The sequence below is a fragment of the Lathyrus oleraceus genome, chromosome 4 (genome assembly GCF_024323335.1).
Source record: "Lathyrus oleraceus cultivar Zhongwan6 chromosome 4, CAAS_Psat_ZW6_1.0, whole genome shotgun sequence".
Classification (NCBI taxonomy): Eukaryota; Viridiplantae; Streptophyta; class Magnoliopsida; order Fabales; family Fabaceae; genus Lathyrus; species Lathyrus oleraceus.
Genome location: NC_066582.1, coordinates 87,621,793 through 87,765,971, shown reverse-complemented (window position 1 = coordinate 87,765,971; position 144,179 = coordinate 87,621,793). Strand labels below are relative to the sequence as shown.

Below are 144,179 nucleotides of genomic sequence, written 5' to 3'. Positions count from 1 at the left end.
GGGTCTTTTAGAAGGGTGTTACAAAAGCTGGCGCCTCCAAGTTTGGCATTTCTTACAAGCCACCTTCATCAAGTCACTTCCAAAGTTGTAATATGCAGAGAACAAAAGCAGCTTATTTTAAAAGCACTTTCCAAAAGCTCTTAAGAAACTGCAAAACAACAAAATAAATCACTCAGATTAAAGCTTTACCCAGCAAATTAACATAAACATCCAAAAGGCATGTCAAAGTTGATCTAAAACAGGAACAAACTAAATCCCACATAATCTGGGGATGAGAAAATCGAAAAAGGGGGAAGTTGTTTCTAAGATGGAGATTTCTTCATAAACAGAGAGAGGATAACAGATGCACGGTAGGAAATTCTTCAAAAAAACCACAGCAAGAACAGCAACAATACAGTAACAATATTTTTTCTCAAAAAAAAAAAACCTAAACAACAACAACGACATATGCACAACAAGATTTTCCTTCTAAAAACCTAGAGCACACATCAAAGCAATACTTCATAAAAGATCGACTTTCTGCACCATTACTCTGGAAAAATCACTCCAAAACCCTCATTAAAAAGCTCCGTTTTGAACTTGTTGAGATTTTCACACCGAAGCTCAACAAGCTCGAGCTAGACCCCTGTCAAAACCGAAGCAAAACCAAATCGTTAAAGAAGAAGGCGAGAGATCAGAAGGGAGAAGGGATAATCTCGAGAGACGCTAAAAACTGCTTACCTCGCCTTGACCGGAGTTCGAACGTCGGACTAGCTCCGATTTGGTATTTAAATTTCTCCTTTGCATGATTTGAGGTTACCATCTTGCTCGCATTGCTTCATAGAACGCAAACCCCATGATTATTGCATAAAATTATTGTTGCCATGGTTTTGATTTTAAGCTGAAAACTTAGGCTTCTATTTGTTGTTGTTCTCCGATTTGGCTCTTTGAATTCTTTTTTTGTTTTTATAAATCTACTTGCTTAGATTTGGGTTTAGGGTTGTTTTCTGTTAGGAGTTTGATGGTGGTTTCCGAGTCTCGTGACGGCACCGCCATGGTTGCACGTTTCGCTTCAACGATTGAAGTGAGTTTTAGAGCAGAGAAAGAGACAGGGAAGGAGAAAAAGGAAAAGAGAACAGAGTTTAGAAGGAGAGATAGGGAGAGTTTAGCACGTGAAGAGAAAAGATTAATTATTAATAACTTTTCACTAATAATATATTTAATGTGGGATAATGATCTGTTCAAGTCCCATTTAAATGATAACGTTACATTGGGATACTGGGCATTCATGTTTTTACTGCATCTTTTTTTAATTAATATTTGTTTTGGTTTTCAATGCTTAGATTAAAAGGGATTTATTTATGAATCTGTGGGTTCCTATGTTAAGAAATGGAACGGCTATTTTGAAAGATGAGGCTCCTGCCTCTTTGACTTTATTCTTTTTTTACTTTATTATTTTTTTTAGTAGTTAATAAAGATTGGGCCAGATTTAAATCCAGTTTTTCTTTCTACATCATCTTGGATTTGTTCTTACCCCCCTGCGATCTGCAACAAAGAATAGGCTACTCGTCTTTTGGGCCAAACACAATTTGCTAATAAGCACCGTTTGTTTATCTTTCTAAATATTTTTGTAAGTTAAGTAAATAAATTACATTTAAGTAGGTAATCTTGTTATCATACTATACAGATTGCCTATATATTGGATGCATAGAAACTATATTAATTTCAAAAGTAATTGCTTTTTGGATTAGCTTGTACAATCCGGTACTATGCGTCAGTGGCATCACCATGGCTTTTTTAAAAGTTTTATTTTCCAGCAAGTGACCAACTTATCAATGTTAACAATTGATTCATTCTCCTATTATCCTAAAAAATAATTTGTTATTTTGGTTCAACATCAATTATTTTAGAAAAAATCCAATTACTTTATAAACTTGAATGCAATTTTTTTTTCTTTCTCTAAACCAATACAATTTTTAAGAATTCTCGATAAATAAGCTTCGGACGAAAAAAGAATACAGGAAGCGTCCGCTTCACTATTTCTCAATTACTCGAACGATTGGCGTACGCCAAGTTGCTCGAATTTTTGACGTCTATTTAAAATCTTAACCGTACAAATTCAAAATACTTTTTATTTAATCAATTATAATTTTTAAAGACTTTATTTTTAATATATTTACTTTTGAATGAAAAGGAGAATAGTAAGCCTCCGCTTCACTATCTCTCGACTATTCGAATAATTGGCGTACGCCATATTGCTCGGATCTTCGTCATTCAATTAAAATCCTAAAAAATCTATAAAATTAAAATCACTTCCTCAAGTTAATTATAAATCCTAAAAGTTTCATTATCTAAATTAATTTGGAATGAAAAGGAGAATAGTAAGCCTCCGCTTCACTATCTCTCGACTATTCAAATAATTGGCGTACGCCATATTGCTCGGATTTTCGTCATTCAATTAAAATCCTAAAAATCCATAAAATTAATATATTCCTCAAATTAATTAATTAAATTGTAAAAGCTTTATTTTAATAATTAATCTTTGAATGAAAAGGAGAATAGTGAGCATCCGCTTCATTATCTCTCGATTATTCGAATAATTGGCGTACGCCATATTGCTCGGATCTTCGTCATTCAATTTAAACCTTAAAAATTCTATAAGATTAAAATCACTCCTCCAAATTATTTATTAATTCTAAAAGCCTTATTTTTAATAATTAACCTTTCAGATGAAAAGAGGATAGGAGGTGTACGCCTCACTATCTTTCGATTATTCGAATAATTGGCGTACGCCACATTGCTCGAATCTTTCGTCATCAAACTTAAAACACAATCGAGTAAACTCAAATCAAATACAATATCTAAAAATATGTCTTTCTTAAATTAAACCTCGGATGATAAAAGATGGGAGGCGTTCGCCTCGCCATCTCTCGATTATTTGAATAATTGGCGTACGCCATATTGCACAAATTATCGACTTCCGGTTAAAACACTTTAAATAAACTTGGATAAGGGAATAGGTGGCGTACGCCTCATTATTCCTTGAATAAGCAAGTAGGAGGCGTGCGCCTCACTACCGTGCATATTCAACATCCACAAACAAACCTTCAAATAATCGAACGAAAAAGGAGTAGAAGGCGTACGCCTTATTACTCCTCGAAAGAATTGGTCGATTGGTGTACACCACATTGCTCAATCTTTTGTCGTTCTTCAAAACACCTTCATAAATCAAACTTAATTCCTCGCCCCCGTGCGACCAACAACTTAAAAATTTCTTTTCAAAAGAACACTGTTAATCCTTTCTAATGCGCATAACAAACCAATGCTTAAGCCTCCGCCGAGAGTAGACAAGCCAGCGTTTAGCCTTTCGAACGCGATCTACACAGTCGTTCATTAAAAGACACCAACAAAAACCGTAGTTCCCCGAACTACGAATGCTCTGATTTCCTTATTATACCATAAGGATACGTAGGCAGGAGATTGTTGTATCTTCGCGAGCACACTAATAAAAAACCTCCCCTCTTCTCCTTTTGAGGTCTTCATCCGTTTCTATCCAATATTTAATTACTCGAAGAAAGCGAATAACATTAAATTAACATTCAAATAGCAAATTAGACTAAAAGGTTCCCGTTGAGTACAACGGACGTGAGGGGTGCTAATACCTTCCCCTTGCGTAATCGACTCCCGAACCCGAATATGGTTGCGATGACCATTATTCTATTTTCTAAAAGGTTTTATCGATATTTTCCTATTCCTTCATTGGGATGAATAAAGTTCGGTGGCGACTCTGTTCGAACTAAATATTTCCGCGACCATCGCGAGGAATCGTATTTTCCGTTACCCTTTTGGTGTCAGAAAACCAGTCCCACATTTGTCTTTACAACAATAATGACCTGGACAAGATTTGAATGTCGACTCGAGGGCTGACATTGATTTGGCATCCTAACCCTATTACCTTGGTGCTGATAGAATCCATTGTATTTTCTTTCCACATTCTTCCATTGCATTTCAAAGGACAAAATTCGGATCCTTTCGTATTTAATTACCTTCCACCACGAATGTATGATGACCGTTGTCATTCTTACCTTCTAATTCAAGATAATTAAATAGGGGCAGCTGTCGTACCCCAATTTTGTCCGGGCATATTCAAATTTTCGTAGAATTAATTTCATTTTTAATTTAGCATCATATGCATAACGTGACATACATTTGCATCATGAATAACGCCTGAAATGTCAGTCAGATTGAATTTATTCGAAAATACAGACAAATCGGTTGAATTGTCAAAATTTGAGGAAAGACTGTATTTTTTAATAAGTATGTTTTGTGCTGACAATTTTAGTGTGACCGGTTTAATTTTCCAAATAAAATTTACATTCGATTTCTTTTTTTAATTGGTCAATAATTTTTGGTTTAGTTATGCAATTAAAACAATTAGAATTTGATATTCATTAGAATCTGTTTTATAATTCTTTTTTTTAGATAAATAATAATCATAAAAAATGGTGCTTTGGATTCCTTCTTCAAATATAAAAAACAACAAGAAAAAAATAAAAAATAATGAGAATCCAACGGATTCACTCCACGTGGCCCTCCCTCTCACGTTTTCCCTAACGTCTCTCTCCTCTTTACTCACCACGCGTCCACTACCCTCTTCTCTCTCCAATCTACTCAATCTCTGGCTCTCAGTAAAAACAATAAAAAAGGATCCCCACTCAGTAACCACTTTCACCAATCCCTCACCCTCTCTACGCAACAAAACCACCTAATCTCAAATCTCCTTAAATCCGTTTCTCTCTCACTCTCTGCAGACACGTTATCACTCACTCACCCTCCTTTCTCTCTCAACACACGGGCCTCACCCCTCAAACCTCTCTCAACCCTAAATCACCACGCCTCTCTTCCCATCGCTTTCACTCACCACAACAAGAAAAAACCCCGTCAAATCTTCCATCTTCATCTCCAATCACCTCCACCGCTCAAAATCGCCGCCACACAACTACACGCGACCTTCATTCTCGCCATCATCATCGTCGCTCACCTTCAATCGTCTCTCAAACCACCATCAAAATCGCCGTGTAAAACCCCAAATCGCCACTCTCCACGCTCACCGCCACCGCCACCGCCACTAAACCACCTTCACTCAACCCACGAATCAACAAAACCATCACCGAAAATCACCTCATGACCCTTCCGCCGTTAACCCCCTTTCTCCAACAACAACCACTCACCGTCGATATCCCTAAATCGTTGCCAACAGCCGCAATTTCCGAGTGATACCCCAAAATTCCGCAATCGCTAAACCTCACAACCATCGCTCAAGCTCGCACTCCCATTTCTATTAAATTCTTACCAGTTGAAAAGTGGCGAATTTTGTGTTTTTGTATTTCGTTTGGGGTGTTGTCTGTTTGATGCAGGTTAAATTAGATTTCCATATACGATTCAGACTCGTAAGATGATTCAGGAAATATTGTGGTTACCGGCGACCACATCGACGTGATTTTCGATTCAGATTAGCGTTGGAACGGATTTGAGCACAAAGCCAGATTCCAAGCACGATTCGGGGTCATTAGTTCCTGAGAAAGCACGAGTCGACGCCGCAGATACGGTTGGATTTTCTTTTTAATTTCATCTCTTGATTCGGTCTAATGTTTGGGTTTACTCTGCTGTATTCTTGATAAGATCATGTTGAATATATTTTGATGCACTATTATGTTCATTTGGTCGCGTACTATTCACTGTTTTGTTGGGATTTTTATGCTGTTTCCATGTGATTGTAGTGTATGCTTTCTATATTATGAATATAAGCTGGACTTTAAACTCAGAATCAATTTTATTCATGTTAAATTTGTGTATGATTGAATGAAGATGAGAAATATGAGTGAGCACATGATTGGGTAACATTCTGATTCCGATTTTCCGCATGAACTTGTGACTATCTTTATTGTTTCTTTGTGAATTTCATTTGATTGGGATTGTGAAATTTATGGTATACGTTTTATTCCTTCTGCTATTATCATGACCAGGGTAGTCTATGTTTGCTGGACTGTGAAAATAGGATTCAATTTTGTAGTCTTGCTTAAAGAATCGATATGTTAGGATAAATGCCTGGCTGTTTGATGATTCATAGATTTTACCATTCCTCTTTTTGAATTATTAGTTGGCACAAGTTATTTCTTCCGATTCTTGGATTAATTGGAATTGGGTTAAGGATAATTTTTTTTGTTGGAGTTTTCTTTTTTCTCATTCTGTAAATAATCTGTACATCATATAGATAGTCTCAAGTTACTACTACTTTAATTTTGTGTAAATAATGTTGAATTACCGTTTAAGGTCCATTACATTTCATCAAATTAAAATCGCGCATTCGACAATGTCATGTCGGTATGCTGCCATATTTTCAATATACCCATAGACAATTTTCACCGAGTTTCGAATTTGCGAATAATATCCATCATTGTTATTACGCTCAAATCGGTTCCGAATACATGTTCATATACGCATACCGATTAAATCAATGTCAATACCCATTCTCTTTCTCTTTTGATTTAATTAATTGATTAAAATATTTAATTAGTTTAATTTCTATTAATTAATTGTAATTAACTTAATTATTTGATTTAATTAAATAATTTTGATAATTATTTTTAATAAATTTAATTAATCAATTTAATCAAATTTTAATAAATTAATTTTGTTAAAAAAGAACTTTGATTAACTTCTTCCAAATCACAAACTTCACATTATGTCATTCCACCATCTTTTCATTTCAATTTTATTTCAATTCATCATCCAACACAAACCAATTTCAAAAAGCACAAATCATACAATTCTCGATTCAAAATCGAGTCCATTTTTAAAACACCCTTGTAAGTCGATTGCTCTTCGCATCGCCATCAACCTCACATAGCTTACTCTTGGGCTTTCTTACAATGAAACCTACTTGGTTATTGATTAATCGAGTAGATGAAATAGTACACTAAATAAATTTCATTTCATTCATGAACACAAATTCAAACCGTTTTTCCAAACCATTCAATTTCAAAAGAATTTTCTCTTTCAAACATAAACCTTGGGATGAAAAGGAGAATAGTAAGCTTCCGCTTCACTATCTCTCGACTATTCGAATAATTGGCGTACGCCATATTGCTCGGATTGTCGTCATTCATTTAAAACTCTAAAACTCCATAAAATTAAAATCACTCCCCCAATTAATTATAAATTCTAAAAACTCTATTAATCTTTGAATGAAAATGAGAATAGTGAGCATCCGCTTCATTATCTCTCGATTATTCGAATAATTGGCGTACGCCATATTGCTCGGATTTTCGTCATTCAAATAAAACCCTAATAATCATACAATTTCAAATCACATTTTCTAAATCAATATAAATTCTAAATCCTTTTAATTCTAAATTCCAGATGAAAAAAGGATAGGAGGCGTACGCCTCACTATCTTTCGATCATTCGAATAATTGGCGTACGCCACATTGCTCGAATCTTCGTCATCAAATCAAATCCACAATCAAATAAATCCAAACCTACCAATTCAAATACGAACTATTTTCGCAAATCAAATGCACCATCCAAACATATCTTTTACAATTTAAACTTCGGATGATAAAAGATAGGAGGCGTACGCCTCACCATCTCTCGATTATTTGAATAATTGGCGTACGCCATATTGCACAAATTATCGACTTCCGACTAAAATACGCTAATTAAACTTGGATAAAGGAATAAGTGGCGTACGCCTCATTATCCTTTGAATAAGCAAGTAGGAGGCGTACGCCTCACTATCGTGCATATTCAACATCCACAAACAATCTTTCAAAATAATTCGAACGAAAAGGGACTAGAAGGCGGACGCCTTATTATTCCTCGAAAGAATTGGACGATTGGTGAACACCACATTGCTCAATCTTTCGTCGTTCTTCCAAAAACATCTCAAACACATTAAACCTAACTTCTCGCCCCTGAGCGATCAAAACCAAACCAAAACACCCAAACACATCAATTCAACTTGTCACCCTCGCGTGACCAAAACCCTTTCAAAAAGAACACTGTAAATCCTTTCTAATGCGCACAACAAACCAGTGCTAGAGCCTCCCCCGAGAGTAGACGTGCCAGCGTTTAGCCGTTAGAACGCCGACCTACACAGTCGTTCATCAAAACAAAACACACCAAATATTCGTAGTAGCCCGAACTACGAATGCTCTGATTTCCTTATTGCACCATAAGGATACGTAGGCACGAGATTGCGAGATCTTGGCGAGCACACTAATAAAAAACCTCCCATTTTCCCCCTCCTGAGGTCTTCACCCATATTTATCATCAACCTTAATTACTCGAAGAAAGCAAATAATAGTTAACTAACATTCAAATAGCAAATTGGACTAAAAGGTTCCCGTTGAGTACAACGGACGTGAGGGGTGCTAATACCTTCCCCTTGCGTAATCGACTCCCGAACCTGAATATGGTTGCGACGACCATTATTCTTATTTCTAAAGGTTTTATCGATATTTTCCTCTTCCTTCATTGGGATAAATAAAGTTCGGTGGCGACTCTGTTCGAACTAAATATTTCCGCGACCATCGCGAGGAATCGTATTTTTCGAGATGCGACAGCTAGCACTGAGATTGAAGGAATCCGTTCGTGTGGACTGAGTAGAGGCGTTGTCATCGTTCAACGTTCATGATCGCTCCGTAGATCTGCATCAAAGGTTTCAATCGTCACAAGAGGTAACTATTCTATCACTGATCATGCCCATTCGTAAGGATCACTAAAGGAGAAAATTTTAATTTTCGTTGCGTTTTAGATCGCTGTTCTCCTTCACAACATTCTTCTGGTAAGATTCCTTCTAGCTTCTTCGTCAGACATCTATTCAGAATCTTGATCTTTCGACCTCTTTGTCTTTCGACCATAGATTTAAACTTGGCAAATAGCTCAATCCCTTCACTTTTCTTCTTGATCAGGTAATACCATAATTTTTGACTGAAATCATCTATGAATGTAACAAAGTGTTTGTTACCTCCAATCAAATTCACTTGGATATGACCATATACATCAAAGTATATGACTTCCAGAATTGCCTTCTACCTGCTTCCTGCATCCTTACTGAAATTGTTCTTTTGTTGCTTCTCCTGCACACATTCTTCATACACTTTGTTTGGAATATCGATTTTTGGTAATCCTGAAACCATATTTTCTTCTCTTCATATATCTGATGTCTTTGAAATTGAGATGTCCAAGTCTATAATGTAATATCCATTCATCTCCGTTGGCTGTTATTGTAATGAACTTATGCTCCATCACATTAAGCTCAATCTTGAAGGTCCTATTCTGAGACATTGGAGCATTCAAGATCAATCTTCCATTTGAGTCGAGAACTCTCATCATCTTGTCTTTGATCGAAACCTTATAGTTCTTTTCGATTAACTGCCCTATGCTGAGCAAATTTCTCTTCATGCCTGGTATGTACAACATATTTGAAATTACTGACCTCTTGCCATCTTTCCTCATAATCAGAACATCACCAACACCTTTAGCTTCTAGAGTATTGTCATTTGCAAATTTCACCATGTTCTGCATTGATGTCTTTATGTTGACAAACCAATCTTTCCTTCCAGACATTTGTGATGAGCATCCTGAGTCAAAGTACCACTGATCCTTGAATCTCTCTTCATTTCTCGTTGTAACCATCAACAACATCTCTTCGTCTTCATGTTTCGCTAGCTTTGCATAAGTGTCGTGATTCTTCTGCTTTTTTGGACAATCAATAGAATAGTGACCATGCTTTTGACGATTGTAACACTGACTGTGACTCTTGTCTGGATTTTGACCACCACCTTTTCCTCTACCTGCAACACCACCTCTCTGGTTGCCTTGGTTCCAGGGTTTTCTCTAATTCGACCAGTTTCCTTCTTGCTGATTTCAACCAGTCGAATTGTTGTAGCCTCATATGCTTTTATTTCCATTCCATCTTCCTTTGCCTTTCCTTTCTTTTGTTGATTGCGCTTGCAAACCTATATCACTCTTCGACTTTCCTGCAGCACTTTCAGCCATTCTTTATTCCTGAGATTCAAGCATCCCTTGAAGATTTTCCTTTGTTATTTTTGACAAATCTTTTAACTCTTATATGGCTACTACCACGTGGTTGAACTTTGGAGCCAACGACCTCAAGATCTTTCCAACAATAGATCTTGATGTCAACACTTCTCCATATACCTTGATTTGATTCACTAGTTTCGTAACCTTAGTGAAGAAATCATTTATGCTTTCATTGTCTTCCATCTTAAGCAATTCATACGTCCTTTTGTGAACTTGTAACCTCACCTCTTTCACCTTCTTCGCGCCTCCAAACGACTTCTCCTGAATTTCTCATGCTTCTTTCGTTGACTCTACATCACTAACCTTTTCAAAGTAATCTGAATCAACACATTGATGGATTATAAATAGAGCTTTATAATCTTTATTTTTCAATTCTTTATGTGAAGCCTTTTCTTGATTCGTAGCGTTTTCTGCAAGCGTTGTTACTCCTTCCTTCACAAGATCCCAAAGATCTTGATAAAGAACACAACCTTCATCTCCTTGCACCAATTCTCATGATTATTGTTCTTAAGAATCAGAAGATTTGCTGGAAAATGCCCGTTTGGATGATTCATTGCCATCGTGATTTTCTTCCCACGAATCGATTCAACCAGAGCTCTTGATACCATATGTTGGAAGTCCACCACATTCTATGGAGAAATTCTATCAATCTTGATGAACAAGATTGTTATCACCTACACAATGACAATGAAAAGAAAAGAACAATTGAGAAAGAAAGAAAAGAACTTTGGAGAAGAAGAAGAATATTTTCTGCAGTGTTTTCTCTCCGTCCACAACCTGTGGAAAACTTCTTTATTCACTTTGCAACTGCAAAATTCTGTGAATACAATGTTATGAGTTATGCTTACAAGAATAGGGGTTACTCCCTCTATTTATATATTTAAGTTAACTTGCTCACTAAGCCAAATCCTAAAACTATAAAAGCCCAAAATAGATAACACTACTAAATTTGGCCTAATTCGAAATCTTGTGTAAAGCAACATGCTTCGACACTTCGACACACTAATGCAACTCGATATACCAGATTATTCGACATTTCCTTGCTTCTGTTGAGCAACCTGTTTCAACACAAGGAATTACAATTCAATGGGTTGAAGCACATCGGTGTTATCCAATTTTGTCTTGAGCTAGCTAGCCGGTAACTGGAACTGTCATGGACCGATCAAAATTTCCATCAAATGTTGTTCTCATTGAAACACGTCTTCATAAACTCGCTAGTTTACCCGGATTACCTTGAACGAGTCATCATAACCAACATTATTATATCGTAATGTACACATAGTCCTAAGTTAATGCAACTTCACAACTAAAAATTCATGATATTCTCATTACCAATTTTGGAATTGTTTCTAAAATGTAGCATGATTATATCATATAAGTGGAAAGGAGAACTTATCTGAATAAAATTTATCATTGCCGACAATTATGTCATGTAGAACTTCACCTGACATAACATTGTCGAAAACTCTGGAAGGGTGGATGTGAAACCTAGTTGAACATGAGTCTTCCTAATTTATTATAGCTATTGATTACGATAAGCATCCTTAGGATATTTGGGTGACATAGGAGATCCAACATCAGTTCTGATATGCCCAGCTACATTTCCAAAAATATTCTTCAACCAAGATGTGATTCGTCTTAACCAGCCACCCTCTACTTGTTCTTGAATTTCTTGATTGCACTTTATTTCTTCCTCTTGCAAAATATCAATCCACCTCTTGTTCATAAAAGTAAATAGGGTTTTGACTCCTTGATTCAGAATTTATGTTAGTGGTAGTTCAAGAGGATTCCAATCTTTGTCGACCAGTATGATAGATTGTTAAAGGTTGCATCCCGTTCCACCAACGACCCAATTGAATCAGACAAGGATTCCAAAATATTTGTAGAGAGATTGCTGGAAATCCCCCAAAACCTATGGAGAATTTCAATCAATCTTGATGAACAAGATTGTTATTATTCATACAATAGCAATGAAAAGAGAAGAACAATCGAGAAAGAGAGAGTGTATAGAACAATGAAGGAGAATAGTAATATAACTCTGCAGAGTTTCTCTCTGCCCACAAACTGTGGAAAACTTCTTATTCATTTTGCAACTGCAAATTACTGTGAATACAATGTTATGAATGCTCTATTCACTTCTATTTGAAAATAAGGGTTACTCCCTCTATATATAGATTGAGGTTAACTTGGACCTCAAGCCAAAGCCCAAAACTATAAAAACCCAAAATTATAAAAGCCCAGAATAGCTAACACTACTTAACACACTAGGTGGTTCGACACTTCCTTTCTTATGTCGAGCAACCTGCTTCGACACCAGGAATTACAATTCAATACACCACCTAATTCATTATGTCTAAGCTATCTACATTCATCACAACTCTTAGCCTTCTGAACACTTCGACATGCACTCCCTTCGTCATGATGTTTGCAATCTGATTCTCAGTTCTGTAGTGTTCCACATTGATCTTCTCATCTGCTAACTGCTCTCAAATATAATGGAACCTCATCTCGATGTGCTTGCTTCGACCATGTTTCACAAACCCAGCTGGTTGTGCAGTATAAACTTCTTGTTCTAAGGGGCCATTCAGGAATGCACATTTCACATCCATCTGACACATCTGCCAATTGTTCATGTTTGCTAGACCAACCACCAACCTGATTGTTTCGATCCTTGCAGGCATGTGTCTCGTTCTTTGAGGTCTGCCTATACTTGCTTCACCTCTGACTTCTTCCTGTCGAAGTTCTCTTTCGACTTCACTAGCTGGTTCCTCATAAAAGATTCTCACTGAATATTTCTTGACATTCTTAGTCCAATCCCACTCCTTAAGCTCATATATGATCATGTCCCTGCTGATCACTACTTACTTATTCATTGGGTTGAACAACTTGTATCCTCCATTCGAATGATATCCTATCAGGATCATTTGACTGGACTTGTCATCAAGTTTTCTTCTCAATTGATCTGGCACATGTCTATGTGTTATAGATCCAAACACCCTCAGATGACTCAAGCTTGGCTTGACACCAGACCAACATTCTTCTGACGTGATTCTTTCTAGCTTCTTCGTCGGACATCTGTTCAAAATATATGTCGCAGTCGACACAGCTTCTCCCCATAATTCTTTGGGTAGATGCTTGCCTTTCAACATACTTCTAACCATATTCATAATGGTTCTATTCTTCCTTTTGGCGATTCCATTCTGCTGTGGAGTGTAGGGTGGCACCACCTCATGCACACTCCCTTCTTTCACACATAATGCATTGAAGTCTTTCGACACATATTCTCTACCACCATTAGTTCTCAAAATCTTGATCTTTAGACCGCTCTGTCTTTTTACCATAGATTTAAACTTGGCAAATACCTCGATCACTTCATTTTTCCTCTAGATTAGGTAAGACCATAATTTTCGACTGAAATCATCTATGAATGTAACAAAGTATTTGTTACCTCCAATCAAATCCACCTGGAGAGGGCTACATACATCAGAGTGTATGACTTCAAGAATTGCCTTCGATATGCTTCCTGCATCCTTACTGAAGTTGTTCTTATGCCGCTTTGCCTGCATACATTCTTCACACACTTCATTTGGAACGTCGATTTCTGGTAATCATGAAACCATATTTCTTCTCTTCAAATCTCTGATGTCTTTGAAATTGAGATGACCAAGTCTGTAATGCCATATCCATTCATCTCTGTTGGTTGTTATTGCAAGGCACTCATGCTCCATCAAATTTAGTTCAATCTTGAAGGTTCTATTTTGAGACATTTGAGCCTTCAAGATCAACCTTCTGTTTGAGTCGAGAACTCTCATCATCTTGTCTTTGATCGACACCTTTTAGTTCTTTTCGACCAACTTCCCTATGTTGAGCAAATTGCTCTTCATTCCTGGTATGTACAATACATTTGAAATTACTGATCTCTTGCCATCTTTCCTTATAATCAGAACATCACTAACACCTTCAGTTGCTAGAGTGTTGTCATTCACAAATTTCACCATGTTCTTCATTGAGGGCTTTATGTTGACAAACCAATCCTTTCTTTTAGACATGTGTGATGAGCATCCTGAGTCCAAATACCACTGGTCCTTGAATCTCTCTTCTTCTCTTGTTGCAACCATCAACAACATCTCTTCTTCTTCATGTTTTGCCAGCTTTACATAAGTTTCTTGATTCTTCTACTTTTCTGGACAATCACTAGAATAGTGGCCATACCTTTGACAATTGTAACACTGAATGTGACTTTTGTCTGGCTTTTGACCACCACCTCTTCCTCTACCTGCATCACCACCTCTTTGGTTGCCTTGGTTCCAGGGTTTTCTTTGATTCGACCAATTTCCTTCTTGCTGATTTCGACTAGTCGAATTGTTGTAGCCTCCTCTACCTTTGTTGCCATTCCAGCTACCTTTGCCTTTTCTTTCTTTTGCTGATTGAGCTTGCAAAGCCATATCACTCTTCGACTTTCCTTCAACTCTTTCAGCCATTCTTTGTTCATGAGATTCAAGTGTCCCTTGAAGCTCTTCCTTTGTCAATTTTGACAAATCTTTCGACTCTTCTATGGCTACTACCACGTGGTCGATCTTTGGAGCCAATGACCTTAAGATCTTTCCAATAATAGATCTTGATGTCAACACTTCTCCACATACCTTGATTTGATTCACCAGTTTTGTAACCTCACCTCTTTCACCTTCTCCGCGCCTCCAAACGATTTCTCCAGAATTTCCCACGCCTCTTTCGCTGACTCTGCATCACTAACCTTTTCAAAGTTATTTGAATCAACACATTGATGGATTATAAAGAGAGCTTTATAATCTTTCTTCTTCAATTATTTATGTGCAGCCTTTTCTTGATCCGTCGCGGCTTCTGCAAGCGTTGCTACTCCTTCCTTCACAAGATCCTAAAGATCTTGATAACAGAACATAACCTTTATTTTCTTGCACCAATTCTCATAATTGTTGTTCTTGAGAATCAAAAGATTTGCTGGAAAATGCCTGTTTGGATGATTCGTTGCCATGGTGATTTTCTTCCCACGAATTGATTAACCGGAGCTCTTGATACCAGATGTTGGAAATCCCCCAAAACCTATGGAGAATTTCAATCAATATTGATGAACAAGATTGTTATTACCCACACAATAGCAATGAAAAGAGAAGAACAATGGAGAAAGAGAGAGTGTATAGAACGATGAAGGAGAATGGTAATATAATTCTGCACATAAACTGTGGAAAACTTCTTATTCACTTTGCAACTACAAATTACTGTGAATACAATGTTATGAATGCTCTATTCACTTCTATTTGAAAATAAGGGTTACTCCCTCTATTTATAGATTGAGGTTAAGTTGGACCTCAAGCCAAAGCCCAAAACTATAAAAACCCAAAATTATAAAAGCCTAGAATAGCTAACACTACTTAACACACTAGGTGGTTCGACACTTCCTTTCTTCTGTCGAGTAACCTGCTTCGACACAAGGAATTACAATTCAACAGAGATTAAGCTCCTCCAGATTTTGCAACTCAACTATTGAATCAGGAATTGATTTACCGAAAGCTAATTAGCATAAACGTCAACCATAAGCAAACCAGAAATACAACCAAAACCTTCCGGAAGAATCTTCATTGTCCAGCCAGAAAGGTCGATTCCTTCAATTCCTTTTTCATCTGCTTCCTGCACTGCTTCCCCTTTTCCGCTGGGTGATCCTGTCATCTATGGATCTCGACCTCCGGAGGATTTGGCTGATGTACGATTCCTTTCAGCTGTCGGGATAGATGGGCTTCAGTTTCCGCAAGCATGGATCTCGTGTGATTTATTTCTTTGTAAGTCGGTCGTTCGCTGATTAGGTTAAGGACGAACATGGCTTGCTGAACATTGGTGATGGCCCGTCCCATGAATGCGACGAGTTCGAGATCGGCTAGGTTTTGCATTTCTCCATTGATTACTAAGCATGGTTGTTCGATGTTGAATAACTTGGTGTCAGTGAGTGTGGCGGTGGCGGTGGTTTTGGAGGTTAAGGAAAGGAGACAGAATATGACGTAAATATGATGTAAGAGAGAATCAGGAAGGTTCTTGGATTGGATCCATGGCCATGGGATTTGAGATGAGGAATATAGTTTAGGGATTGTATGATTAGTGTAGTGGTATGCTCAAGCTGCCAATCTTGTGCAATTGGAAATTACTCTGCTATGAAAAAGTGATCGTCTAGATAAGATTTATGGTCCTATAGAGTTTTACCAGAGCTCACTATAGGCGTTAAATGTTCTTGCTATATATTATTTGAAAAACCTCCATGAATTATTTAGGTCACAATCGTCCTGTGTGTTTCTCTTTTTTTTTGTATTATTCATTCGTCAGTTTCCCCCACCTTCCCTTCATTGGTCTCTAGGACCTCTTTATAATGTCCACCCTTGTCTCATCTGAATAGTCATTATTAATAGGATTTATGGCCATAATAAATGTAACCGTCCATTTAACCATTTGCAATGGATTTAATGAGTATTTGTAGCAGTTTCGAGACTATTTGGTTAACCCTTTGTAACAGACACACATTTATTCGACTTTTCATAATCCGACGAATAATCTGAAATAGGCTATGATCATTTATAGATTGTAGATGTCCAAGGTCGGCCTTATCCGATTTCTAATAAAATTCGGGATGTACAAAAGCTATAAAGGTAGTTTTCTTAGTTGAGTTGTAATTCAACAATCTTTAAACCTATTTTATGTATTGATCCATAAGGTTAATGATTAAGAGAAAGTGTGAGGGACTCTCATATTTATGGGGAGTCTTAAATAGACAGGAACATGTAGTATTAGGTAGAAATACATTGAACAAGGTTTGTTCATCTAAGATTTATTGTACTAATACTATTGAGAGTGGATTTTATTTCTTGGGTTAGAAGCCCCTCAGACGTAGGTGATGTTGCACTGAACTAGGTTAACAATCCTTTTTGTTCTTTATTGCTTTATGAGTTATTTCCCATTAATTGTTAACCTGTTATAAGCAAGTTATACATATTGTCTCTGACACTGCGTCTAACATCTGTCAAGCAAAAGAACTAGAATTTCAATTGAAATCAGAGTAGGCACCCTATTCTGTTTGGGTGAACTCCAGGGAAAGTATATTTTGGTCAAATGGACAATACTAAGGAAAAAGGACCGGCCAATAAACCATTTTCCTTGGATGGAACTAACGATGATTATTGAAAATCAAAATGATTAATTTCCTTATATTTATGGACAACAAAACATGGAAGGATATAATAAAAGGTTGGAAACATCGTGTGACTACCTCTCAAGATGTAACATCAATCTTAAAGTCAGAAGTTGGGTGGTTGAATGTTGAAGATGGAAAAGCTCTTGGAAACTCCAAAACCTTGAATCATATATTCAATGGTATGGACAAGAATATGTTTAGATTTAGAAACACATGTTTTGAAGCGAAAGAAGCTTGAGAGATCCTTAAGACTGTACAAGAAGGTGTAAGACCTCAATTTTGACCCTAAGATCCCTCATGCTATCCCATCATATGCCTTAGCTTTGGGATCACACCTTGGCATCCTCCTTACCACTCATTCATTGGGTTTGCATTGGGAAAGATCAGCAAGCACATTTGATTGTATCATACTTTGTTTTTCATTGCCTACTAACCAGAATACCAAAAATATGTCAATGTATGGTTTGTTGCTTTAATAGGTAGTGTGTGTGTTCACCCATGCTCTATCAAGCTCATATCTAGGGTTTTAGACCCTCAATGCAAGGAGACTAATCAAGAGATGGTTCAAATTGGTTCTAGACATCATATATGGATCCCCATGGCCTTCACATGTCATTTTCATCAAGAATTCATCAAGAGTTTGAAGCTTGTTTTCTTTGGAAGCCCTAATTCATCCGGGTATCTTGTATGACTTCCTCAACAAGTTTCTTCATCATTTGATCAAATACTTCAATATATACTTCATATAACATCATATTATACATATATGATACTCCATGAGTCCCAAATATCAAGAGAATGTCAAGTTTGCAAGTTGGTTCATGGTGGTTGACCAGAGAAAGTCAACTGGTCAAAACTGGGGTTCCCTAGACCCTATCTCCTAAACTTTTTTATCATATGAAAATGATTCCAAGAGAAATGTTACTCTTTATGACATCCCAAACAACTTTTATGTTGAAGTAAATACCTAGTTTTGCTTGGAAAGTCATTCTTTATGGTGAAAGATTATAGGTCATTTTGTCTGAACCCTAGTTAGAAGGTCAACTTCCAAGGACCATAACTTGCTCAATTTTTATGAGATGAAATCCATTAAAGTTCCATGATCAAACTCAAGATGTACTTTCCAACTTTTATGTTTGGAATAAATTCAAATTCAAATTGAAAACTCATTTTCTAAGAGGAAACATTATAGGTCACTTTGGGCCATTACCATTGAACAAGTGATTTTCCTCAACTTTTAAAATGCATAACTCCTTCATGCCAAATCCAAATGAGGTCAAACTTGTGACAAAATTGAATAGGTTTGAAATATATACAACTTTGATGAATGAACTTTTTCCATTTGAAGCCCATCGAAAACGTTATTCAAGATGGAAGAAGTGAACATTTGACTTGGTACTTAGAAAATTTTCAAATATGTTTGATTTTCCAAACTTCCACATCAAAGTTCATCATGATAAAAGCTTCAAACGGAAAAGTGTTCAACATGAAATTTGTTCCTCTTGATCCCACCTTTCTAAAAAGTCCAATATCACCTTCTTTGGACGAAAATTGAGGGACTTGAGCATGGCTCCTTTATGGGATTTATTTTGGCAAGTTTTGGATTCAAATGATCATTCCCCTTTGCATGCTTCCATGTGATGACCTCAGTACTCTTTGTGCATGAATTGAAGTTGGATTGTATCACTCTTTAGGCCCAAATCATTGCCCATGCATCCATGCACATTGGTTTCCAATTTTAGCAAATTTTCAAGTAGTGCAAAGATCAATTCCCTTGCCTATTTAAACAAGCTCATGGCATCAGAAATCACACACACACCTTGCCCAAGTTTTGCCAAGAGAACTCAGAACCTCACACCATAGAATTCCTTGAAGATTTCTTTGAAATCGAGTTTGAATTTCACCTTCTGTTTTGAAGTTCAAACTCCAAAGATTCATTGCCTTTTTCATCTCAATTAGTTAGTGCAAGTAAGATGAGGAAGAATCAAGCAAATCTAGATCAAGATCAAGCTGAATTGAAGCTACTCGAAGGTGAAATTTCAGAAACTTCTCTTCTTCGATTCTCCCTCATTTCTCAATTATTTTGATTGATTTTTGTTTGGCTAAAGTCCTACCAATATAGGCAACAAGATTGAGTTGCTTTGAGGTCAAATCGAAGCAACTCAGTTCATGATCCTCAAAATTCAAATCCCTGTATCTCTTGATATACTTGGAATTGGAGAAAATTGAGGCCAGATTCGAGCTCCTGAGCATTTTCTTTATGAAATAATCTCCTTTTTTTCATTTTTCATTAAGTTTAGGTTGGACCAGTCCGATGGAGGTCACCGAAGAAGATGACCGAAGCTAGGACTCCGATGGTGAGTTGGCTTCATCTCATCCATCTGATCTTGGTCCAAGGATCTAATCTCAGCCTCCGCTTCTGATTACCACGCGTGTACACCCGTTGATTGTGGTACATGATGGAGCGCGTGTTTTGGTCATCAGATTTGCCATCTCAATTAATGAGGGAGATCTGATGGCCCTTGCTTTTTTGTATTTTCTGATTTTATGTTTAATCCTTTTTTTTATTTAATTCATATTAATTTTATTTTTAATCCAAAAAATATGGGACTTTCACCAAAAATCTTTAAATATTTTCCTCTTTCATTTTCCGAATTAAAATCATTTTTTGGATTAATTTTGATATTTTTTATATGGTACTTTCACCAAAAATCTTTAAATTATTTTTTGTGCATATTTTTAATTGTTTGAAAATACTTCTGAATTTTCAAAAATCATGATTTTTTTTGTCTAAGGTCCTTTGACCTTGTTTGACCTAGGATAAATCTCTTGGCCATTTATTTAGTGTTTTGAAGAGGTTTTAGATTTTGACCAAACTAAATTGTATTTTAATACATTTTTAAATTGATTAATTGTGTAAAAATTATGTTGAGCTATTTTTATGGTCTTGTGATGTTTGACCATTTGTTTGGGCCTTGGTCAAAGTTGATTTGATTTTTGTTGGATTAAAATCATTGGATTTAGGGGATTGATGGAATGTACATTTCATCTCCCAAAATGAATGAATGATTTTAATTTGATGAAATTTCTCCCATGAGCAATTTGTGTTTCTTTCATCCCCCCCCCCTTCATCTTCATCCCTATTCTTTCTCATTCCTTTTCATTGACCAATGAAATCTCAAATGTCCTAAGGCTAATTGGTTCATCAATGACCTTGTGTTAGATGAACCAATACAAGTCTGGATGAGATAGGTTCATCCCTTTGATCTTTTCTTTTAGTGTGTGGTATGCATTAACACCTAAATTTTTATTGCCCGACCTCAGATAGTTGTGACTTCTACATAAGTCCAATTACGATTGCTTAAAATAGAGCTAAATTTGACCCTAAAGGCATATAATTCTAGTAAGTGAGATTGCAAGTCTCGCATCCTTCATGGTATTATGTGGAAACTTGACCTTTTTTCCTTCCTATGGAAGATGTCTTGGTTTAAAGATTCATGCTTGTGAATGGAAGGCCGAGTATTCTCCAAAGAATGACTTAATCAATTAAAAAGCAAAACAACACTAGCACCTAACTAACATTTGACTAACTCTTATTAATATTGCTTTACTTTCAAGTCATTTACTTTATGCAATTTAATTTTCAATCATTTATCATTCATTGCCATTTACATTTCATTTAACTTGCTTATGTTTATGTCATTTTTACTTTGCTCATTTGAGCCATATCTTGTGTTTGTATATATTTGTTTGTGCATTTTGATTTTGTTTATGGTCTTACAACCTTAAAACACTTAATAAACAACCAAAACCCTAAAAAATATTTGGTGGATTGTTGACCTTGATTTGAACTTTTGGACTTAGGATTAGGCAACATTCCCTGTGCAAAAAGGACTTGGCCAATGCCAACATTTTGAGACCAAGTTATTGTGAACTGAGCCTTTATCTGATGCAAGCCTTGGACTCTGTTTGAATTCATATGCTACTTTTTCTTGGTGCTAATTGTTATTTTGATCTTGTGCCTGATGCTTTCTTCTGAGTTGATCAAGGAATTATTCATCTAATGCATGAGAAGACAAAAAAGATTGCTACTTATGGGATTTGCTTGCTTGGATGTGGCTATCTTGATGCATTGATCTTCATAATGTCTGATATTGCTAATTGCTTATTGATTATTGCTTGATTCAAAGTCCAAGGGAAATTGGTTTCTATATGACATTCTTGTCTGTTGGATTGCATCCCATTGGTCAGATCTTTTCAACTCTTAACTTTTAATTTTTATGCTTAGGATAGCCTCTTCATCTCCTCCCACTTCTTAAATTTCAAATCTCTCCCCCTTTTCAAAAACTTTCTTTGCTTGTGATTTCAAACTTAGACCTTATTTCAAGTGGAAACTTTGACCTTATGTCATTGAATTTTTGAACTTCTCTTTTCTTAAATCAAACTTGTAAATAAATCTAATCATATTGACTTAAAATTCAAAAGACAAAAAGAACTAACTACTTCATTCAAACTTTTGGCCTTTGTGCCTTTCTTATTAAACTTGTGTTAAAAGCAATCCACCAACTCATTTGAAATTTTTACCATGAACTACGTGGTTTTGATCCCTCATTTTTATGTTGGTACTGTAAGACCCCAATTTTGTCCCTAAGATCCCTCATGGCATCATAAGCATTGCATTGCGTAGCCTCAAGGATCAGTGAGCATCTTGGCTTCATTTCCCTTTGGGTGGGACCTCCTTGTGAGTGGTTTGAGATCACCAGGCATGCTTGTATTGTATATCATTGCTTTTATCATTTGTGTTCACTAACCAAAAGCACAAAAATATGTCATTAACCTTTTTGTTTTGTAGCATGAAGCAAGCACAGGTCAAGCACTTCAAAAGCATCCTTTGTGCAAGAGCTGAGATATTTTCCTTGGTATAAGGACCACATGATCATCATATTGAGCTTACATAAGCTAAGGTTCCATTTTGGATCCAGTTCATCAAGGGTTTGAGGCTCAAGTCCATCAAGGCATTCCAAGTTATCTGAAGACCAAATGGTCAACTGTACAGTCAACTAAGGACTTGGAGGTTGGGGAGATGAAGTTAAACACCTCATTCATGTTCAAAAGAAGTCCATTTGTCATTTCAAACATCTATCTTGAAGATTTTGAAGCCATGGCAAAAGTTTCCAAAAATGGAAAGTGACCTGTAATTTCAAGTTTCCAAAAATGGCAAGTTTCTGGTCCACATTCAACTTGACTTATCAACATCGAAGAAACTTCAAATGGATTTTTGGTGAACATGAAAGTTGTAGATCTTTCACTCCCATTTTCAAAAAGTCCTATTTCATGATCATCTGATGTTTGGTTAAGAAGTTATGGCTAAATGATCACAAGGTGTGCATGGAAGTTCAAAGTGACATAACTTTTGATTCAAAACTCCAATTTGGTCCATTCTTTTTGCAAAATGCTCTTCATGACCAATACATTTCAAATGAAGCCTTGCCTTGCATGAGAGAAGCTCACATGATCACTTGCTCATACATGTGCAAAATGGAGGGAAATTTTATAATTCAAATTTGGTTTAAGCTACAATCAAAATATCACTTCCATCATGACTATTGGCTGGTTTTAAGTGGATTTGAAGCTCAGCATGGTACTGTTCACGTGCTACATGGCCATGCTACCTCACTTTTTCATTTTTTGCAAATTGATCCATATTTCCCTAATCTTGATTAATACATGGAAAGTGTGGTTAGCAAAGTCATTAACAGGGAATATATAAGCCAAACCCTAACGCATTTGAAGGAGATAACAGAATTCAGATCAAAAATTTCCAAATTCCCTCCATTTTCTCTCTCTTCGAAACTTGAAATTCTCCACACAATTCCTCAAAATTCTTGCATAATCTTGTTCATCATGCATCATTGAGTAAGAATCAACGTTTGGTTTGAAGAATTCTGTCCAGATTCAAGCAGATCGAGCACATGAACATATCAATGGATTTCTGAAATTGAAGTGAATTTAGGTGGTTTCAGTTGCTGTTTCTTGCACAAAGCTTCTAGTCAAGCATAGAGGAGTAGATCTGGAGATTGTGAGAGCCTGAGGACACGAGTTCATAGCACTGCAGTTCAAGTAAGTTGAAATTTCATCACCTCCTTTTGCCAATATCTTGATATGATTGTGTAGATCTTGCTTTGCTGAACATCCTGATAGGGTTAGATTCAAAAATGGATGAATATTGAATATGCTAGATGAACTTTCAGTTTTGATGATGAAAATGTTTTTGCTCGATCCATAAAACCTAGCACGAATTAGATGATTTAAACATGATATCTGGATTGTGCGTTGGAAGATCTTTTGAACGATGTATCATTTGCTCGATTCTGGAAAATTTCGTTTGAAGAGACGGCCGGAGAAGACGGTTGTCGCCGCCGTCTGCAACTGCCTAGGGTTTCTGCCATGCTGGATCCACGTGCCTGCTTGCTTGGCTGTTTCATTGTCTTGTGTGTGTTTGACTCGCTTGCGTGTTGCTTGACTCGCTGAGGTGTGTGATGAGTCACTTAAGTGAAACGCATCGTTTCACTTATGGTGATGTAGCGCTTATGTGTGCGTTTGGTTGGTTGCCTATGCTTTGACTCTGCTTGCATGTACCTTGACCATTGACATGGTTGATGACTGTGTTTAGTTAAACTGTGCGTTTTGCTTTTTGAATGAGGACCGTGTGATTAGATTTCGCGCTAGATCCAATGGTCATGAATATTTCTGAGTTTAATTCAAACATTTTATTTCCCTCCATTTCATTTTAATATTTCAAATATTTTGCTCATCTTTAAAAAATCATAAAAAATAGGAAAATGCTCCAAATTAAGTCCAATTTTTTTTCATATTCTTGTTTTAATGTCTAGTTTTTTATAGGATTTATTTCATGATTTGTTTGTTTCTGGATTTTTATTTGGTAATTTTTGATTGAACCTTATGCTAAATTGACATGTTGTGTTCATTGCTTTATAAAATGCTATGTGTTGATCCAATTGATCTGAAATGTTGCATGCTTGATCTTCACACATGATATGATTTTTGAGCATTGGTTTGGAATTCTTATAATATGCCATCACTGTTTTTGACACATGAAGATTTAATGTGACAATTTGTGTCACATTTTTGGCATTGCATTTGTGCATTTTTGATCACCTATCATCTGAACTCTTCTGGATCTAATTTTTTGCATGATGTATGTTCATAACATGAGTAGCTTGTATAAAAAATCTCAAGGCCATTTGATGCATTTCTGTTTTGATTTGGATTTTCTAATTTGGATGTCCATTTTGTGCACCTTTGCTTGCTTTTGCTTTACATTGATCATATGATGCCTTTACCTTGTGAATTGATGTTGGTCCTTTTGAGGACATTTTTCTTAATTGTTTGAATGTGCAATATGTGAAAGATTGGCTTCTGTTTTGATCATTTGATTTGGTTTTGGACCTAGTAGTCTTTGTACTAGTGTTTTGTACATGAACTAACCTTGACTTGTGTTTCAGGTTTGGACACTTAGCATTAATGGTTGAGTTGCTCACCTTTTGAGATGCAAATTGGATTGTGTTCTGACTTTTTTGTGTTTTGTAGGATCTTAAGTTGATGTGTTGAGCTCATTGCTTCATTTGCTTGCTTGACCATTGCTCATTGAATTGTGTAACAGTTGGACTGTTTGTCTGTTTGTTTTCTGATTGAGATATTAACTGTTTAGCTTTTGTACAGGTACATTAGTTGCTAGCTTTTAGATCTTGCTTGAGCTTTGGATTGTGGTTGATACACCACTTAGGTAGCTATTCTCTTACTCCATGTAGTTTGGAAGTCCTGTCACCTTTTTGGCAGGCATTTGGCTGAAGTCCTCCTTAAGAGGCTCTGTTTGTGATTGTTTACATTTGTGCCAAAGACCTCCAAGTGAGGCATGTTACTTGATAAGTCCTCCTAAGTGAAGAGGCAATTGACGGATAGAAGGGATTAGCAATCAATCTCCCGTTATTCAGTGAGTCGTTCATTATGCTCGCACTACGTGCTAATGCTCTTGAACAAGTACCCAAGATCTTTGTCCAGTGTCTGCCAAGTGGAATAGGATCCCACTTTCTGGATCCCCACGCTTTCTTTATCATTGAGCTCACCCAGGCCAGGGTTAAGAGCATGAGGTCTCATCCTTATTTCCATCTTTGATCAGCTTCACCCTAACTCTCAATGTTAGTGGTTAAGAGCTACAAATCACCCTTGTACAGTTTAGCTTGTTTGTCGAGGTTGATATGACCCCTCTTGACTAAAGCCTACCCCTTGGTTTGAAGCCTCTTGTTTGTATATAGTGTGTGATGATTTGTTTGCATTGTTTGCTTTTGCATGCTTGCTTTTGACATTTGTTTGTTGTTTGGAGTCGGATCTAAGTCCATATATTGGCATTCTGTTTCCGTTTTGCTGTTTGGAGTCGGATCTAAGTCCATATATTGGCATTCTGTTTCCGTTTTGCTTTCAGGAGTTGGGTGCAAGTCCATTTATTGGCAGCTTGTTTCCTTTCATTTGAGGTTCTCTTTTGAGACTTGTTTATTTTGCTTTTGCTTTGTGCTTGCTCATTCCAAAGGAACTTACTTGGATCATCTCTATGATCTCGAGAAAGGAACTCCTAGTGTGGTTCATCCCTTTCCTCTCACCCTTAACCCTTAACCTTCATTTCTCCACCTTAACCCAAAACCAAAAACTATTTGTGCAAACGTTTGACTTGTTTTCAACATTAGAAACCTAAGCCTTAGGCTTTTGATTTTCAAACTTTCTTTTCATAACACTCATTTTGAATTGAATCTCTAAGTCAACTTTGACCATTTTGTACATACTTCTAATTGGTTAATGCAACCCATTCAAATGTGCTTCTTTTGTGATTTCAATGATCACTTCTTAATAAAAAAATTCATAACCTTTTGCTATTAGGTTTGAGTTATCTTTGTGGTAGATGTAATACTCACCTTTGTCCTTAGTGATTGGACAATAAGTCTTCCATGCTTATTATAGGGCTAACCCCTCACTAGCATGTCGAAGCTATCCTCACATGGTGGACTTGTGGTTTTTCAGGTCGAGTTTTTTCCCTTTGATAACAAAAGACCTTAAGGCTTTTGGACCAATAAATCCACTCATTTGTTTTGAAATCTTTTACCCGAACTACGAGGTTTTGATCCTAATCTTTTCATAAGAGGGTACGTAGGCAATGGGTTCATCCATCCAAACACAAAATGTAAATAAACTTGTATATTCTTTTCTCATCTCTTCAATCATGTTTGCACAAATAAATTTTCATAAACAATAACCTTTGCAACAAGCGTGAAAAGGGCTCCCTAGAAGTACCTAGGATGCATTGGGTGCCTAACACCTTCCCATTGCATAACCAACCCCCTTACCCAGATCTCTGACCCTCTTTTACTAGTTTTGTTTGTAAAACTTTATAGGTTTTTGTTCACTTTCTAACCATTCCTTTGGATAAATAGAAGTGCGGTGGCGACTCGACTTTGTATGATTTACCTTGGATTTAGTCAATATCTCCAATGGTAACGAATACACCGCTACAGGTACGTAGGCACAAGTCCGAAGGTCTTGTAAAACACAAAAATATAATCAATGAATTCTTTTCTCATCCCCACATTCTATTTATCTCAAACATATTTTATACCAAACACATATGCACACATAAAAAAGGGCTCCCTAGGAGTACCTAAGACACTTTGGGTGCTAACACCTTCCCTCTGTGTAACCAACCCTCTTACTTGTAATCTCTGGCATTTTATTAGTTTTGGTTTGAAAACCTCTTATATTTGGGTTTTGTTCGTACTTTTCCCTTTTCCTTTGGAAAGAATAAAAGCACGGTGGCGACTCTGGTTTTATTGACGTTAAGCTTACCCATAGCTTGATGGTCATGAATTTACCGCTACATAAGGCACGTCCAAAGTTTGTATGTCAAGGTTGCATCTCCTCACAACCAAATTTGAGAATCTAAGAATGAAGGAAGATGAATCCATCTCAGACTTTAAAATTTTCCTTCGTGACATAACCAACACTTATTTTACCCTATGAGAGAAGATGTATGAAGAAAAGCTGGTAAGAAAAATCCTAATATCACTACCTAAGAAATTTGATATGAAGGTTACAGATATTGAAGAAGGCCAAGACGTAACCAACATCAAAATTGATGAACTCATTGATTCTTTACAAACCTTTGAGATGGATGTAAATGACAGGTCTTAAAATTAAGAACAAGAGTATAGCCTTTGTATCCAACACTTGAGAAAATGAAGATCAGTGTGAGAAGGGTATTGAAGAAAGTATCTCAGATGCTATAAATCTCCTTGGCATAAAGTTTAACAAATCCTTGATGAGACTAGACAAAATATCGAGGACAAATGTCAAAGGCAAAGGTTCATACAACTTCAAGAACATTGGTTTCCAGTACAAGAGAAAAGATGAAGACACACCAAATAAAGGAAAAGGAATACAATTCCATGAATGTGAAGGACTTGATCACATTAAAGTTGAGTGTCCCACATTTTTAAAGAAACAAAAAAAAGGGAATGTCAGCTAATTGGTCGATTGAAGATTCTGAAGACGAGAGTGAAGAAGAAAAAATTAATAGTATGATGGCATTCACTGGAAAATGTGAGTCTAATAGTGAGTCTGATAGTTGAGTTTATCCCGAAAGACATGACATTATACTGGTAGTTAGCTTATTTTATCATGAGTGTTGTTTTCACCCGATCAGGGCCGTGCATCAAAATCTAATTGTATCTTGAATATGCGTCCATGAAAGATAGCAGTTGGTAGTCGACTGAATTATCTATGAAGTGGTCGATGTCCGGTAGGGGGTATGATTATTTTGGATATAAGTGATTAAAATCGGTGTAATCGACACACATCATCTATTTGGACGACACTTTGTTGACCAGGATCATGTTAGATATCCATTCATTATACTTCGTCACTGAAATAAACTTGGTGTTTAATAGACCTCGTACTGTCTTCTCGGCAGCCTCCGTTTTTTCAGAAGATTGTTTCCTTCATCATTGAGACACATACTTAGACCTAACATCTTGGTTCAGCCAATTACACAACACTTGTGGATTGATTCTAGGAATTTCATAAGGGGAGATAGCAAAGAGGTCGACATTCTCCTAGAGGCATGCAACTAGCCAAACCTATACCTCTAGGGAAAGTCCGGTCTCGATCTTGAATGATTGGAAGAATTATCTCCTAATTTCACGAATCTGAATTCTCCATCTGGGGTAGGTCTGATTTTATTCTCGCGCACTTCGAGGTTGAAACTGTCGCAGTTCTTTGAGGTTGAGGATAAAATTTCCTCGTGGATTCCTCTCTAGATTCTCTTGGCTTCATGTAAATTTGCGTTTATCATGACCAACGTTCCTTGTTCATTATGATAGGTTATCTTTAGATGTACCGTAAAGGCTACGTCATCTAACTTAGCTAAGAAGAACCTTCCCAAGATGCCTTTGAAGCTGCTTTTGTATGGTATCACCAAGAATGGAAGGGTCATAATTCTTCCTCATTTATTCCCCTACTGATAGTGTCAAACCTATCTCACCAGAAGAGCGGGTGATCGAATTGTTAAAAGAAAATACTTCTTCTCCCTCCAATAGAGATAGGTCATCCCGATAGAGATTTATCGATCACAATGTCTCCTTGTAAATGATGTTGCAAGAGTTTCCATTGTCTACTATGAATCCCATTACGGTCAAATGATTGACGATTAACGTGATGATCAAAGGTACGTCAAAGCTCGGGATCCCGTCAATCATTTTTGAATCCAAGGACCCTAAGTATGATCGGTTATGTTGTCCAAACTCTGAAACGATGCTCAGTGAAAGGAAATAGATATTTGATGGAGCATTAGGTACAACAATACTCTGTACAATATCGATCAACAACGACACGTGAGGAATAAGATCTGAATCCTTCTTCCTGAACATTCTCATCAGGTTGACACATATGCTTGCTTGCCTTTGATGAATACGTGGGAATCAAAATCCAATTTCCATAGATGGCGCCACTATTCCGTACCGAAACCAGAAATAGTTGTGGTCATGGAAGCTACGATGGTGGAGAGCTTTCTATACGATGCAGCAGTGGGTGTATCTACAATGCTAACACTCTAACACTCAAGTTAGTATGTGAGTAAGTGAGAGAGAGAGAGAGAGTATTCAAATTATGTTCGAACAATATTACTTAAAATGACGCCATTCACACACACACACACACACACACACACACACACACATATATATATATATATATATATATATATATATATATATATATATATATATATATATATATATATATATATATATATATATATATATATATATATATATATATATATATATATATATATATATATATATATATATATATATATATATATATATATGTAGGAGTTGAATAACTAACTCGCTAACGAATCAACGTGAGATGCGGATATCCGTTGGATGTGTTGGAGAGATGGATCTTTTTCTTCTAGATCATAGAAGGTTTAATATTCAAAGGGATGTTCCAAATGCTTCAGTGCCCCCTTGAGATGGATTTGGGATGTTATGCTTGAAGATGGTCAGACAGGTGATGAGACATGCTCATATCAGATCAATTTGGAGAGCTTGTTTCTTGTGGTAGTCGGGTTTCTGAAGGTGGGACCGGATCCCTGAGCATGTGACCGGCTATATATATATATATATATATATATATATATATATATATATATATATATATATATATATATATATGGGGATTTTTATTACATTAAAATTTTAATAATGAATATTTAGGTTATTGAGTTTTAAAATTAGTCTTTCAATTTCATAAAAACTAATGTAAAAAAATGCAAAGGAAATAACCATTTATTTAAATATATAACAAATGTATTCCTAAATATTTAAATCTTATTATTTATAATTAATGGGTTTTATTTTTACCATTTAAATAAGTTTTCAATTATTTTTCTATTATTATTTCATACATATTAACTATATTGTTTTATAGCTAAAAAATAATAATTGTTCTTATAAATTAATTATTTTTTAATAAATTTTTTATTGAATCTACTAATGAACCTTCTTCTTCGGTATAATTAATTTATGTAACTAACTATACTTACACAAGAATGAGATCAATAATTTATTAATTTATGGAGAGCTAGTATATGTTAAGATATGTAGATAAATGTTACTTAGAAAAATATAGAGTTATAGTCTTTTTGATGCAGTTCTTGATTGTGCTAAGAGAGAGAGAGGGGAATGATAATATTGGATACTTTCATGCATGTGTTAAGTAGAGAAGTAGGATGAACAGTTTAGTTTCTCTCAGTATGGGAGATCTCTTGTTGGAAAAGGTCTGCGAGGTTCGAGAGGAGATCTCTAGGTATTTTAGGGAGCATTTTTCTGACTCTGAGGCTCCTAGGCCCACCCTTGATAGGGTTTCGTTGCCTTGTTCGTCTATAGATGAGGAAGAGTTCCTCTCAACGATGTTTTTGTCTTCAGTATTAAATGCGGTGATATCTGAGATTGATGGGTGTAAGAGTTTGAGTCCTAATTGATTAATTTTTTCTTTATATAAGAAGGTTTGGGAATTAGTTAAGGAGGATGTCTATGTCATTTTGACCCGTTTTTCCAAAATGCTATGTTGCCTAAGAGTTTGATGTCCATCTTTGTCACTCTCATTCTAAAGGTTGAGTCTCCCTTGGAGTTGGAAGACTTTAGACATATCTCCCTTCATGGTTATATGTATAAGTTCGTAGCAAAAGTGTTGGATGCTAGGTTAGCTAGACTCACGTGGAAGCTTATTTCCCCTAAGCAATAAACTTTTATAATGGGAGACAATTAGTGGATTGAGTGGTTTCTCTTAATGAGACTTTAGATATGGAAAATGTGTCTAAGCAAAAATGTTTGGTGTTTAAAGTGGATTTTAAGAAGGCTTACGAGCCGATCAATTTGTCAATTTTGAAGGAGGGATGGTGATTTTTCTTAACCCATTGTTGAACTTGATCCCAAATGTTCTTTTTATCTATCATGAAGATGCCAAGCTCTATTTGGAAGAAATTAGTTGGTATGCAAACATGTTTTCTTCGAGGGGTTCTAAGGTTGCATGGATTAGTGGGAGGTGTCATACCCCAAAATTTACCCTCCATTTCCCTACCTTTTTTCTTTGTTTCATTTGCATACATGGAATCATATCATGTATCATCATAACATTAGCATGACCATTGCATTTGGTCATTGAATTCACAATCATGGCCACATTCTTTGGTTTAATCTTAACATTAGGGTTTTTACTTTGATTCACTTATCAATTAACAAAATCATCATAAAAGATGGTACTTGTTTGTTCCCTTGTTCATTTAGGTGATCATGCTTCACTTCAAGACAAAACAAGAGGTCATTTTGGTCAAGAAATATGCAAGTATGGTTCATTGATTCAATAGTGGCTCATGTGTTTGTTTTGATGTCATTTCATCCAATATTCAAGCCATCCTTAAGATCGTTCAAGCCTTAGTAAAGTTCTCTTCAAGGGATTCTCATTTCATCATCATTTTTGGCTTGGGATTCAAGATAACTTCAAGTTTGCACAAGTTTGGTTGACCTAATTTGCAAGTATGACTTACTTTTGGTCAAAACCCCATAACTTCTTTAATTTTCAACTAGTTGACAAGATTATTTGATCCAAATGTTCCTAAGGAGTTCCTCTACAACTTTGCTTCAAGGATCAAGTATCAATTCAACCCCTAAGGACCTAAATTTTTGAAGGGGCTAAGTTGCAAAAATGGGCTAAAACCTTGTCATGACCCCCACTTGGCAGCCATGCCATTTTTAGCTCAAGTACCCTTTTGGTCTCATTCCTTTTGCATTTTGTCAAGCTTATAACAAAGTTGATGTGGACCAAGTTTGGCTCAAAATGCACGAGGGAATAAAAAGTTATGGTGTCATAAACTTGGGGCCTCAAGATGCCCAAATGTTCCAAGACTGTTTGACCAAATGCCTAACCTACAAAGCATGTCACGACCTCAACTTTCAACACATGCCATTTTCACCTAAGACCTCCTTTTGGGTTGGTTCTTTTTGCATTCAATTTATTGCATTGAGACGAACAAAAGGCACAAAGAAAATCACAAAATGCACAAGTGGATTCCATTTGGCTTAGCTTCAAACATGGCATGTTGAACTCTGTTTTGCACGATGCTCAGAGTTTGCAATTACAGGTTATTTCTCCTCTTGGGACCACTTGCACATGTGCAACTTGTTTGTGATTCTAAAACGCGTGTAAGCCAACATAAAATGACCATATTTTATCATCAAATCACACATTCCATGCCTCACTTCAACCGAGCACCATTTTCCAAAATGTCAACCCTAATTCACACGAATTTAGATCAGTTTAGCATGTGTGAGCTTCCCATTCCATTTCCTATAAAGAGAGGATCATTTTTCCTTGATTGGCAAGCTTGAATATCCAGAAAAACCCTGCCTCACTTGAACCTGATATCACTCCCAAACCAGATTGTGGTTTCTTCAATTCAAGCTCTTTCAACCTCAAATATTTGCCCAGAAAGCTTCGTCGGCATCCTCTGAAGCTAAATGCATCATCACTTTACCTTGAAACCTCTTGCGTCGTGCTCCTCATTTATGTCGTTGTTGATCTTCGAAGCTTCAACTAGAAATGTAGCTACGAGTTAAATCCTTGAGCAAACAAGTTATCACTCTCTTTGCATTGTTCCATTGATCAAAATCTCTCTTTTATCATTAATTTATCTTTCGTATTAGTCATTTAATTTTACTTCGAACACTTATGGTTCTTTGTGTTCTTGAGCAAAATTCTCCCTGCTCATAGCCAATATATGGCTCTGATGCAGAAACACATGAACGATGATGTGTTGCGAAACTAACTCCATACTTAAGTGTTGATAAAAAGTACAAGTTCATGAAACTAACTCCATTCTTACATCTAACACCTAACATCTAAACCTCTAACAATTTACATTCTTGCAACTTACTTTATTTTATTTACTTAATAGAATTTACTTTTATGTCTCATTCATCATCTTACTTCATACATTATTTATCTTGTCTTATTCATCTTATGCTTCTTATCTTGTGTGTGGTTTGCTTGACAATCTCAATGAATCAAAACATGATAAAATTGATAGATTTGATCCTTAAGACCTATGCTTGACTTGGAGTAATATGGATACTTTGGACTTTGAACTTTATACTTAGGACCTTCGACCTTTTCTTAATCTTGGAATCATTGACCTCTTGATCATATATACCTTGTTCACCTATAGAACTTTTGAACTTGTGATCTTGTGATCTTGTTTTTTGTTTATTTCCTTTGTTTATCCTATTCATCTATTTAGGTTAGCACATATTTGCACCCACATGGCTTTCTCTTTGGCTATCTAACAATGAGACCTATGTTTAGTACACTATTGCACACACATGGATTTCTCTTGGGCTACCTAACAATGAGACCCAAAGATAGTCTTTCTATCATCATGCATTATATGTTCTACGTTGATCGAATTCCCTTTGATTTAGCTTGATCAAATTCCATTTGATCAACTAGATCCTTTAACTTTACATACACCATTTTGTCTTTGTAAAATGACTATAAGTCCCTTGGTCACTTGATGGGACTTGTCTTTGTTACCTTGGAGCTTAACAAGTACAAGACCTCAAGCAAGGCAGCATCCATCTGCCTCATTCCTACAGAGCATCTTTGAGAACCTGTTTCAACAACTTGTCAGATATTGAAAAGGATTGCATGCCATGAGCCTTAAGCAATATGAAATTATGAGAGGGAATATTTCCCACCCTTGTCTAGTGTACCTCTGTGTACAGGGTGTAGACCCTAGTTACCCAGAGTATTCACCTATATTCATAGGCTTTAGTGAAATTCAAGTCAATTCACTATCAAGTCAGCAACTAGCCCTCTGACTCTCCATATCAGCTCTTTGGTTTTGACGCTCCTTTTTGTTCTTGGTTTAAACACCACAACTTTGGGTTGACACCTTCATGGTTATACACCCTTCCTTGGTTTTGACACCACTTTCTGTTCTTGGTTTAAACACCATAATTTTAGTTGACACCTTTATGGTTATACACCTCTTCTCTTGGTTTTTTGACACCTTTCCCTTACCATGCCAGTCCTAGTTCTTTGGTAAAATCCTTGTCATGTCAGTCCTAGTGCTTTGACAAGTTCCTGCTTTTTCCCTTACCATGTCAGACCCAGTGCTTTGGTAAGATCCTTGTCATGTCATTCCCAATGCTTTAACAAGTTCCTGTTTTTTCCCTTACCATATCAGTCCTAGTGCTTTGGTAAGATCCTTGTCATGTCAGTCCCAGTGCTTTGATAAGTTCCTGCTTTTTCCCTTACTGTGTCAGTCCTAGTGCTTTGGTAAGATCTTTGTCATGTCATTCTCAATGCTTTGACAAGTTCCTTCTTTCTTTTTCTCTTTTTTTAAACACCACAATTTGGGTTAATCACCTTTATGGTTAGTACACCATTTTTCTTGGTTACGACACCACAACTTAGGTTGACACCTTCGTGGTTATATACCTTTTGTCTTTCTTTTTGGGGCTACACATTCATGGTTATACACCCATTTCTTGGTTTTGACACCACCTTTATCCTCTTTATTGGTTTAAACACCACAATCTTTTTTCTTTGGTTTAAATATCGTTTTAGTCATTTTCTAGCCTTTCCGGTTTAAACACCACCCCCGGTCTATCTTTCCTTCAGTCTTAGTCCTCCAAACTACAGAGCTCTGACCTCCTTATTGAACTATGAAGATACGTAGGCATGAGGATGCAAATCCTTGGCGAGAACTTTTCTTTCTTTTCCTCCCGTTCTCACTCTAGTTCCACGAACTATGAGGCTCTGACTTTCTCATTGCATTATGATAATACGTAGGCATGAGGGCTCCAATCCTCCTCGAGCACTCTCTTTTCTAACCCATTTTTTTTTATTTTGCAGGCATATGAAGATAGCAACACCCATCCAAGCAAGAGCAATCAAAATGGTTCCCATAGAGTACCATGGATGTGAGGGGTACTAATACCTTCCCCTTGCATAACTGACTTCCTTACCTGTTTCTCTTTTCCCCTTGGGTTTTATCGGTATTTCCCTTCCCTGTTTTGGGATAAATAAAGTTTGATGGTGACTCTACTGTATGTTCGATTGTGCGACGCATTCGAGTATATTCTGTCCAACTCCAGGAGGATGTTTGTAAATCCAAAAGAGAAGGTGGGTTAGGAGTGAAGGATCTTAGATATGTTAATCTTGTCTTGCTTAGTAAGTGGTGGTGGACGATTTTCTTGGATTTCCCATCGATCTGGAGGGATATTAGCTTGGATTGATATGGTTCTCAGGGTTTTGGTTCCCCTTTAAAGGGTAGGGTATGAGGTCTTAAGAGAGTGTCTCATTGTTGGAGAAGTGTTTCTCTCCTTGGATCCCCACTTGATCATAGGAAGGATTAGTTTGCCTCATCTTGTGTTAAGTTGGTTGGGGATGGTCGGAAGACTAGGTTTTAGCATGATGTCTGGGTGGGGACTACCCATATGTATGTCTCTTTTGAGAGGTTATTTCTTATCTCGGATCAAAAGTCTCATTTGCGGATGCTATGGGTTCTTGAGAAGGGGGATGTTTGGGTTTGGAGTTTTAGATGGTGACAACCTTTTTTAGTTTATGAGGAGGAGCTTTGTAATTATTTTCTCGATATTATTTTAGAAGTGGTTAAGCGAGGCCATGATGATTCTTGGGTTTGGAAAGTAGATTCAAATACGGGTTTCTCAATTAGATTAACTTATGATTACTTTTTACGGTCGGTGAGGGTAGATATGGTAGGTCAAAGAGGGTGTTGTGGGGGATTTCTAGGGTTTATAAGAGTTGAGTACCTCTAAAATTGTAGTGTTCTCATGGCAGTTGCTTTAGAATAGATTGCCAACCAGGCATAACCTTCTTAAGCGACAAATCGTGTATGGGTCTGATAGTTTAGGGTGTGTGTTGTGTGAGGGACATGTGGAGTCAGTTGATCATATCTTTGTTTTGTAAGGTTGCTTCAGCTATTTCGTGTAGAGTTTTTAGGTGGGTGAAGTGGCCTGAGCCTCTACCTCATTCAATTTTGGGGCATTTTAGTTGTTGAAGGACCCAAGGCATGGGAAATTGGCGTCCTTAGGCTTTGATCTCGATCTGAGATTTCGTGGTCTTAACAGTTTGGAAAATGTAAAATAAGGTAATTTTTTAATGAGAGAGCTTGACTGCTAATCACTGGATGACTATGATTATTAGCTTGACGTGGAAGTGGGTTAAAGCTCATACTCTAGGTTTTATCATTTATTTGGCTGAATGGGAGCATGATCCACTTAATTGGCTTGGCGTTTAGGGGTTTGTTAGAGACCATCTCACTTCCTTTTGTTTTGTGTAGGGAGTCATGTCCACCTCCCTCCAACTTGCTCTCTTTGAAGGTTCGTTGTTTTCGAGTTTTCAGGATAGATTAAGTTCTTAGATTCATTGTTGTTTGTTTCCTTTTCTTGTTGCTTGTTGTTTTTGCTCTTCTATTCTATTTTTCGACCAGCGTTTAGTTTGATTTATTGCGTGCTATATATTCCTTTTGGTGTTGTTATATAATTTATGTTTTCTTTTTTTTCTTTTTTCTCATCTGTTATTAAAAAAAAGTTATAGTCTACTTGTTATTAAAAAAATTTAAAATATGTATCAATTTTTTTTTTACTTTATTTAAAATATTTTAATTTATTTATTATCTTTTAAAATCTTTTTTTGTTAATTGACCAAGAATCCAAAAATCATTTTAAAATCTTATAATTTATTTATTATATTTTCTTATTAACACTTTTTAATTTTGGACCAAGAACCCATAGAATCATTTAAAAACTTAAAAATCAATAAAGATTTTAAAAATTAAAAAATATATAATATAAATTCCTTAAAATCCTAAATTAAAAATCTAGATTGTAATCTTTTAGTCATTTATAATTACTCACTTCTGATGTTAATTTTTTTAATTTTTAATTTAGTCAAAAATTTAAAATCTTGAAGAAAGAGAGAGAGAGAGCGCATAGAAAGCAAAAAGCTAGAAATAGTAGATGGACGTTAACCAATGGTTTTCAGCCATTTTTTTCTTCTATACACGTTGCCACATTGCTAAAGGAGCTTTTCTTTATCTTACTAAAGTGCATCAAAGAAATAAACAATGGAATACAGGATCATACTAAAAATAACATGTGCATAAAACCAAAGTGAAAACAATTGTCTGAGACGGTGGATTTCTTCTGAAACCATCAAACTCCACCTTTCCTAGTGCCACTCTTTTCTCTTTCTTGGCTTCAACATACTTTTGTTAATCAAACTACTCTTTCACCAGCCCATTATATATATGAATCCAACTTCATACACTCTTCATTCGAAACTACACCAGTTTTGTATATTCACTTGCTTACATTGTCACCTTTTGTTCAACTAATTCAATTCAATCTTCGAAGATGGCACAGAGAAATGTTGCTGCTAACTCTTCTCTTGAGAAAACCAGTTTGGCTTATCTAGATCAGAGGATGGCCATGGCCAAACGCTGTTCTCATCGTAATGCATACTTTACCAACTAGTTACTATCAATCTATAATATAATCTTCTGTTTCCTTTGTTTTTTATGTTTTTGTTTCTCCATTTGTTGTATGAACAGAAGGTGTGATGGCTGGAGCTAAGGCAGCTGTTGTCGCTACTATCGCCACTGCCATTCCAACTGTAACTCCTCCCTCCTTCCACCTTTTCTATTTTCTTTCATTCTTTTTCACACAGATCTCATTATTACTTTACATTTTGAAATATTCTAAGAGATTTTGGATATGCAGCTGGCTAGTGTTAGGATGCTACCTTGGGCAAGAGCCAACCTCAATCACACTGCACAAGCTCTTATAATTTCAACAGGTTACTTTACTCTTCTTTATTGTCAAAATATTTGAGCTACTATTCTCCTCACAATCATTGTTGGTTGGATACTTACTCTCAGATTCTGTTTGTTTCTAGTGGCTGGAGCAGCATATTTCATAGTAGCTGACAAGACTGTCTTGGCAACTGCAAGAAAGAACTCCTTCAACCGACCCTCCAATGCATGAATTCCAAACGCATCATAACTTAGGATCGTGGTTTCGGATGCATTGGTTGGTCTTTGATTCTTAGTAAACATTAAGCTAGTTTCATCATGTACTTTTCACATATGTACTTATAAATAAATAATAATTTGCACCTCAATAGTGAGAGAGCTATTATGTACTACCAGTCAATCGTAATCATAGTTAATTATAAGAATGCAAATAAGTAACTTCTCTTTCTGCATAAGTGCAAATGATATATTCCATTCAACATAAATATTAACTTTCACCAGCAATTATTACATGAACAAAACCAATCTTTACATTGGTGAAAGCGATTTCTATCTCTTGCAATTATTTCCGTATTTAGAATCTTAGACATTAGCTTTGGTAGTCAAATGACCGTTTCCACAAACACAGAGGTTCTTCACGATCCTAACCGTAGTTCCAGGCTTTGTGCTATAATCAAACTAAAAGCAGTAGCCATGTTGACTCAAAGCTCCTTCCTTCCACTCTTCATCCATATCATAGAGTTCCTCAGAAGTATTAGGCACAGACCAATTTTCCGCTTATCTAACTCATCCAACATTGCATGTATAGATATTTCTGCATTCAGGGTAGAAATTATCACCAGCAAGGAACTCATGAACAACACCATGAATCTCTTTAGAGGTGCAACCGGGAACTTTCTTCATTCTTTCGTCATTTAACTCTGTTCTTATCATGCTATACATCATCCCATCTACCAGCTCCTGCATAAATATTCGACAAAAGCACAAATATGGCCCTGCATTTTCTGGCTCTAATTGAAAGAGACATTCTGCTCTGTATTCACCTAATTCAACATGTCCATGAGCCTTACAACCACTAACAAGAGAACCCCAAATAGCTGTATCCGGCTCCATTTTCATATATTTCAAAAGAAATCTCGCTTCTTGGAACTTTTCAGCTCTAGCCAAGAGATCAATATGCAAGCATAGTGTTCCAATTTCGGGCTGAAATCCCTTATTGACCATCTCAGCATGTCCATGCATGGAAAATCGTGATAACATGGCATTCCAAGAAGCCAAATTTCTATAAAGCGTATTTGTAAAACCCAGTTCCGCCGCCTCAACGCAACCACATTTTGCATACAGGTCAATGAGACTCGTCCAAAGAGAAGCATTGCTACTGCTCTTCAAGTTCTTATCTATGTATGCATGAACCCAATTACCAAGGTCAAGAGCACCAAGGCAAGCACAAGCATGAAGAATTCCCCAGAAGGCCACATCATTAGACTTTTCATTCAATCTATGCACGACCTTAAACAATGCTAGTGCTTCTTCGTACAAACACAAGTAACAATAACCACCAATGATAGTATTCCAAGAAATCACATCTTTTTTTCTGTACCTACTGACATTCGCTTCTCTATGGGTAGGTTAAGTCAATTTTGGGTAGGTTAAGTCAATTTTGTTACAACTTGAAACCACAATATTAATAAATAATGAAGAAATTGAGTGTGGAGTAGGAGAGAGTGAGAGTGAGAATTATAATTGGAGAAAGTAATTGAGGATGAGAATTTAAATTTTCATTATCAAGGATGTCCCTTAGCATTTATACACAAAATAGTTGGATTGGTGTTAGTTTGAGATTTTGGACGTCAAGGTTGGATTAAATATTGTAGGCAAAAGAAGTGTTGTTTGTTTCAATTTCGACAAGAAGAAGGAATTGCTGTCGAAAAAGGAGATCTTGCCAAAGAGGTTTTTTATGTACGAAAAATGTTGGTTTTAAGACTTAGAAGTATTTCTCGGTTTAGATCGCAATTTCGACAGAAGCAATCCTAACGTTGCTTTCGACGAAAGATTTTGAATTTTGATTAAGGATTATAACTGTCTTCTGTCCTTATCCATTTATTTGAGAAGAACACGTGTACAGTTACGGCGAAGTGAAGACATGCAAGCAAAACGTATCGTTTTCGGGAGGAAAGACCGTTTATAGCGGTTATCTTCGACTTAGTATACATATGGGTCTTAGTGTATAGGGTTTCCGTGTGTTCAAACATTGTACAAATATTTATAAATTCCTCCAAGTATCTAAGTGTATCTGAGAAACGAGATTGTTGAGAATGTGCGTGTGAATCACCGTCTTTGCATTTTAATTGAAACTGTTCGTAGTTTATCAATTATTTCTACTTACTGCAATTTACTTTAAAGTTCTTTTATTGCTTACACCTTCTGCATTCTACTTTTTAAACTTTAAAACAACATTCTCAAATTATGAGCATTGTCGAAGTGTTCATGATGTTTCAAAAGAAATATTTAACAAAAGCACATGTCCTAGGATTCACTGGTTGATCCTGTCAAGTAAACCATTTTTTTGGAGACCAGAGATTGTTTACCAATTTTCACGGTAAATAAATTGGCACGCTCAGTGGGACGGTGCTATTGTTAAAAACATTTTTTCTTTCTGATTTTTTTTTTGTATTTGTTCTTCATTTTACTATCTCTCTAACTTCGTTGCATGAGACTTAGAAGTGGCAAAATAGCCACAAACAACGAGGAAAAACTAGAAAGAGGATACGTAAGAAGGATGGTGAATCAATATCCATCAAATAGTCAAACTCCACCAAATAATGGAGAACCACCCCCGTCATCTTCGACAAGGGGAACTACTGTTACGGGACCCATTTTGTCTTATGTAGGAACACATGGTCCACTAGTGACTCCCTCTTTAGTGGGGAATAACGTATTCAGGCCTTATATGCCTGGATTCTCGATGTCGTTAAATGGTCGCGAACAACCTTATGGTATGTCAACTTCGATGATGAAAAATTTTCACAATACAACAGCAACGTTTACAGAACAGTGGTGAACGCGACTTCGCCACTACAAGGATTTGGTTCAACCGTTAATAACATGGTTAGAATGAGTCAACCATTAGGGATGGAATTTCCTGTCCAAACTTCCAATCTCACCAATCATTTTGCGGCAGTAATAAGGCAGCGGGTGGACGAAAGTAACCATGGGATGGTCCAAATGTTGGCCAACCAAATGAATACAATATTTAACCCTTTGATCCAAAACATTATCCAAACAAACCAATAGATGGAAGCGCAGATGACGCGCATTTGTTGAATGTAATTTTAAGTGTCGGGTTTTTGTTATCGTATCCACAGGGATTATGAGATATCACCGCCTTTCGACAGTTGTATTAATTCTTAGCTTAAGGTAACAATGGGGTTTTGGTATTTGTCACGGTATCTTGCATAAAAGTATAATAAAATGCGGTAAAAGTTTTGGTTTGAATATTTGAGAAATATTGCCAAAGTTAGGGTTCGACGATCACTTTGCATGTATATGTTCGATCAACAAAACTTATAAACTCCTTTAGATGATAAACTATTTCACAAAGTCCTCCCAATGTGTTTATCTCTAACACACATTGTGAGTTTTCCCATTTTGATCCATTGTTTATCTCTAACACAATCTATCAAAATGACAACTTTTTGGTTCAACCTTATGGTGAACAAAATCATTCATTACTATCTCTAGCTAACAAACAAGATTGGATGAAAACCTAGGTTAAGAGTTGGTAAACATCTCTCGATCATAAACCAACACAAAGAGTTTTCAATAAGAACAAAGTTTTCACCATATATTCACCATTAAAGAGTTTACAAATGAAGATCCTTACATTTACACACAAAGCTAATGATCATCTACATCTAACCTTGACAAAATGAAGGACTTAGCTACTCATTTTCATGGTAGCTTGGTCAACAAGTTTCGGAAGAAGGTTGATCAACATCCGAGTCGAATAATCGAGATTGGATGGGAATCCACCTTCTTTTTGTGAAAGATGGTTAAGAGATGAAGAAAAATGGTTTCTAGGTCACAAAAGATCCTTAGAACAATGCTGTAAAATATCTAGAAAAAGTACAAAAGTATGGAAAAATAAGGTATGGCTCCAAAAAGTGGCACTTGCTACTTATAGAGCTGCTACTGGGCTGTCATGCTCGCTAGGCGAGCAGAATGGCTCGCCTAGCGAGCCCCTAATTGAGGCACCTGAGGCACCTGCGCCCAGAGAAACAGCCTTTCCCAGACTGTCATGTTCGCTGAGCGAACAAAACCTTCGCCTAGCGAAGGTCACGCTTCAACCTTCGCTCCAGCGAGGTTGAGAGGTTTTGCTACTGGAATGCTCGCTGGGAGCTCGCTAATGGCTCGCCTAGCGAGTGAGTACTGGTTGCGCTTTTCACTAAGTCTGGACGTGTTCGCCACACTCCTCGCTGGAAGCTCGCCTAGCGAGTGTGGTGATGTTTGCCTCTGTTAAATACTGGAGCTTTTCGCTGGACGCTCGCCTAACGAGTCCTTCGCCACAGCCCTCGCCTAGCGAGGAAGCTGATGAATGCTTGTTTTATTTGATTCCTTTGCCACATTTCTTGTGTCTTCATTTTCTATTATTTCATGCCTACTTCCTGCATAATAACACACAAATCAAAGGTACCAAGATAGATTATCATTGTATTGCATTTCATCTGAAACAAAGGTGGTTTCGACATTTTAGCAAGGAAATGGAGTGAAAGATACCCATATTTGATAGCTCAAATAAGCACTTTTGGGTATCTAACAACTCTCCCCAACTAGATTCTTGCTTGTCCTCAAGCAAAGTATGCCTCTTGAAGGACAAGAGGATTTGCTTTAAGAAAAAGGTTTCTCCGAAGTTGGATAAAACGGCTCAAACACAAGCAAATCAGCAAATACAAATTTCCAACGGTTAGAATAAAATAATACACAAGAACTAAGACTTAATAGCAATGCGAAATATGTATCTATCTACAACAATATTATTCTGAATGAATCACCCTATCTCTCCTCTTCGAATAAGGAATGAAGAAATTACGTGTTTGCAACCGCGGGAATAATCTCACTCTCTAACAAACAATGAAGAAATCAATTCGATTCATACAATGTCTAACAATTATAAATGGTAATGTGGAAGCACGAAGATCACTAAGGGCTTTTCGGTTGAAGCTTGGTTAGGTTAACAAACAAGGGTCATTTCTTAGGCCATTGAAAACGAGATTGTCGATGCAAAAGAGACATTCACTGTACATTATTTACACATCTCAACTTCGTTCCATTTATTTCTCATTTGAAACCTTCACAACTCTTATTTCACAACTCAATTTTTGTTTTTCACTATTTTCCTTCCAAGCAAGCATTCATTTTTATTTTCTCTATATTAGATTTTTTTTTTCTTTTCTTTCACATCATATTTACAAAACAGATGTTTTTCTTTTCTAATTTTTTTTTCAATGCTTGCTCGGTTTTTCAAGAGTTGTGGCACTTACTGATTCTCATTTTCGTTATCCCCAACTTATTTCTTACTCACCCTAAGTGAATGCTCTTAATCAAGATTTTCCGGGTTGTAAAAAAAAGATTTTTGAAATCTCGCTTTATTTCAAGCTGAGATTCAACTGTTTAAGCTCAAAGGGGTTAACGAATACTCTCTACTCACAGGTAAGTTGTATTTGGAACTGGTTGTGCTCAATAGAAAACAAGTGCCTTGATCATTTCTAATTGCTTCCACATATTCACAATAATAAAAGACAAAGCATGAATCAAATGAATCAACAAAACTTATTAGAATCCAGCATTTAAGTGTACAATGGAGGTTTCCTCACAATTTGTGGTTTTTAAGTCCTAGATGAAACATTCATTCAATTATGTTGCAAAAAGACAATACTCAATTACAAAAAAGAGTAAAGTTCTTAGTGCATTCTAAAATTCTAGCCGGAGGTAACCATGTACCTTAGTCTTATTCACTTGTTTATTCTTATCATTGCCATCCAAGCTCGGATGCACCTTCATTGGATACTTCTTTGAGGAGCAACCAATCTAGAAGGTTTGCCACTCAATCAACCAAAAATTTATTAAAACAAACAAAATTTAAAACATAAATAATAATATTAACTTCAAAATTTTAATTTGTTCATGGGGGACAAAACACCTCAAAAGTACAAAGCCAAAATCAAAATACAGAATTCTGGAAATACAGTAGAAATAAAACATAAAATAAAAAGTAAAATAACTTAGCCCTCCACGGACTCATAACCCTCCTCACTAACGGCTTCAGAACCGGTAGCCTCATCATCATCATCACCATAATTACCATCGGCAGCACCAGAAGAAGCACCAGCACCCGCCCCCTCACCAAACACAGGTCTGTCCACAGGCCAGTTAGCGTTAAGCAGAAACTGCTCACGCGTTATCAATGAGTGATCACCGGTGGGGTCACGTCCCTGCAGCTGTAACAGCTGCATAGAATCATGCATGTCGAGCATGGCACTTGAGTAGCCGCCATCCAGTCCCAGTTGTAATTCCAAACAGCTTGCTGGTAAGGATCAGGTCCGAGAGTAGAAGTATCAGGACCATCAGAAGCCCGGGTACCCTCAGCAGCTGCACTACCTCTAACATTCTTCGCCCGACAATACTTGGCCACGTAACGGTCATCGATGGTCGACGGGATCCTTACCTGACCCCTAGAAGGTAGCCTCACCCTTGCTTGTATGCACAAACTCATGATTAGGCAGGGGAAAGCCAGGGGACAATTCACACGAGCCCCCGACTTTAGCCCGCTTTCAATCACGGACTTAAGCTCATAAGCAATAATCCTCGCCACATCGATCTGGACGTTAGTGAGGATACAGTGTACCAAGTGTTCCACTGGGATCGGCACGGTAGAAGTGTGGGACTTGGGTTGGATGTTTGTCAGCACCATCAGCAGGATCAGTTGAGCCAAGGGAGTCATGTCCTCCCTGTGGTATCTCATAGGAACCCCAGATGGGTTCAGCTCAACTGATTTCCCTCTTAAAAGCAGGGCAGCAGAGATTGCATCAATATCCCGGTGAAGCCGTAAGTCTGTGTGGTAGGTGTCTCGCTCCTCGGCTCCCAGTTGGAGCGATTCACCAAGGACGCGGTTAATAGCATCCCGATCAAAAGCAACAGGACGACCGGCCACTCTAGATGTCCAAGTAAATGGCTCGTCATCATCAGGAAGTGCGTTCGCATAGAACTCACGCACCGTTGCAATATCATAATGCTCCAGGGGGTTAATTAACCGATCCCACTTTTTCGTGTCAATCAACCTGGCGAATGTTCTGTTCGTGCCTTCAGGGTTGATGACGAATCTCTTCTCCGATAGAATTTTCCGCTTCTCCAAAGCAATGTACCTTGCGGCCTGCTTCGGCCCGACAAATTTGTCGGTATCAAACTGTATTGTTACGGGACGGGAAGTGTTCCCTCCCTTTCTCTTCTTTGAAGCGCCGGATCTAGATTCCATCTGCAAAACATAAAGAGGAAGCAACACACACAAAACAGATTAGACAGCAAAACCAGAATTCAAAGAACTGTCATGCTCGCTGCTGCTTCGCCTAGCGAAGTGGCAGCGAATGCTCGCCTCTGGTTCGCCTAACGAGTTGCTAGCGAACCTTACGGGTTTTTGGGTTCTGCAGTATTTTCAGTAAAATTTTCCCAAAACCCACATTCTAATGGTTTCAATTTCAGAAGCTAATGATATATCAAGAAAAGAAACGTTCTATGCTATTGGTAATTACAAACTCACATGCAAAACCTAAAATTCTCAATTGCAAAACCTAAAATCCCCACATGCAAACCTAAAGTTTCCCATACCAACAACTTCATCCTAAATGACATTCAAATCAGGAATAAACAAAGCTTAAGCATAAAGAAATGGTATTAGGGCAAACCTTAGCAAAATAGAGTGATTGGATATGAAATGCAGTGAGGTTCACAATCCTCCAATTTAGGGTTTGAGTGTTTGTGAGAGAGATGAAAATGAGAGAGTGAGGTGAGTGTTCGTGCAAATGCCTCAGCAGAGTTGTCAAACAAAAAATTATGTTTAGGCCCCAAATGAGTGGCCTGCTGAGAATTTAAATAACTGCTGTCACGCAGCGCTCGCTGCTGCTTCGCCTAGCGAGCAACTAGCGAATCTGTTCGCTACTGCTTCGCCTAGCGAGCATCAAGCGAGCATGACAGCATTTGCCTTTTCAAAGGCAGCATTCCAGGTACATTCAACAAGGTTTTAACAATTGGAAACCCAATACAACAAAACAGGAAAATAGTAAATACTTACAATGTTGGGGTGCCTCCCAACAAGCGCTTGTTTAACGTCGGCTAAGCTCGACGGTGTGATGCTCACAGAGGAGCATCCAACGGAATAGCACAGCTCTCGCGATCCACATGACCGCCAAGATAAACCTTCAAACGTTGGCCATTAACGGTCCAATTGTCCTTCTTTTCCAGGTCCTCAATGACAATAGCTCCGTACTCCTTAACTTCTTTGACCCGAAATGGCCCGGACCATTTTGATTTCAACTTTCCGGGGAATAACTTCAACCTGGAATTGAACAAGAGGACCAATTGTCTGGGCACAAATTCTTTCTTTCGGAGCTTTTTGTCATGGTATTTTTTTTACCTTCTCTTTGTACAACCAGCTTGAGTGGTATGCGGCATTGCGCATCTCCTCCAACTCAAGCAGTTGCACCTTCCTTTTCTCACCGGTCAAATCATTTTCAAAATTTAAAAATTTCAGAGCCCACAAGGCTTTGTGCTCCAATTCAACCGGCAAATGGCAAGTTTTACCAAACACCAATTGAAAAGGAGTTAGGCCAATTGGAGCTTTAAAGGCGGTACGGTATGCCCATAACGCTTCATCCAATTTTTGTGACCACTCTTTTTTCGAATTTGACACAGTTTTTTCGAGAATTCTCTTAATCTCACGATTAGAGACCTCAGCTTGCCCATTAGCCTGCGGGTGATACGGAGTTGCCACTCTATGTGATACACCGTAATGTTTTAAAATGCTTTCCAATGGTGCATTACAAAAGTGTGACCCTCCGTCACTTATCAACACTCGGGGGGTTCCGAAACGGGAAAATATGTTTTTCTTCAAAAAAATTATCACCGTTTTCGCATCCGCCCGAGGTGAGGCAATCGCCTCAACCCACTTAGAAACGTAATCAACTGCGACAAGCATATACTCGTTCCCATAATAGGGTGGGAATGGTCCTACAAAATCGATGCCCCAACAATCAAATACTTCGACCTCTTGGATGTTTTGGAGAGGCATCTCGTCTCTCTTACCAATCCCACCGCTTCTCTGGCAACTATCACAACTTTGCGCATGGGTATGTGCGTCTTTGAAAATAGTGGGCCAATAAAATCCCGATTGAAGGATTTTAGTGGCCGTTCTCACCCCATTATAGTGTCCGCCGTAAGGCGAGTTATGACAATGCCAAAGGATGCTCTGCGCTTCATCGCCAGTAACGCATCTCCTTAAAAGGTTATCACTACCCAACTTAAACAAGTACGGGTCATCCCATACATAATACTTGGCATCCGAAAGAAACTTCCTTTTTTGGTTCGAAGTTAGGTCGGGAGGCACAAAACCACTAGCCTTGTGGTTCGCAAAGTCTGCAAACCACGGCCTAACTTGAACTTTAAACAGTTTTTCATCAGGAAATTCTTCCCGGATTTCCTTCTCAGACGCGGTAACCTCCACATTCACTAAGCGGGATAAATGATCTGCCACCAAATTTTCCGATCCTTTCTTGTCTTTGATTTCAACATCAAATTCTTGTAACAAGAGGATCCAACGGATGAGCCTTTGCTTCGAATCCGGTTTGGTGAGCAGATATTTAATCGCCGCGTGGTCGATATACACTACGACTTTAGACCCTATAAGATAAGACCTAAACTTTTCAAGCGCGTACACTATTGCAAGTAGTTCTTTCTCCGTGGTGGCATAGTTTATTTGAGCCTCGTTAAGAACTTTACTTGCATAATGTATCGCATGAAAATTTTTATCTTTTCTTTGGCCAAGTACCGCTCCAATTGCATAGTCGCTTGCATCACACATTAGCTCAAAATTTGAATTCCAATTTGGAGCGACTATAATTGGAGCGGTCACCAATTTTTCTTTCAAAGTTTCAAAAGCTTGCAAACATTCATCGGTTAAGAGAAATACCTGGTCCTTAGCTAGCAAATTGCTCAAAGGCTTAGCCACCTTTGAGAAGTCCTTGATAAAGCGCCGATAGAACCCGACGTGCCCCAAAAAGCTTCGGATGCCCTTCACATTCAACGGAGGAGGTAACTTTTCTATCACTTCAACCTTAGCTCGATCCACTTCAAGCCCCCTTGAAGAGACTTTATGGCCAAGCACAATTCCCTCGGTCACCATGAAGTGACACTTCTCCCAATTAAGCACCAGATTGGTCTTCACACATCTTTCCAGCATCGTTTTCAAGTTTGCCAAGCATAGACTAAAAGATCCACCAAATACCGAGAAGTCATCCATGAAGACTTCCATTGTTTTCTCAATAAGGTCGGCAAAAATGGCTTGCACACATCGTTGGAAAGTCGCCGGTGCATTGCACAACCCAGAGGGCATTTTTCGGTAAGCGAACACTCCAAACGGACATGTGAAAGCCGTCTTTTCATGATCGGCCGGGTCAACCGCAATTTGGTTATACCCGGAATAGCCATCCAAGAAACAATAGTATTGTTGCCCCGAGAGTCTTTCGAGCATTTGATCCATGAACGGGAGTGGAAAATGGTCCTTTCGAGTTGCGGTATTCAACCGCCTATAATCAATACACATTCGCCACCCCGTTGCAACTTTAGTAGGGATCAATTCATCCTTGTCATTCCGGATCACGGTAATTCCACCTTTCTTCGGAACCACATGTACAGGACTAACCCATGGACTATCCGAGATCGGGTAAATCATTCCCGCATCCAACAGCTTTACAACTTCCTTTTGAACAACCTCCTTCATGGTAGGATTTAAGCGGCGTTGAGGTTGAGCTACCGGCTTAAAATCCTCTTCCATCAAGATCTTGTGCATGCAATAGGAAGGGCTAATTCCTTTTAGATCAGAAAGAGTCCAACCCATGGCTTCTTGATTTTTTTTAGCACATGGATCAAGCGAGCTTCTTCATCATTTGTCAAAAGGTTGCTTATGATGACCGGCTTTGCTTCGGTCTCATCTAGGAATACATACTTCAAAGTAGAAGGTAGTATTTTCAATTCAATAGGCGCTTTTTCGTCAGTAACCCCCTTCTTCAAGTCTTCTTCCGCAACTTCCCACGGTTGTAGTTCGTCTAAACTATCAAGTTCCTTTAAGCATTCCTCAAGAGTTTGCTCTTCTTCAACGGTGAAAACCTCCAATGAGTCGTCAAGAGCTAACTCCATAGGAGATATCTCATGAATATGCTTAGAAACCTCCAAAACTGCTTCTTCGATCACATCGATGCGAAAGCTATCATTTCTATCTTTTGAATGCTTCATTGCTTCGAATAGATCGAATGTTACTTCCTCATTTTGGACTCTCACCTTCATTAAACCGTCATCAACGTCTATCATCATTCGCGCGGTTTTCATGAACGGTCGGCCCAAGATGAGCGGAGCATCATCATCTTCTTCCATATCAATAACAATAAAATCGATCGGGAAAAAGAATTTATCGACTTTAACCAAAACATCTTGGGCTACGCCATGAGGATGGGTTGTCGACTTATCCGCCAATTGCAACGTCATTCGGATGGACTTAATTTCAATGTTGCCAAGCCTCTTTATAATTGACAAAGGTATAAGATTAATGCTTGACCCCAAGTCAATTAGTCCCTTCCCGACATAGATATCACCAATTTTAACTGGCAAAGTAACTCTTCCCGGATCAACCTCTGTTTTTGGAAGCGTCCTTTGAATAATGGCACTACAGCTCGCATCTAGGACGATGGTCTCCGGTTCTGTATACCTCCGTTTTTTTGTAAGTATGTCCTTCATGAATTTGGCATACTTGGGCATTTGCTCCAAGGCTTCGGCAAACGGAATGTTTATTTGTAGTTGTTTAAAAATATCCATGAACCGGGCGTAATGCCGTTCATTCTCCCTTTTGGACGGGGCATGAGGATAAGGAAGGTTTTGGATTGGAGTAGTGCTCACTACCTCCTTTCCCTTTGCAACTCTAGAACTCCTCCATCTAGGCTTTTTCACTTCCTCCCCCATTACTTCATCACTCGTATTTTTCTCAATCTCCACACTTTTTTTCTTTTCAACTTCACCATTCTTTTCGTTCTTTTCAACTTCTTCCTCCTCACTCCACTCCCCCACTTCACCATCAATATTTTCCTCCATTATTTCCTCCTCATTTTCTTTCTTTTTCTCTCTTTGTTCACTCTCAACTCTTTTGTTATTCTCACTCATCAACTCCTTCCCACTTCTCGTCATGATCGCTTTACAATGTTCCTTAGGATTTATTTGCGTGTTTGCCGAAAAGGAAGGACCGGTTTGTTGTTCCGCGAGTTGCTTAGCAAGTTGCCCAACTTGAGTCTCGAGATTTTTTATAGCCGCGTCGTTGCTTTTTTGATTTGCCATTGACATTTGCATGAATTGCGTCAATGTCTCTTCCAACTTAGAAGTTACGACCGGCGGTTGTTGAGATTGATAAGGATTTTGGGGAGGGTTTTGACGGCTAGAAGAACCACCTCCATAACCTTGGTTATGGTAATAGTTACTCCTAGGTTGGAACCCTTGGTTCCCTTGGAAATGTGGTTGTTGATTTTGAGGGTTTGGTTGATAAGGTTGTTGTTGTTGTTGTCTCGGTTGGTAGTCCCTTTGGTTTGCCATGTAGTTTACATCTTCGAACCCCGGAGGTGGACAGAATCCGATGTCATGCTCACCTTTGCAAAGCTCACAACAAGTTATTTGTTTAGCTTTAGAAGGTTCCCTCAACTCTTTTATTTGCTGCGTTAAGAGTTCCACTTGTTGTGAGATGAGTTTGTTTTGGGCAAGGATGGCATCGTTCGTCCCTAGTTCAAGCACTCCCGGCTTTTTCAAAGAGTTGCCTCGACTTTGACTCTGAAGATCATTTAGAGCCATTCGATTTATGATATTTGTAGCTTCTTCGGCACTTTTAGACAATAAAGAGCCACCCGAGGTAGCATCCAACAACGTCTTGCAATTTGGTTGAAGTCCATTTTTGAAAATATGGATTTGAGTCATCTCATCAAATCCATGCCCTTTACACTTCCGAAGCATGGATTTGAATCTTTCCCACGCTTCATTTAAGGATTCATTGATTCCTTGTGCAAACACAGAGATGGCCGTCTTGGATTCCATGAACCGGTTATGGGAGAAGAATCTTTCGATGAACTTCTCTTCTAACACGTTCCAATCTGTCATGACGGCTGGTGTTTGATCTAAGTACCAATCTTTTGCTTTGCCGAGCAAAGCGTGGGGAAGTAATCTTCTGAATAACGGTAGCTCCTGAGCCTGATCCACTCCGGCCGCCAATGCTATCTCATAAAACTTTGTGAGGAAAGCAAAGGGATCTTCATGGTCCATTCCGGTGAATGGACTTCCATATAATAAATTGAGAGTTCCCGTTTTCATCTCAGCTTGCCTTCCCGTGTTGTTGGCAAACTGAGCAGTGTTTCTTGGACTGTTTATGCATGGAATAGAAATAGGCGGTGGTGGTGGCTCCATGTTAGGTATGAATGGTGGTGGATTTGTGGTAGAAGAACTTTCTCCTTGCTCTTGACGTTGTCTAGCCTGTTGCCTCCTACGTCTCGTTTTGCTATTGAGCCTCCTTGCGGTTCTCTCGATCTCGGGATTAAAAAGAAGTTCGTCCACAGGGATTTGCCCTCGCATAAAACGTAAGCTGCACACTAAACCAAACAAATTACAAGCACAAGTCAAAAATTCGAAAGCTAGAACTTAAACAACCATTGCGATGCTCGCAATATCAATTCACAATCCCCGGCAACGGCGCCATTTTGTTGAATGTAATTTTAAGTGTCGGGTTTTTGTTATCGTATCCACAGGGATTGTGAGATATCACCGCCTTTCGACAGTTGTATTAATTCTTAGCTTAAGGTAACAATGGGGTTTTGGTATTTGTCACGGTATCTTGCATAAAAGTATAATAAAATGCGGTAAAAGTTTTGGTTTGAATATTTGAGAAATATTGCCAAAGTTAGGGTTCGACGATCACTTTGCATGTATATGTTCGATCAACAAAACTTATAAACTCCTTTAGATGATAAACTATTTCACAAAGTCCTCCCAATGTGTTTATCTCTAACACACATTGTGAGTTTTCCCATTTTGATCCATTGTTTATCTCTAACACAATCTATCAAAATGACAACTTTTTGGTTCAACCTTATGGTGAACAAAATCATTCATTACTATCTCTAGCTAACAAACAAGATTGGATGAAAACCTAGGTTAAGAGTTGGTAAACATCTCTCGATCATAAACCAACACAAAGAGTTTTCAATAAGAACAAAGTTTTCACCATATATTCACCATTAAAGAGTTTACAAATGAAGATCCTTACATTTACACACAAAGCTAATGATCATCTACATCTAACCTTGACAAAATGAAGGACTTAGCTACTCATTTTCATGGTAGCTTGGTCAACAAGTTTCGGAAGAAGGTTGATCAACATCCGAGTCGAATAATCGAGATTGGATGGGAATCCACCTTCTTTTTGTGAAAGATGGTTAAGAGATGAAGAAAAATGGTTTCTAGGTCACAAAAGATCCTTAGAACAATGCTGTAAAATATCTAGAAAAAGTACAAAAGTATGGAAAAATAAGGTATGGCTCCAAAAAGTGGCACTTGCTACTTATAGAGCTGCTACTGGGCTGTCATGCTCGCTAGGCGAGCAGAATGGCTCGCCTAGCGAGCCCCTAATTGAGGCACCTGAGGCACCTGCGCCCAGAGAAACAGCCTTTCCCAAACTGTCATGTTCGCTGAGCGAACAAAACCTTCGCCTAGCGAAGGTCACGCTTCAACCTTCGCTCCAGCGAGGTTGAGAGGTTTTGCTACTGGAATGCTCGCTGGGAGCTCGCTAATGGCTCGCCTAGCGAGTGAGTGTTGGCTGCGCTTTTCACCAAGTCTGGACGTGTTCGCCACACTCCTCGCTGGAAGCTCGCCTAGCGAGTGTGGTGATGTTTGCCTCTGTTAAATACTGGAGCTTTTCGCTGGACGCTCGCCTAGCGAGTCCTTCGCCACAGCCCTCGCCTAGCGAGGAAGCTGATGAATGCTTGTTTTATTTGATTCCTTTGCCACATTTCTTGTGTCTTCATTTTCTATTATTTCATGCCTACTTCCTGCATAATAACACACAAATCAAAGGTACTAAGATAGATTATCATTGTATTGCATTTCATCTGAAACAAAGGTGGTTTCGACATTTTAGCAAGGAAATGGAGTGAAAGATACCCATATTTGATAGCTCAAATAAGCACTTTTGGGTATCTAACAGCATTGCTGACTTCTTTGGTGTTCCACAACCTCCTCAACATCCCCAGAGGGAGTGGATGATAGAAAATCAGGGGATAACCTTCGAGGAAGATCCCACCATTAACCAAGTCCAACAAAACCAAAGAAACATACCCCAGGTGAATATGGTAAATCAGGGATTAGGAGTCAAACCCTCTAGAGTCGAACCCCCAGGGCCTGAGCGACCAATCCCAAGGGAAAGACAACCAAGGGTAGTGATGGTGAATAAGAAGCAGGATGCTGAAGAAGTCATACATCAGATTCTACGTGATGATATGGCGGCGGACAAAAATCTAGTTGCCATGGTCGAAAGAATCATGGCGCAAAATGGGGTGAATGTTAGCCCTCATAGGCCAAATTACACATCACTGTTGTCTGAATATATTCTGCAGTCAGAATTACTCCCTAGGTAGAAAGTCCCCAAGTTTACTAAGTTTTATGAGGACACTAACGAGTCCATTATCGAACACGTGGCTAGGTACCTAATAGAAGCGGGGGAAATTGCTATAAACGAGAATCTAAGGATGAAATATTTCCCAAGTTCCCTTAGAAAGAATGCCTTTACGTGGTTCACCACGTTGCCAGCAAATTCAATCCATGATTGGACTCGACTGGAAAGGTTGCTTTATGAACAACTCTACATGGGACATTCGAAGATCAATTTGAAGGAATTGGCCATTGTTAAACGAATATTCTCTGGCCAATAGATGATTATTTCAATAGATTCTGTTTGCTTAAGGCCAGATGTTTTACACAAGTTCCTGAGCATGAATTGATCGAAATGGTCGTTGGTGGCCTTGATTATTCTATTAGGAAGAAACTAGATACCCAATATCTAAGGACATGGCCCAGTTGGCTAACAAGGTTCAACAAGTAGAGTGCCTGAAGGCTGAAAAAGCTAGGGAAAAATAATAACAGGAAGGAAAGGGTATCCTACGTCGAATTGGCTAAAGATAATCCAAAAACGTATAATAATCCCCTAAATTTCGACGAAAGCGAAATGGACCTCGCTGAATTGAAGCAAGGACCACCTTACTCTTGCAGAGTCCTAGCGCCTTCGAATGGAAAAAACCCAGTCGAACCAGAAAAGAGTGATGCTTCCCTTAAGAAGACATACACCTTCGACGTCACCTAGTGTGATGACATTTTTGATTTATTAGTTAAAGATGGCCAGATGATAGTGCCGTCTAGTGCTAAAATACCTCCTCTAGAACAAAGAAAAAAGAGGGGTTTTTTGTAAGTATCATAATTTTTTGGGCCATAAAACTTCGCAATGTTTTCTCTTCAGGGATCTTGTGCAGAAGGTTATTTGAGATGGAAGGCTAAAGTTCGGAGATAGGTCAAAGTCTCAAATGAGGATCGATTCAGATCCTCTCCAGGTGGCAGACGCCCACTTTGCCTAACCATCTTTTAGGAATATGGTGGAAATGTCTACGAACTGCGCCAAGAAAGCTGAAATGGTTGAAGTTACTGAAGCCTTCAACCAAGGAGTCACTGAAGGCTTCAAAAAGGGAACCACTGAGGATTCCATTCAAGGAGTCACTGAATGCTTCAACAAGGGAGTCACTGAGGATTCTAGTCATATTATAACAACAAATGAAACTATTGAAGGTTTCATACATGCCAATAACACAATTGAGGCCACTGAAGGCCTTAGAATCAAGTTACAGGATTTGGACATCATTTAGGAGTGTAACAACATCTATCTCATTGTTGCTCCTCTCATGTGCAATTGTGTTCTTAGCAAGATTAATCACGAAAACGTTATCAACCAGGAGCGTAACAACATCTATCTCATTGTTGCCCATCTCCTTCAATAGATCGATTAACCACACGACTTGGCACGCACACAACGAAACAGAAATGTACTCGGCCTCAGAAGATGAGAGGGAAACTACCGGTTCCTTCTTCAAACACTATGAGATTGATTTTCTTCCAAACATAAAGATGTATCCATCTGTAGACTTTTGATCATCTTTATCTCTGCACCAATTGGAATCGGTAAACCCGAGTAAATTGCATTTTATGTCCGTGTCTGCTGGGGGAAAGAGAATTTTGCAACCAATCGATCCTTTGATGTATCTTTGGATCCTCTTGACTGCTGCCAAGTGAGACACCTTTGGTCTCTCCATGAATCTACTCACAATACCGACACTAAACGCTAAGTCTGGTTGCGTATTGCACAAGTGACGCAAGGATCCAATCAACATTCGATACTGAGTTGGATTAATATCTTCTTCATCTTGATTCTTCGACAACCGTGGCATCAGTTAATATAAAGGAACGGAAGTCACAAAAGTCACATACTAAGGAACAAAAGCCTCAATTCATCTTGATTCATCGATAGTGTTCATACACATATCACATACTAAGGAACAATTAAAAGTCACAAAACCTAGATCGGACGGATCAACCAGGCTCTAATACCAAATATGTAACACCATAGAACCCCACGACTCTTATTTAATTAAAATAATTAAAATAAAACATATTTAAGCACTAAGAGTGTCACACATCTTTTTAAGACAAACATGTTTCTCAAACAAAATTCCAAAAATATACAACGGATAATCTCAAATAGGTTTAATTGAATAAATCCAAACAAATAGTTGAATACTCGAGCATGAGGGAAATATTCCCATAAATCCCAGAAAAACAAAACACAATTCAAAAACAAATCTTGTCCCAGTGTTACATATTGAGCGGCGCTAAACAAAACTCAAAAATGTAAATAAAGAAGATGGCAATATGCATCATTCTCCAACTCACAACTACTATTTGCTACCTGTATTTGCAACATAGGCATAATGAGCCACACAACAACAAAAAAGGGTGAGAATAACTTTACAAAAGTTATTGGTGTATTAGTCAGCATGGATAGCATTCACAGACATAACACACATACACATTAACTCTAATCCATAAATAATTACAATGCAAATTTGAGATGCTATGCAATCCTCCTCCGATATGCATGTGGTATCAAAAGTTTATATGTCCGAGTTATGTTACGAAATTATCCACGTATACAATTCCTCTTTAGAAAATGTTCTCTCTGAACAATGATATCGTCATTGGTTCTCTCTGAACGGTGATCTCGTTACCTATCTCCAATATACGAATGCATGAACATATAATGTCAATCACAACTCATAATCAATCAACAAATGACATATCGTATCTCGTATCCACATGATCCTCTTTGAACCATAATTAGTCAATATATGGCTAACACTATAATTCTCTCTGAATTACACAACTCAATAATATAATTAACAAAGTAAAAATGTATTATTACTCAGTAACTCAAAACTCACAACAACTCAATATTCCACATCGACTCATAAAATTGCTCAAAAACATATCGACATAGTAATAGTTATTATTTTATATCCGAAACTCATAAAAATGGTAACAATTCTTATCTTTTACTCAACAGAGTTTCCAAGGAACTCTAAACAGTTACAAAAATCTCTACATCTCCAAAATAACTCTAAAGTTCTCAATTAACAACTCTTGCATATAAAAGTAACTCTTATGAATTCTATTGGTTAACGGTCTGACTCAAATGATAATAAAACATCCATAAAGTCACAATTTGACTCTCAAACGTATCAAAAGGGGTATCGAAAGGACACTGGACTCAAATTTACTCGAAATTCGCCCAATTAGACCGTGAAAGGTCTAGCCTCCGCCAAACGATCGCCGCCCTCTGCCCGAACCGCCACTTCCACAGGCCGACCCACGATTGTCGCCTCCGTCGGACCTGCGAGCGCTGCCACGTGGCCCATCTCAGGCGACACCGTTGTCGACACTAAACCCAATTTCGGCGGCTTCCGACCACCGGTCGCACGGTTTTTCCAATCCCATTTTTTGCCATCACCGCGTGCGACCCTCCGCCGTGCAACACTATTATCGCCTCCACTGTCGTCGAAACGACCCATTCTCTTGATTTATGATTTTCAATATTTGACCTTTTTCTAGATTTTGATGTTTTACGACATTTTTTATGATTTTTCGCAAAAGAAGTGATATTTGGGATTTTTTTATGGAAAATACGACATTTGAGATTATGATGCCTTAATCCAACTCGATTATCGATCACTCAGAAAAAATAATAATTACACAGCATAACATACCATAACCAAATTATCAACAAGAATCCCCAAAGGGACACAACCCAAGATCGATAACAACAATATCAACAATATTAACATAGTTTTAAAACAATTCGATTCAATGTAATATAATTAAATCATTAATTCAAAATTTTGGCAACAAACATACGATCACACAAAACAAATAATAGAATGGGGAAGAAGAAGACGGGCATGGTTATGACCCCTCGCCATCGGACTTTCTAAACAAACATGTAAAGAATTCCCTCTACCTCAAAAGTGATAATCGTTGAATTTTCTTGTCGTTGGCATTCTACCTCACTCTTCTTCCGACAATCACTCTCCTTACGTTTTTCTGCCGCTTCCTCTTTTCAACAATTTCACGTTTTTCCATCAGTCTCATCTAACTTATCTATACCCTAATTCACTTATTTTATTTAAAAATCTAATATTCTATTATTTCAATCAAATAATAATTCTATTAAATATTTATTTTATTTCAACTCCATAATTCTCTAATTTCAAATAAAAATATCATTATTATTTAATTATTCTAATAAACTTAATTATTCACCTCAACTCTAATATACCTCTGTAGCGGTAAATTCATGACCATTAGACTATGGATAAGTTTAATGTCAATAAAACCAGAGTCCCCACCGTACTTTTATTGTTTCCAAAGGGAAAGGGAAAAGTACGAGCAAAACCCAAAGATAAGAAGTTTTCAAATGGAAACTAATAAAATGTCAGAGATTACATGTAAGGGGGTTGGTTACACAGAGGGAAGGTGTTAGCACCCAAAGTGTCATAGGTACTCCTAAGGAGCCCTTTTTTATGTGTGCATGTGTTTTTGGTATAAAAGACGTTTTTGAGAAAAATAGAGTGTGGGGATGAGAAAAGAATTCATTGATTATATTTTTGTGTTTGATAAGACCTTCAGACTTGTGCATACGTACCAACATAAAAATGAGGGATCAAAACCTCGTAGTTTGTGGTAACAATTTCAAAGTGAGTGAATTGCTTTTAATCAAAAGTTAAGTAGAAAGGGGCACAAAGGATCCAAAAGTTTGATTGAGTATTAGTTCTTTTTGTCTTTTGAAATTTTAAGTCAATATGATTAGGTTTATTCACAAATTTGATTTAAGAATTTTTTTGAAAATTCATTGGCATAAGGCCAAAGTTTCTAATTTGAAACATGTCTAAGTTTGAAATCACAAGCAAAGAAAATTTTTGAAAAGGGGGAGATATTTTGACATACTCCTTGAGCATAAGGCCAAAAGTTTGAATGAGTATTAGTTCTTCTTTTGTCTTCTCATGTATCAGATGACATACTCCTTGATCAACTCAGAGAAAAGCATCAGACACAAGTTCAAAACAATAGTTGCATCAAGATCATGTAGCAGATAAGTTCAACTGAATTCCAATACTTGCATCAGATGAAGGCTCAATTCATAATAACTTGGTCTCTAAATGTTGGTATTGGCCAAGTCCTTTTGCATATGGAATGTTGCCTAATCCTAAGTCCAAAAGTTCAGATCAAACTCAACAGTCGACACAAACATTTTTTTAAGGTTTTTCTTGTTTATTAAGTATTTTAAGGTCCTAAGACCACAAAACCAAACAAAATACACAAACAAATATATACAATCACAATATATGGCTCAAATGAGCAAAGTGAAAATGGTATAAACATAAACAAGTTAATAAAATGAAAATGGAAATGAATGGTAAATGACTTGAATTTAAATTGCATAAAGTAAATGACTTGAAAGTAAAGCAATGTTAATAATAGTTAGTGTTAGTCAAGGTTAATTAGATGTTTGTTGGTTTTGCTTTTTAATTGATTAAGTCATTCTTTGGAGAACACTCAACCCTCTATTCACAAGCATGGATCCTTGGACCAAGACATCTTCCATAGGAAGGAAAAAAATGCCAAGTTTCTACACAATACCATAAAAGGGGGGAGACTTACAATCCCTCTTACTAGAATGATATGCCTTTAGGGTCAAAATTTAGCTCTATGTTAAGCAATCGTAATTGGACTTATGTAGAAGTCACAACTATCTGAGGCCGGATAATAAAAATTTAGGTGTTAATGCATGTTAGAGTTTTGGTACAATGAACCAAACTCCTAAAACATACAACACACGAAAAGAAAAAATCAAAAGGGGTGGACCTATCTCATCCATACTTGTATTGGTTCATCTGACACAAAGTCGTTGATGAACCAGTTAGCCTTAGGCTATTGAGACTTCATTGGTCAATATACGGAATGGGAAAGAAAGGGGATGAAGATGGGGGGGGGGGGGGGGGGGGGGGATAAGAGGAACACAAATTGGTCATAGGGGGAATTTTATCAAATTAAACTCATCCATTCATTTTGGGAGATGAAATATAAATTTCATGAATCCCCTAAATCCAATGATTTTAATTCAACAAAAGTCAAATCAACCTTGACCAAGGCCTAAACAAATAGTCAAACATCACAAGACCAAGGCAAAAGCTCAACATAATTTTTACACAATTAATCAATTAAAAATGAATTAAATTTAAATTTAAATTGGCCAAAACCTAAAACCTCTTCAAAACACCAAATAAATTGCCAAGAGATTTATCCTAGGTCAATGAAGGTCAAAGGACCTTAGACAAAAAATTTCATAATTTTTGAAAAGTCAGAAGTATTTTTAAACAATTAAATGCACAAAAACAATTCATTCATGAAAAATACCAAAATTAATTTTAAAAATAATTTTAATTCAGGAAATGAAAGAGAAAAATATTTAAATATTTTGGGTGAAAGTCCCATATTTTTTGAAATAAAAGTGAAATTAATATGAATTAATCAAAATAAATAGATTAAATGAAAAATCAAAAAATACAAAAAAAAACAAGGGCCATCTGTTGGCCACGCGCATCATGTCCATGGTGTTCCAAAGTCAACGCATGTGTACATGTGGTAATCAAAACCAATGGCCAAGATTAGAACGTTGGACCAAGATTAGATGGTTGGAACCTTGCCAACACATCACCAGAGCCCTAGCTCCGGTCATCTTCTCCGGTGAGGGCCACCGGACTGGTCCAACCAAAACTTCATGAAAAATGAAAAATGAATACACTAATTTGAAGAAAAAATACTCAGGAGCACGAATCTGACCTTCATTTCTTCCAATCCCACGTATATTGAAAGATACATGGATTTGAAATTTGAGGTTCATGATCTGAGTTGCTTTGATTCGACCTCAAAGCAACTCAATCTTGTTGCCTATCTTGGCAGGACTTCAGACAACCAAAAATCACAAAGAATGGTGAAGAATTGAGAGAGAATCTAAGAGATGAAGTTTCTGAAAAATTACCTTCGAGTTGCTTCAAATTTACTTGATCTTGATCTGGATTTCTTGATTCCTCTTCCTCTTGCTTGCAGAAACCAATTGAGATGAAAATGACAATGAATTTTTGGAGTTTGAACTTCCAAACAGAACACGAAGTTCAAGCTCGATTTCAAAAGAAATCTTCAAAAATTCTATGGAGTTGAGGGTTTGGATTGGTCTGGCAAAGCTTGGGCAAGGTATTGATGAAGTTCTGATCACAATGCACTTCTATTTATAGCCTTGGCAATTGATCTTCACACACTTCCATTTGAATGTTCAAAAATAGCAAGTTCCTTCATGAGCTAGCATGGGCGTGTGCAAAGCCCAAATAATCATTTACAAAGGTCCAAAATCGTGCATAGGTCATGCTAAAAGTGATGCATTAAGCCATGCAATGTTGAATTGAGTTGGATCATGAAATTCTTCCAAATGGTACCACACATTGTACCCATGTGCAAGTCCTTCAATCTTGATCCAAATAAATTAATCTTAGACCTTTTGGAAAGGTGAGATTAAGGGGAAAAACTTTCATGTTTAACACTTTTCCATTTGAAGCTTGGATCATGATGAATTTTGAGGTGGAAGTTTGGAAAATCAAACATATTTGAAAATTTTCTAAGTACCAAGTCATATGTTCACTTCTTCCACCTTGAATAACTTTTGTTATGGACTTCAAATGGAAATACTTCCTTCATAAGAGTTGTATCTATTTCAAATATATTCAATTTGGTCACCAAATTTACCCCATTTGGATTTTTCATGAAGGAGTTATGCATTTTAGAAGTTGAGGAAAATCACTTGTTCAATGGTAATGACCCAAAATGACCTATAATGTTTCCTCTTGGCACATGAATTTTCAAGTTGAATTTGAACTTCCTCTAAACATAAAAGTTGAGGTTGACATCTTTAATTTGATCATGGAATCTGAATGGATTTCATATCATAAAAAATGAGCAAGTTATGGTCTTGGGAAGTTGACCTCCTAACTAGGGTTCAGACAAAATGACCTATAATATTTCATCATAAAAAATGACTTGACAAGCAAAACTAGATCTTGACTTAAACATGAAAGTTGTTTGGAACTTCATTTTGAGTAACGTTTCTCTTGGAATTATTTTCATATGACTTGTAGGAGATAGGGTCTAGGGAACCCTAGTTTTGACTAGTTGACTTTCTCTGGTCAACCACCATGAACCATCTTGCTAGCTTGACATTCTATTGATTTTTGGGACTCATGGAGGATCATATATGTGTAGGATGCTGTAATATGAAGTATACCTTGAAATATTTGATCACGTGTTGAAGAAACTTGTTGAGGAAGTTACACAAGATACCTAGAGGAATTAGGGTTTCCAAGGCAAACAAACTTCAAACTCTTGATGAATTCTTGATCAAAAGGATATGTGAAGACCATGAGGATCCATATATGATGTCTAGAGCCATTGTAAACCATTTCTTGATTGGTCTCCTTGCACTGAGGGTCTCAAACCCTAGATATGAGCTTGACGAAACATAGGTGAGCACACACACTACCTATAAAAGAGTTAAACTATACATAGACATATTTTTGGCATTTTTGTTAGTAAATAATGAAAAACAAAGCATGATACAATCAAATATGCTTGGTGAGCTCTCCCAATGCAAACCCAATGAATGAGGGGTATGGAGGATGTCAAGGTGTAATCTCAAGGCCAATGCATATGATGAGATAGCATGAGGGATCTTAGGGTCAAAATTGGGGTCTTACAACCTCTAAATTCTATCATTTTAAATTCTATAATTTAGACTTCAGATGGAAAAAAGAATGGGAGACGCTCTCCATATTGCTCAAATTTTCGTCTTCCGATTAAAATACTTTAAATAAACTTGGATAAAGGAATGAGCGACACTTGCCTCGTTATTCCTTGGATAAGCAAGTGGGAGGCGTTCCCCTCACTACCGCGCATATTCGATTTCCGCAAATAACTTTCAATAATAATTTAAACAAAAAGGGAATAGGAGGCGTTCGTCTTATTATTCCTCGAATAATTGAACGATTGATGTGTGCCATATTGCTCAATTTTTTTGTCGTTTCTTCAAAATACCAAATACATTAATCTAAATTTTTCGCCCTCGTGCGACCAATAACCTAACTCTTGTCAGAAAGAGCAATGTTCAATCCTTTCTAACGCGCATAATAAACTAGTGCTTAAGCCTCCGTCGAGAGTGGACGAACCAATATTTAGCCTTTAGAACGCGATCTAAACAGTTGTTCATTAAAAGACACCAATAAACCGTAGTTTCCCGAGCTACGAATGCTATGATTTTCTTATTGCACCATAAGGATACGTGGGCACGAGATCGCAAGATCTTGGCGAGCACACTAATAAAAAACCTCTCCTTTTCTCTTCTTGAGATTTCCTTCCATTTTTCTTTTCACCTCTTTCAGTAACTCAAAGAAAATAATTAACATAAGCTAACATTCAATTGTAAAGTTAAACTAAAAGGTTCTTGTTGAGTACAACGGACGTGAGAGGTGCTAATACCTTCCCCCTGCGTAATCGACTCTCGAACCCGAATATGATTGCGATGACCATTTCCATTTTTTAAAGGTTTTATCAATATTTTCCTATTCTTTCATTGAAATAAATAAAATTCGGTGGCGACTCTGTTCGAATCATTTTTTCCACAACCATCGCGAGGGATCGCATGTTTCGAGATGCGACAACTCCAACCAAAACTTCACTTATCTCACATCCAATCCAAAACCCAAAGCTATTATGTCTTAACCATACAAATAATCTCTTACTCGCGCTTAGGTTTTTAGTTTCAACCTTCTCAAATCTCTCATACTAGTATCACGCGTTCTTCCCATCTTCTAATCTAATCTCTCCTCTCTTATGTTTTTTTTCATCTTCTCATTTTTATGTTGTTGTTTTCTCTTCCAATTACGTTTTTGTCACACCTTTCCTCTCTAATCTCGCATTTCATATGTTCTTTCTTTTTTATCTTCTCTAATCTCTCATCCCCTCTATTTTTTTCTTTTTTATTATAATATTATTGATATTGTTCTATGCTACTATTTTATGTTTTTTATTCCACTTTTGTCTAATTTAATTTTTGTATATTGAATGAGAAGTTTTTGTTTAAATATGGTAAGTTTTGTTGTTATTTGGTAATGTATGAATGATTAAACACAAAGTTATGTTGTTCTTTATAAGTGTATGTATGATTCAATAAAAATCTTTTAAAAAACTGAACCAACCCAAACCATATTGATTTGTTTTAGCTTGGTTCGGTTTTATTTATAAAAGTCAAATGAGTCAAACTGAATCGCATGTTTTTTCTCTTGCGATTCGGATGATTTTTAACGTCAAAACCGCACCGCAAACACCCCTAATTCTCTTCTGTCATGTCAGCATAATGAAAATTTGACTGAAATTTAAATCATATACTATTTATTAAATTTAAAAACTAAGATATATTGACACCAAAATCACACATTTAAAAAAAACCTAAATTGCATTTTAAAATTAAAAAAATACATAAGAGGGAGTCCAGATGAGGCGAATAATACACAGTGCCCTCACACCAAATATTAACTTGTGTGAACCACTCATCGACAGAATGGATATTGTAATCAAACCAATGGATCAGATGCTCTCTGACACATCCAAATATCCAATGCACCTTCCTTTAATCCCATGGTTTTATTTTATGGTACTTACTCACATGCTTTATGCACCCATATTTAAAGTGCACCAAATAAATAAACAATGAGCTACGAGATCACCGGAAAAAGAACATGTGCATTGATTTTATTTTATGGATTTTTGTATCAGTTTTTGAGACACTAGTTTTGGATAAGGTTAGTACTTCAAAATTTAAAACTAAAACTATTTTCTTTTACAAACCATTTAAGAATAAAAAGGTAGAGTATTTTACAATATTAAGAAAACAACAAAAGAACCAACCATCATAACAAACAACAAAGTGAAAACAACTGTGTGAGACTGTGGATTTCATATGAAACCATCAAACTCCACCTGCTGTAGTGCCACTCTTTCTTAGGTTCAACATACTTTTGCTAATCAACCTAATCTTTCACCAACTCACTATAAATATGCACCCAACTTCATACACTCTTCAATCATATATTCACCTCTTTACAAACATTTCTTTCATTGTTAGCTTTTGTTCAACTCAAATTAACTCTATCTTGAAAAATGGCAAAGGGAAATGTTGCTGCTAACTCTCCACTTGAGAGAACTAGTTTGGCTTATCTAGATCAGAGGATGGCCGTGGCCAAGCGCTGTTCTCATGGTAATGCATACTTAACTTTAATGATGACTATGAATCAATCTTTTGTTTTTCCTTTGCTTTTATTTAGTTTTTTGTTTCTCCATTTGTTGTGTAAACAGAAGGTGTGATGGCTGGAGCTAAGGCTGCTGTTGTTGCTACTATTGCCACTGCCATTCCAACTGTAACTCCTCCTCCTATCCTACCTTTTCTATTTTCTTTCATCTTTTTCACACAGATCTCATTATTAGTTTACATTTTGAAATATTCTAAGAGGTTTTTGATATGCAGCTGGCTAGTGTTAGGATGCTACCTTGGGCAAGAGCCAACCTCAATCACACTGCTCAAGCTCTCATTATTTCAACAGGTTAGTTTTGTCTTCTTTATTGTCAAAACATTGAGCTACTATTCTCCTCACAATCATTGTTTGTTGGATACTTACTCTCATATTCTGTTTGTTTCTAGTGGCTGGAGCAGCATATTTCATTGTAGCTGACAAGACTGTCTTGGCAACTGCGAGGAAGAACTCCATCAACCGTACCTCCAATGCATGAACTCCAAATGCATAACTTCAATCATGGATTCGGATGCATCGGTAGATCTTAAATTCTGAATTAACATTAAGCTAGTTTCGTCGTGGATCTCATCATATATGTACTTGTAAATAAAGAATGGTTTGCATCTCAATAGTGACAGAACTCTCATGTACTACCTATCGATCATGCTTAATTATATGAATGCAAATCAATAACTTTTCTTTTCATAATAAGTGGTCAATCCTATATTTAATAGTATAATCCGAACAATTTTTTATTTTATTTTTAAATGTGCACCTTAGGTTGTCAATTTGAGCTAATCAAATATATAAAAAGATGGTTTAATGCAATACTTATTATGATGAAGCTATTTCATCAATGGAGAAAAGATAACAGAAAGAAAAGAGAAAGAAATATCAAGAAAGAAGAATCATAGCTTTATTGGATTATGTAAATGTGGTAATACAGCTCTTATATAGTACACCCTTATCACATTACAGTGAATCAAAATGGTGCTAACTAACCAAATAACCATACAACTAACAATGGTCTAACCATCTGTATTAATCAACTAATTTAATCTACAATGATTAAAGTAGTTAATCTTAACAGCCCCTCTCAAGCTAAGCATGGTGAATGTTGATCATGCCAAGCTTGGAAATAAACTTGTTGAAAGTTGAAGTTGGTAATGCTTTAGTTAGAAAATCAGCAAGCTGCTCATGAGTGAAAATAGGTAGGAGCCGAAGTAAGTCTTGCTGAAGTTTTTCATGGACCAAGTGGCAATCGATTTCGAGATGTTTAGTTCGTTCATGAAACACCGGATTGGACGCAATATGCATTGCGCTTTGGCTGTCACAATAGAGGACAGGAAGTTTGGTACATGTGATGTGCAGCTCCTTCATAAGGACTATCAACCAAAGCAATTCACATGTGGCAAATGACAGCGCCCGATACTCAACCTCCGATGATGATCTGGAAATAGTATCTTGTTTCTTTGCACGCCACAATATGAGAGAAGTACCAAGGAAGAAGCAATATCCTGAAATGGACCTCCTTGAATCAATGCAGCCTGCCCAATCAGAATCTGAGAAGCCAAGAAGTTGTAGTTCAGCATTCCTACGAAACAGAATTCCTCTACCAGGGTTATTCTTCAAGTAGCGTATGATTCTACAAGCAGCATGGTAGTGTGCCATTGTTGGATTGTGAAGAAACTGGCTGAGTTGTTGCATGACATAAGTAATGTCTGGGCATGTGGTGTTAAGGTACAGCAGACGACCTATTAATCGTCTATAAACTCCAATATCTTCAAAAGCTTTGCCATTATCAGCATGTAGTTTAACTAATGGATCAATAGGTGTGGGAGCTGGTTGTTAGATGCCCAAAAGTGCTTATTTGAGCTATCATATGTGGGCATCTTTCACTCTTTTGCCTTGCTCAAATTGCCAAAATCACATTTATTTTACATGGAATGCGTACATTGATAAACAAGCTTGGTGCCTTTGATGTGTTTGTTATTGTGCAGGAAAGGCATGAATTAATTGATAATAAAGACACAAGAGAATTGGCAAAGGAACCAAAGCAAAGGAGCATTTCATCTGCCAGCTCGCTAGGCGAGGATGTGGCGAAGCAAAACCTTCGCTAGGCGAGCTCCTGGCGAAAGGCTCCAGTAAATTGGTTAATTAATTCGCTAGGCGAACTGAAGGCGAAGTGGCAGCGAATTCAGTCTGTTTTGGTGAAATGAGCAGCCAGCACTAGCTCGCTAGGCGAGGCTCTAGCGAGTCCCCAGCGAGCATTCCAGTAGCAAAACCTCTCAACCTCGCTGGGGCGAAGGTTGAAGCGAGTTCTTCGCTAGGCGAAGGTCTGTTCGCTAGGCGAACATGACAGTTCCACAGGCCCAGTTTTCTCTGGGCGCAGGGGCATTTTGTGCCCATTTTTGGCCTTCGCTAGGCGAGCCATTCTGCTCGCCTAGCGAACGTGACAGTTCTGCACTTGTCTATAAGTAGCAGGTGCCACTTTTTGTGCCCATACCACTTTTTACCAACTTTTCCATTTTTTGTACTTTCTCTTAGATATTTTACAGCATTGTTTGGAGGGATTTTTGATGCCCTAATTTCATTTCTCTTCATCTAGCAACCATCTTCCACAAAAAGAAGGTGGATTCCCATCCAACTTCGATCATTCGACTGGGATGTTGATCAACCCTCTTTTCTTACTTGCCGACCAAGCTACCATGAAAATGAGTAGCTAAGTCTCCATTTGTCAAGGTTAGATGTAGGTGATTTCCAAGCTTTGTGTGTAAATGTAAGGATCCTCATTTGTAAACTCTTTAACGGTAAATATATGATGAAAACTTTGTTTCTATTTAAAACTCTTTGTGTTGGTATTTGATCGAGAGATGTTTATCGATTCTTGACCTAGGTTTTCATCCAAACTTGTTTGTTAGCTAGAGATAGTAACGAATGATTTTGTTCACCATAAGGTTGAACCAAAACGTTGTCTTTTTGATAGATTGTGTTCGAGAGAAACAATGGATCAAAATCACAAAACTCACAATGGGTGTTCGAGAGAAACGCATTGAGAGGACTTTGTGAAATTATTTATCATCTAAAGGAGTTTATAATATTGTTGACCGTGCAAAAACATGCAAAGCAAATGTAATCATTGAAACCTAACTCTGACAATATTTCTCATATTAATCAAAACGTAACTTTTACCGCAATTAATTACTTTGTATGCAAGATAACTTGATTAAAACCCAAAACCCTAGTGTTACTTTAAGTTAAGATTAATTCAACCATTGAACGGCAGCGATATCTTACAATCTCTGTGGATACGATAACAAAACCCGACACTTAAAAACTGTCTCAACAAAATGGCGCCGTTGCCGGGGATTGTAAATTGATATTGCGAGCATCGCATTGGTTGTTTAAGTTTTAGCTTGTGAATTTTTGACTTGTGCTTGTAATTCGTTTGGTTTAGTGTGCAGCTTACGTTTTATGCGAGGGAAAATCCCTGTGGACGAACTTCTTTTTGATCCTGAGATCGAGAGAACCGCAAGGAGGCTCAATAGCAAAACAAGACGTAGGAGGCAACAGGCTAGGCAACGCCAAGAGCAAGGAGAAAGTTCTTCAACCACCAATCCACACACATTCGTTCCAAACATGGAGCCACAACCACCACCACCGATTTCTACTCCATGTATCAACAGTCCAAGGAACACCGCTCAGTTTGCTAACCACACAGGAAGGCAAGCTGAGATGAAGACGGGAACTCTGAATTTATTGTATGGGAGTCCATTCACCGGAATGGACCATGAAGACCCATTTGCTTTTCTCACAAAATTCTATGAGATAGCATTGGCTGCCGGAGTGGATCAGGCTCAGGAGCTTCCGTTGTTCAGACGTTTATTTCCTCACGCTTTGCTCGGTAAAGCAAAGGATTGGTATCTCGATCAAACACCTGCCGTAATGACAGATTGGAATGTGTTAGAGGAGAAATTCATTGAAAGATTTTTCTCTCATAACCGATTCATGGAATCGAAGACGGCCATCTCGGTGTTTTCTCAAGGAACCAGTGAATCGTTGAATGAAGCGTGGGAGAGATTCAAGTCCATGCTAAGGAAATGTAAAGGGCATGGATTTGATGAATTAACTCAAATCCATATCTTCAGAAATGGACTTCAACCAAACTGTAAGACGTTGTTGGATGCCACCTCGGGTGGCTCGTTGATGTCAAAGAGTGCCGAAGAAGCCACCAACATTATCAACCGTATGGCTTTGAATGATCTTCAAAGTCAAAGTCGTGGAAGTTCTTTGAAGAAGGCGGGAGTGCTTGAGTTAGGGACAAATGATGCCATACTTGCCCAAAACAAGCTCATCTCACAACAAGTGGAACTTTTAACGCAACAAATCAAAGAGTTAAGAGAACCGTCAAAAGTTAAACAAATAGCTTGTTGTGAACTTTGTAAAGGTGAACATGACACCGGATTTTGTCCACCTCCCGGCTTTGACGAAGTGAACTATATGGCCAATCAACGGGACTATCAACCAAGACAACAACAACCTTATCAACCGCACCCTCAACAACAACAACAACAACAACAACAATTCCAAGGGAACCAAGGGTTCCAACCTAGAAGCAACTATTATCATAACCAAGGTTATGGAGGTGGTTCTTCTAGCCGTCAAAATCCTCCCCAAAATCCGTATCAATCTCAACAACCGCCGGTAGTCAATTCTAAATTGGAAGAGACATTGACGCAATTCATGCAAATGTCAATGGCCAATCAAAAGAGTAATGACGCGGCCATAAAAAATCTTGAAACTCAAGTGGGGCAACTTGCCAAGCAACTAGCTGAACAACAAACCGGTCCTTCTTTCTCGGCCAATACGCAAACAAATCCTAAGGAGCATTGTAAGGCGATTGTGACGAGAAGTGGAAGGGAGTTGGGTAGTGAAAACGAAAAAAGAATGGCGAGTGAAAAAAGAGAGAAAGAGAAGGAGATTGAGGAGGAAATAGTGGAAGAAATGTTGATGGTGAAGTAGGAGTGTGGAGTGATGAGGAAGTAGTTGAAAAGAATAAAAATAATGGTGAAGTTGAAAATGAAAAAAATGTGGAGATTGAGGAGAATAAAAATGATGAGGTAATAAGGAAGGTAGTGAAGAAGCCGAGATGGAAAAGCGCTAGAATAGCGAAAGGGAAGGAGGTAGTGAGCGCTACTCCTGTCCAAAACCTTCCTTACCCTCACGCCCCGTCAAAAAGGGAGAATGAACGGCATTACGCCCGGTTCATGGATATTTTTAAGCAATTACAAATAAACATTCCGTTTGCTGAAGCTTTGGAACAAATGCCAAAGTATGCCAAGTTCATGAAGGACATACTAACCAAAAAGCGGAGGTATACGGAACCGGAGACCATCGTCCTTGATGCGAGCTGTAGTGCCATCATTCAAAGGACGCTTCCTAAGAAAGAGGTTGATCCGGGAAGAGTTACATTGCCGGTTAAAATTGGTGATGTGTATGTCGGAAAGGGACTTATTGACTTGGGGTCGAGCATAAATCTTATACCTTTGTCAATTATCAAGAGGCTTGGCAACATCGAGATTAAGTCTATCCGAATGACATTACAATTGGCGGATAAGTCGACAACCCATCCTCATGGCGTAGCCCAAGATGTGTTGGTAAAGGTCGACAAATTCTTCTTCCCGGTGGATTTCATTGTAATTGATATGGAGGAAGATGATGATGCTCCGCTCATATTGGGCCGACCATTCATGAAGACCGCAAGAATGATGATTGATGTTGATGACGGTTTAATGAAGGTGCGTGTTCAAAATGAGGAGGTCACCTTTGATCTATTCGAGGCGATGAAGCATTCCAAGGATAGACATGATAGCTTTTGAATCGATGTGATCGAAGACGCTATTATGGAAGTTTCAAAGCATATTCACGAGATATCTCCTATGGAGTTAGCTCTCGACGACTCATTGGAGGTTTTCACTGTTGAAGAGGAGCTAGCTCTTGAGGAATGCTTGAAGGAACTTGATAGCTTGGAAGACCTACAACCGTGGGAAGTAGAGGAAGAAAATTTGAAGAAGGAGGTAATTGACGAGAAAGCGTCAATTGAATTAAAAGAGTTACCTTCGACGTTGAAATATGTATTCCTTGATGATACCGAGGACAAGCCGGTTATCATAAGCAACCTTTTGACAATTGAAGAAGAAGCCCGTCTCATATTTGTGCTAAAGACAAATCAAGAAGCTATGGGTTGGACTCTTTCCGATCTTAAAGGAATTAGTCCATCCTATTGTATGCACAAGATTTTGATGGAGGAGGATTTCAAGCCGGTGGCTCAACCACAACGCCGCTTAAATCCTACGATGAAAGAGGTTGTAAGAAAGGAAGTGGTGAAGCTTTTGGATGCGGGAATGATTTACCCGATCTCGGATAGTCCGTGGGTTAGTCCCGTGCACGTGGTTCCGAAGAAGGGTGGAATGACCGTAATCCGTAATGACAAAGACGAATTGATCCCGACTAAAGTTGCCACGGGATGGAGAATGTGTATAGATTATAGACGGTTGAATACCGCGACTCGTAAGGACCATTTTCCACTCCCATTTATGGATCAAATGCTTGAAAGACTATCGGGCCAACAATACTACTGTTTTTTAGACGGCTACTCCGGGTACAACCAAATTGCGGTTGACCCGGTTGATCATGAGAAGACGGCTTTCACGTGTCCGTTTGGAGTGTTCGCATACAGAAAAATGCCTTTTGGGCTTTGCAATGCGCCGTCGACATTTCAACGATGTGTCCAAGCTATTTTTGCCGATCTAATAGAGAAAACAATGGAAGTCTTCATGGATGACTTCTCGGTGTTTGGTGGGACGTTTAGTCTATGCTTGGCAAATTTGAAGACGGTGTTGGAAAGGTGTGTGAAGACTAATTTGGTGCTGAATTGGGAAAAGTGTCACTTTATGGTGACCGAGGGGATTGTGCTAGGCCACAAAGTCTCTAAAAGGGGGCTTGAAGTGGATAGAGCTAAAGTTGACGTAATTGAAAAATTACCCCCTCCGGTCAATGTGAAGGGCATCCGTAGTTTTTTGGGGCACGCGGGGTTCTACCGGCGCTTCATCAAGGACTTCTCAAAGGTGGCTAAACCTTTGAGCAATTTACTCGCCAAAGATCAGGTATTTCTCTTCACCGACGATTGTTTGCAAGCTTTCGAGGTTTTAAAAGAAAAATTGGTTACCGCTCCAATAATAGTCGCTCCCAATTGGAATGAAAATTTTGAACTAATGTGTGACGCGAGTGACTATGCCGTTGGAGCGGTACTTGGCCAAAGAAAGGACAAAACTTTTCATGCTATACATTATGCGAGTAAGGTTCTTAACGAGGCTCAAATAAATTATGCCACAACGGAAAAAGAACTACTCGCAATAGTGTATGCGCTAGAAAAGTTTAGGTCCTATCTTATAGGGTCTAAAGTCGTGGTGTACACCGACCACGCGGCGATTAAATATCTGCTGACCAAGCCGGATTCGAAGCAAAGGCTCATCCGTTGGATCCTCTTGTTACAAGAATTCGATGTCGAAATTAAAGACAAGAAGGGGTCGGAAAACTTGGTAGCGGATCATTTATCCCGCTTGGTGAATGTCGAGGTTACCGCATCTGAAAAGGAAATCCGGGAAGAATTTCCTGATGAAAAATTGTTTAAGGTTCAAGTTAGGCCGTGGTTTGCAGACTTTGCAAACCACAAGGCTAGTGGTTGTGTGCCGGCCGATCTAACTTCGAACCAAAAGAGGAAGTTCCTTTCGGATGCGAAGTATTATGTTTGGGATGACCCATACTTGTTTAAGTTGGGTAGCGATAACCTGTTAAGGAGATGCGTAACTGGTGATGAAGCCCAGAGCATCCTTTGGCATTGTCACAACTCGCCTTATGGCGGTCATTATAATGGGGTTAGAACGGCCACTAAAATTCTTCAATCGGGATTTTATTGGCCAACTATTTTTAAAGACGCACATACCCATGCGCAAAGTTGTGACAGTTGCCAAAGAAGTGGTGGGATAGGTAAGAGAGATGAGATGCCTCTCCAAAATATCCAAGAAGTGGAAGTGTTCGATTGTTGGGGCATAGATTTTGTTGGACCTTTCCCACCCTCTTACGGGAATGAGTACATGCTTGTAGCTGTTGATTATGTCTCTAAGTGGGTTGAGGCGATTGCCTCACCTCGGGCGGATGCCAAAACGGTGATAAAATTTTTAAAGAAAAACATCTTTTCTCGTTTTGGAACACCCCGAGTGTTGATAAGTGACGGAGGGTCACACTTTTGCAATGCACCTTTGGAAACAATTCTAAAACATTATGGTGTGTCGCATAGGGTGACAACTCCGTACCACCCTCAGGCTAACGGGCAAGCGGAGGTCTCTAATCGAGAGATTAAGAGAATCCTAGAAAAAACCGTGTCGAGTTCTAAAAAAGAGTGGTCCCAAAAATTGGACGAAGCATTATGGGCCTACCGTACGGCCTTTAAAGCTCCAATTGGCCTAACTCCGTTTCAATTGGTATTTGGTAAAACTTGCCATTTGCCGGTTGAATTGGAGCACAAGGCCTTGTGGGCCCTCAAATTTTTAAATTTTGAGAATGAGTCGGCCGGTGAAAAAAGGAAAGTACAACTACTTGAGTTGGAGGAGATGCGCAATGCCGCATACCACTCAAGTTGGTTGTACAAGGAAAAAGCCAAGAAATATCATGACAAGAAGATCCGAACCAAAGAATTCGTGCCCGGACAATTGGTCTTATTGTTCAACTCCCGGTTGAAGTTGTTTCCCGGGAAGTTGAAATCAAAATGGTCCGGGCCATTTCGGGTGAAAGAAGTAAAAGAATACGGGGCCATTATCATTGAAGACATGGACGAGAAAGACAGTTGGACCGTGAACGGCCAACGATTGAAAGTGTATCTCGGCGGTCATGTGGATCGCGAGAGTTGTGCTCAGCCGCTCGATGCTCCTCTGTGAGCATCGCACCGTCGAGCTTAGCCGACGTTAAACAAGCGCTAGTTGGGAGGCACCCCAACATTGTAAGTATTTCCTGTTTTATGTTCGATGTTGTATGAGTATTGTGTGCTTTTTCAGGCTGGATGACATGCAAGTGCTGCATTTGCAAAAGCACTTGCTGTCATGCTCGCTTGCAGCTCGCTAGGCGAGGCTGCAGCGAGCGCTCTCGCTGGCTGTTCGCTAGGCGAGGCAGTAGCGAGCGCACCAGTACTGTTCTATTTAAACAGTTCAGCAGGGCAGTTTTGCCCTTACCCTAAAAATTCTTCTAAACTGTTCTGCTGAAGCGTGCGATTTGCCTTCTCAAATTCTCTACTGTGCATCCATATCAACAACATTTGTGTGTCGGTCAATTGCAAACACTTCCCACTTCTCCTTTCCAAATCCGTTTACCTCAAGGTTTGCCCTATTGCATGTTTCTTTTGTTGCATTATTTATTTCCAAATTTGAATGGTAAATAGGATAGGTGTGATAGGAACCTTGAGGTTGCATGCAATTTTGGGAGTTTGCAATGTTGTGCATTTAGGTTTTTAAATTGGGGATTTACTCTTACTTAGGTTTTCCATGAAATTAGGTATCCCCAATAGCATAGAACAATTCATAGTCATGAGAAATCATTGGGTTTTGCTGTGGAAACCTTGTATGTACAGGTTTTGGGGGAAACAATTTTGAAAATGCAGAAAACCCCAAAACCCGTAAGGTTCGCTAGCACTCGCTAGGCGAACCTGGGGCGAGCATTCGCTGCCACTTCGCTAGGCGAAGCAGCAGCGAGCAAACCAGTCCCTTATAAAAACTGTTTTGGTTCTAATCTGTTTGTTTCGTGTTTGTTGCTTTATCTCTTGTTTTGCAGAATGGAGTCAAGAGCTAGTGCTGGCAAGAAAAGAAAGGGAGCGGCAACTACTTCACGAACCGTGCCGATCCAATTAGACCACGACAAGTTTGTGGGCCCGAAACAAGCGGCACGGTACATCGCTTTGGAGAAGCGAAACATTTTGCCTGAGAAGCGGTTTCTGATCAACCCACAGGGCACGTATCGGAGTTTTGCCGGGTTGATCGATACAAAGAAATGGGATAGGTTGATAAATCCCTTGGAACACTATGACATCGCTACAGTGCGGGAGTTCTACGCTAACGCATTGCCTGATGATGATGAGCCCTTCACTTGGGTCTCTAGAGTGGCCGGTCGGCCAGTTCCTTTTGACAGGGATACGATCAACCAAATCCTCGGGGAGCCGCTTCAGCTGGGTGCTGATGAAAGAGACCAGTACCATATTGACCTCCGGCTGCACAAGGATATCCCAGCAATTACAGCCGCCCTGCTTTTACCAGGGAAATCAGTTGAGCCGAACCCATCTGGGGTTCCTATGAGATATCATCGGGAGGACATGACTCCCATGGCTCAGCTGATTCTTCTTCTGGTTTTGACCAACATACAACCCAAATCCCACACATCTACTGTGCCGATCCCTGTGGCACATTTAGTACATTCCATCCTCGCCAATGTTGAGATTGATGTGGCGAGGATCATTGCCAATGAGCTGAAGACGGTAATTGAGAGCGGACTGAAGTCGGGGGCTCGGGTGAATTGCCCCCTTGCATTCCCTTGTTTGATTATGAGCCTGTGCATTAAGGCACGAGTGCGACTTCCGTCTCGGGGTCAGGTTAGGATCCCGGCTCCTATTGATGACCGGTATGTGGCAAAATACTGCAAAGCTAAGGCCACCGGCAGCAGTGCAGCCTCAGGTAGCACTAGGGTTTCTGATGGTCCTAGTGCTTCTACTCCCAGGGTCGATCCATACCTGCGGGCTGCGTGTGAATTCAATTTCGAGTGGATGGCAGCATCGCAGAGGGCTATGATTGACATGCACGACTCGATGCAGCGTTTGCAGCTGCAGGGTAGTGGTGCACATGCTTTGATGACACGGGAGCAGTTTCTGACTAATGCAAATTGGCCCGTGGACGTGCCAGTCTATTCTGAGGGGGTGGGAGCTGATGATGATGATGAGGATGATGATGAGGCGACCGGTTCTGAGGCCGGTAGTGAGGAGGAGTCTTGAGCCCTTTGTGGGTTAAGTTTTTGTTTTTTGTATTTCAGTTTTTTTTATTATGGCATTTTTATTTGTACTTTTGAATTTTGTATTTTGACCATGGGTTGTACTATTGGGGTGTTTTGTCCCCCACGAACAAAATTTTATTTTTCAGTTAATGATATTTATGTTTGTTGTTAATTTTGTGTGTTTAATAAATTTTTGGTTGAATGAGTGGCAAACCCTTCTAGATTGGTTGCTCCTCAAGAAGTACCCAATGAAGGTGCATCCGAGCTTGGATGGCAATGATAAGAATAACAAGTGAATGAAGCTAAGGTACATGGTTACCGTCGGCTAGAATTTTAGAATGCATTAGGAACTTTACTCTTTTTGGTAAATTGAATATTGTCTTTGTGCAACATAATTGAATGAATGTTTCATCTAGAACCTAAACCACAAAGTGTGAGGAAACCTCCATTGTTCACTTAAATGCTGGATTCTAATAAGTTTTGTTGATTCATGTGATTCATTATTTGTCTGTTATTATTGTGAAATTGTGGAAGCAATTAGAAATGATCAAGGCACTTGTTTTCTTTCGAGCACAACTACATCCAAAAACAACTTACCTGTGAGTAGAGAGAGTATTTGTTAACCCCTTTGAGCCTAAACAGTTGAATCTCGGCTTGAAATAAAGCGAGATCTCAAAAATCTTTTTTTTTACAACCCGGAAAATATTGATTATTGTTCTTTTGCCGTAAGAAGTTAAGAGCATTCACTTAGGTTGTGGAAGAAATAAGTTGGGGAGAACGAAAAAGAATCGGTAAATTCCACAACTCTTGAAAAAGAAAAGAAAAACCGAGCAAGCATAGAAAAATATATGTATAGAAAATGTAGAAAATAAACATCTATTTTGTACATTTGATGTGAAAGAAAAGAACAAAAATATAAAGAATGAAAATGAATGCTTGCTTGGAAGAAAAATAGTGAAAAATAAGAGTTGAGTTGTGGAATATGTGTTGTGAAGGTTACAAATAAGAAACAGATGAAACAAGTCGAGTAGTGTGAATAATACTGTGAATGTCTCTTTTGCATCGGCACTTTCGTTTCAATGGCCTTAGAAATGACCCTTGTTTGTTAACCTGACCAAGCTTCAACCGAAAAGCCCTTAGTGATCTTTATGCTTCCACAGTACCATTTATGATTGATTAGACATTGTATGAATCTGTTTGATTTCTTCATTATTTGTTAGAGAGTGAGATTAGTCCCGCGGTTGCAAACGCGCAAAATCTTCATTCCTTATTCGAAGAGGAGAGATAGGATGATGCATTCAGAATAGCATTGTTGTAGATAGATAAATATTTTGCATTGCTATTTAAGTTTAAGTTCCTAGGTATTATTTTATTCGAACCGTTGGGAACTTGTATATGCGAATTTCGCTTGTGTTTGAGCCGTTTATCCAACTTCGGAGAAACTGTTTCTTTATGCAAATCCTCTTGTCTTTCAAGAGGCATACTTTGCTTGAGGACAAGCAAGAATCTAGTTGGGGAGAGTTGTTAGATGCCCAAAAGTGCTTATTTGAGCTATCATATGTGGGCATCTTTCACTCTTTTGCCTTGCTCAAATTGCCAAAATCACATTTATTTTACATGGAATGCGTACATTGATAAACAAGCTTGGTGCCTTTGATGTGTTTGTTATTGTGCAGGAAAGGCATGAATTAATTGATAATAAAGACACAAGAGAATTGGCAAAGGAACCAAAGCAAAGGAGCATTTCATCTGCCAGCTCGCTAGGCGAGGATGTGGCGAAGCAAAACCTTCGCTAGGCGAGCTCCTGGCGAAAGGCTCCAGTAAATTGGTTAATTAATTCGCTAGGCGAACTGAAGGCGAAGTGGCAGCGAATTCAGTCTGTTTTGGTGAAATGAGCAGCCAGCACTAGCTCGCTAGGCGAGGCTCTAGCGAGTCCCCAGCGAGCATTCCAGTAGCAAAACCTCTCAACCTCGCTGGGGCGAAGGTTGAAGCGAGTTCTTCGCTAGGCGAAGGTCTGTTCGCTAGGCGAACATGACAGTTCCACAGGCCCAGTTTTCTCTGGGCGCAGGGGCATTTTGTGCCCATTTTTGGCCTTCGCTAGGCGAGCCATTCTGCTCGCCTAGCGAACGTGACAGTTCTGCACTTGTCTATATGTAGCAGGTGCCACTTTTTGTGCCCATACCACTTTTTACCAACTTTTCCATTTTTTGTACTTTCTCTTAGATATTTTACAGCATTGTTTGGAGGGATTTTTGATGCCCTAATTTCATTTATCTTCATCTAGCAACCATCTTCCACAAAAAGAAGGTGGATTCCCATCCAACTTCGATCATTCGACTGGGATGTTGATCAACCCTCTTTTCTTACTTGCCGACCAAGCTACCATGAAAATGAGTAGCTAAGTCTCCATTTGTCAAGGTTAGATGTAGGTGATTTCCAAGCTTTGTGTGTAAATGTAAGGATCCTCATTTGTAAACTCTTTAACGGTAAATATATGATGAAAACTTTGTTTCTATTTAAAACTCTTTGTGTTGGTATTTGATCGAGAGATGTTTATCGATTCTTGACCTAGGTTTTCATCCAAACTTGTTTGTTAGCTAGAGATAGTAACGAATGATTTTGTTCACCATAAGGTTGAACCAAAACGTTGTCTTTTTGATAGATTGTGTTCGAGAGAAACAATGGATCAAAATCACAAAACTCACAATGGGTGTTCGAGAGAAACGCATTGAGAGGACTTTGTGAAATTATTTATCATCTAAAGGAGTTTATAATATTGTTGACCGTGCAAAAACATGCAAAGCAAATGTAATCATTGAAACCTAACTCTGACAATATTTCTCATATTAATCAAAACGTAACTTTTACCGCAATTAATTACTTTGTATGCAAGATAACTTGATTAAAACCCAAAACCCTAGTGTTACTTTAAGTTAAGATTAATTCAACCATTGAACGGCAGCGATATCTTACAATCTCTGTGGATACGATAACAAAACCCGACACTTAAAAACTGTCTCAACACTGGTTTGGATCCAAGCATGCCAGATTCCTGCAAGAGATCAAGACAGTATTTTCGTTGTGATAGTGAAATCCCTACCTTTGAATGAGCAACTTCGAGGCCAAGGAAATACTTGAGTATGCCCAGGTTTTTTATGCTAAAATTTTCATCTAGAATGAGTTTAATACGATCAAATTCAGACATAGAGGTTCCAGCTAGGATTATGTCATCAACATAGACTAAAATAGCTGTAAAGTGAGCATCAGTTTTCAAAGTGAAGAGGGAATAATCAGAAGTAGATTGAGTGTACCCTTGCTGAAGTAAAAGAGCCGTTAGTTTTTCATACCATTTGCGACTGGCTTGTTTCAGACCATATAAACTCTTTTGGAGTTTGCATACTTGATTGGGCCTGTGACATGTAACACCTTCAAGTATAGTCATATACACATCTTCCTGCAATTCCCCATGTAAAAAGGCATTGTTAACATCAAGTTGATGTAAAAACCAATTGTTGATGGTTGTAGTTGCAAGAAGAGTTCTGACAGTAGTAAGCTTTGCTACAGGTGAGAAAGTGTCAAATAAATCAAGCCCTTCAATTTGGTTGTAACCTTTGGAAACAAGTCTAGCTTTATACCTCTCTATTGTGCCATCTGCTCTATACTTTACTTTGAACACCCATCTGTTACCAATTGGTTTGACATGTGGTGGCAAATCAACTATGTTCCAAGTTCTATTCTTGTCTAATGCATCTAATTCAGACTTCATGGCCTTGATCCAATGTTCAGACAAACATGCTTCTTTGTAGTTCTTTGGCTCATGTGTAAGAGTGATATTGGATGCAAAGGCACGGTGAGATGCAGACAAAAAATGCAGAGAATCATAATTTGAAATAGGATAATTAATTTTGGTTGTACCTGATGATGACTTGACTGCTGATGCATCAGATGTATTGCACACATAATCTGAGAGATAATGAGGTGTATGTTTAGCTCTAACAGACCTAAATTGGATGTTGTCATTTTCAATATCTGGTGTATCAGGGACATATTGAGTGTCATGGTTCTCATCAGCATTTTCTAAAGATTCAGGGTCAATGTTAGAATGGTGCAGTGTGTCAATGGTTGTGTTAGGATGATGCTCATGTTCCTCAACTGTGGATTCAATGCTTTGTGATGGAACAGGTATAATGGGCGCATGTTGTGGTGATTCAATGGGATCTTTGTAAGGATGATAGTTCCAATTAATGGAATTGGCATTTGAATAGGGGAAAATGTGCTCATGATGTATGACATTTCTAGAAACAAGAATTGTATGACTGTTAATATCATAGAGTATCACACCCTTCATACCATTCTTGTATCCTAAGAAAAAACATTTTCAACCTCTTGGCTCAAGTTTTGTTCTATGCATATGTAATGTGGATGCAAAAGCTAGAGATCCAAACACTTTGAGACTATGCATATCTGGATGTGCATTGTGCAATATGAAATGAGGAGAAAGATTGTTTAAAACTGGTGTAGGAAGTTTATTTATAATGAATGTTGCATGTAAAATAGCATAGGACCCGAATTCCTTTGGAAGTTTTGATTGAAAAAGAAGGGCTCTTCCAACATTTAGTAAATGTTGATGTTTCCTCTCCACTCGACCATTTTGTTGTGGAGATTCAACACAACTTGTTTGATGAATGATTCCCTTAGATGCAAAAAATTCAGGGATGTTAAATTCATAACCATTATCAGTTCTGATAGTTTTGGCATGAAGCTTATGTTGACTTTCTATGAGACTAATAAAGTTTATAACATGTTGTCTAGCTTCAGATTTGGCTTTCATTAATGTTATCCATGTGTATCTGCTACAGTCATCGACAGTAGTTAAAAAATATGAATGACCATGTAAAGATTGGACTGCAAGGGGTCCCCAAATGTCAAAATGGATCAAGTCATAAGGGTGTGCAGCTCTATTATTACTAACAGTATAAGAAAGCTTTCTTTGTCTAGCATAGCAACAGAGATCACAAACATCTTTATGATTAACTTTGATAAAAGGAAATTGGGAATGTAAGTACAATAATCTGTTTTGAGATAAGTGTCCTAATCTAAAATGCCATAAGGCTCTATCTGGTAAAGTGACATTGGCTGCTAGGGAAGAAGTTAAATCAAGTGTGTGTGTAGCAGGTGAATCATTATCTCTTAGTGTTAGGTAGTACAATCCATCTTTCTGCTCAGCAGAACCAGTCATCTTCATGGTGATTTTGTCATGTATGACACATTGTGATTTGAGGAAATTGGCATTATAATTAGAGGATTCACACAACTTTGAAACAGATAATAAGTTTAGAGAAAATTCAGGAATCAAAAGAACATGATGCACAATGAAATCAGGAGAAAAATAAATTGTGCCAGAGTGGTTAGCAACAAGGCATTGTCCATTTGGCAATCTAACAGTGATGGGGATAATTTTCTTATATGAATGAAACCATTGGACAGAACTACATATGTGATCAGTATCTCCTGAATCAATGATCCAAGAACCACTACTACTACTATGCATGCAATGATATGTGTTACCTGTTGATGGATGACCAACAGCAACTTGGTTGGAAGAAGCATGTCCTGAAGATTGGCCAATGCTTGATTTCTGAATTAGATCCATTAAGGCACTGAATTGACCTTGAGTCATAGGTGAATTGTCACTTTTAATGTCAGCACCATGAGATGAAGATCCATCATCATTTCCATCTGATGCCACATTGTTAGCTGAATTCTAAAACTGTTTCTGCATATGAGGTGGTACACCATGTTTCTTGAAGCAATTTTCAACAATGTGATTAGTCTTGCCACAGAATGTGCAAACATGAACACCATGCTTGAATGCATTATTTCTTACTCCAAACCTCTTGGAATCAGCAGCATTAATCAGTGTTTGAGACTCATCATTTGGAATAGGGAGCTGAATTTGTCGTTCATGTTGGATAACCATGGAGAATATCTTATTCATAGTTGGCAAAGGATCCATTAACAAGATTTAGGACTTCACTACAACAAATTGGTCATTTAAACCAGTCAAGAATCTGATAATTTGCAGCAGCTGATGATGAGATCTTGCACTGCGCATAGCTTCACAGGAACACTTTATGCAACAAGTACAAGTTGGTAAAGGCAAATACAGATCTAGTTCTTCCCAAAGAATTTTAAGATCAGAGAAAAAATCAGTTACTGATTTGGTTTCTTGCTTTAGATTATATATTTCTTGCTGCAGCTCAGAAATACGTATGAGATCACCCTGAGAAAACCTTTCTTTCAAATCGTTCCATACATCAAGCGCATTCTCCATGAAAACTATAGACTGAGAAATTGAATCTGAAACAGAGTTCATGATCCAAGAATGTACAAGCATGTTGCAGCGATTCCAGGCACGCAGAGATGGATTGAAAGAATCAGCGGGAACAGGAAGAGATCCATCAATGAACTCAATCTTCATTTTGCCACCAATAGCCCTCTTCATGCTTCGAGCCCATGAATGATAGTTGGAACCAGTGAGTTTTGGAAGAATTGTAACAGAACCGGGACCATCGCTGGGGTGAACAAAATAGGGTGAAGTTTGATCCAAAGCAGGATCAATTGATGAAGCTCGAGAAGGAGCCATGGATGCAGAAGGAAGTGAATGAAGAAAAGAAATGAAGTAGAAGGATTCAGTTGGATAGCAGCGGAAGGAGGCTCGAATTGGCGAATGATACCATATTATGATGAAGTTATTTCATCAATGGAGAAAAGATAACAGAAAGAAAAGAGAAAGAAATATCAAGAAAGAAGAATCATAGTTTTATTGGATTATGCAAATGTGGTAATACAGCTGTTATATAGTACAACCTTATCACATAACAACCAATCAAAATGGTGCTAACTAACCAAATAACCATACAACTAACAATGGCCTAACCAACTGTATTAATCAACTAATTTAATCTACAATGATTAAAGTAGTTAATCTTAACAATACTAAATAATTCACATGTGTATAATATTTTGATCATATACTGAATTGTGAAAATTCATATAGAGAAAAGTGGCAACTGAAGTCTAGCTACGACTTTTATGTGCGGCTTGCAAGTATAATTCAGAATGAATTTTTTTTTTAAAAAGAAAAAATTAACTCATGTGTTAGCGGGAGAAGTTGGGTAGCACATGCTACCCCATGTAATGAACTCTAGATGTAAGTTATTTAAACTTTCACAGTATTTAATTTTATGAAGGAAGAGAGATAAAGACTATATATAAAATTTAAGTTATTTGTTACAAAAGGTACTAATAAAAAACATTTTAAATTTGTATTTAATTTTATTTGTTCTCTTATACTTTAGTATTAAAATATTATGAGATGTAGTTAAATATTTGTTTTTGAGCGTATGTGTATAATTGAGGCATGGGGTAGTTGAGAATATATTATGCGTTGTAACAATTTTCACGGTGATATTCTCTAGTTATTATTTGACAACGACCGTGTTTGTTTGTTTTTTCCTTTTTGGAACTTCCATGTTAAACTCTTGTGTTGTTATTATGTTCCTCTTTTTCTCTATGCATTTATTTTGTCAACAACGGGTATCAAAGTTTTTTATTCGATCCAGGTATAAAAGTTCTTAATATGCATTGTGGTTGCAGTTTTGTTTTATCTTTCACATCAAAAAATGAATGATGGTGTTGTGAAAGAGGTGTTGAGCTACAGTCATAAGTTCTATTATACAGTTTGGGTTAGAGAAAATTGATAGAAGAATTATTTTTGACCTGTGAAAAGTTCAAGTCAAAGATGTGTTCATACAATAAAGATTACACAAAGTGTGGAATTATGTTGGTGGTTGAAGAGCTTCATGCCAATATGTGAAGTTCTTGGAGTATTAGTTTAACTTCAAGTGAAATATATTCTTCATAATAGAATATTTAATTGTGGGTGTTTACAATGTGAAATTTTTGGAGTGATTTATCTTTAAGTGAAATACATTTTTTATGATAGAGTATGATAGTTCTTTTTGAATTATGATTGCCAGTAAAGATAATGTGAAAATTCTTGGATTGATGTAGTTTCAAATGACTATACTTATTATGATGAAGTATGATTGTTTTTGAAGACAATGAAAGTTGATGTAATATTTTCAATTAAGGTGTAAATTATTGGGATTGATTAAAAATATGCATGTTGATACTTTTTAGGGTGGAGTATGATTGTTAGTGACGACAATGAAAGTTAATGTATTATTTTCAATCAAGGTGGATATTTGTTGCAATTTGTTGAAAATATACATGTTGAAAAAATCTTATATGATTTAGTTTTGTGAAGAAAGAGAGAAACAAATGCTATATATAAGATTCAAGTTCTTTGAAGTTCCACGTCCTTAATTTTGTTAAAGAATTAAGAATTCAATATTATAAAAAAAATTCAAGATTCTTCATTATGATACTTTAATATAACCTTCCATATACAGTAAAGTAATGGGTTAGTTTAACTTATTTTCTCAAACCCAAAAAAAACTTATTAACAACACCTATATAAGCAGAAGTATGCCAATCATCATTGGAGAAGATTTTGAAGACAAAAAGAGCATAAATGTATTAGAAGAGCAATGGCGAAGATTCCTACATTTGGAAGCGCGAGTGGTGATTCCTCCTATTCTTTTATGATTGTATTACTGTAGCAATTAGATGGTAGTGTTTCTTTCTAAAATGAGTGGATAGCTCTTCTAAGGTTAAGATTTAGGATGAACATCTATTAGATTTATTTGAACCATTTAATAGTTGAAGTATCAATTTATACAATTACTAGTCTAGAACTTTTAAGTTACCAAATTTGTGCAATGTTTTCTTACGTTGACGAATTTATTAATTTGATCTCAAAAAATAAATGACTATTAATCATATCTTTTGGATCTCAATCTAGAATAATTGTTGGCTTAGATATAGTTAAAATACATGTTTTCTTCATCTTTTCACACCTTTCTATATTTATAGTCAGTTTGGAAGTTTGTTATAACTACTAACTATTATAGGAAAGTTAGTTATAGGTAATTAATTGGAATTTGTTATGCACTTCTATCACCTATATATATTCTTCTCTTGTAATATGAATGATATGAAAATAATGATGAGATTATAATGTTCAATTCTCTTCCTCTCTCTTCTTCTTCATTTGTTTCTTAAGCTCCACTAATAGAGTTTTTTTAAGGTGTTCATGACTTCATGAACCTTGTTCAGTTTCTCAACCGATATATTGAATTATTTTATTGTGATACAAGAAATTAACATTCTTTAAAACTTTCTATACATTAATTTGACTAAGAAATTAAGGTGTTGTGTTAAAGAAAATGATTTTGAGCTAGAACGTTGGTCTTGGTCTATAACTTGCAAATTTATCCACAGTTACCAAGTAGTGACAAAAGAGTTGGTTTGAAAGTCTTAATCATTTCTATAATTGATTATATTCTTAGTATTTCATTTTTCATGTAGCCCTCCTCCACACGCCAGTTTTCTATAAAAGAGGCTTATCAATTCTATAGACCTCATATTTCCCCCACATATTTGACTGATCTTGTTTTGCATAATATTGTGCCACCTTCCAAATCCTAATTGATGTGGAGCCTTACTCACAAGAAACTCCCCATAGATGAAAATATAATGCTAAGAGGTTGTCACATCTCTTTTGTCTGTAACTTGTGTTGTAAGAATATTGATACATATATCCATCTTTTCTTTCGGTGCCTTTTTGCTTTGCGAATCTGGAACTAATTAGAGAACACGCTTAAGATTAACATCAACCTTAACTCCTACATTGACGTGTAAAAAACTGTAAATAGAGGATGAAGTCCTCAATGCAAATTGGTTGTTTCTATGGCCATCATAAACATCTTCAATATCATACTGACATGTAGGAATAGTAGCAATACAATAATGCAAGTTCAAGTTGGAATTCCACTATTGTTTGGTGGTAGAAAATGTGAACCTCTCAAGAAACTAAACATCTCTCTTATTTGATCCCTCTATGGTTGACTTTAAGGTTCTGAAAGATTTTCGGGTGCAAATACACAATCTCAAAGCTCCAAATATTATTGGGATTCTCTAAGCCCCTCCTTTATTGGATTGGATTAAAGTGAACACGAATGGCACTTCTCTCAGTAATCCTAGCCCAAATGAGCGTGAGGTGATTTTAGGAATAAGAAGGAGGATGATCTTGGTTGTTTTGATGTGTCTCTTATAGAAATGAATTTTTGGCTAAGTTAAAAGAAATTGTTCTGGATCGGCCAAAGACTCAATTAACCAAGACTCAATCCATCTCAAGCCCACTCAACTCACTCCAGAATATAAACATAGTTCACACAATATGAAAAGGTAGACAGTCTATAATCTCCAATTTCACTTTACTACCTTGACTCTTGAACTGACTTGGACGTTGGAGTGCTAACCATGAAGGTCCACCCCGCGTCGCTGTAAAGGAGATCGAAGCTAGCGTTCGATGTCAACATTCATACATTTCTCGTCATTTATGGTTCCTTCGTGAAGCTGAAACATCCATTTTTGGTTCCCGAATGGAACAATGGTGTCGTCTATGGGAATCGACTTCTGATTTCTACGATTTTAAATCTAGCCTCTGACTAACCAATTCACAACCTTTTTAAGTCACCAAGTTAGGAAGCAAATCAACTTTCGATTTCCATGTTTTGACCAAATGTTCGTTCGCATCTAAGTTCCATCGATCACAGTCCTCTCAGATCTCAGAATCAAAAACATTTAGAATTAAATATAGAGATCTACCGTAGTTGATTTGGTTAAATTACCGCTTCCGCCTCAATCTCACCTTCAAGATCTCTGATTCCTTGTAGAAATTAGTAGAATAATAGAAGAAAGGATTTCTGATCCAGATCAAGGGTTGTGTCAGGGTCTGAAGATAATTTCTATGAAATTCGAGCCGAAGCCTCGCAACCTACCATCCGACCTGGTTGCGCCCACACTTCCCGCCGCTGTCGTGGTAAGGACATAGCGACAATACGATGATACCATAAGTTTGCAGTTAATGGCACCATGATATCGGCAAGTTTATAGTTAACGTCGGGCATTGATCCAATACTAGGGTGCATCTTATGGATAGTATTGTTTACCTTAGATTTTGGTAAACAAGCGCTAGTCTTCCAAAATTGATATTTTGGTTACTTATAGGATCAACTAGATTGATCATAGGACGTATGTGTATAGTTTTTGTTCAAGGTTTATCCTAATATTACGTTCTTCGACGATATTATTACAATTAAAAGTAATGCAAATAAAATTTATGGAAAATATGAAGAGAAAACATAATTTTGACAGGAAGGTAAATGATATAAAAAATAACTTTAATGTAAATAGATTGACATTGAATGAAAATATGGTGTTTCATACGTACATATTATCAGAAAACTCTTTTCGCAATAACACTTAGATACTCTGAGTGGTTTTGAGTTTGATACAATATTGAACACACTGAACCCTAATACTAAGACTCGTATTTATACTACTTCGACAATAACGGTAACAAACGACCTTTTCTTCAGAAAATGACACGCTTCTGCTTGCATGTGTTTCGCCATTCATAGGCCTCCACGCGTCCCTTGAAGGATTAGATAAGGCCAAAATATGGTTATCAACTTTACCATGGATTTTGAATCACCCTCGCCGAACTTATCTTCAACCGTTTCAGGAATTTCCAAATCCTATAATGCTATTTCGGCAATATAGAAATTTCCTTGCCAAATTCCAATCGAAAAGGCTTTGTCTAACTCCCATCAAAGTCAGCTTGGATTTACTCCAAATATTCCCTTAAATTCTATAATTAACTTCTTATATCTTTTTTAGCATCAATTTTACAGCTAACAAATTTTCCCCCAAAAATGTCTTTTTCGACCAAATGGAGAAAGGGACATTTTTTGAAAGCTTTGACGCGACAACACTTACTGTTGTGATGTCATAGTCATCATGACCATTTTTCCAAAACGTCTTATTGGAAATGTGCGAACTGAAAATACCATTATTATCCCACGAATAGATTTTTAATCCTTGTGAACCAATTGCATGTTGGATGCAACATCTTCCTAAGTCAACTGATCCTGGGTTCACTTTATGAGTCTTTTGAAATTCTGAAGACCTATCAACCAGGGACAAACATGCTACTAGTTGGCCCATACTGGTTACTCCAATTGTGGTTAAATGCCACCTTTGAATCCTCACTCCTAACCTACAACACCATCAATGAAGAAGACGAAGAGATTAAAAACAGACAAGTAAAAAGGATACGCCTGATTCATCTGATCCCAAATGATGAAGGATCAAGCTTACAAGCTTCCTTTTCTGGATATATGATGATGTTCGTAAAATGCTACAACTTCACTTCTTTTATGGCTCCTTTGGCCAATAGAACCCATGGCCCTGAGTGGTTTACCAGAGAATTTCATGCCTCTTCGACCGATCAGGAGGAATAATCTTTGGCTATATGGGAGGCGTTTCTCACTCCTAAGTTGATTTCCTCTAGACTCAGACCGTGGAAGAACCAGATAATCTTGGTTAGCTATTAGTCCAATCTTGTCTCTCGATAATTTGGCCTCATCCAATTAATGCCTAAATCTCTCTATGACAGAAAAAGTGCCCTCTGCCTTTATAGCATGTAGTTCATTGAGGATGAATGCGACAAACATCTATCTTTATATGCTGAAGTTGCCAAACTTAGTCTTATCTTCTAAAATACCTCCAAGTTGTTCCATGGAGATTATATCTTCAAGGTCTACCTATAAGAAAGTTGTATTGTCATCTATTTGTTCCAACTTAAGATTATATTGATTGACCGTGGTCACAAATACCCTTATAGAACAATATTCTAACTCAACAATCGGAAAATATTCTTTAGACATTTATTTCATTTTTTAGTTTTATTAAACCTATATGTCACATTAAAGTGTTATTTTAATAGTCATTAGTATGTTACGTTGATGTCATGTTCTAATAATCATCTTGCTATTTTTGTTTATGATGTAATCATATATAACTTCTATAAGGCATATGTGGAATTTCAAAATGATTTAAGTACTCGGTTGGCATACAGGGTATGTTATGTGAGAATTATTTATCATTTATCTTATTATGGACAATCTCAAAGCTACTCATTTTAGAAAATGCTGATTTTTTTTTTTTTTAATAAAAAATATATGGGATGAAAATCATGTTGATGCTATTATTCTTTTTTGTTGTTTGTTCAGGAGCAATGAAATGCCTTCTCAATGGTATTCTTTTTCATGTTGCAAAAGTATGAATCATTTCTTAACACGAATATGAATAATTTTATACTTTTAATATTTTTCAAGAAATAAGTGAATGATGGATATATTGACTCTTGACACAAGTATATACTGTAAACCACATGCATGTTGTTGATAATCAATTCTTCTAATAAGTGTATGGTATTTGAATATGTTATGGACTAAAAAAATTGTTCGTATAGTTGCATACTCATACTGACATTTTGTTTAACAGACAGTAGCTGCTGGGAGCCTAATAAATCTTGCAACAATTTTATCTATCAATTCAACTAAGGTATTCTATTTTAATTTATGTTATCTTTCATGTGATGATTATCATATTAATTAATTGATTATCTGGCTATACTTTTTTATTTATTAGTTGCATCTTATCTCTTTCAGGTGCGCGCCACTATAACATGTTTCTTTTGTGCGATCTATGGTTTTTGAATTCTCTTTGGCATTGTTAAAAATATTGAAACTATGAAACATTCATATTACGCAAAATCTTGACACTTTTTCAAACATTTTGATGTTTCTTTTTTATTTTATTTCAAACTTTAATCTAACATTAAGTTCAATTATATATATACTGTCATTAGGATGTTGCTCATGATATTGCCAAGAGTTGCAAGGCAAATCAGATTTGATTGTTGGAAACTACATTGATGAAAATATTGTTGCTGATTTCCTATTCATTTCCTATTCTTTTATTGAATTTTTCTGTACTATATTCAATTATAAAATTATGATAACTTTAATTTTTCTTACAAGTCCACTGATTCAATGCGTTCAGCTATCAATGGTTGGTATATAAAATTTAATGTTCAAACTGAATTTTTGTTCTTTTTTTACTAATGAAATTGTTAGAACATAAAACTCCAATCGAAGGTTTGACAATGGTGGAAGAAAAGAAAATTGGGGAAGATGAAGTTGAGAGAGAATTAGAGAGAATAGAGTAATATTGGATGAGTATAGATTTTGACATTAATTTTGAATTGGAATGGTACAAGTGTATTTATACATTGAGCATAAAATGATACAACTAAAGTGACTCTAAGGAAATAAATTTTGTTAGTTTATTTGGAAGGGTAAAAACAGAATTTTAATTTCAATTAACACACCACCTCACTTTAGTTGCTCCAAGTCCACCATGCTCAAGCACTTCTTTAGCCTTTTGAACACATCATTTGTCACACCCTTTGCCAACAAATCCGCGACTTGGTCTTCGCTTCGGCAATAGCTCAATGCTTTCCATCACCAACCAATTCTCTCAAATAATGAAACCGCATCTCAATATGTTTGCTCCTTCCGTGTGCAATCGGGTTCTTCGCAAGATTTATTGCGGAAACATTGTCTACAAACAGTGTGGTGGCAGCATCATCACCACATCCCAATTTCTTCAATAGATTCATAAGCCACATAGCTTGGCACACACCTAACGACGCTGCAATGTACTCGACCTCACAAGAAGAGAGTGCTACAACCGGTTCCTTTTTCGAACACCAAGAGATTGGTGTACTACCAAACATAAAGATGTACCTCGCCGTCGATTTTCGGTCATCTTTATCTCCGCACCAATTAGAATCGGTGTAGCCAAGTAAATGCACTTACGCCCCGTGTCTGATGCGGGAAAGAGAATTCCGCAACCAAGAGTACCTTTCACATATCTAAGGATCCTCTTGACCGCCGTCAAGTGAGACACCTTCGGTCTCTCCATGAATCTACTCGCAATACCGACACTAAAAGCCAAATCCGGTCGCGTATTGCACAAGTACCGTAACGATCCAATCAAGCTCCGGTAAAGCGTTGGATCGACATCATCCTCCTCATCACTTTTAGACAGATGTACTCTAGCCTCACAAGGTGTAATAGAAGCATTACAATGCTCCATATCACACTTTTTCAAAATATCTAGAGCATACCTCCTTTGGTGCATAAGCAACCCCACTTTTGACTTGTGAAACTCTATGCCAAGGAAGTAATTCATGACACCAAGGTCTGTCATCTCAAACTCTCTCATGAACTCACTTTTGAACCTTGAAACACTCTTGTCATGGCTACCCGTGATCAAGAGATCATCAACATACAAGCAAAGTATAATCACACCATCATTCGCATCCGATCTCACATAAACTCCATGTTCGGATACACATCGTTTGAAACCAATGTCAATAAGAAAGTCGTCAATACGTTTGTTCCAAGCTCTTGGAGCTTGTTTCAAACCATACAATGCCTTGTGTAGCTTCTAATACTTCATCTCTTGATATTTTATCACGAAACCGGGTGGTTGTTGTTGGGGTTGTTCCTCGAGCAGAGTTGTTGGTGGGGTTGTTCCCCAGCAGAGTCGCCACTTTTCTGTAGCGGTGTATTCGTCGCTATATGATCTATCGATTAAATCATAAGCAAAGTATACAATAAACATAGAGTCGCCACCGCACTTTTATTTATCCAAAGGACTGGCTAAAAAGCGAACAAAAGCCTAAGAAGTTTTACACGTAGAAAACCAATGAAAAGATCAGAGATCGGGGTAAGGGGTAAATTACGCAATGGGAAGGTGTTAGGCACCCATCACGTCCTAGGTACTCCTAGGGAACCTTTTTCACATTTGTTGTGTAAGAAAAATATTTATTTGTTTTTGACATATTGTGCAAACATGAGTGGGATGATGAGAAAAGAATGTACATGTTAATTATTTTTGTGTTCGAACGGATGAACCCGTTGCCTACGTACCTTCCATCAAAGGTAAGGATCAAAACGCCGTAGTTCGGCTAAAAACTTCCAAAAGTTAGTGGATTCAATTTTAAACACAAGCTCTAAGGTCTTACGTTACCCACGGGAGAAAACTCAACCTTAAGAAACAACAAGTCCACCATGTGAGAAAAGCTTCAACTTGCTAGAGAGGGGTTAACCCTATAATAAGCAAGGAAGACTTACAATTCAATCAACTAAGGACAAATAGGTGAGATTAATATCAACCGACTAGGGTAAATCAAACCTATAGCTAATGTATGAAAACTTAACAGACATGGACAAAGCCACAAAATCATTTGAATGGGTGAAGTTAATTGATTTGGATTATTTACAAAATATGGTCAAGGTATGGTTAAAGTCAATTCAAAATGAGTATTTACAAAAATGGGGTTTTGGAAAATCATGGACTTAGGGTCCAAGTTTCTAATTTGAAAAGAAGGTGAAAATGTTTGCACAACATGTATATACAAGTTTGAAAAGTCAACAATGTGAAAAGGATTAATAACAAAAATGGATGGAGGATGGAGTGTAAAACTTCCTAGAGGTTCACCTCTTGAAATCATATAGAAGATGATTCAAGGGTGTCCTTTGGAATAAAGGGACAAAACAAGTTAGTATAATAAAAGACAAGGTGATACCGGATGCCACTCAATGGTCTTACTCCAATCTCACACAAAAGCGGATACCGGATACCAATAAATGGATTTACACCAATCTCCTAAAATAAAGCAATGATACCGGATGCCAATAAATGGTCTTACTCCAATCTCACAAAGGAAAACAAAAACAAAACATGGAAGTCAACTGCCAATCTACCTGGACTTAGGTTAACCTCCACATATGATCATAGGAAGACAAATGCCAAATTACATGGGCTTACAATGAATCCTCACATACAACAACAAGCTCAATCAAAGAGCAAAGAGGATATGAGTGACCAATGAAGTGGTCTTACACTCTATCCCTTCCATGTCATAGGAACAAAAGCCAATCAATGTGGACTTACAATTGTCCTCAATGGGAAAACAACAATGTCACAAGGACAAATGAAATGATCATGCACTAATGGCAAACAAAGATGATAAATGCACAAAGGCAAACAAAGATGATAAATGCACAATGGCGATCAATGATAGTAAATGCACAATGGCAAATCAAGTAATCATGTATAAATGAATCAAGTAATCAATCACATAAATTCAAGTAGCACACACTATAACCATTCAATGAGGCTCAAGCAAAAAGGGTGAGGCATTAAAGCCAACTGTAATAGGGTTCAAGTTGCTCTTAACCTTGCCATTGAGGGGCTAAGGTGAAGCAGATTAAAGGATACGAGGGGTGTGCCTCATCACTCTTATCTCTGATCAGAGAGAGTATTGAATATCAGAAGGTGTGGGAGTTCAGCAAGTAGGAACTCTCTCCACATATTAGACTCGATAGATCTTGGGTTTGAATCTCAATGCTACAACCATGAAACGGGAGCAAGGAGAAGACTCACAGAATAGTGGGAGATAGGCTACATATCTCTTATATCCACCAATTGCCTTTAAAAGGACTTTACCTGCTTAGGGACAAACATAAACAATCACAAACATTGCCTCTTAAGGAGGACTTCAGACAGTTGCCTGGCTAAATAACAAGTCAGGTCTTCCAGACTACATGGAGAAGAAGGTGCTATACCTCAATGCAAATGCTATACAAGCAAAGCAATGCAAGTTCTTAAGAGAACTGAGCAACTAAGGGTACCTGAAATCAATCAAATATAATCAGCATCCCAACATAATCAAACAGCAACATAAGAATCAATCAACAATCAAACAATAATGTGCATAGCACAAGGCTCAAAGCTCAAATGAGCCAAGCATCCTACAAAACAAAGAGTTAGTCAAATGAATTCAACTCAAATATGAATCAACCTCCTTAAGGCATTAGCTTTTTAACCTGAAAAGTCAAAGTCAAGCTCAAACATAAGTAACAAGACCACTAGGACAAGCCTAGGGTCCAAAAGAGGGAAAAAACTTAAAACAGCAAGTAAAACATGATCAAAGTCAAGATAATTCAAATAAGAAGAGATCCCAATTGGTCTCATGTCCAAACTATGCACTAATTTTATTTTATGCACAAATTAAGGCAAAGTGATCAAAGTTGAATCACATATGAACAACCAGAATGATTTCAATCAAAAAAATATCAAAACAGCTCAATAAATCCCACAAAAATTATATCCTAAACAGAGGACATTCAATGAGCTACATGTCAATTTTCATGCCATTTGGCCAAAAGGAACTATGTCAATTAAATCAACATGTTAAAGCATGCAAAGACACAATCAAAACTAGGTCACAATATGAGTATCAACTTCAATCAATGGTAAAACAGTGAAATCAAATTAGAAATGAGTAGGACCAAAGCCAAATGGAAGCTTAATATGTTAGGAAGCACTCCACCAAATTTCATATTCACAGGATTAGGGATGAGGATTTGGCAACATATGTAAAAATGTTACACAAGCAAAGCCCTAAAAATGCTAAGCAGCAATCAAAAATCCTAATCAAATAGAAAATGGATCAATTAAATCCACAAAAATTCATGTTGAAAGTTAACACATACATTGTATCTCATGCAAAAAATCAGGGCCATTGACCTAAGGGAAGCATGGAAAATTAATTCATGAACTCAGCATAGCATAGTGTGACACATCTTGTCATACTCAAAAAGAATAATTCATATCTACCAATCCAGAGGTCCAAAAATTACAAATGATATACCAAAATCTCCAGAAATGTGTCAAGAATCATCATATGAAATTTCATTAATTTTGGATAATGTATGAGTATTTGGTGATTAAAATGGCAAAATATACAATTATGTCACACATGTCAAATATCAATATACCATTCAAAACTTTTACTAGGCACAACTTACACTACTATGCCTAAAACAAAGTAGATGAAATTTGGAAACTAACAAAAAAAATCCCACCTAATTTGGATTAATATTGAATTTTATATGATTTTTTTAAGTTTTGATTAATTTATGTAATAATTATTTAATTGGTTTACGAATTAATTAAGCTGTAATGGCGTTTCAGTAAATATCCAAAACGTGGTACTGTAGCATTAATGCCGTGGCGGCTTCTGGTTGGCTGGAACAAGAGGGAAACACGTTTCAAAAATGGCACGGCATTGCAGCGGATTGAAAAGCATTTTTCCAGATTTTTTTACTGTTCTTCGCCGCGTTCATGCGTGTTCATCACTACCGGCTTCGGTTACGGGAAATTCTTCACCAAATCGCGCAAACCTTATACCGTTGTGACCGTCTCTCAACGTAGGTTACGGTTATGGCAGCGCTTTTGTCCAAAGATTAACATACAAAAAGATCTAATCGAAAGAAGTTTCGCACGCAAATATTCGGATCAACATATCTAGCTCAATACTTGACGGAATCGCGCGATTCAAACGGAAGAATGATCTATGTTCAACGATCTATCTAAGCCATGCATTGATTTCACGAATTAAAGATTTCGAAAAATCACCTTCTTGAAGTGCAGCCGTGAAATTCTCGTGTTATTGGCCTTGATTCTTGAAAACAGATCGTGATTGATGATTATGAAGATGAATGATGATGATTTCGCAGCCCAACACGCCTTAGAGATGGAGAAATTGCGAATCGCCATTGAAGCTCAAGGTTTGGACAGCTGCGAATTTGCACGGTTCTTCCTCTAATTACCAAAAACAGAACTCCACAAGTACCTGCAAATGATGAATACAACAAAAAATTGCACAAAGATTGATGGATTCTTGATGAATTGAGCAAAAAAAGTTTGTGTGAAAAGTGGAGAAAATTGAGAGAATTTTAGAATTTTTTGCTTTGATCTGAAAATTGTGATTATCCCCCTTGAATTCAGTTAGGATTAAGCTTTTATATGTCAAGTTAATCCACTCTCTAATCATGATTAGCCAAAAAATGGAGATTAGTGAAATATGCACATTTAAGCAATTTGGCATTTTTGCCCTTGGATGGCTATGACCAATGTAACAGTGATTTTTCACTTTGGACAAGTCATAATTTTCACTTGGAAGCTATTGGAATTGGTCCCATGTCAAAATTCCATCTACTTTGAAAGTTGGACCATTTTGCCCTTGCATTTTAATTAGTTCACTTAAAAAATGACCTTTTTATGTGAAGGCTTTTGGCAAAATGTGGTGATGGATCATGAAAGTACATATCAAATGTGGTTTGCTCAAAGAAGAACCATCCAATTTGGACATTCCATGTGAAAGTTATGCCACTTTGAATTTAGGCATTTTCTGAAATTGATTTGACCATATCTTGCTAACCATACATGGGAATTGAGTTTCTTGGACTTTTTGGAATGGTGAGAACAAGATCTTCAACTTTCATGTTGGACAAATTTTGATTTTAAGCTTGTATGATGAAGTAATTTTGGAGAGAAAAACTTTCCATTTCTGGCAGGTGAGAATTACAGGTCATTTCCATTTTGGGAAACTTTTTGTCTGACTTCAAATTCTTCAACCTTGATCTTTGAAATGCCAAATGAGGCTCATATGGACATGAATGAGGTCTTTCTAACCATCTCACACCTTCCAATTCCTGATTAAATGTACAGTTGACCACAGTTGACTTTTCTAGGGTTTTGGTGGACTGAGCCATGTTCTGATGAATTTCAAGCCTCTTGCTCTTGAGATCTTGATACCAAATGATATCACAAGTCATATGAACTCTTGATGAATGATCATGGTGCCCAAATTCTTCAAGAATGGTCACCATCTAGCTCAATGGCTGATTTTGACTATTTTGACTGATGATTGCTTCAGCTGCAAGCAACAAGGTTATATGACAATATTTTTGTACTTTTGGTTAGTAAACATATGAAAAGCAAAGATATACAAATGCAATACATGCTTGGTGATCAAGAACCACACTCACAAGGTAGCCTACCCACTAGGAGGGAAGCTAGGGTATGCAACGATCCTTGAGGCCATGATATGAGATGTTATGGGCCATGAGGGATCTTAGGGCCAAAATTGGGGTCTTACAGATGCCCCTATTTAAGGTCATTCTAGCCGGAGAAGTGAAGTTTAGAAATCTTCATCTCGACGCGGTAGAATGGACTTAAATAATAGTAATGAGACAAATTTTGGTCCCTAAGAGACCTCATGATGCAGATGTATGCATGCAAAAAGCAAATTCTGTGGGGAATATATGATTCACACAGAAGAAAAGACGACCCATCGGAGTAATTCACTCACCAGGTACAGAGACTCTAACAAGACTCTTATGGGGATAATAAAGAAAAAAATGCGTGAGCAGAACACGACTTCAAGTTGGGATACAAAACTGACACAGCGTGAACTAGACACGACTCCGAGTGGGGATAACAGACATCAGGCTAGAGACCTCACTGGGGAAGTAAAGGACTCAAACCGGGGAAAGAAGCAATTCCAAAAGAAAATACTCACGCTGGAAAGACTCAAGCTGACTCGCAAAATGCTTGCACTGGGAATAACACCAATACAGCAACACAGAATAGAAACACACCTCTACTGGGGAAATCTAGAAAAGACTTTCCAGGGGAAGCCAAAGGATGAGATGTCACCGGTATAAGGGTGATAAACTCAGGAAGAATGAATATCTAAGACCGGTATAAGGGTGAGAGATATCAATCAACCAAACATCTGAGAAAGACCTGAAAAAGGTACATAAACTCAGGGAATCTGACTCCACAGGGGACCAAAGTCATAATAGGGAGTAGACAGGAAGGAAACACCAGGGATACCGAGGTACATAATAGGTGACCGACCGAAACGTGAATTGGTATATATGCCAAAACACTCATCATCCGAAAGGAGGGCTTGAAAAAGCAAATCGACTTGTAGGATGGACATTCGAATCCACTACGGGAAGACGAATCTTACTCAAATGGGGACGCAACAAAGGATTCGAAAAACGAGCGCATGAGACATAATATCCATTACCGACAAACCGTGGATAAGAATACTCGCATGAGATATATTATCTATTACCGTCAGAACGTAGATAATAAACTCGCATGGTAAGGAACACCAGAGATACCGAAGCATATAATAGGTGATCTACCGAAAACGTGGATTGGTATATATGCCAAAACACACATCCAAAACACAACTGGTTAAAGGATGGATATTCGATCCTACAAAGAATACGAATCTTGCTTAGTTGGGAAAATCAACAAAAGATTCCAACTAAAGAGCGCATGAGAAATATTATTCATTACCGGCAGACCGTGAATAATATACTCGAAAGGAAAAGGCACCAGTGATACCGAAGTATATAATAGGTGACTAATCAAAAAGAGAGACAATCGATACCAAGCATCCGGGTAAACGAAAGACAACTCAAAGGATAAATTGCAAGCATCCGGCAATTATCCAACAAAGAAATATTCGACTCCGCAAAGGGAAACAACGAATCTTACTCGACCAGGGAAACACAAAGGGCTTCAACTGAAGAGTGCATGAGATATATTATTCATTACCGTCAGAACGTGAATAATACACTCGCATGGAAGATTATCCACAACCGGTTACTGGGTTAATAAAGGATAAATCGACCGAAAAGAAAGGCATCGGGATACCAAACGGTATATAAAGATGACCGATCAAAGGAAGCAACAATCATTACCAAGCAAACGGGTAAATGAAAGACGATCCACTGGGGATAAATTGCAAGCATCCGGCAATTGTCCGCAGGGACTGGCTGGGGATGTATTGAGGATCAATCAATAATCCGGGGGACAAATCACTAGCAAACGGTGAAAAGACCCACTGGCGACTTCAGAAGGGATAACATTGCAAGCATACGGCAATGATCCAGAAGACTTGCTGGGGATATAAGTGCTTACTCAAGAGCAACTACCCAGACGCAGGGGGGAATATCAACATCGAATATTGAATAAAGATAACCACAAAGAGATTAGGGTTTACGCCTACCGAATACGGGGTAGAAGACCAACAACTCTAGCTGAGGAAACAAGAGGTTAACACTACCGACTACTGGGTAGAACCAAAGACTCAGCTGGGATAAAATTGCGAGCAACCGGCAATTATCCACCTGTATCATAAGATACAAAACTCCGATGGGGAGAACAAAACCACAACGTGGGATTTACAACTACCGAATACGGGGTAGAAGACCACAAACTCAACTGGGGATAAAATCACCACAGGGAGATACCAACTCTGTTAGGGATGAAACCACAACAACAGAAAATTTACCAACAGTCAGATCGAACCACAAAGGGTTACCTCTGCTAGGGAAAAAGAGATAGGACTTACAACTACCGAATACGGGGTAGTAGCCATACTCTGGTGGGGAATAACCACAAATTAGGGTTTACATCTACCGAATACAGGGTAGAAAACCAAAAACTCTGCGTGGGGATAGAATAAATCACGAATCCGCACGAGAAACCAAAAATGAGATTTATAACAAACCACAAACTCTGTTGGAGAGTAAGAAAATAGGATTTACGACTACCCACAACTAGGCAGAAAACCAAAAACTCTTGCCGAGGAATAAAAGGTATATAACCACCAGTTCCGTCAAAAAGGGCAAGGAAAACCAGGACTTACAACTACCGGTATAAGGGTAGAAGCCAAATCGACTCTTGCTGAGGAATAAAAGGTATATAACCACAAATTCCGTCAAGAGGAAAAGGAACAATAGGACTTACAACTACCGGTATGAGGGTAGAGGCCCGAAAATCTCCGCTGGGGATGAAAATCACCACAGGGAAGCACAAGAAACAGACGACAAACGTCAATTCGGGAAAGATCCGAATAGACAGACTGAATCAAGACACGTCCTAATGAGGATATAACTCAAATAGGAACATCCATCCCAATATATGTGTTGGGAGGAAACGGAAGAAACCGTCATCCACGAGGGTATATCTCAGTGGGGAACTGCAGAAGGAAAGACAGACTTTTTCTGCTTATGGGGTTGACTCTATATTGAGAGATTTAAAACCCGACATCCGCTTGGGAAGATCTTTTAGAGAGATCTATGAAACCCATAGCAGGAGACAAACAAACAAGAGATATATGGCAAACAATGCAACATGATTATCTGAATGTTTCATGAATATGCATGAATATGTGTGTTTATGTTTGATGAATGCTGACAAAACAGACATATCTAACACAACAGTCCAGGAATCAAACGCCCGGTATTATACTTCCAGGGGAAAAACCAGCTGGAAAGCCAATCTGTGGAGATCTAACATGCTATATGTAACACCTCAAAATTTGCCCTCCTCTCTTGGGACTAGCATTAACATATTTGCATATCATTTTAGGACATTAGGCATTTCATATTGCATATCATGTGGTTACAGTGTGCAAGCCATCTTCCCAAGTCTTAATCAGGAGATAGGAAGTCAGAAGGTGCAAGCCAGGGTTTTATTGATTGATCATGGGCCATCTGAGGATTGGGGCTGTGGATTAGGGTTTCATGATTCTCAAGGGTATTGGTCTTCATATTGATTGAATTGATACATCATCATCATCATGGTTGGATGTCATCAGAAGATTGAAGAAGATTCCTTGAGATTAGGGTTTTGACCACTGGTCAACCCTAATCAGTTGTATTGGGCCAATCAGGGCTGGATCAGGAGATGGGGTTTATGAAGGAGATGAGGATCATTTTGTGACTATATGGTGCTTATGGAGGCTAGGGTATCACCCTTGAGCCATTTCAGTTGAAGATTGGGGCTCAGTTTGATCTATGCATTGCCAGATTCATCTGTCAGATGAAAAGTCAACTGTGGTCAACTGTACATGATCTGATGGATTTGGAGGTGGAAATGAGTTGAAGACATTCCATTCATGTTGGAACAAGTGTTAAATGACATCTCAAAGCTTAAAAATGAAGAAAATCAAGTCAGGACAAAAACTGCCAAAAATAGAAAGTGACTTGTAGCTGAAGTTTCCAAAAATGGAAAGTTTTTGACCTCAAAAACAGAAGTCCAAGGAAGCTTCAAATGGAAAATTGTTCAACATGACAGATGTAGATCTTGTTCTCACCTTTCCAAAAAGTCCAAGAACTTGAAAATCCAATGTGTGGTTTGCAAGATATGGCTCAGTGAATTTCAGAAAAGACCGTAATCAGGAGGCCATAACTACCACATACTTTGTCCAAATTGCAAGTTCTTTATATGCACAAACTCCATTTGACATGTACTTTGAGGGTGCATCATTGGATTTTCCCAAAAATGGCCAAGGCAAAAAGTCACTTTTCAACTGGACAGCTGAATTGGACCAGGGGCAAAATCGTCCAAATCTCAAAATAATTGGAATTTTTGAATGGGACTTTTTCCAACACCTCAGGAATGGCATTTAGAATGTGTTTGAATTTTCATTTCATGCATAAGGCTTTTAATTTGGATTTTGTCTTGAAAAATGGAAATGACAAAAATGGACCAAATGCATACACATGGTGAATTTGAGAATGGAGCAACCAATGAGCATGAAACAAGTTTCTACAGTTCACATATGATATTTAGAAGGTGTATGTGCTGTCAAAACAGGTGGCACTAGCTGTCATGGTGAAATTACAATTTTGCCCCCACTTTGAAAATAACCATTTACACTAACTATGCATTTGGCTAATTAAGTGGATTAAGGGATAATTAAGCATTCATATATATTCATAATCCCTTCCTAATCATAACAGAAAAACACATTCTCCAAAGTTGGATCAAGAACTCATCAAATTCTCTCAAACCCTCAAGAACACAAAAACCTTCAAATCCACATTTCTTCATCATTCTTCAACGAAATCTCAAGATTCTTTTTGATTTGGATTGGTATCATCATCCTCACCATCTGTTTTGGTAGTTTGGAAGGAGAGGAAAGCCAAATCGTGACTGTTCCATAGCTCACCAACAATGGCAAATTCGAATTTGGAGCATTAGAAGCCTATTCCATCAAACCTAAGCATTGGATTTAGCATCTGGAGGATTGTTCTACTGCTGTTTGTGGAGAAAAGCACGTGAGGAGCATCAAATTGCACTGCCATTTCCAGGTAACTCGAAAATTCGACTTTCACCATTTGTTTGATGCTCATATGCGTTAGAAAGAGTGATGAACGTAGGTTATGAGTATGTGTTTGGTTTTGAGAATAGTGAACCCTAGGGAGAGAAATCTGAGTTTGAAGGTATGAACACGAACCCTAGGTGCTTCGATCTGGTTGATTTAGGAACAATTAGGTTTGGATAGTGTGATATTTGGATTGTATGTGGAAAGACGAGTTCAACGGTTATAAGCATGCCAATTTTCGTTAAGATTCGATGTTCATCCGTTTTTGAAATTTCTGGAAAATTCTGCTTGTGGAAGACGATGAAAAGGAGTGTTTGATCCAAATTGCCATTTGAAAATTTGAAAATGGCGTTTCCCGCCCGCGCCAAAAAAATTACAAAACTGCCACTGTGTTTTTTTAATTAATTTGTTTAATTGTTAAAAATTCATGTGACATTTAAAAAATTCATAAAAAATAGTAAAAAATTCCTAAAAATATGGAGATTTTTTCTATGACTTTGTTGACTTGTGTAGGATTTTTTTGACCTATTGGTCAAAGTTGTGCTTGGCAAATATTTTATTTGACCTAGGGTTTTCTAATGTATGTCACATTTTGATACATTTTGGCAATTTGATCATGAAATACTCATATCATAAAATAAATTCTTGAAAATTTTTGTGGTGGTTCTTGACTCATTAAGGATTATTTATATGTAAATTTCATGAATTTTTGATACCTGGTTAGAGAGCAGCAAATTCTGGAACTTAGGTGTGACAATTTGTGTCACACCTCTTGATGTCAACTTGTTGAATTTAATTGGATGACCTATGCATGTTGGAATTGGCTGAAATTTTGCATGATGACTTGTTGATATGTTAGGATGCTTGATGAATTTTTGTAGAATTTTTCACTGTATTTTCAATTTAATCATGATTTTTCATTTCTGGTTGTTGAAATTGCAAGCTCATGTGTTACATGTTGGTAGATTGATTGGGAAATCCTCATATTGTATTGTATGGCCATGAAATTTGATATGCATGAACTAGACACATGTTAGGACCTCCCTGTTTTGGTCTCATCCATTTCTTTTTTGTTTTCAATGAGATATGAATTTTTGAAGTGGATGTATGCATTGATGGTGTGAATTGAAGCATGAAATGGTGACTGTTTTTGTGGATTTTCATTGACATGGTTTCATTTGCCCAATTAAGCTCAAATTTGACATGGTAGACCTTGATTGACCCCTGTTTAGGTGTATTTAATTTGAGATTTTTTTGATGTGTTTTGGCATGGCTTTGAATGCAATACTTCTGTTTGTATATTTGGTGCTTCATTTGAACCAATATGGATTGTTTTGTGCATGAATTGAACTTGATGGATGATATAAACATGAGACCAATGATGTTTGCTCTTGTTTGACTTTAATTTGATTTTGGTTTGTAAATGCCTTGCTGTTTAAGGATTTTTTCTTGTTTTGGACCCTAGGCTTGGCCTAGTGGTCTAGTTGCTAATATTTGCTTGATTTTTCAGGATCAAAAAAGCGATGTACATGGAGAATGATACAAGTTGATTTTAATTGATGTTGTGGATGTTTGTACACTAACATAACATTGTTTTGTAGGTGTTGGAGCTTGGGCTTAAGCCTTGAGCTTGCTTTGTGTTGTATTGTTTAAACTGTTTGATTGTTTGCTGTATAGTTTGTCTGATTGAGTACTGACTGAGTTTGATTGTTTCCAGGTACTTTAGTTGCTCAGTTCCTTGTGAACTATTGCTTTGCTTTGCTTTGCATAAGCAATTTGCATTGAGGTAACCTACTAATCTTCATGTAGTCTGGAGACCCGGCTGTTACCGGGCCGGGCAAATTGTCTGAAGTCCTCCTTAAGAGGCAATGCTTGTGTATGTTTATTTTTAAGCCCAAGCAGGAAAAGTCCTTCAAGTAAGGCAATTGGTGGAAGGTAGGGACAAGCAACCTGTCCCCCACTATTCAGTTGAGTCTTCTCCTTGCTCCCATTACATGGTTGTAGCATTGAGATCAAAGCCCAAGATCTTGTGCAGTGCACATTGAGTCAGAGTCATCGAGTATAAAAGGGTTCCCCTATTCTGGACCCATGCTCATTTGTCAGCTCTCCCTGGTTAGGGATAAGAGCTGTGAGGTCTGATCCTCACTTCACCTCTTCATCTGCTTCACCTTAGCCTCGTAATGGCAAGGTTAAGAGCAAACACAGCCTGTACAGACGATTGCTTAGGCAGTCAAACCTGATTGATTGAGCCCCTTGTTTGGCTATAGTGCGTGTTATGTGGATATCTGATTGACATGCTTGTTTGAGATACCTGTTCTCATTTGATGATATATGATTGTATGCTTGTGTGCTAGCTTCTTTCCTGGTTAGGTTAGTTTGCTTATGCAAGTAGGATAGAAAACCGAACTTAGGGTTAACGATGCATGACAACATTAGGCTCGAGTCTCAACTCCCTAGTTGTGTATCTTTCCCCGGTTTCTGGTTAGCAATTTAGTCCCTTTCAGGGGAACTACATCGCCCTGATCCTCGTTCCAGACGAGGTATGTAGGCAGGTGGTCGTGCGAGACCACTCCGGGCAACCTTTTTATTTTTTGCGTGTGTTTACTTGTTATCTGACTGTGTGTTTGGGTTCGGATGCCGACGTAAGCCCAGTGATTGGCAGTCGGGCTCCACGTTTGCCCTTTTGAGTGTGTTTTGGTTCGGATGCCGACGTAATTCCATCCAGTGGTTGTCGGGCTCCATGTTTGCCACCCTTGCCTGTGTGTTTGTTCGTTGTTTGGCGTGCGTAAGCCGAACTACAGTGGCTCTGATTCTTGTTCCAGACAAGATATGTAGGCATAAGGTGCGACGCCTCATCGAGCCCGTTTCTCCTAACCCCACCTGCGTTCCCCGTGTGTGTGTGTGATGTTTAGCAACCTTTTCTTTTCTTAGAACGTGGATCCCGTCGAGTACGACGGACGTGAGGGGTGCTAATACCTTCCCCTTGCGTAACCGACTCCCTTACCCTTTCTCTTTGGTCGCGAGACCGTGTCTTTCCAGGTTTCTCTGAGCGTTTCCTTTCCCTATTTTTGGGATAAATAACGTTTAGTGGCGGCTCTGTGTGTTTTTATTTTCGAGTCTCGCCGGTTGATTTTTCGCAGGATGCGACACTATAAAGCAAAGATCTGCGGGTACTGCTGGGGAGCAGCGATCGGAGATATCAGGATACACCAAATCTCTGGGTAATGGATCAGCAAAAGTCCCAATTAAGGCACAGAAAGTCACAACGGGCGAAACAGCCACCAAGACGAATCTGTTGGGAACAAGAGAAATTCTCAAAACATCTGCAGGGGATCTCAGCATCAACTGAGAAACAACAGTCACTGCGACTTCCAACAAATCTGGGGAACAACCCACTGCGGGAGGACAACACCATCCAAGTAGAATCTAACTGCATAAGCAACTCTACTGGGGAAAACCGTCATCTACTCCTTCGGGGACCAACCCAACTGAAGAAGAAAACACCACACAAGTAGTTTCTGCAATAACCATTCTACTTGGGGAGAATATGCATCTGAAGGATCACATCAGTAGATTCTGCAATATAAGCCACTCTACTGAGGATCAAAAACAATCAAGAAATCAATCCAATCTCTGGATGACAGAGCCGTCAGCCAACCATACTGGGGATTGAAGATTCAACAGGCAATGTTGCCACAATAACCATTCTGCCGACAAAGCTGAGGAGAGATATGGATGAAAATACTGGGATATCAACCCGATCAACCACGGAGTAGGAAAATAAATCCTGCTCTGCTGAGGAGAAACAACACTCTGATAGAGAGATATCAACAGCTCTACTGGCAACTGCACTGGAGAGAGTAATAACAACTCTGTTCGCGACTACGATAGGGATATCAATAACCGCTCCACTCGCGACTGCGCTGAGGAGGATAGATGAAGCACGGGGATGTTAACCCACTGACTGAATCTTCCAAAAATAACATCCATGCTGGAGAGAAACTGCTGCTGGAGAAAACTGAGTCTTCAACAACACTCTGCTTGCGACTATACTGGGGAACAACCCCACCAACAGCTTTGCCTGCGACAATCGCTGGGGAAAGCGGTAAGGTACCGGGATATCAATCCACCAACCACTGAATCTACCACGAGGAGAACAACCATGCTGGGAGATTACTGCTGGAGGAGAAACTGAGTCTTCAACAACAACCCCTGCTTGGGGAACAACCCCAACAACACAAAGCGGGAGAAAGAGGATACAATCAAATGCCAGGAATATGAACAACTGTCTTACCTGTTGGGAATCATACCACCCTCGAGAGAGCACTGAGAAATTCCTGAGTATCCTTTTGTCATTGTGAATATTCACTTTGTTTAAAACAACAATTTTAAAAAAAATTATTTTGTTTAAAACAATGACATTTTATCAATTAAAACATGCAAAACATTTGTTGAATTGAAACAAATAAGAGTGCAAATAATTGGATAAAAAGCTCAAATTTATTTGATGGGATGGTAGCCTACAAATGGCAAGACTCCATAGATCTGTACAAATTTGAAATCAGTGATATATATTGGAAGAGGGCTACATTGAACATAATGATCCTTTCTCTACCAATTTGCATCTCGATGTATGCGAAGCTTCAGTCGGCGACGAATCGAGAATCTCTGACGAAAAGACGGCTGGTGACTAGAAAGTCTTGTCAGGATGCAGTTACTTGCCAAATCCCTAATTTTTGCCTAGATTGCCCCAGGGTGAGGTACTCAATCTAGCGGGATGCAAATATACTCATTTTTTCAAGTCTCTAATTTTTGCCTGGATTACCCTTGCGGGTTCTCCACCGAGACGCTCATTTTTGCCTAAGCCGCCCTTTCGGGTTTTCAACTTAGCGAGCTATTCTGTTTTTCATTTGCATATACTTCCTTTTTTTTAGGCAAAGTATTTCTTGACTGCATCTGAATTCACAGGACGAGTGAAATCCTCCCCATCCATTGTTGTAAGCATCAAAGCTCCGCCTGAAAAGGCTCTCTTAACAACATATGGACCTTCGTAGTTTGGAGTCCACTTGCCCCTGGAATCGGGCACGAAAGACAAGACTTTCTTGAGCACAAGGTCACCTTCTCGGAACACACGAGGCTTGACCTTCTTGTCGAATGCTTTCTTCATTCTCTGCTGATATAACTGACCATGACACATGGCAGTTAATCGCTTCTCTTCAATCAAATTCAACTGGTCGTAACGACTCTGAATCCATTCAGCATCAGTCAACTAGGGACTTTGAGGGTATAATTTTTCTTTTTTCTTTTGAAAAGATTTGAAAAAAATTTCCTGATTTTTGATTTTTCATCCTTTTCACCCTCTTCTCTTTTTTCTTTTTTTTTTATTTTTTTTATTTTTTTTATTACATTACATTTGTAATGCCCCAGTTTGACTGTTCTGCTGATTCTCATGATACAGCTGAATGAGCTCCTTTGGTGCTCAAGAAGGCGGGTAATCTCATCAGGAATCCCCTTCAACATCATCTTCCTCTGCTTCGAATACAAAGAATTCAAGATTGGGAGATGGCGTTGGATCATTATGTTCAATGGGTTTAGAAATCCCTGCATAATGATTCTGGATAATGAAAAGCTTTTGAATTTAAACAAGCAAATCATTTATGCAAATGAAAAAGATGTTTTTGTTTTTCATGGTTTTTTGTGATCACTGATTTCATGCAAAAAGCAAAAAGTGAAAACAAACGGAAAAACAAATGTTTAACAATGCATTAACTGAATGAAAACATCATCGTATTAAATGCTGCCAGTAATGTCATCACTTCTCCTTTTGGCATGGGAGAAGGGTTTTAAACAAAGTGAACAATTACTCTGATCTATGGATGACTGTAGGAACATCTACAGCGACCCAATTGTGGCAGACACCACCAGGAATAACGAAATTGTTCAGATATTCTACATCCTCTTCAATGATAGCAGCAGCTTCTTCCTCAGGTTGATCGTCATGGATGAAACCTCCACTCTCGAACAACCCTTGCTCATTAAATGCCCCAGAACAGTAACCAATGCCAGCCCGGGATTTAATCCAGGAATAAATCCATCAACAGTACATAGTCTGGCAAATTCCTTCTCTGAGTTCACAAATCTCTTGTTCAAGATGATCCATCAATCTCGAAGAATCGGCTTTGGTATAGTACCGGCGAGGTGCGTCTCCAAAATAAATGAAGATCGCGGGGTCAGACCACAGGACGGGAGACCGGAACAAAACACCCGCTTATGCAAGTGATGCGTGAAGTGTTTATGCATATGCTTGTTTTTTATTTCAAAGGAACTCGAGGGTTTTATTTGCAAACTTCGAAATATCAACATTTTGATCATATATGAGAATATCTCATCAGATATATCAGGTGAAAAAATTTTCCCGGTTTTTTCCATGTTTGAAAATTTTTGCAAATAAACTCCTTTGAGTTCCTTGAAAATCTTCTTTTTATCTGATGATATGGATGTAGATGAATGCATGAATGCATGAATGCAACAATCACACTCAAGGATCAAGCAAGGCACACCAAACAAAGGTCGTGGGAAAGCTCATTGTATCCCCTAATATCAATCATCCATTTTGGTGGATTTAGGTTTTCACCTTATCAACACCCAAGTTCCATTGATATTAACGGTACATGAACCGGCTCTAACATCCTTAATATCAATCATCCATTTTGGTAGATTTAGGTTTTACACCTTATCAATACCCAAGTTCCATTGATATTAACGATGTTTGAACGACTCAACCACGAATCACGGGTTTACTGAGAGTCACGAGCATGAAGTCTTGGTTAAGAACCACCCAAAGGGAGTGTACTAGGGTTTAAACCTGCCAGACATGTTTTACCAGAGGTTCCCATAATCATCGTCCCATCTCTCGGATATTATCGGAGGAACGAATACTCGTATTCCAAAAATATTCTCAAGAGAGACTCGTATGAGTGTAGTATCGCGTGACAATCGCATCAGATCTGACATCTGAACGACCTCCGCACTACGTCCTAAAAAATAGGCCAAGATGGGTTTGGTAAACTAAGGTCCTTGGCTTCTAAGGCACATGATTGAAAGAATAATGCCTAACCACAAATAACTTGTGTGACATTATTAATCCAACATGACCTCCACCAAGTGAATGGACTCGCAAGTCAACTGGCTAAGGAATACTCCACACCAATCGACAAGACTATGCCATTCTCCTATCCTAGGGTGCACTCGAGTTCGGGTATAGAACTCATCTCACAGAGATCACCAAAGCAAATAGCAATTGTATATCAAGCAATTCAATCATTACAATCAATACAGTTATCCCAAATTGTACAAAAATATGTCAAATAACAAATAATAATATATCACACAACAATGGTGAAAAGTAGGCAATACCACCAAGGGTAATACATCCCCAGCAGAGTCGCCACTTTTCTGTAGCGGTGTATTCGTCGCTATATGATCTATCGATTAAATCATAAGCAAAGTATACAATAAACATAGAGTCGCCACCGCACTTTTATTTATCCAAAGGACTGGCTAAAAAGCGAACAAAAGCCTAAGAAGTTTTACACGTAGAAAACCAATGAAAAGATCAGAGATCGGGGTAAGGGGTAAATTACGCAATGGGAAGGTGTTAGGCACCCATCACGTCCTAGGTACTCCTAGGGAACCTTTTTCACATTTGTTGTGTAAGAAAAATATTTATTTGTTTTTGACATATTGTGCAAACATGAGTGGGATGATGAGAAAAGAATGTACATGTTAATTATTTTTGTGTTCGAACGGATGAACCCGTTGCCTACGTACCTTCCATCAAAGGTAAGGATCAAAACGCCTTAGTTCGGCTAAAAACTTCCAAAAGTTAGTGGATTCAATTTTAAACACAAGCTCTAAGGTCTTACGTTACCCACGGGAGAAAACTCAACCTTAAGAAACAACAAGTCCACCATGTGAGAAAAGCTTCAACTTGCTAGAGAGGGGTTAACCCTATAATAAGCAAGGAAGACTTACAATTCAATCAACTAAGGACAAATAGGTGAGATTAATATCAACCGACTAGGGTAAATCAAACCTATAGCTAATGTATGAAAACTTAACAGACATGGACAAAGCCACAAAATCATTTGAATGGGTGAAGTTAATTGATTTGGATTATTTACAAAATATGGTCAAGGTATGGTTAAAGTCAATTCAAAATGAGTATTTACAAAAATGGGGTTTTGGAAAATCATGGACTTAGGGTCCAAGTTTCTAATTTGAAAAGAAGGTGAAAATGTTTGCACAACATGTATATACAAGTTTGAAAAGTCAACAATGTGAAAAGGATTAATAACAAAAATGGATGGAGGATGGAGTGTAAAACTTCCTAGAGGTTCACCTCTTGAAATCATATAGAAGATGATTCAAGGGTGTCCTTTGGAATAAAGGGACAAAACAAGTTAGTATAATAAAAGACAAGGTGATACCGGATGCCACTCAATGGTCTTACTCCAATCTCACACAAAAGCGGATACCGGATACCAATAAATGGATTTACACCAATCTCCTAAAATAAAGCAATGATACCGGATGCCAATAAATGGTCTTACTCCAATCTCACAAAGGAAAACAAAAACAAAACATGGAAGTCAACTGCCAATCTACCTGGACTTAGGTTAACCTCCACATATGATCATAGGAAGACAAATGCCAAATTACATGGGCTTACAATGAATCCTCACATACAACAACAAGCTCAATCAAAGAGCAAAGAGGATATGAGTGACCAATGAAGTGGTCTTACACTCTATCCCTTCCATGTCATAGGAACAAAAGCCAATCAATATGGACTTACAATTGTCCTCAATGGGAAAACAACAATGTCACAAGGACAAATGAAATGATCATGCACTAATGGCAAACAAAGATGATAAATGCACAAAGGCAAACAAAGATGATAAATGCACAATGGCGATCAATGATAGTAAATGCACAATGGCAAATCAAGTAATCATGTATAAATGAATCAAGTAATCAATCACATAAATTCAAGTAGCACACACTATAACCATTCAATGAGGCTCAAGCAAAAAGGGTGAGGCATTAAAGCCAACTGTAATAGGGTTCAAGTTGCTCTTAACCTTGCCATTGAGGGGCTAAGGTGAAGCAGATTAAAGGATACGAGGGGTGTGCCTCATCACTCTTATCTCTGATCAGAGAGAGTATTGAATATCAGAAGGTGTGGGAGTTCAGCAAGTAGGAACTCTCTCCACATATTAGACTCGATAGATCTTGGGTTTGGATCTCAATGCTACAACCATGAAACGGGAGCAAGGAGAAGACTCACAGAATAGTGGGAGATAGGCTACATATCTCTTATATCCACCAATTGCCTTTAAAAGGACTTTACCTGCTTAGGGACAAACATAAACAATCACAAACATTGCCTCTTAAGGAGGACTTCAGACAGTTGCCTGGCTAAATAACAAGCCAGGTCTTCCAGACTACATGGAGAAGAAGGTGCTATACCTCAATGCAAATGCTATACAAGCAAAGCAATGCAAGTTCTTAAGAGAACTGAGCAACTAAGGGTACCTGAAATCAATCAAATATAATCAGCATCCCAACATAATCAAACAGCAACATAAGAATCAATCAACAATCAAACAATAATGTGCATAGCACAAGGCTCAAAGCTCAAATGAGCCAAGCATCCTACAAAACAAAGAGTTAGTCAAATGAATTCAACTCAAATATGAATCAACCTCCTTAAGGCATTAGCTTTTTAACCTGAAAAGTCAAAGTCAAGCTCAAACATAAGTAACAAGACCACTAGGACAAGCCTAGGGTCCAAAAGAGGGAAAAAACTTAAAACAGCAAGTAAAACATGATCAAAGTCAAGATAATTCAAATAAGAAGAGATCCCAATTGGTCTCATGTCCAAACTATGCACTAATTTTATTTTATGCACAAATTAAGGCAAAGTGATCAAAGTTGAATCACATATGAACAACCAGAATGATTTCAATCAAAAAAATATCAAAACAGCTCAATAAATCCCACAAAAATTATATCCTAAACAGAGGACATTCAATGAGCTACATGTCAATTTTCATGCCATTTGGCCAAAAGGAACTATGTCAATTAAATCAACATGTTAAAGCATGCAAAGACACAATCAAAACTAGGTCACAATATGAGTATCAACTTCAATCAATGGTAAAACAGTGAAATCAAATTAGAAATGAGTAGGACCAAATCCAAATGGAAGCTTAATATGTTAGGAAGCACTCCACCAAATTTCATATTCACAGGATTAGGGATGAGGATTTGGCAACATATGTAAAAATGTTACACAAGCAAAGCCCTAAAAATGCTAAGCAGCAATCAAAAATCCTAATCAAATAGAAAATGGATCAATTAAATCCACAAAAATTCATGTTGAAAGTTAACACATACATTGTATCTCATGCAAAAAATCAGGGCCATTGACCTAAGGGAAGCATGGAAAATTAATTCATGAACTCAGCATAGCATAGTGTGACACATCTTGTCATACTCAAAAAGAATAATTCATATCTACCAATCCAGAGGTCCAAAAATTACAAATGATATACCAAAATCTCCAGAAATGTGTCAAGAATCATCATATGAAATTTCATTAATTTTGGATAATGTATGAGTATTTGGTGATTAAAATGGCAAAACATACAATTATGTCACACATGTCAAATATCAATATACCATTCAAAAATTTTACTAGGCACAACTTACACTACTATGTCTAAAAAAAAGTAGATGAAATTTGGAAACTAACAAAAAAAATCCCACCTAATTTGGATTAATATTGAATTTTATATGATTTTTTTAAGTTTTGATTAATTTATGTAATAATTATTTAATTGGTTTACGAATTAATTAAGCTGTAATGGCGTTTCAGTAAATATCCAAAACGTGGTACTGTAGCATTAATGCCGTGGCGGCTTCTGGTTGGCTGGAACAAGAGGGAAACACGTTTCAAAAATGGCACGGCATTGCAGCGGATTGAAAAGCATTTTTCCAGATTTTTTTACTGTTCTTCGCCGCGTTCATGCGTGTTCATCATTACCGGCTTCGGTTACGGGAAATTCTTCACCAAATCGCGCAAACCTTATACCGTTGTGACCGTCTCTCAACGTAGGTTACGGTTATGGCAGCGCTTTTGTCCAAAGATTAACATACAAAAAGATCTAATCGAAAGAAGTTTCGCACGCAAATATTCGGATCAACATATCTAGCTCAATACTTGACGGAATCGCGCGATTCAAACGGAAGAATGATCTATGTTCAACGATCTATCTAAGCCATGCATTGATTTCACGAATTAAAGATTTCGAAAAATCACCTTCTTGAAGTGCAGCCGTGAAATTCTCGTGTTATTGGCCTTGATTCTTGAAAACAGATCGTGATTGATGATTATGAAGATGAATGATGATGATTTCGCAGCCCAACACGCCTTAGAGATGGAGAAATTGCGAATCGCCATTGAAGCTCAAGGTTTGGACAGCTGCGAATTTGCACGGTTCTTCCTCTAATTACCAAAAACAGAACTCCACAAGTACCTGCAAATGATGAATACAGCAAAAAATTGCACAAAGATTGATGGATTCTTGATGAATTGAGCAAAAAAAGTTTGTGTGAAAAGTGGAGAAAATTGAGAGAATTCTAGAATTTTTTGCTTTGATCTGAAAATTGTGATTATCCCCCTTGAATTCAGTTAGGATTAAGCTTTTATATGTCAAGTTAATCCACTCTCTAATCATGATTAGCCAAAAAATGGAGATTAGTGAAATATGCACATTTAAGCAATTTGGCATTTTTGCCCTTGGATGGCTATGACCAATGTAACAGTGATTTTTCACTTTGGACAAGTCATAATTTTCACTTGGAAGCTATTGGAATTGGTCCCATGTCAAAATTCCCTCTACTTTGAAAGTTGGACCATTTTGCCCTTGCATTTTAATTAGTTCACTTAAAAAATGACCTTTTTATGTGAAGGCTTTTGGCAAAATGTGGTGATGGATCATGAAAGTACATATCAAATGTGGTTTGCTCAAAGAAGAACCATCCAATTTGGACATTCCATGTGAAAGTTATGCCACTTTGAATTTAGGCATTTTCTGAAATTGATTTGACCATATCTTGCTAACCATACATGGGAATTGAGTGTTCTTGGACTTTTTGGAATGGTGAGAACAAGATCTTCAACTTTCATGTTGGAAAAATTTTGATTTTAAGCTTGTATGATGAAGTAATTTTGGAGAGAAAAACTTTCCATTTCTGGCAGGTGAGAATTACAGGTCATTTCCATTTTGGGAAACTTTTTGTCTGACTTCAAATTCTTCAACCTTGATCTTTGAAATGCCAAATGAGTCTCATATGGACATGAATGAGGTCTTTCTAACCATCTCACACCTTCCAATTCCTGATTAAATGTACAGTTGACCACAGTTGACTTTTCTAGGGTTTTGGTGGACTGAGCCATGTTCTGATGAATTTCAAGCCTCTTGCTCTTGAGATCTTTATACCAAATAATATCACAAGTCATATGAACTCTTGATGAATGATCATGGTGCCCAAATTCTTCAAGAATGGTCACCATCTAGCTCAATGGTTGATTTTGACTGTTTTGACTGATGATTGCTTCAGCTGCAAGCAACAAGGTTATATGACAATATTTTTGTACTTTTGGTTAGTAAACATATGAAAAGCAAAGATATACAAATGCAATACATGCTTGGTGATCAAGAACCACACTCACAAGGTAGCCTACCCACTAGGAGGGAAGCTAGGGTATGCAACGATCCTTGAGGCCATGATATGAGATGTTATGGGCCATGAGGGATCTTAGGGCCAAAATTGGGGTCTTACAGTTGCCCCACATAGACCTCCTCAACAAGAGGACCATTCAAAAATGCAGATTTGACATCCATTTGGTAAACCATCCAATTGTTGCTATGCACAATACCAACAACCAAACGAATAGTCTCTAATATAGCCACCGGTGTGGATACCTCCTCATAGTCTATACCTTCTCGTTGCAAGAACCTATTCGCCACTAATCGAGCTTTGTGCTTGATTACTTCACCTTTGGGATTTGCTTTAACCTTATAGACCCATCGCACACCTATCGGTTTCTTTCCAAGTGGTAGATCGACCAACTCCCAAGTACCGTTTTTCTCAATATATTCCAGCTCCTCTTTCATTGCACATATCCACTTAGGATCACTTAAGGCTTCTTCCTCATTTACCGGTTCGGATTCGGCCATAAGCGCGAAATGAACAAAATCACCATCATTATTCACTTCGTTATCTTGGAATCTTTCGTAATCTCAGAGTCTATGAGGCAAGGCTCTTTTCCTCACTGGTCTACCATTATTAACAACATCATTTTGCGCTACTGTAGGTGCTGGTACAGCGGTGTCGGAAGCCTCCGGATCATAGATTTCCAAAAACTGTTGCTGCTGTTTTTCTCTATGTAATTGATTACTCCCAGTAGGGTAATCGATTACTGCTGCATTTTCTATGAGTAATCGATTACTGCTATTTGGGTAATCGGTTACTGCAACATTTTCTACATTTTTTACTTCATCAAAAGTCACATCCCGGGTTATAACGATCTTCCGATTTTTTCCATCAAACAACTTGTACCCTCCAGTAGAGTGATATCCTACAAATATCAGCTTCTCACCCTTATCATCCAATTTCTTTCGAAGTTGGTCTGGTACATGACGATATGCAATCGATCCAAAAACGCGCAAATGATTCAAATTCGGTTTAAAGCCACTTAAAGCCTCTTCCGGTGTGAGTTTCTCCAGCTTCTTAGTGGGACACCTATTCAACAAGTAGGTGGTTGTAGACACGGCCTCACCCCACAATTCCTTAGGCACATTTTTCCCACAAAGCATACTACGCACCATGTTCATTATTGTACGATTTTTCCTCTCGGAAACTCCGTTTTGTTGAGGCGTATACGGAGGCACCACCTCATGTACAATTCCCTCAAGATCACAAGACTTCCCAAACTCACTAGAGGCATACTCACCTCCACCATCCGTTTTAAGAATTTTGAGCTTCCGACCGCTTTGGCGCTCCACCATGGATTTGAAATTCTTGAAAACTCCAAATACCTCATCTTTTCTCTTGATAAGATATGTCCAAAGCTTCCTACTAAAATCGTCAATGAACGTAACAAAATATTGATTGCCACCATAAGTCTTTACTTGCATCGGTCCGCAAACGTCGGAACATACCACCTCAAGTAAGCTTTTGGTTCTTCGACTCGCATCTTTTCTAAACACATTCTTGTGCTGTTTAGCCTTCACACATTCCTCACACAATTCATTTGGAATACTAATGTGTGGCAGCCCCGTTACCATTTCACTTTGTTGCAACTTTCTTAGATCCCTAAAATTAAGGTGACCAAGACGGTAATGCCATAACCACTCATCGCTACTTGTCGCGGTAGCTAGACAACGATGCTCCATAACCTTTAACTCAACCTTAAAGGTTCTATTGGCAGCCATCGGCGCTTTTAGAATCAACACACCATTTGAATCCAAAACGCGTAAAATCTTGTCCTCCAACCGAATTTTGTATCCTCTTTCAAGTAATTGGCCAATGCTTAAAAGATTACACTTAATTCCCGGTATATACAAGACATATTTGATCCTTGAATGTCTATCATTCCTTTTTCCGATCAAAACATCTCCTACCCCTTCGGCGCTTAAAGTGGTGTCATCGGCAAATTTGACTTTACTTTTTGCCGCTTGATTGATTTGCATAAACCAATCTTTTCGACCCGTCATATGTGTTGAACAACCGGAATCCAAGTACCACTCATCTCTCCCTTGGACTCCATCACGAACGGTAACCAACGCATTTCGATCCGAATGCATTTTCTCGCTATTTTCCGGAATGGTACAGTTGTTGTCCCGCAAACTGTCACTACTGTAGTTGCTGCCCGAAACATCCGTAATGTTATAACTCCCCTCTGTGATCATTACTAGAAGTGTGTCCTCATCATCTACCTCTTCCCTAGCAACCTTGGCTTCATTATTGTGATTCTCATTCGATTTACCACGACACGAATTTGCAAAGTGTCCAAACTTTCTGCACTTGTAGCATTGCACCTTACTCACATCACGCTTCTTGAAACCATTGTTATGACCATTATCCTTGGAGCTACTTTCATCCTTTTCACTCGTCGAATGCTTTGAATTTTGCGAATCATTTGAACCAAAATTCTGAAAATTTGATTTACCTCTCGCTGCAAATTTTCCTTTTGACCTCTTATTCTTCTCATTGAAACGCGCTTGCAAAGCAATCTCCGCTTTGGCTTTGTCGGCGCCTCTCTCATCCATCCTTTGTTCATGTTCCTCTAACGAACTTTGCAATTCATCCTTGCTCAAAGTTGTTAGATCTTTTGATTCTTCAATAGCCACAACTATGTTGTCGAAACGCGGTGTTAACAAACGCAATACTTTCGATACAACATTCTGCTCAAGAATCGTTTCCCCACAAGATTTGATTTGATTAACTAACCGGGTAATGCGCGTAATGTAGTCGTTGATCGTTTCTTTATCTTCCATTTGTGTTAACTCGAATTGTCGCTTGTAAGTTTGTAACTTACAACCTTCGCTTTGACGGCACCGGCATATGCTTTCTCCAAGATTTCCCATGCTTGCTTCGCCGATTCACAATCGCCAACCTTGTCGAAATTGTCGTTATCAACACAAGAATGAATCAAGAATAGGGCTTTGTAATCCTTCTTCTTCTCTTCTTTGTGTGTAGCTCTTTGAATGTCGGTGGCCTCTGCCCCTAATTGTGTAACTCCATTGACGACGATTTCAAACACCTCTTGATAACCAAACAAAACCCTCATTTGTTTTGCCCATTTATCATAGTTCTTCGAATCAAGAATCGAGAGATTGGTGGGAATTCGATCATTGGAAACAGTTGCCATTGTTGCAGCGAATTAGGATCGATAGCCAAGGCTCTTGATGCCAAATGTTAGAACATAAAACTCCAATTGAAGGTTTGACAATGGTGAAAGAAAAGAAAATTGGGGAAGATGAAGTTGAGAGAGAATTAGAGAGGATAGAGTAATATTGGATGAGTATAGATTTTGGCATTAATTTTGAATTGGAATGGTACAAGTGTATTTATACATTGAGCATAAAATGATACAACTAAAGTGACTCTAAGGAAATAAATCATGTTAATTTATTTGGAAGGATAAAAACAGAATTTTAATTTCAATTAACAGAAACAAGATTGCAAGATTCATTACATCAACTACTCTAACACTAGACTAATGAAACAAGATTTCCTTTTGTCTTGAATTAGTGATTTGCCTTTTAGCGATCAAAACTTTGTTTTGTACATTTTATTATATAGCTCATCATGTTATATTGCTTTTTTTTTTACTTCTATTGCATTATAATAATTATATAACTATATAGAGACCCGCACAATACGCGGGAATGAGATGAATTTTTTAAATAGTATTATAAAATGTAGGTTTTGATTTTGCTTATTATAAAAAAATTGTGATTGAGACAATAAAATGAAGCTGATAAAAAGAGAGAGTAAAAGTTTAAGTTAATAGAAATATTTTTGAATCATAGATATGTAAATAAGACATCACAATTTAATTTAAAAATCTGAAATAAGTGTAAGGAATTTCAATAATTTTTTTAATACTTACTATTTTTTTATCGAATAATTTTATTTTTTTAGGAATTGAATAAGCTCTCATTGTTTTTTTAAAGAAATATTTAAAAATTGATAAAAAAAATTATTGAAAGATGATGACTCATAAAATGTGAAAATATATATTTTTTTAATTAAAAAAGATTTATAAATGAAATATTATACATTTTTCTGAAACAGATAATAGAATTTTTGAAATGTTTGTTTTGAAGAGTGTTGTGAGGAGTTGAACTTGTTACTTCAAATACAGAATAAAACTTGTATTTTTTTGTCTTTGCAAGGAGTTGAACTCGTGCCCTCTAATAAAAAATAAATATTGCATTTGACATTTTGAAAATGAATTTAGGGAGATGTCACCTAGGACAATGAGATGATATAACACAAATGAATTAGAAAATTTCACATGTGTCAGCCGCTTCATATATGGCACAAATGAATTAGAAAAATTTACATGTGTCATGACATAATCCGCCGCTTCAGATTTAATATATTACTAGATTAAGATCCGCGTGATGCGCAGATGTAAATTAGTTTATTCGTTTTTATTAAATTTTAAATATATTAAAAAATTATTTTAAAAAACATGATTACTAAATTTATAGTACACTAATTTATTGTCAATTATAATTAAGACAATGATATGAATTAATCACATATAAAACTATATAATTTATTTGAAAGGAAAATACATGCTTGTAAATTGAGAATGACATTCGTAATTAGTTTTGCAAATTTAAATAACTATAAAATAATTTTTGTTTTATTTTGATTTTCATGTCGTTTTAGTAGTTATCTTTAATTTGTATATTTAATTTTAAGTTCTTAAAGGTATGTATTCTTAGTGTTAAACAAAATTAAAAATTTATTTGTAAATATTATCGAATAAAATTTATATTTATTTTTGTCAAACTTTAGTTATCAAATGAATAAAGGGTTGAAAATGTTAGTTGTTATATTAATTTAATTGTTTTTTAAATAATTATTTTAATTTTATTAATGAGATTATAAAAATTTATTTGATTTTATTGTTGATATCAATTCAAATATGAGTGTTCTTTTTTTAGATATTATTCTCAATATTTTTATTATACTCTATAAGGTCAAATTGCTATTTTAAAGTTGAAATTTAGAAGAATATATATAGTTGAAATAATGATTTTCTTATTAGATCATTTTTGTTAAAAATGAGAACTTTCTTCGTGTTTTTTAAGGTTTGAACATGTGACCTCCAATGAAGATTAAATATTGTATTTGAATATTTGAAAAGTGAAAATAAAATTTTGGAGGTGCCACATAAAATTCTAAGATGATGTGTCACGGATGTAATAGATTTATTAACATGTGTCATAATATAATGCGATACTTTAGATTTAATATATTATATAGATATAGGTATTTTAGAGTTAGGCCAATGCAATTTTTAAGAATTCAATTTTGTGTATCTAATACATATTAACCACGTGTTCTAGAGATGTATTTGAATGAAAATATTAAAAATCTAACAATTATAAAAAATACATTGTTACTCATTTATAGTTAAATACTAATTTTAAATTATAGATGTATTTAAATACATTGTATAACATCTCATCTTATTTATACAATTGAATCTTAATAGTTTTTATGCCTAACCCGTGCGGCTCACGATTATTTTGCCAGTCCACCTTAAAAATAAGAATATAAAGAAAAAGGTAACCCATGGTTTTATGATTACTTACTCACATGCTTTATGCACCCATATTTAAAGTGCACCAAATAAATAAACAATGAGCTACGAGATTAGCGGAAAAAGAACATGTGCATTGTTTTGAGACATATTTTTATGGATTTTTGTGTCACTTTTAAGACACTAGTTTTGGATAAGGTTAGTACTTCAAAATTTTTAAAAAAAAATCTTTAACAAACCCTTTAAGAAAAAAAAAAGTTAAGAGTACTTTACTATAATAAGAAAACAACAAAAGAACCAACCATCATAACAAACAACAAAGTGAAAACAACTGTCTGAGACTGTGGATTTCATATGAAACCATCAAACTCCACCAGCCATAGTGCCACTCTTTCTTAGGTTCGACATACTTTTGCTAATCAACCTAATCTTTCACCAACTCACTATAAATATGCACCCAACTTCATACACTCTTCAATCATATATTCACCTCTTTACAAACATTTCTTTCATTGTTAGCTTTTGTTCAACTCAAATTAACTCAATCTTGAAAGATGGAAAAGCGAAATGTTGCTGCTAACTCTCCACTTGAGAGAACTAGTTTGGCTTATCTAGATCAGAGGATGGCCGTGGCCAAGCGCTGTTCTCATGGTAATGCATAATTAACTTTAATGATGACTATGAATCAATCTTCTGTTTTTCCTTTGCTTTTATTTAGTTTTTTGTTTCTCCATTTGTTGTATAAGCAGAAGGTGTGATGGCTGGAGCTAAGGCAGCTGTTGTTGCTACTATTGCCACTGCCATTCCAACTGTAACTCCTCCTTCCTTCCACCTTTTCTATTTTCTTTCATCCTTTTTCACACAGATCTCATTATTAGTTTACATTTTGAAACATTCTAAGAGATTTTTGATATGCAGCTGGCTAGTGTTAAGATGCTACCTTGGGCAAGAGCCAACCTCAATCACACTGCACAAGCTCTTATAATTTCAACAGGTTAGTTTTGTCTTCTTTATTGTCAAAACATTGAGCTACTATTCTCCTCACAATCATTGTTGGTTGGATACTTACTCTCATATTCTGTTTGTTTCTAGTGGCTGGAGCAGCATATTTCATAGTAGCTGACAAGACTGTCTTGGCAACTGCAAGAAAGAACTCCTTCAACCGACCCTCCAACGCATGAACTCCAAATGCATAACTTCAATCATGGACTCGGGATGCATCGGTAGATCTTAAATTCTTAATTAACATTAAGCTAGTTTGGTCTTGGATCTCATCATTATGTACTTGTAAATAAAGAATGGTTTGCATCTCAATAGTGATAGAACTCTCATGTACTACCTGTCGATAATACTTAATTATATGAATGCAAATCAATAACTTTTCTTTTCATAATAAGTGGTCATCAATAACTTTGTTCCTGAAAACCCACTTAGTACCAATGATACAATAGTCTCGCGGACAAGGGACAAGTTCCCAAACGTCATTTCTTTTAAATTGATTAAGCTCATCTTGCATGGCCATTAGCCAAAATCCATCAATCAAGACCTCTTTGGTATTTTTAGGTTCTACTTGAGAAACAAAAGCGAAATGATAACAAAAATTACTTAGCTTAGAACGAGTCGTCACTCCTTTGGTGATGTCTCCAAGTATATTGTCAATATGATGGTCTCTTGAGGATTTCCAAGCCGATGGAAGATCATTCACTTCAGCCAGGCTTTCCTCTTCATCTTTTACATGACTAATATCTTCCTCATTCTCAATGTCCACTGTTTTGGGCTGATCACTTCCCTCGACAGCATCCTTGAGTATGTCTTCCGAAGATATACCTGCATCATCAAAAGAAGTAACTTTTACGACATTTTTCGGACATGACTCATCAAAAGAAACATGAATTGACTCTTCAACAGTAGGTAAACGTTTATTGTAAACTCTAAATGCCTTACTTGATTAAGAATATCCAAGAAAGATACCCTCATCCGCTTTTGCATCAAAATTTCCAAGATTTTCTTTACCATTATTTAAAACAAAACATTTACAATCGAAAACATGAATATGTGACAAGTTAGGTTTTCTCCCTTTCAAAAGCTCATAAGGGGTTTTATTTAAAATGGGGCGAATCAAAATTTTGTTTAAAACATAACAAGTTGTGCTAATATCATCGGCCCAAAAGTATTTTGGTAGACCACCCTCATTGAGCATAGTTCTAGCCAACTCCTCTAAAACACGGTTTTTACGCTCCACGACGTCATTCTGTTATGGAGTACGAGGTGCTGAAAAATTATGCTCAATGTCATGCTTGTCACAATAATCAACAAAGAGGTGGTTTTGAAACTCCCATTCATTATCGCTTCGGATTGTAACTACTTTTTAATTTATTTTATTTTGGGACAGTTTTGCAAAACGTGTAAAAGCGGAAAAAATTCTGTCTTTGCTATGTAAGAATATAGTCCATGTAAATCTAGAATAGTCATCAACCAATATAAATCCATAGTAGTTACAACCTAAACTCTTTATCCTAGAAGGACCAAAGAGATCCATATGGATAAGCTTGAGGGGTCGTGAAGTAGAAATAACATTTTTAGATTTAAAGGATACCCTCGTTTGCTTTCCCATTTGACATGCGTCACTTAGGTGATCTTTTGAAAATTTTATTTTTGGAAGACCGACTACTAAATCTTTGGACACAACCTTATTAAGAAAATCGAAGCTAACATGCGCTAGGCGTCTATGCCAAAGCCATGAATCATCATTCAAGGCGACTAGACACTTAAGACTTGTTAACGGCACCTCAATAAGATCAAGCATATAGACGTTGTTTACTCTAACACCCTTAAACACAATATCATTTTTGTCATCATGCTCAATTATACAACAAGTGTTTGTAAAAGTTACTTTGTAACCCTTGTCACATAATTGGCTAATACTCAAAAGATTGTGTTTAAGTTCCTCAACTAAATTCACATCGGAGATAGTAATGGTAGAGGGGTTACCTACACTACCTTTTCCGAGAATCGCTCCTTTGCTATTGTCTCCATAAGTAACATATCCCTTCTTCTTAACTTTAAAGTCTATGAATAGAGATATGTCACCCTTCATGTGCCTTTAACACCCACTGTCAAGAAACCATCTTCTTTCCTCAGATGCAAGACACCAAACCTACAATATCAAAAGAGAGAGGTAGGTACCCAATTTTCATTGGGTCCTTGTGTGTGAGTGAAAACAATGTTTCATTTAGGCATCCATTGATAAATGCCTTTGGGAACAAGAAATCTCCTAAACTTGCATTTCGCAATGGTATGACCCGAATGACAACAATAATGACATAAACCATGACGATGGATTCGTTTACTTTTGCTCATTGGAATCCTTGGAATCTTCTCTACAAATGAACATTTTGCATAAGGTGGATTCAAAGATTTCTTTAAAAAATCAGGTCAACGGCAAAAGTAACTTTCGATTCTAGAGCTTTCTCTAATTTGGCCTTAAGAGATTTAACCTCTCCTTGCCAAATATGACAAGCCCCGCAATTTTGAACATGAAATAATCCATCAATATCTTTTGAATTTTCTACAATACTTTCTTTTAGAGCTTCCAAGTCTTTTCGGTTTTATAGACTTTACCCTCCAAAAATGAAAAGATTTGTTTATCAGAGGATAATCTCTTAAAAGTTTCTAATGCTTCGGTATGCAATTTTTCAAAAGCTATTTTCAACTCAGAAAAAGACATAGAAGAGAAATTATTATAGTAGGCACGTCTTACTTTCTTTTCTTTGTTGAGGCTCTTGTGGTAATCCTTGCCTTTGATGTGAGCCATGAACATAGGTTGGTCGTCTAATCACTATCACTTAAGCTTTCATCACTTGACGATTCACTATCGCTTTCCCAAGCAATGTATGCCCTTCTTTGTTTGTTGTATTCCTTTGGTGGATCTTTGCCCTTGTCCTTCTTTAGTTGGGGACATTCTGGCTTATAGTGCCCTACCTTACCACAATTCAAGCAAGATCCTTTTGCCTTATCCTTTTTGTTCTCTTCTTATTTAGATCCTTTGGATTGTCTTCGAAAATTTATGAGATTTTTGTTGGAGTGCTTTACTTCATTCCTTCGAATGAATTTGTTGTACCTCCGAACAAACAGTCCAATTTCCTCATCATCTGAGTCTTCGTCACTACTTGAGTCACTATCACTTTGCTATTTATTTGAGGACTTAGAGCTAGAAGTCACAAGAGCTATGGACTTCTTCTAACTCTTTTTGTCTTTAGTCTTCTCCTTTTTAATCTTCTTCTCATACTTTTCAAAGCTTGCTAGTTCTTGTTGACGTTCTTCCAACTTGCTAAATAGAGTTGTGATGTCGAGTGTAGTAAGGTCATTTGTTTCCTTGATAGCTGTCACTTTAGGCTGTCATTCCCTACTAAGACATCTCAACACTTTATGAGTAGCAAGTTCATTGGAAATAGACTTCCCAAGTGCATTTAAAAGATTAATGAGATATGTGAATCTCTTTTGCATGCCGGAGATGGATTCTCCTTGTTTCATGCGAAAGAGTTCAAACTCTTGCGTAAGTGTGTTTATGCGGGACTGTTTAACTTTGTTAGTTCCCTCATGCGAAACTTGTAACGTGTCCCACATCTCCTTGGCATTCGTATAATGGGATACCCTATAATACTCATCAACACCGAGTGCTAAAATTAAAATGTTTTGGGCTTTCCAATCGTACGTCCACTTCTTTTCATCATTGGCAGTCCATTCTGCCTCTGATTTTGGTATAATGTTGCCTTCCATGTTGGTCATAGTAATTTGAAAATGACCATCACGGATGGCAACCCATACATTCCTTTCTGTGGAATTTATGTGTACTCGCATGCAGTCTTTCCAATAGTCGTAATTTTCACCGTTGAAAAATGAAGCTCTATTGTAAGCCCCCTTTAGTTCAAAATCCATATCATTACGAGAAGATACAGAGCACTAGCGAACCAACGCTCTGATACCACTTGTTAGACAGTGTGGCGGGTGATCGAGAGGGGGGGGGGGTGAATAGATCACCATAGAAAAATCATGGATTTTAAAACTTTTAATTTATTTTTAAAGGCTAGCGGAAAAGTGCAGTCCCGAATCGACTTCCGTCTATTCTAAACCGACTACTAGAAAACCGGATATGCGATAAACTGATGGATAACAGTATGCGATAACAAATAAACATGCTTGGATAATCATTTTAATGAAATTCAGAAACAACACTATATTCGAATAAACAAAAACAAGCAGAACACTTTTATCAAACAGTTGGTGTGCAATGTTTAATGATCCTTATTGTCAATGGAGTTGTCAAAGCAATTTTCTCAAATCAAAACACTAAAATAGTTTTTCAATTATGCAGAATTTTTTTGCCAATGTAGGATCATTCAACAGAAAAGTTAACACCACAATTGAATGATAAACTTGCTGAAAAAGTAAAGAGATTAAGGATAGAAAATTGTCTGTAGAGAAAATTGTATGCAGAGATCTTATTTCCAATAATGTTGCAAATGTTTACAAGGTTACAACACAAATAATGAACACCAATCCCACCGATAATGTTGAATTTGTCTTAATCCCGCTTGATCCGATATGATAAAGTCTTGAACCTAAAAATCAATGATCAATCCTCCTCTTCACTACTTGTTTGCGAAATCTCCCAGATTTCCAAACCCATTCGCTACGGATGAATTCGATCCACTTGACTTAGATGAAAACCCCCAAGAAACGATCCGTTCTTGATGGAAAACCTTCCGGTTTTTCAGAGAAACCCCCTTTGTATCCCTTCAACCCAGCTTCGATTACAAATCCAACAACTGAATGTTATCTCAAAGATCTCTTGATGCAGTGCACAATGAATATTATGTTTCAATGCGATTGAATGTGAAAAGATAATTGAGAAGATAATGAATACAAAGTATCTTTCAGGTTTCTTGATCACACAAAAAATGCTCTCAAAATGTTTTCATGTATTATGTAAAAAGAATAGTTTTTTACTACTTATAACAGAGTGAAAACGGAAAATAATAGAAAATTTTAGTTGGATAAGTCGATACATGCGATTCATGAGTCGATACATGTGTGCAAAAACTGACTCATGAGTCGATACATTACCCAATGGGTCGATACATGAGGTAACAAAAATGTTTTCCCGAATGAATGTATCATGATGTATCGATACATGGGGTATGGGTCGATCCATACTGGGTTGAAAAACAATTTTTCACAATTTTAATACAGCATGAGTCGATACATGAGTAAATGGATCGATACATGTTTGGTAGAAAACACCAAACAGAAAGGTTGACAGGCCATGTATCGATACAACCATTAATGGGTCGAAACATGTTGAAGGAAACCTGATTTTTGAGAAAAACAATTATACATGTATCGATACATCACCATATGAGTCGATACATGTTGAACCAAAATTGTATTTTAGAAACACAATTTAGACATGTATCGATACACCAAGTCATGTGTCGATCCAAAACATCAAAATATGCAAAATGATATTTTAATGATGCAAAAATCTTCTCAATTGTTATTTTAATGATATGCCATGCTAGAGATCTTTTTTAAATAATTTCCAACTACATTTCTATCACAAACTTTGACATCACTCAAAAACTCATAATATGGGATAGCACTCACAATCTTCCACATCATAAAAGAATGGTGGTGTTGTGAAAGAGGTGTTAAGTTGCAGTCACAAATTCCACTGTGTAGTTTAGGATAGAGAAAATTGATGGAATAACTATTTTTGACCTGTGGAAAGTTCAAGTCAATGATGTGTTGATACAATGAAGATTACACAAGGTGTGAGATTATGTCGGTGGTTGAGGAGCTTCCTGTTAACATGGAAGTTGCATCATAAGTTTTCAACCTGGTTTTCGACATGTGAAGTTCTTAGTAGCTTAGCTTCAGGTGAAATATATTCTTCATGATAGAATATATGATTGTCTTTATTGACAATGTGAAATTCTTGTAGTGGTTTATCTTTAAGTGAAATACATTCTTCATGGTAGAGTATGATATTTCTTTTGGAGTACGATTGTCGGTGAAGACAATATAAAAGTTGATGTATTATTTTCAATCAAGATGAAGATTGTTGGGATTGGTTGAAAATATGCATGTTGATACTCTTTAGGGTGGAGTATGATTGTCGGTGAAGACAACGAAAATTAATGTATTATTTTCAATCAAGGTGAAGATTGTTAGGGTTGGTTGAAAATATACATATTGAAGATGTCTCACATCGCTTAGTTTTGTGAAGGAAGAGGGAGTCCAGTGCTATATATAAGACTTAAATTCTTCGAAGTCTCACATCGCTTAGTTTTGTGAAGGAATAAGGAGTTCAAGGCTATATATAGGATTCAAGTTCTTCAAAGTCTCACATCGTTTAGTTTTATGAAGGAAGAGTGAGTCCAAGACTATATATATATATATATATATATATATATATATATATATATATATATATATATATATATATATATATATATATGTCAAAAAAATGTATGAACCGATGATATCTCCATCGGTTTTGTTTGGTTTGATTTTTAGTATTTTTCAAAAATGGAACCGATCCAAACTAATCGATTTGCTATGGTTCGGTTGATCGATTTACAATATTTTTTAAATATTATATTTATCAGTGTATTCTCCATTATCGTCCTTTTCGGTCTATTTTTTGCTATTATTTTTAAAATAATACATTTCATGCTATATTTTTAAACAAATTATAAGTTATTCTTAATCCATACGAAATAGTGACATGACTTCCATTGCATCATGAAATAAGTTTACTATCAAATATAAAAGTTGGCACTTGGTATCAGAAGGTTAAGAAGGGATTTGAAAGCATGACAAATAAAACACAAAACAAAAAATTTTAATACACATAAATTAACATGTTTCACACCACAAAAACATATCAAAACTATTTTGTAACAAGAGTAGAAGAAATTTTGTTGAAGAAGAAGAAACAAAAAAGGTTTAGAAAAATATGAAAACTAACAAACAGAACTTGAACACGAAGAAGGTGACCATAACATATTAGAACACTGCAAAGAGAGCAACAGTGGTATGCCAGGCAGTGAGAGTAATAGTTCGGTGAAAATAAGTGTTTATAACTTATGGTTTCTACTTTCTATGTTTTGGAGTTTGTTTTGAACGACATAAATTTTAAGTTTAATGATGGATGGAATAAAAGATTTATAGCATAGTTATAGTCATTGGTTCGGTTCATCTGTTTCACAGTTCCTAAAAATTAAAACCAAGAACTGGACCAAACCACATCAGTTTTCATTGGTTCGGTTTGATTTTTAAACTGAATCTGAAACAATCGATGTGTTTCCAATTTGGTTTGGTTTTGATTGTCAGTTTAATTGATTTTTTCTAATCCGCGTACACCCTTGATATATAGGATTCTAGTTCTTCGTTACAAGAGGCACCAATCAAAAGAACTTTAAGCTAGTATTTGACTTTCTTTGTTCTCTTATACTCTTGTATTAGAGTGTTGTGAGATATAGTTAAATATTTGTTTTTGAGGGTGTGGGTGTACTGGGGGCCTAGGGTAGTTAAGGGTATTGTTTACTGGTATTTTTAGTAAACAATCACTAATTTGGTTCACTTAAGAGATTAAACTCAAAAACTATCGAGGATGGATTTGTTGGATGTTTTGAGAAAAGTTTGGGTATTTAAAAACATGATTTTGTATGAGTTTGTGAAAACTCAAGAACAACGTGAAGAAAATGAAAATGTGCAGAAAAGTATGAAGATTTAGAGTGAAACGCAATAATAGTGCAATTAAAGCAATGAAGAAATGAAACAAACGTAAAGTAAAGTGTTTACATTAACATAAAATGGTGCGTATAATCATATATTGCTCATTGAATCTATGAATCACTGTGACTTGTGTCATACCCCAATTTTGACCATGAATCATTGATTCAATACATTCACCATAGCTATTGCATGTCTACATGACATACCATGCATTCCGTACCGCATAACGTCTAAAATATCAGTCGAAATAATTTTTTCGGATCTACAGGCAATCTAGTTGAATCAATTATCAAATGTGTGTCAAAATCAGCAGGCAAAATTTTTCCAAATCAAGCTTGCAGACATCAATTTTATTAATCTACGTTTCGTGTAGTTTAACTTGGTATGCTCGATTTATTTTTCGGCTAAATTTCCGATCACAATTTGATCTGTCTGAGCGTTTAAACCGGTAATTTTTTATTTCAAAATTTGACAAAAACCTATATGTTTCCGAGAAGTTTATTTCACACTGATCATTTTGGTACATTCAATTTATTTATAGTTTGAGCATTTTTACGCTCGATTTTTATTCATTTTTGTCTCTTTTATTTTTGTGTTTTTCTCAAAGCATTTAGAAAAAATAAATAGAATTGTGTTTTTATTTTAATTTTATTTTAATTATTTTAAAGTGTTTAATTTTATTTAATTTTAAATAGTTTTAATTAAATTTGTCTCTAAAATAAACATTAAGGGTATTATTGACATTTTTGAAACTCAGTAACCCTAATAAAACACTATATATTAAAGGATGTTGCAAGAAATAAAGGAAGAACCTACACACTATTCATACCAAGGAGGCCGCCCCCATTCTTTTCCGGAACTTATCAAATCAAGTGAGAAAGCGGCGCATCAATGTCAAAACAACATAATAGAAAAGAAACATAAAGAGAAGGGGGAAGGGACTTGATTTTTTGCTTCAGATTCTTTTTCTTAAAAAACATCATTTCATCTGTTTGCTTTCCTCCCTACCACTTTTTACTACATACCATACATACACTACCCTCCTCTCACTAAAAAAAATAGAAACAATATCACCACCCTCATCTCTCACGCACACATGTTAAACCAATTTCATTCATGATATTTCTATAAGCACTTTTATTTTCACTTGAAATCTCACTCTCTCTCAATTTTAATTGGAAAATAAATGAATGGCAAAAGTGGATCTGTGAAGATACAAACACCATCGTGAAACCGTAAATCACCGCCTGCCACTACATGAACATTAACTACAACCATATTGTAAGTTGTTTCTTTTGTTTCTAACTTTGTTGTTATAAATTGATTTCTATTTACTTATTTACAAATTTAATTTATAATACTTCTATTCCAAATTTTTTATAAAGATATAGATGGTTCATTTTTTTTAGCGTTTTTTATATACGTATTAATTTTATTTTAAATTTTTATATATATATATATATATATATATAATATATATATATATATATATATATATATATATATATATATATATATATATATATATATATATATATATATATATATATATATATATATGTGTGTGTGTGTTAATATCGTGTTTATATTGGCAACAATGCGGTTTCATTTTTTTAATTGTGTGTCATGTTTATCTTTTTTTTTATTTTTTGATTACTTTGAGTTGATGTGAAACATTGTAATACTATTGTGATAATAATAATAATATGCTTGCGTTTGTGATCTCAAAGTTAAAATTGCGTTGTGATCTCAAAGTTAAATTTTAGTTTAACTTTCGAAAATCGTTTGAACGCGTAGATTTGGTTGTCGGGCTTCTTATAGAGTGATTAATACATGAGCCCACTTTAAGTTAGCTTAGAGCTAAATTCAGTTGCTTTTGATTTCGGCTTACCTCCAGTCTCATGGCTTACTCTTGGGCCTTCTTACAATGAGCTCTTAAGCAACATCAACTTAACTATCAATAATTTCAAACCTCGGTGCTTTAATTGTTTTAATCCAATATTCAAAATCATTTTCTAAATAAAACGTGAAGAAAAAGGTTACCTGGATGGAATGTCCAGTCGTAATCCCGAATATTAGGCTCAAGCTGTAAGAGCTTGCAAGCCATAAATATTCGTCTTCTCTTTAACACTCCAATATTCAAAATCATTTTCTTAATAAAGTTAGAAGAAAAAGATTACCTGGATGGAATGTCCAGTCGTAATCCCGAATATTAGGCTCAAGCTGTAAGAGCTTGCAAGCCATAAATATCCGTCTTCTCTTTAACACTCCAATATTCAAAATCATTTTCTTAATAAAGTTGGAAGAAAAAGATTACCTGGAGGGAATATCCAGTCGTAATCCCGAATATTAGGCTCAAGCTGTAAGAGCTTGCAAGCCATAAATATTCGTCTTCTCTTAACATTCCAAATATTCAAATTGTTTTCTAAATAAAGTTGGAAGAAAAAGATTACCTGGATGTAATATCCAGTCGTAATCCCGAATATTAGGCTCAAGCTGTAAGAGCTTGTAAGCCATAAATATTTGTCTTCTCTCCAAAACACCTGCAAATATCTCAAATCATCTTCTTAATAAAGTTGGAAGAAAAAGATTACCTGGAGGGAATATCCAGTTGTAATCCCGAATATTAGGCTCAAGCTGTAAGAGCTTCCAAGCCATAAATATTCGTCTTCCCTCCAAAACATTCATAAATATCCGAATCATTTTCTTAGCAATATTGGAAAGAAACAGACTGCCTGAGTGGAATGTCCAGACGTAGTCCCGAGTATTAGACCCAAGCTGTAAGAGCTTGTAGGTCACAAGTACTCGTCTTTCAAACTTCAAAATACCTAATTCCTACCTTAATACTTTTTCAATAAAGATGGAAATGGAACATGGTGTATACTGTGTACTCCTGAGACTAGGATTTGAGATGTATATCTCGCTCATCCAAGCTCTCGCCATCACTCAAAATACATCCAACCAATCAAACTCTTTTTTTTGCCGCCGTGCGATTAATCGAAAACCTTTTTCATAAACGAAAGGTACCTTGTCTTAAGTGATACAAAACAATGTTTCGGCCACGATTGTTGAGTCGAGATAAGTGACGCTTTTCGGAATGTAGATTTATAAATCCGTTCGATGTGTGGTATGCGTCCACTCCTCATCTGTTTTGGGTAAAACAATGTTTTCGTCGATTAATACAGTATAGCTTTCGCTAAAATCGACCAACAAACAAACATTTTTCTACCCAGAACTACGTAAGCCTTGATTTCTCTTTTGAGATACGTAGGAGCAGGATTTGTAAATCTTGTCAGGCCCACTAATAAAAAAACTTAGGTTCAGTCCTTCGTTAAAAATCCAAAAACATTTCTTCTCTCTTCTATTCTTTCTTTCTCACCTAATAATTCGAAAAGCCTAATATTTCAACTAACACTAACGCACACAACTGACCTAATGGTTCCCGTTGAGTACAACGGACGTGAGGGGTGCTAATACCTTCCCCTTGCGTAATCGACTCCCGAACCCTGATATTGGTTGCGATGACCATATCTTATCCTTTCTTTTGTCTTGGGTTTTATCGATATTTCTCCTTTCCTTTTTAGGAATAAATAAAGTTCGGTGGCGACTCTGTTCAGTCCATCATTGCGAGCGTGCGATCGCGCTTCGCTTTGAAGTCGTATCCCCATTTTTTCGAGGTGCGACAACTTGGATATTGGATTCTATAGAGAACTTAATTATATTTGCGACCTTAATCATAGTGCTGAAATTTGACTTATATACAAGTGAACAAATAATTGTCGACAACGGTTACTTTCTCAACACTTAACACATTCCTAAGTATGTGGGTTATTGGCCTCTACATGTCTTCAACATTTAAACTGCTTCAAACCACCACCTACACTGATAACTGCCTTTAATTATCTCGACTGCCTCTGTCGAGAATTTTCAGTAGACTCCTATAATTGTTTTCGAAGCATCCTTAGTTTTGCTGACTTCTAAACTTAAAAACACACTAACTCTCCAGCATTTGATGGACGTGTCGAACTCGACACTTGTCGAAGTGCTAATTTGTGCAAACTTTTTCGAGATTCCGGACATGTTTTAAAGAGATAGTGATCCTAATCTTGTGGATCTATTCCTGAGATTCTTCCAAACCAGGTTTAGAGCAGTGTCAAAATTCACAGACTAATAGATGCTTCCCCAAAAATGTCAATTTATATCATATGCAAAATATGGAAGAAATGTGGCATTTTTAGTAACTACTCGACACTGTTTAAGGTAGTATACTTACGTCACGGTCATCATGACCACTTTTCACCAAACCTTCACGTCAGTATACATGCGTGCACTTAGCCATCATTACTTCGCGTTTCAAGATGTCCTAGGCCACAAAATCAATTTTATAAAAAATAATTTAATTGATTTTTAAATAAAAAATTTAAGCGTCGCTTTTCCAAATTCAATGGAGACAATGAAATGTTTTTTCCATTATAAAAAAACACCTTCACTCTCTCATTTTCCCTTTTTCCGAATTCTCAAGATTTAAAACCCTAAATGTCTTCAACCTCATTGTCTTTGTCATCTTCTTTTTCCATTCAAAAACTCTAATAAAATACTGGCTTTGGGTTCCCTCACTAAACCTCAACCACAAGTTCCTTATGCTGCCAAACTCAAAGGTCTCATTCTCAAATATGGTCGTACTTACGCCCCTGAACCTCTAATGCAAGAAGAGAAAGTTGTTGCCTGGTTTTCTCGGGTACTAATCCCTTACTCAATTTCAGATATTGTTCACACTTTCATGGATCCTCCACCCATACCAAATAAGAAACCATAGAACTTAAAGATATTTTTTCCTTGTTTTCCATTGTGCAAACCCCTTGTGCTTGAGAATAAACCTTTTGATTTAAGTTTTATGAGAAACTGTGTATTTCGTTCATCTCCTCCAACCCATGATGCTTCTTATATCAATTAGTTGAATAGGGTTCAACAAAAGAAGGAAAAAATATGGAAGGACCAAGGTATTTTTGATTTGATACAACTCTCAAGAGTTGTTCCTAAGTATAATCCTCACATGTTGATCGCTGCAATTTATTACTGGGAAGCCTCAACCAACATGTTTTGTCTTTAATGTGGAAGGGTTACCCCCACACTATTTAACATAACAGCAATTATCGGCCTTCGACCAACTGGGGAAACCTTTGATCTCACTCTGATAAATAAAAGTATTGTATGACGGTCGGTAAGAGGCTTCACAATTATAGATCAAATTTTTTAACAAAGCATCTTATAGAAAATGAAGAAAATATTAAATTGAATCCTTTAAAAAAATATAGAAATTTTTTTAGATAAATTTGTAACTAATCTTTTAGACGTTTGTGGCATTATAATTTTAGTCTTTATTTTTTTACTTATCAACATACTTACCATATTTTCAATTAAAGTAGAAATTGAGTGAAGAAAAAATATATATCAAATCCCAAATTTAAATACATGGCTTCACAAAAGAGATACGCTCAACTTGTTGAAGACATTGTAAGTATGCTCTAAAATACTTGTTTGCCATCGAACTTTAGGATGAATAAATTTTAATAGTTCTTTAGGTATAGAGTAAATCGAAGGTTTTCCCACTGAATTAGGGGTGGAGAAATTTTTTTGTTGTATTTGTTTATTTAGTGACATCGAATAAGTGATATGTTATCGTCAAATGAGTTTATTATGTTTTTTTTGTCTAATCAAATTATTTTTTAAAATATATTTAGAAAAATAAAAGAAAAAATATATACAATATCACATTACATGACATAGGTGGAAGCTCAATTAAACAAAGACAAGAAAAATACTATGGATGAGAGTGTTAGAAATGTGATTGATAGACGTGAAATTAAAATAGTATGCTGAATAAGTTATTATTTTTTTGTAGTAATTTAGGGCATGGCTAATTCATTAATTCTTTTTCTACATCTTGCTTATACTAGACACTTGATACATTCTCAACACTTCCCCTCAAGTGTGAGTCCACAATATCCCCCTTAAGTGGAAGATCTTCTTACTTCCACAAACTTTTGTACTGCACAGAACGTTTCTTATTCGTCACCCTGACGCCATTGACACTCTTCAACAAAACGTTTCTTAATCATCACCCTTGTGGCGGTCCCTTTCTCAAACCAAAGGCTCATGATACCATTTGTTGAGGGAGTTTTTTACTATGGAGTATTGAACATTGTGGGACTTCCTTTTAGAGTAACACCTTTGTGAGAGACACACCGCATATTCACCCCAAACCTTAAGGTGGTAGGTGAGTGGGTCTTCACTTATAAATGCTCAAATCTCCACATTTTCAACCAATGTGGGACTATTACGCACACTACTCACACTTGATACATTCTCAACACATAGGACGTGTTAGGGGTCTAAGGCATGAAGTAACTTCAAAAAATGTGATTTAACTACCATCTCGTCCCGAAAATTCAAAGTTGTATGATATGACTCCTAAAAATTTGCTAATCTTTTACTTTCGTACAATCTTCTTGTTGTATCCTTCGCATTGTTAAATCATCATTGCGTTTGGATTAAAATGGTTCATTCGCCACACATTATCACATCATTTCAATAATAATTCTTTTCAAAACCTGCATGAGTATCGCATTAAAATTACCATTTCTGAATAAATAATTTTAACTGCAAGTCAGTACTTGACGTCAGGGAAATTTCAACAAAGAGCAATCAGAGAAGCTTGACCATTTATCAGAATCAAGACTACCTCTGAACCTATGAATATGGGGCAAACCCCTTCAATGTTCAGTCAGGGTGAGTTAAGTCGCTTCAACGCTCATACTGGGGCAAACTACCTCAAAAGTATAGAAAAGTAAACCACTCCGAGAGTCGGTTAATCAAGGAAAAATATTTTCATAACTTTAAATTTTGGGGCAAGCCATCTCCAAATTATGGTACAATTGCTTTCAAAATCCTTTCGAGGTAAACGTCCGTAAAGACCCAACAAACTGGGGCAAGATGAGCCATATAGGAGCAAGTCCTCTCCATGTTTTCAAGTCGGTCAATCAGAAAGTTTGGTCGCACGTCAGCAACCATAGAGTTCGAGACAAGTGTCGGGGAATCATGATATCATCACATAAAACAACCATCTGACAGACAAAAGCCTTTCTGTAAAGAACCTTCTTTTCCAATACCCACGCAGGGGCATTTTGAAAACCTGCAAATCATTGCATAAAGCATCCTCATGCATTAGTCATGTCGCTTTGCTCTAACATAAAACCATACATATCATAAAATTCATCGGGTTTAACCCCATAACATGAATCTGGCATCAAAAAGCCTTGAAACACAAAATCTGACACCAAAGCCCAACATCGCTTGGCCATTTCAAAGTCCAGTTCTCGTCTGGACAATTATTTCAAAGTCCAGTTCCCATCTGGCCACTTTATTTCAAAGTCCAGTTCCCGTTTGGCGACTTATTTCAAAAGTCCAGTTCCCGTCTGGCAAACCTTTTTCAAAAAACCAGTTCCTGTCTGGCAATTTATTTCAAAGCACAGTTCCCGTCTGGCAATTTATTTCAAAGTCTAGTTCTCGTCTGGCAACTTACTCCAAAGTCCAGTTCCCGTCTGGAAAACTGTATCAAAAATCAGTTCTTGTACAACAAATCATTTGCCAAATACCAGTTCTCGTCTGGTAAATTATGTCTTAATACTAGTTCTCGTCTGGTAAATTATCTCCAAATACCAGTTCTCGTCTGGTAGGCCACCCATTTCGATACCAGTTCTCGTCTGGTAGCCAATTATTTTCACCAGTTCTCGTCTGGTAGCCTACTTTAAAAACCAGTTCATGTCTGACAAACAAAAATAAATTCAGTCCCGTCTGACATTTCAATTATTTTCACCAGTTCGCGTCTGGTAACATGTCCTTCAAGTGTTGTCCTCATCTGGCAGTTCAATCTCCTTCACCAGCTCTCATCTGGCAGTTCCCATTTAAAGTCCAACCTCATTGGCAATCAAGAATTAAACCCTACAAAAACATCCAATTACCCAGTTGCATTCCCACATGCATCACACGAATCATCCATACATGGTTTTCCTACAAAACAGAAAATTCAAAAAAACACAGGCATATCAATCATCAGCATACTCATGCATAACACTCCCACAAAAATGGGAATTTCAACAAAACAAAAATCATTCGCATTCCTACATGCACAGCCAAATATCCCCCAGCAAATTGCATACTTGCATACATCCCATGCACCATCCCATGCATGGAATTCCCACCTAAAGAGGAACATCATACAAAAATCAAACATAAAATATCAGGATCCAAGGTCATTCATGTATATCTTGGACATTCCTCATTTCCAAATGAAGTTATTACCCTGCATATGCTCGTGGGATTATTTCTCAGCAAATCATTTTTTCAAACTTTATGATTAATAATGATATTCCCAGCATTTTTCTTTACAATCATTGCTCCCCAAGCAGAGGTTACCCTAAAAAGTCTCTTATGAGCTTTTCCCCCTGCAGAGCATTTCTAGTAAATCTCCCTCAAAAGGAGTCCTTTCTTAAAAATTTCCCCCAACAGACGAACAGTCGAGATACTGCTTCATTTATCTGAAGAATCTCATTTATTTGTTTGAGCTACTGCTTCATTTATCTGAAGAATCTCATTTATATGTTTGAGATACTGCTCTAAGTATCCTCGAAGAGTCTTAGATTCAATTAAGTTATTTTTCCTTGCCGGAATATCTTAATTCTATCATATAAGATGTTGTTTCGACTCGACACAGAGAATCTCATTTTTACTATTTGAGATGCTGCTTCATCAATATGAAGAGTCTCATTTCAAATTTTTTAGAGATACTGCTCTAATATCCTCAGAGAGTCTTAGATTCAATTAAGGTATGTTTCCCTTGCTGGAATATCTTAATTCTATCATATAAGATGTTGTTTCGACCCGATACAGAGAATCTCATTTTTACTGTTTGAGATGCTGCTTCATCAATATGAAGAGTCTCGTGCCCTATTTTCTTTATACTGCCCTAGCACCCTGGAAAAGTCTTGAGATTAAGCTAGGGATGTCATTCCATTACTAACATATCTCGACTATGACGTCCGAGATACTGTTCCGACAACTCCCAGAAAATCTTGGCTGTTTCGTTTTACTTTAGGATAATGTCTTTTACTGTATTTCTCACTGCATTTTCTTTTTGCATTTCTTCCTTGCATTTCAAAGGACAAAATTTGGGTCTTTTCGTATTTAATTATCTTCCACCACGAATGTACGAAGACTGCTGTCATTCACACCTTCTGGTTAAAGGTAATTAAATAGGGGCAGCTGTCATACCCCAATTTTGTCCGGGCATATTTAAATTTTTGTAAAATCGATTTCATTTTTAATTTGCATCATATGTACAACATAACATGCATTTCATCATAAATAGTACCTAAAATATCAGTCAAAATAAATTTATTGAAAATACAGACAAATTGGTTAAATCTTTTCTCAAGTACAGACAAAATCAGCGGATAAAAAGTTTCGAAATTAAAATTGCAGACGCCAATATTATTAATCTACGGTTCATGTAGTTTAACCTGGTGTGCTCGTTGTATTTTTCAGCGGCTATTTCAGTTGCGTTTTGACCCGTCTGAGCCTTTTAACCGGTGCAAACTTATTTCAGAATTTGAAGAAACGCTGTAATTTTTCAATAAGTATATTTTGTACTGATCATTTTAGTGTGTCTGATTTAATTTTTCGAGCAAATTTTCATCCGACTTCTGTTTATAATCGGTCCTTTTATTTCTTTGTTCTAGTATTCAAATCAGAGATTGTTTTATTATTATTATTATTATTATTAAAATTAAATTACTGTCTAGGAGTTTTTAATAAATATGTTTCTTTAATAATAGGTAATAATAATGGTTAACAAATATATTTTTGACATTGGATTTTTTTGGAAAAATAATAGCCAGCATTGAAAATCTTGAAAAGATCTTTTTGAACAGTTTGGCAAAATCTGCCGGATCTCTTTTCTCTCTACACGCCACCTATCACCTCACTCACTCTATATCTTTCTCTATCCCCTCATTTAATACCCTCACACGTTTCCTCCCTCAGACTCATTGACTCACATCACACAAAGACCTTTCTCTCTCATCCAACGGTTCTAAAAATAAAAAATAAATAAAAAGTGAAAAAGGGGAGTTCACTCATATACACCACTGGTCCAAGAGAAAAACGAAAAAACTTTAAAAGGAAACTATGTTCCTCTTCTTCTACGACGTGACACCACCACTCCAAAACCCACTGAACTTCTTCTTCCCTCAACCTAGGCGCCGCCCACAACAACAACTCTCCTATACTTTTTAAAGCTACCACCATCCCCATCTTCTTCCTGGGATCCTCAACCCAAACCGTGATACTCCCTCCATCTTCTCCCTAAATCGTCGCCTCCGGCCACGAACCAACAACCCCCGCCGTCTTCCGTTGTGAACTCCACCGACCGAAAACCATAACGAACACACTGACGAACTCCCTCTCACATCGTCAAACCACCTGTGTCGCGTTCACCACGCACCACCGACGCGCACACCCATCCTCACCGCGCCGTAAACCTCCGTCGATACCGCCAATACTCTCATGAGGCTTAATATATTATTTATGGCTCTGAGCGAGAACTCAATCATAGTTTTCTTCATATAGTTCTCGTTGTCGGGATGTCATCTTTGTAGGCTTCAAAACTCACATCGTCATGTTCGAAGAGTGTCTCCCAAGAGGCTCGTGTATTGGACTCATATATAACCGGATCTCAACTTGCAACAAGAACCGCACTTCTCAACTTTCAGCCACAATAATATCCGATGGACAAAATTTCTTCACGTCGACAAGGTATTCATAGCACTTCCAGCGACAACCATTCGATATTGCGGTAACGACAATCATCGTGTTCATCTTTACATTGTGTTGTCTATCATGTATGTTTGTTTAATGCATATATAACATTCAATTTGTGCTGCTATTGTTTGCATTTTGGCGTCCAAATTGGGTCTGTCAATGACAAATATTTGGCACCGATCGGTCTGGTATATGTCGAGTACGTGAGTGTATACTGATTTCACACTGCAAAATTTCTGTTTCAATTTTGTAAATATTCTCCAAGTTGTAGAGACTATTTGTTGTTATGAGCTTTCTCCCATTAGGTGGTCGGTTACAACTTTGGTTGCGATGCGTTCTGCCGATTTCATAGTGTATTTGAGTCTGCAAATCATCTTACCAGATTGCTGTTGTTACTGACTTTAGAAGGATATTGTTCCTCATTGTTTAATGCTATAACTTGTGAGTGTTGCACCTAGTAAATTATTACTGATATTTGTTTTAATCATGTTCAATTTATTTCCATTTCGGCAAGTGTTTTATTATTATTATGGACAATGCATTGGTTTATAATGATATTTAAAATGTTTACTGATGTTCTATTTATGCAACACTAACTACATCATGTTAAATTCATGTGCATATTGAACTATATCGAGGTCGCTTAGTGTTAATTGTGATGGATTTGTTACGTATTTAATACTATTACTTTCCTGTGGCTCTGTTAGAATGGTAAACATTACATAAGTACACCTTGATTGGCTATTATAAATTTTTCCATTTTGCATGTGGTTTAATTTTATTTAAGTTATTCATATGATTTTGTATTCTTATTTTTAATTATCATTGTTGGTCAGTACACGAGATTTGGTATTAGTAAGTTGGTCTGGATATTTAAACTTAATGCATCCTAACTTTTACTTTTGATCTTTTCCATATATAAAGTAGTGTATAGCATAAAAAAGAGGTCACCCATGGTGGTATGGATCCAATTCGGTTTTAAGAACTTCCATCCTGATTTAAGATCTCGTAATTGGTGTTTTAAAAATTGATTATTGTCGTTGATGAAGTATCATGTGTTACTTTGTGTTGCAATTGTTTTGCTTAATTTATGCCTTGCTGGTTTTTTCTTTATTTTTTAGTTTTGTAATGATTCTATGGTGTAGATAATATTGGGTTGTTATTTTATTGTATTGAATTTTAAATTAGATTTTGGATCCGTGGATTCGGCAACTTCATGTCGTTATGCCACCTTTTTTTTCAATACATTAATCGAACATTTCACCGAGTTATGATCTTACGAATGAAATTAATTGTATTGTCATTTCGTACAAACTGGTTTTGAGCACACCGATTCCGTTAGATAAATCGACAATTGTCACTTATATCTTTTGATTGTAATTAAAATTAATTAATTGAATTTTGACTAGTTAAGTTATTTTGGATTAATTAATTTTAATTAACTTAGTTATTTGATTCAATTCAATAATTTTGATAATTAATTTTAATTAATTTAATTAATCGATTTAACCAAATTTTAATTAATTAATTTTGTTAATTAAACATTGATCGATTGCTTCCACTATCATTTCAGACACTATTTCAATCTCATCAATTTAAAACCACTTTAAACCATTAAAATCACATATCTCTCGATTCAAAGTCGAGCCTATTTTCAAACACCTTTGTAAGTCGATCGCTTTTTAAGCATCGCCATCAACCTCACATAGCTTACTCTTGGGCTTTTTTACAATGAGACCTATTCGATTTTAATTAATCGAGTAGATGATTGATACACCAATAATAACCCAATTTATTCGCAAACACAATTTAAAACCTCGATCCAACATCGAGTATTTTTATTCAAATTAAATTAAAATACCTAATCACTAATCAAATACTATTTTGGAAATGAAAAGGGGGATGGCTTTGAGTTTTCAATTCCTCTCCTCGATTATTTGAATACGAGTTCTCTTATTCGGTTAGTCAAATAGTCATCATTTCTAATCCACTTAAGCATAATTAAATCAAAATATTCTTACAATAAAAGAAATTAGAAAGGGAGATGGTTTTTGAGTTTTCAACTCCTCTCCTCGATTGTTTAAATACGAGTTCTCTTACTCGATCAGTTAAACACTCGTCATTTCGTTACAAACATCTAAACTCCGATTAAATCAAATTATTTTCATAATAAGCTAAATGAAAAGGGAGATGACTTTGAGTTTTCAACTTCTCTCCCCAATTGTTTGAATACGAATTCTCTTACTCGGTCAGGCAAACAGTTATCATTTTTCACAAACATACAACTTAATCAAATCATTTTCACAAAAATTATACGAAAAGGGAGATGGTTTTGAGTTTTCAATTCCTCTTCCCAAATGCTTGGATATGAGCTATCTTACTCAGTCGTTCGAGCATTTGTCGTTTATTCTAAAATACATTAACCATACTGTCATACCCCAAAATTTGCCCATTAATCTTGCAAGGCATTTTTCAAGGCATTCCAACTTGTTTTTCAAGACATTGATCTTAAGGGAACAAAGACCCAGCATACAGGTGGCCAAATCCAGAAAATGGCCTAAACTGACTTGCTCGCTAGGCGAGCAAATCCTTCGCCTAGCGAACCCTTCGCTATACCATTCGCCTAGCGAAGCTTGCGAACACCAGAAATTTTGGGCTTCATTCTGAGCCCATTAGGTCACAAAAATTCATTATAAATACCACAACTTCAGTCAGAACCAGGGGAGGAAAAAACAGACGGACGGACGGAGACTAACAGAAGCAACACAGCAAACCCTGGAGGCTAACCCAGAGAATTCAGAGCAACCCTAAAGGAAACCCTGAAGGAAACTCATCTGCACCAAGGTTACCTCCGCCCAACTCAATCCGGCGCCAACCCTAAGAGTGACTTGCCAATTCAAGGTTGCAATTCAGTTGCAAACAGGTTTGCATTACTATTACCGCTTTATGTTTTTAACTTGCATGTGGCATTATGATTGAATTTATAAAATATCTTAAGTTTTCGCATGTGAATTTAAGTATGTATGAATATCTTGAACGTTTAACCATGTAATTTCTGTAATGGATGCCATAGGGTTTGGAGTTTTCTGGAATTGTACTGTTACCAAAACCAGAACCCGCAGCCGCTCGCTAGCACATCGCTAAGCGAGCATGTAGCGAGTATTCGCTAAGCCTTCGCT

General features: G+C 37.1%; 2 protein-coding genes, 1 long non-coding RNA gene and 1 pseudogene across 5 annotated transcripts; 3 read left to right on the top strand and 1 right to left on the bottom strand.

Moving 5' to 3' along the window:
- The first annotated feature begins 37,577 nt into the window (after nt 1-37,577).
- LOC127073589 (early nodulin-93) lies at nt 37,578-38,712 on the top strand. Its single transcript, XM_051014766.1, has 4 exons — nt 37,578-37,963; nt 38,064-38,125; nt 38,233-38,308; nt 38,408-38,712. The coding sequence occupies exons 1-4, from the start codon at nt 37,867-37,869 to the stop codon at nt 38,494-38,496; spliced, it is 324 nt and encodes a 107-aa protein (XP_050870723.1). The 5' UTR covers nt 37,578-37,866; the 3' UTR covers nt 38,497-38,712.
- Nucleotides 38,713-38,758: 46 nt separating this feature from the next.
- LOC127136145 (pentatricopeptide repeat-containing protein At1g08070, chloroplastic-like) lies at nt 38,759-45,036 on the bottom strand (annotated as a pseudogene).
- A 20,208-nt stretch (nt 45,037-65,244) lies between these two features.
- Nucleotides 65,245-122,716, top strand: LOC127073587 (early nodulin-93). 3 transcript variants are annotated; one of them, XM_051014763.1, is made up of 4 exons: nt 65,245-65,619; nt 65,718-65,779; nt 65,887-65,962; nt 66,061-66,364. In XM_051014763.1, exons 1-4 carry the CDS (start codon nt 65,523-65,525, stop codon nt 66,147-66,149), a joined length of 324 nt encoding a protein of 107 aa, XP_050870720.1. In that variant the 5' UTR covers nt 65,245-65,522; the 3' UTR covers nt 66,150-66,364. The 3 variants fall into 3 exon arrangements, with proteins under 3 accessions (XP_050870720.1, XP_050870721.1, XP_050870719.1); XM_051014764.1 differs by lacking the exons at nt 65,718-65,779; nt 65,887-65,962; nt 66,061-66,364 and adding exons at nt 122,070-122,131; nt 122,239-122,314; nt 122,413-122,716 and having other exon boundaries at nt 65,282-65,619; XM_051014762.1 differs by lacking the exons at nt 65,245-65,619; nt 65,718-65,779; nt 65,887-65,962; nt 66,061-66,364 and adding exons at nt 121,628-121,971; nt 122,070-122,131; nt 122,239-122,314; nt 122,413-122,716.
- An 8,180-nt stretch (nt 122,717-130,896) lies between these two features.
- LOC127073590 (uncharacterized) lies at nt 130,897-142,303 on the top strand. The gene is made up of 2 exons (XR_007785801.1): nt 130,897-131,403; nt 141,925-142,303. It is a non-coding gene; the product is annotated as an uncharacterized LOC127073590 (long non-coding RNA).
- Nucleotides 142,304-144,179: the final 1,876 nt, after the last annotated feature.

What these genes read in the sequence shown, in the direction of transcription:
- LOC127073587 (XM_051014764.1), top strand. Translation starts at nt 65,523, where the DNA reads ATGGCAAAGGGAAATGTTGCTGCTAACTCTCCACTTGAGAGAACTAGT. An exon ending in GGCCAAGCGCTGTTCTCATG is followed by an intron (nt 65,620 to 122,069) that starts GTAATGCATACT and finishes TTGTATAAGCAG; the next exon opens with AAGGTGTGATGGCTGGAGCT. An exon ending in TTGCCACTGCCATTCCAACT is followed by an intron (nt 122,132 to 122,238) that starts GTAACTCCTCCT and finishes TTTGATATGCAG; the next exon opens with CTGGCTAGTGTTAAGATGCT.
- LOC127073589 (XM_051014766.1), top strand. Translation starts at nt 37,867, where the DNA reads ATGGCACAGAGAAATGTTGCTGCTAACTCTTCTCTTGAGAAAACCAGT. An exon ending in GGCCAAACGCTGTTCTCATC is followed by an intron (nt 37,964 to 38,063) that starts GTAATGCATACT and finishes TTGTATGAACAG; the next exon opens with AAGGTGTGATGGCTGGAGCT. An exon ending in TCGCCACTGCCATTCCAACT is followed by an intron (nt 38,126 to 38,232) that starts GTAACTCCTCCC and finishes TTGGATATGCAG; the next exon opens with CTGGCTAGTGTTAGGATGCT.